Genomic DNA, 123,985 nt, shown 5'->3' with positions numbered 1-123,985 from the left:
CCGTCCGTTGCCTTCGGCTCGTGGGGGGCGCTTGTTCACCGTCGGCCTTCCTAGCTGCTCTGCGTTGGGTTCGGGAAACAGTTCTTCCACAGACCCCCGTTGTCCGACGCGATGGGGTCGCGTGATGACCCACTCGCTTGAAGGTCGCCGGGGCGTGCACCGGGATGGGCCGCGCTGGGTAAGCGTCGCTGGCCAGTCGTCGGTGAAAGTTGACTCTTGTCTGCTCCCATGTCGGTCCATCTGTGGAATACCGGTGACAGCCGGGCCACCTGCAGACCCGAACGTGAGCCGCGGTTTCGTGTATGGTGTTGATCCGGAACTACAAGGGACCCAGATTTTGGAAGGACTGGAGCCCTCCGTGCCTGTGGCTGCAGTAGAAAAGAGGGCAGAGCGCTGCATACTGCTGCACTTCCTGGCCCGACCCCGCCTGCAAGTATAGTACATCTCTTCAGGCTTCGGAAGTAAGACCATGCCGGCCCCGCCTCGTGCAATGCAGTCGTTATGGACGCCTGGACATGTAACTTCGTGCTGCCGGGGTCCGTCGAGGGGCTCTCGGTGCGGCGGTGGTGACCACGAGCGCGCGTCCTGTTCAGCTGCTGCCCCGCAGTGCATTAACTGTGGTGGGAAGACGCTGGGGACAACCCGCGGTGCTCTCGCTGGCAGCAGGAGCGGTAAGTGTAAACGGCGCTACTGCAGTCAACAGAAGTCTAGGCTGGCAGTGTGTGCAAATTAAGATTCGGGTGGAGGAAGCTGCAAGCAGCCCATGATTGCACCAGCAAGCAACATGCAAAGAAGAAGCTATGCTGATGACGACAGTCAATGAATGCCGAAAAGCAGCGCACCCAGCCGGCAATGGGCATCACTAATGCAGGCCAAGGCTTGACTTCAACGGATCTGCCTGGAACCGCTTAATTGCGCGACAGGTGTGACGCAGCGCTACAGGCTCTTCTGACTGCTGTGCAGGCCATTTCCATTCTGCAGCCAGGAGCGCCGGCTTATCATATTGCTATGGCTGCCTTGGCAGCACATGCTCTCTTCAACATTCCAGCACTGCCTGCTCCACCAGTGGTGCTCCAAGGTCCTTCAGAGTCAGTACATCATTACCAGGGACCGCAATAGACGATGACGTCCCCTCATGCTCCCGTGGAAGGTACGTTCCTTAAAGCCCCACCACGCCGCCCTTGTGTACCGCCTCATTCGAGATCAATACGATGTGGTTGCATCGCAGGAGGCGTATACCCGCCCATGGACCTATTGTCTTCCTGGGTATGTCCCCAACCACAGTGTCAGCTGCGTGCACGACCAGCGTATGTGTTAGTGAACACTGAGATAACCCAACTAACCCGTCTACAAAGTCCCGCGTATATATAGTGCTATACACTCTAAAATTTGTCACGCGTAGTAAGCGTGAAACACGCTCTTTGGCATCGCAAACTTCGTTTTGAGCACCACGTGACTTAAAATACGCGTGGTTTTCTTCCATATAAGCGTGAAGTGGGTCGGGAAAACCCACATTCGTTTTGCTTTATTCTTTTACACGTGATGCAAGATTGCATGCGTGTAAACGGGAAAAATCACGCTAAGAAAAGTCTCGCGCCGGCGATCGCGCTTCTCCTAATCACGCATGATATACACATATACATAACCTGATACACATCCCCGATGGAGCCATGGGGCGCGCTGCTGCATGTTGCTGCGACTTGCGCTTATTTTCTTGAAAGGTTTGAAAGGATTGAAAGGTAGCGCTTGCACCAGCGGGGATTTTGGCGGGAAAACGGAGTTGGGGCCGTTGGAGGCATCGGCCGAAGCAGGCGCTTTGTGCGTGGTGTCTGCCTGCCTTTCAAGTGTGTACTCTGCGGAGTGTTCGCTTTCGTGTGGTTAAAAGTAGCGAAGAAGGAGCAACCATGATGAGCAATTTGACATGGACTGGGCGGCAGGGTGTGCCGCGCGGTAGGTGCGAGAACACCGAGTGGCGACTGCCGGGAATTCTCGAGTGATATGACGCCGTTCACTATGAGCTCCAGTTTTCTTGCCGGATGGAGTTCTTACAGTGGGCAGTCAGCTGTCATGCACGGTCGCTTGGAATATCCAGGTAAGCAATTATTTCCTAATGTTTTTGCTCTTTATAAATTTTAGAACTATTTTCCGTATTACGACGTTTATAGTGTATTGTGTAGATATTCCTATTGTCTCTGAAGTTTCCATTAGTTAGTATCAGGCCCATTTTCTCTGTAGCTTCTGTTTGACACGGTCGTAAGGTCGACCGGCAAAGGTGAAAAGAAAGAAGGAAGGAGTGCTTTTCTCTTTGTCGTGGCTGAGTTGTTTCGTTCGCCGTCCGTTCTCCACCGGTCTCGGCGTAATGCGCTAGGCATCTTCAGCTCGTTGGCGGTAAATTTCGCGTCCCCGCTTGCGCGCGGGTGGCCGTTCTTGGGCGAGGAGGCGCATCACCGCCGGTGAAAGAGCCTCCTGCTCTCTCTTCGTTCGCCCCTGAGCACATCGAAAACGCCAAAAGTATTGTATACCGCACATTCACACAGGCGGGGCACACATTACGAAGCGTTGAACACCGTGTCCCTTTTTACAGACCCGTCACTTAAAAGGCCAACTGCACTCAAAATTTCGACTTCTTGAAAACCCTATTTCCGTATAGTCTGCTTAAAAAGAAAGCAACATGCAAAATACAACAGCTGAAATACGCACGTGGACGCCGCAAGCGGCCAGCAAAAATCGGCGATTTTGAAACCGAAACCGAGGAGAGCGCGGCCATTGCAGTGACGTTGCAGCCGTCCAGCGAGCGGCCGGACGGTCACCAGTTCGGGAGAATGTCTGCGCGCAAGCTCTACGCGCGCACGGGGCAGCAGAGCTCGACCGGTTCTCCCGCTGCGTGGCTGGCCAGAGGAAAAAGCCACCGTCGGCTGGAACGTCACAGGCGCGTCATGGCTGTTTACGCGATCCGCCGGCAGGTGCAGAGTGGTCTGCGGCGGAGCCTTTTTAAACGCTTCTGACTGATTAACGAGGCGTTTCACGGGGTTACCACTTGTGTCTCAGCTTATTTGGGGGTACTTACTACGCATTAAAAACAAATTTGGCCGAGGTGAAATTTGAGTGCAGTTGGCCTTTAAGGTCTCAATAAGATTGTGCGTTTGTGCTGCACATCGTGGCAGAAGCTTGCGTGTTGTATGACAGTTCGAACACATCAGCCTATAAGTAGTATATTGAATCCACTTTTTAATTTGCCAGGTTTCCCCTGTGGGCATCGTTTGGCGGTGCACTGCATGAGGCGACTTGAAGCAGCTGGTATGCGGCAGAACCCCGAGAATTCGTGAAGTTGCAACTGGACACGTCACTGCAAAAAGTCTAGGTGCTTTGTGCGTGCGTGCGTGTGTGTGTGTGTGTTGTGTTGTGTTGTGTGTGTGTGTGTGTTGTGTTGTGTGTGTGTGTGTGTGTTACGGAATGGACGTTACGTATCCGTCTGCTTTGCGGGAGTTGCTAGGATTCGGTCGGGTAGTAGTTACACGTGATGCCATCGACGTAATCCCACGGGTGCTCAAAATGCTACGCGATTTGTTGATGAAACTACACTTAGTTTGAGTTAAGTTCATAGCAAAGTTCACGTGCTTCTTAAAAGCGGCGTAAGGAGTTCATCTGGAGCCTATTTTATAGCTCCTGTCTTTTCGGATTTCCCTGAATGGGAGCATTCTTGCAAGTTATTGTGAATAAAATGTTTCAGTCTAATATAAACTTTGTGTAAATTTCTTGTTCTGCGTTGTTCCTCGGCTTTGATTCGCAATGTCAACGTTCCCAGTAATACAGACTTCCTCACTGAATTTTCTTCACAAAGTTATAGGTAATGGCGCCGAAAGAATGAGCATCGCAGGCTTGATTGCATGGGATTCGCTATGTGCACTTGTTCATGGTGCTTTCTGAAAGTTTGTATTGCACTGCCTTCGAGGGCGCTTAGGTTTATCACAACCCAAATTCAGAGACAATCATAAACCCGCTTATTCTGCTAAAACCACTAAGTTTGGGGCCGTGCATAACCAAGAATTATCGCCGCAAGCGCAACGTGAAGCTTGTCGATACGTGACTGACGACTCTCCTAACGCTTAGTGAAGGTGAAAAAGGGGATTTAAACTTACCTCGTGCGGTGTTCGCCAGCCGTGTATAAGAAGCTTCTGTGACCGTCATAAATCATATAAAGAGAAAGCTGGAAGAAGGCAATAGTTTCTGTGCCGTGTTTATGGCCTCGGTGGGTGTTCCAAGATACCGAGAGCATAAACACGGCACAGAAACTATTGCCTTCTTTCAGTGACGAATGAGATCACCATAAGTGCCATTCTACCGCACGTGGCCTCAAAAAGGATAACTCCACTGTGTGAATTAAGGCATGAAGCAGCTGCCTGCTTGGAGAACCATGAGGTGCACGTGCGCATATTCACTGATGCGTCCGGGCTTCCAGTCAAAGGGGCGGCGGCTGCAGCATCCATCGAGCCTGCCTTCGCTTCAGCCAGGCAATGACACCTGTCAGTGGCCAGCAGCTCCGAAGCGGCCGAAATAGCGGCCTTCTTTTGGCTGCGGACATCATTAAGGAGGGAGAGCAGAATCTCATCAACCGGAAAGTAGCCATCCTCTCAGATTATAAGGCTGCCCACCTGAGGCTCGACCGTGCCCACCTAAGCTGTCTCGCTGTACTGTGTCTAGCCAGCAAACTGCACAGCCTCAGTACCAAAGGCCTTAGCATACATCTGCAGTGGCTACCTTCTCACGTAGGCGTCAAGGGAAATGAGGAGGCTGATCTCCTGGCAAAAGAAGGGCACCATCCATCCACTTCATTGAGTGAGGCAATAAAGCCCCTGGACGTCGCACGGTACCTTATTCGAAGAAGCCTCCAAGCCATGCACCTACTCCCGAGTTGCATCCGGCAAGCCACCACACCCACTTCCTTCGAGGGGGCTGACCCGAGCTGACCGTGCTATCCTTCTTAGTGTGTGAATCGGCTGTTACCCCTGCGCGGAAGGAAGTCAAAGGCTTGGCATCGCTAGTTCACCCGCCTGCCCACACCCGCCTGTATTGCAATAGAGACACTCGCGCATGCACTGTGCGAGTGTCCACAGCATTCGCTCTCCAGGAGATACTAATTCTATGCCACGCAGGATGGCGGCGTGGGTAGGCTTGATCGGCGCTTACAGCGTCTTATACGAAACTGGGACTGCCTTCATGCACCTCTTCAAACCTGTTGTTCCTGGAGTGTCACACATCCAATCGTCCAAAAGCGTTCCGTGCCCTTATGGACATTTTAAGTGAAACGGTACTCTCGAACCGTCTATGATGCTGCCAGTGCTGTCCACGCTGCGCGGCTTGGAAACCACCATCTTCTTCTTCCTATCTCTTTTGCTGTCTATCCTCCTTCGAGACTCAAGTCTTGATTGAGGTGCCCTCAACCCGAGAGGGAGTTATCGGCTGAGTCGACTTTCGTTTCTCTTTTAATAAAACAACTCTCTCTCTCTCTCTCTCTCTCTCTCTCTCTCTCTCTCTCTGCCGACGCACGGTCGGGCTAGAGCAGCGGCGCTCGCCTCTCGAGCCCGGCCGTGGCTCGAGCCGCCCCTGTGAATCCAGGTAACGGCTGGCAGCATCTGTGGTTTCACTCTTTGTAGAGCCACGTGTGTGAATTCAAGTGACGCCGCATGGGTAATTGCTGTGGGTGCTTTGTTTTTCACCCACTTTCACAGCGCATTCTTCGCCGAGTACACATACAGCCAGGACCACGTAACGCCGTGCATTTCCACAATAATGCCAATTTCGCGAAAGTTAAACCAGTAATCGTTATAGTAGGGCAAAATGGAGATAATTGGTCGAACAAAATTTTGAAAAACTGTAAAAATAAGAAAAATATCAAATAATTACGGAAGATGGCGAAATTATAACGGCCTGCATTTCCACAATTATTCAGATTACGGGAAAGTTCCAAATATAATCGTTATAATAACGTAAGTGGAGATAATTGGTAGGACGAATTTTGAAAACCTAAAAATGAGAAAAATATGAAAAATTACGAAAAATGGCAAAACGTATAACGCATCGCATTTCAAAAATAATGCAGATTTCGCGAAAGTTCTATCTGTGGTCGTTATAATAGCGTAAATGGAGATAATTGGTGGAACGAAATTTTGAAAAACTAAAAAAATCAGAAAAATATTAAGCAATTACGGAAAATGGGAAATCGTATAACGCCCTGCATTTCCACAATAATGCAGATTTCGCGAATGTTCCACTTCTAATGCTTATAATAACGTAAATGGAAATAATTCGTCGGACGGGATTTAGAAAAACCAAAACGTTTCGCTGTAAAAACTCACACTCAGGACAACCAGCGTAAGAATGCTGCGCATTACAATAATTCTCCGGATTTCTGCAGAATTTTTTGCTTCCCTCTCGTTAATTTCTAACGCGGTGGGAGGCGCGCGCTGCAGTCCAGAACCCCGACTATCTTGTGCGCTTTTTTCTGCAACTTCATGTTCGTCAATAAAGTTCATTGTCTCAATAAAGGTCATTGTCTGTCTGTCTGTTCCTGTTCGTGTCTTCGCATCCCAGATGTTTTACTGCAGCTCCTCGGGAAGGTAGCCATTTTTGTCATGCACACGAGGAAGTTCTAAAACTGGCTATCCGCTTTTCGCCAGTCGTGTACGTGGTCAGGAAAAAACCAGTGAAAAATCAGGGAAAACCCAGTCCGGGTCGGGCAGGTGGCTCTACGCTGGGTACAGCCCCCACAAGGGCTGCCGTGCTCTCAGCAGGGTTGTGGCTGGGTTCGGAACTCAGGCAGGTTGAGACTTCAGGGGCGGATCCAGAGAGGCTTCCAAGGGGGGGCTCCCACAGTATATAAAAAAAAAAGGTATGTGTGCCCATGCATGTGTTTGTGTGTGTATGTGTGCGTGGGGCCGCGGGGGGGGGGGGCAGGCTGGTTGTTAGCTTTTTGGATTAGACCACTCCACACCTCAATGTTTTGAAGTGGTCTCAGTAGAGTGGTCTCAGAGAACGAAAATACACGGGTCAAACAATACACAAAAGCGGCGTAGTCTCACTAAACTTTTCAGAAGAAATAGCTTGATGCGGTCAGCTCAGTGTGTCTAAAAAAGTGTCAATAAAATTGTGGGAGCAAACTAAACGCAGTGGGGGTATGCCATAGCGGAGAACCGAGAATTAATTTAAACAACCTTCGACATACAACTTTAAACCACCTTCAACATACAACTAAAATATCAGTTGCCTAGTACCAGTAGGATTCACGGCTGCGGATATTGGTCACTGCGTAGGTAATAAGAATTGACAGTACTTTTTCTTGAAAGAAGTTTGAAACATGGGGGAAACATCTCGCAGAGCTACATCAAACAAGAAAGCAGTCGTTTTTTATGCTTCTTTATTTATTTTGCATCATAACATAAAAAATCGCGTCGGTCCGTACACTTCCAACAAGAACCACGGAGGGCTATCATAATTGTTATAGCGGCATAACACTGCTACTTTGAGGATGTCATACAATTCACTCAAATGAAGAAAAAACATATATATGATGCACTCGAATGAGAGACATTATTTACACAAGTGGAGTTCTGCACATATTTATAAGACAGAGGTATGAAAAGACAAGTGCTGACACCATACATCAACATATTTGAAAATAAAGGCATGTTTATAACCGGACACCTTTCACTTAACATCAAAAAAAAAATCTAACTGGAGAGGTATTGTTCAACTTTTAGAAGTCACTGTCAGACTCACATAGAAAATAGCAGCCTGCGCTTCCCACCGTGGGCAAAACGTTCGATGACTCGGCTAACGTCAAGAGAAATGTCCCGATGAGTCGCCAGCAAAGCGAGACCTAGCAGCCGCTCCTCGCCCATGGTCGATCGGATCCAAGTTTTCAGCCTACGTAGCGTAGAGAAGCTTCTTTCGGCTGTCGCCACGCTGATTGGTAGCGTCGCGAGCACTTGCAGAAGAACGTGAAGTGTCGGAAACATATCCTTGTCGCAAGAGTTGAAGGCTTCGAGAGCCGTCGACGGAATACGCGTCCCACTTTTTTCCTCTCGGATCCATTTTGCAGCCCAGACCTGATATTCAGCTCCAAGCGCCTTTTCTGCACTAGTTGCTTCCGCACCGATGACTGAGCTGTACTTGTTCGCAAGGCAGCTACAAACTAAGCGATCCAGTGCGGTGTTGGTGGCATTTACCGAAGCAGGCAGCAAAGCAAACAGTTGAAATATATCGAGCGTCGCAGATGGAAATCTTTCAACGATGTCGGAAAGGACGTTATCCAAGAGGGGTACGTAGACAGTTTGTCTGAAGTAGGCTTCAATATCGCTTGCGGGCAGGCTTTGGCAGTGGGCTTATCTTTTTGGCACACGTTGCAAGCGAAATTCGGTTCCGAGCTCTTCGGCAAGAGTTGTGGCCTCGAGGAAAAGGTCACCAAATCCGCTTTGGCTAGTCCTGCGCTTCTCGTTCAGCACAGATAGAGTGTCTCGCACGGCGCCCTGGGCCGTCTGAAGATCTATTGAAGTCTTCTGAAATGCTTTGCTTAGTGGATATGTGTGTGCCAATAAATTAGCTAACACCACCAGAGCTACTATGAAGTGACTGTCCGAAATCGCAGTTAGGAGTGTCATAGCCTTAGATGCACTTTGCCGCTCCCTCCAGTGGCTGATCTTTTCCAGTGCTTCGGCAATCTTTGGGAGAGCTGCGTGGAACTCCTGAACACTTTGATGACGCTCGACCCATCGGGTTTCACAGAGGCCTGGGAGCTGCTTACCCAGTGTTTGCTTGAGAACTAGATTTCTTTTGGAGGACGCCGTGAAGAAAGCAGTGACTTCCTTGATTACACCGACAGCATTCCTTACGGCTTGTACTTCGTTCGACTTAGCAATCGATAAGTTCAGCGCGTGGTTGTAACAGGGGCATCTTACAGCATTCGTCGCTTCTTTCCGAACCTCCGTCACTGCTCCCTTTGCTTCAGACACCATTGTACTGCAGCCATCGGTACCGATTCCGACGCAATTTTTCGGATTCAAACCGTGACTTCTGAGGATGGCTAGAACGGTGCGCCCTACATCTTGACCTGTGACGGTAGGCTCGCTCACCGTTTCCTGATCACTTTCTTCGGGGCGTTTATTGGTTGCTTGTCGCAGAGATACGAACTGGAGGAAGTCCTCGCGAAGCATGCCATCATGCACATAGCGCAGTACGAGTGCCAGTTGTGACTCGTGGGCCACGTCTGTAGTTTCATCAAACATAATGCTGTACAGGATCGAGTCTTGCACCCTTTTAATAATGATAGCGCTTATTTCCGCTCCGCAGCAGGATATCAGCTCATTTTGAGTTGTCTTACTAACGTAAGTTTCGCGGGAAGAGGAACCAGAGAGGTGTTCTTCGAGCTCCTTGTCTCCGCTCTCCATCCGGAAACGCAAGCGCTCTCTGAAATTGCCTTCGTTCACGACGGTGGAGGAGGTACGAATCTCGGTGTCGTGCATCAACGTGCCGTCATCTCTGTGACCGCGCAGGGGGATGTTTTGTCGCCCCAAGAAAATGATCGACTTGATGATTGGCTCCAGTTTTTTCCTATTTGCATTCACTAATGCCAAGCGATGGGCGCTAACCTGATTCTCAACACTCTTTTCTGGGGCGGTGATACGCTGCAAAAACTCCTTCCCAGAGCTCATGGCAGCTACGTGATAGCCTTTTTCAGCGTGCGCTGTCAGAGTACCATCTTTTCCAAGGAGATTCTTGAACTGTGTTAAAGGCGTTGACACAAGCTGCTGAAGTGGTACCGTCTTGTGTTTACCTCCTACGTGTCCTGGGACAAAGAGAGAACAATACTTGCAGTAAAGTCCCCTGTCGACGTCTGAAAGGACAAGCCATTCGAACTTCTCCAAGTGATCGTGTGTAGGATGACGGCGGAGCTCTTTCCCATTCTTTTTGTGAAGCGAAAAAGGAAATGCATAGTCTTTTGGGGGCTTCCAGTGATTCTGCAGCAACAACTTCCTTGTATAGTCATCAATGGGCTTGCCAATATGGCTGCCGAGATCGTTAAGCGCCCCTTGGTTTTTCGCCGCCATCTGAACGACAGGAGATGTTGCAGCCAGTTCGGCAATATCATTGTCGCAAGCAGCCGCAGAACAGGGGCACCGCAATGTAGAGTCATTATCAAAGTCTATATGTCTAACTGAGGAAACAACACAGCATGGCGAAGAAACAATGGGCTGTGAACTTATCCCGCTAGGTTCATGCACATTTTGCATAGGCGTCGCATGCTGTGATGCGCAATCCCCGGTGTCGGAAGCACCAATGCGATGACTTGGTGTCACCGGTAGAGAAGGTTGGCCCGCAACTTCATCAGATGTTTTAGCCATCCGCTTAAAAAAGTTGTCGATCGTTTTCGGCGCTGATCTTTTTTTCCCTTGAGGAGGAGTACCATCTGCCTGTTGAGAAAGCGCGAGCACATTTTAAAAATACGGATTGTAGGATTGCTCGTATTATTTCACCTATCAGAAATATTGGCCAGCTGGTAAATGTAGCATGCATTCACTAAGAAACATATTCGGGTAGTGTTTATAAAGTGTGACGACTACTATTGCAAGTTGTCATATGTAAGGTAAGATGAGCGTGTCCGACCAACACTTCTAGCTTGTTCACAATTTTCTAGGTTAATGTCGTTTTTGAGTGGGAGGGATTCACTGTCAGTGCGGTTCGTTGGAACTGGAATTCGTTATGTATACATTTCACCTTGGTACAAGCAAGAATAAGGGCATATACCGATAACCAACTAGATTCTTTCTAAAAACAGAAAAACAACAGACGCACAGATACGTATGACAGTATTACAAATAGGGTTATGTGTGTTCTAAAAAAATATAAACATCAAAAGCGTTCCGCTCTCTAGCAACATTTCTCTCGATTTGGATTTATACCATGAACTCCGATTTTCATTTGCCCAAGAAAAAAAAAACGCAATGCATATTTTACATTAGTCTACATTCCGTTTCCTCCTAAGCTGAGACTACAGTGGGAGCTGCGTGCCCACCGGACCAATCAGCCGCCTCCCTCTCATCACCTGACCCGTGAACAAAGTGGAGAAAAATCCATAAAGGCTTTGCTTAGTTTGCAAGGTACACGGCAAAAGGTCCGAGAGCCGATGGGAATGCGGAAAGTGCGAAGTTGCGCTTCACATGCCTGTGTGTTTCAAGGCTTTTCACACACGCAAATCCTACCGCTAAAGTGGTTGCGGTGAAGCATTGCGAACAAAATAAAGCAAGTTTTGTTTTTCTATGACGTTTTGTGCGGACTTTATTGCGATTTATATACACCGCCCCATGCCTCCTGCGGGCGGAAAACTTTTGCCGCGGAATACTCAGGAACGGCCCGCAGCGCGTGGAAGCCAAGGGGCTAAAAGAGTTTTTTCTCAACCACAGAACCGCTTTAGTTTCCCTTTCAAAGTTTGTCAGAGGCGAATACGCGGACAGGGCTTATTCTGATAAATTAACCGCTTATTTCGTTATCTCAACGGTTCTAGCGGGTGTTCATAAAGACAGGCAAAAATCAGTGTAATATCAACATAAGGATGCTTACCATTTTCGCTGCGCTCTTTGTGCTGGGATGTGTCGCGATCGAGTCAATCCCGATCGAGCTCAGTCCGGATCGGACGCTGCTACACCGTGTTACAGGCGGGGAGGCGACCCTGCGTCCACCTCCGCGTCGTACGTGGTAGCGTAACCGGCGAGCGGTGGGGTTGCCCGAGGTGAACTTGGAGTCGGAGGCCAGAAGCCCGAAGGAGACGAGACGGCAGTTAAACGTAACTGAGTTGACTGCATAACGAGAGAATACGACGATACAAGAACGAAGCAGCCCGCAGGCTTGCTACAACATACTCGAGCAGAGTGACAACATGACCCGACCGAGACTACCGAATAATTTGCGCGCCAAAGCGTTCTGCTTATAAAGGGTGAGTCCAGCAACCGCCGTCCGTGACGTCCGTTTGAGAGTACGCACAGACACTCACCGCTGTAGGGCGAGGAGGGGGGGGAGGGGTTTGTATGCCGGGGTCTCGGAGAGAGCGCGAAGCAAGTGCCGTGCATTCGCCCCCCATCCCCCCGAGCGTGCCGCATACTATCGTCTGACAAAAGCAGCGGCGGCGGCGGCGGAGGAGGACCGGAGGAAAACATTCTCGCCCTCTCCGACGGGGAGCTGGGTTCCCGTGGTTCCCGCAGTTCCCGCGCTTTTCAGTCGCTCACTCGCCCTTTGCTCGGCTGTTGTGACCACAATAGACCTTTCCGGAAAGTTGCGCGCGCCCCCAAATGGCGACCGCAAAGCATCCTGGGAACAATGAGCGCCGCAGCCGCCGGACCAGCCGGACCCGCTGCCCCGCCGGCCCGTAGAGGAGTGCGCCGTCCTCACCTCCCGCCTCTGTTGTATGCGATTGCACTTGCGAATGCCGCATCTGTGAACCGTGCCGCTTCGCATTATATGATGATAGCCACTACCCTCTGAAGTTGCAGAGACGACACAACAAATCTGCAGACTTTGGCTGTAGCAGAGCCGGAGTTGCCTTGTTGCTGAGCGTCAACCATGTGAGTCAATCAAGCTCTTTGTCTCCGTTGAAAAAGTGCAAAAATGCGTTCGCTCTGAGCGTGTATAGACGTATTGCGGTTTAGTTCTGTTATTGATATTCATCAGTCACTGCAGTAAGGGAGCGGCGCAAAAGCAAAGCCATCCGTGACAATAGATACTATGGCGTTGGCTCGACGTTAGCATGCGATTCGCCACCGCGTACCTTCAAGAAAAGCGAAGGATACGTCGTGACGAAACCTCAGCCAAAGCAAGGAATATTAATTATTAACAGTGACTCTGGCTAATCTCTGAACGGATGCGGTCGGTAAAAATAAAGACAGGCTGCTATCAACATGAGTTGTGAACAAGTGTGGCACGGAGTTGGGGTGGGGAGATCGGCTACGCTTACGAGAGATTTGTCTTGGCCGGTGTTACGTCGCCCTTTTCGCGAATATGAAGTTCTTGCTTTACGTTATGGTTATGGCACGTTTTTCGCTTTGGTATTTTTTTCCTAAAGAGTGCAGCGCGAAAGATTGTCTTTTGCAAGCAAAACACAGGCAGCTCGAGCCATGGGATAGTTTGCGTTCGCGTCGAATATGCGGCACCCGTGTACAGGACATTTGCAGCCTACAGCTTATTTGTTATGCTGTATATTTCGCTCTACGTTAATGATTTAGCTACCATTTCGTTAATGTCTAAACGGAACTATCTCCGTTGGTATTTACGTCGCACAAGGTTATCCGAAAGTAAATGTCTCAACTCAGTTGTAAGGTTTTTTTTAGGTTTGATCCGAAGCGTTGTCATGATTTTTTCCAAGCCATAAAACAAGGCTCATGTAGTCCTTTAAAAGCTGTTGCAGCTGGCAGTTGTTAATAGGTGAAGAATTTGGTGTGACTTGTAACAGTACCGAGGCTGCGTCAGGTATTTGTTGCCTTTTGCCTGGGTGCCCTCTTATTTATTTATTTGATACAGGTACCCTCTTATTTATTTATTTATTGATACAGGTACCCTCTTAGACATTGTCTAAGTAAAGAAAGAGGAAAAAAGAAGAAAGACGCCTTAAAAATTTGTGACTTATACTAATTTTAGTCATTAAAATTTCCTTCATCTGCTATGTGTGATAAGAAGTTTACACATTGATTATCACACTTTTCAGGTGTGCCCTGGTAGCCCTGGAGAATGCGCATTTCTTCGAAAGGATACCGAAAGGACCGTGGACAAAGCAACTGCGGGATTTTCCCAAATCATTCAGCGAAGCCTGCATCACGACGTATGCAAAGAGGCATAGGGCTGACAAGCATAAAAAATCGGGCTACCGGATGTTTAAAGCAAACAAAGTGCGCCAAGTGCTGCTGTGTCGGACGGACCATCATGTTTGGGTGAAAGCGTCAGTGGAGGCGTCTTTCGCCCTGTCTAAGTTGTACAAGACGTCTGTAGTAATACTCCAGAGTGATGCGAGCATTACCGAGGCTGGTTGTGAATGCCGCGCAGGAGCCACAGGCGTATGCAAGCATGTTGCCGCGTTGTTGTGGCTTTTGCTTGATGCCGTGCTCTCAGACACTCATTTTGTGAGTGAAACATCTTGCACTGAAAGGGCAAGGTCATGGAAGACTGGCTCCAAAAAGTCTAATGTGAGCCATCTGGAGTTTTCTGAACTCAACTTTGTGAAGCATGAGCCAGGGAAGCAAAAAGTGTTTGTGCCAACCACAAAACAAATTGGCGTCAAAGTAACAGAAGATGACCTGGTGGGGCTCCACAGGGCTCTGAAGAAGCGGAAAATCAATCCTATGCTGGCTTCTGTTCTGGAGGACGCCTCATTCACGCCACAAGAAATAGTGAGCCTGCCCGAAAAAGCCTGCACCGCTTCTCTTCCGATTCAGCTTCCTACGGAAGTTCTGTGGGTGGAACATGTTCATTCCACCTACAATAACAATAACTGTGCATTGTCAGTTGAGGAGGCGTGGGAGCTTGAAGCTACCACACGGCTACAGAGTCGCAGTGAAGTGTGGCACGCGGAACGATCGAAGCGGCTCACAGCGTCACATTTTGGAGAAATTGTGTCACGACAGAAAGAAGTGGATGAAAAATTCCTATCCAGGGTATTTGGCAACGCAGCAGTAAAGACAAAACACATGTCTTTTGGAGTGGAGAATGAGGAACCGGCTGTGGCACGCTACATTGCCTTGAAAAAGGGAAGTGTTACAGTGTATGATTGCGGACTGTGTGTGAATCCCGGCGTGCCAGTGTTGGCCGCATCGCCAGACAGAGTCGTCGCTGAAGGGGACCAGTTTGGGCTAGCTGAAGTGAAAACGCTAGCAGCTGCAAAGGAGCGCCAAGAGCCACTCGAAGAATCAATGAGGTCAGCTGTGTACCTCAAGGACAACAAGCTGCGGCGCAACCACAAGTACTACTACCAAGTCCAAGGACAAATGGCGATATCGGGCTTGCTTTGGTGCGACTTCATAGTAGACAATGGTGCAGCTTGTGCTAGCGAAAGGATCCCATTTGACAGAGACCTCTGGGTAAACAAAATGCTTCCCTGCCTACTGCAATTTTATGCGTTGCACAAGTGCAAGGGATAGCAACAGTCCTGGAAAAACATGTGGCATTTCATTAGATTGATTTTAAGAAGTGTCAAGGCTTATCATGCAGAAAATAAAATTTTTGATTTCATTAAGACAAGGCAATCAGCATATTGTGATTAAATAACACACACACTTTTATTCCTTTAGCAACAACTAAGCAATAAAGACAAATTAGAACTGTTCAGAAAACACTAATACAAAACATGCATATTTTAAACTTTGCGATTTCATTAAAAAAACAAGGCAGCCAGCATGTCGTAATTACAATGAAACACACACGTTCATTCATTTAGCAACAACTAATCAATGAAGAGAAATAAAACTGTTCAGAGAACATTAATACAAAACATGGCATAGTTGGAACTTTGCTTATCGGTTAAGAAGTGGTTCGTGTGTAAAGTTATTGAGGTGACAGCAAATTTTCCATATTTGATTTAGCTTGTCGGCCATCACGTTTGGAAAAACATATCGCAGTATTCTAAAGTTCTTCACCTCTCTAATCACTCGCTCAACGTGGATTCTCAGGTTAGCGATCTGACGTGTGCGAGTTTCCTCCGCTACTGTGAGTTGACGCCGACCGTTTAACATTGGCGGCCTGTTCAATTTGACACCAAGTTCACTAAGGTCATCTTCTATCAAGAATCCTCTGTCCGCCATGACGCTGTCTCCTTGCTCCAGAAGCTTGTACAAGCCGCTGTGCTTTGTAATCTCTTTGTCTGACAGCCTGCCCGGTGCCAGGTTAGACACGAATGAAACGAACCCATTTGGCGTAATGCCAATGAGCCACTTGGCGGTGTTGTGCCCTTTGTACAGGCTGTATGTTTCACTTTGGGTGTTGTAGTCTGATGGCATTTCAATGAATATTTCCGTACAATCGACTACAACTCGAGTTGAACTGTCCCAAGTTCGGAAGCTTTCGGGCATGAACTTATCAATAGTTCTGCGGGCTGGCCAAATGGGTATTTGGACAAGCATTTCGTGCAAAAAATTCACCCAGTAAACACACATGGCGCTTATCGTTGAGACACTGACACCAAATCGGTAAGCAAGGTCCTGCTCCAAAAGTCCCACCCTTAGCCGGCAAAGTACGACGATTATTTGCTCACGCATCGAAAGTGCTGGCGGTCGGCCCCCATTTGACTTCATTGTTTTATACTTACTCTCTACAAGCTCAAGGAATGTGATGAAACGTTCATGGGAGCAAAATCCTGTGTAAAACTGCAGCCTTTTCTCGTCTGCAATAACGAAATCTGCCGTGGGAACATTTTCCTTGTTGCTGGTGGCTTTGTTTTTCAACCTCTCAATTTTTAGCTCGCACACTTCTGCCTTCAGAGCACTGTTCTCTGCCTTCACAGCACTGTTCTCTGCCTTCAGATTAGCGTTTTCTTCTTGAAGTCTGGTGCAGAGTTCAAGAAGCATATCCATTTTTTTACAGATAGTAGTGGCTGCATTCTCTTGTGGTCCCACCGAGTACGTGTGGTCTGCACCTGAAAAGATCGTCAGAAACAGCACACACACAAGGAATGTTTATATAAGAGGGTCACTGAAGTGTGAACACAATTTTGCCTATAACAGGGGCTTCAAACACGCAACCAGCAGACCTTTCGATCGCGGCCCGGCCCACTCATGAGTGTTTTCATTCATTTATTTTTGTTTTTTAGAGCGAATGTGAGTGCGCGCCTTGGTCGCGTTTCCTAGTTTCAGGTGGATAATATGAAATAAAACCTAGTTTCAGGTGGCTATAATGAAATAAAATCTAATCAAATGAAAATTTGGTCTCCCTTAAGCAAAGTACACATATGTAAATTCTGTGGCGCCTGTATAAAAGCAGCCTAAATGTCTTGCAATACTACGGTAAATAGCATAGAGTTAGGTTGTATTAATTAACAGAAATCGGCAAAATATAATAATCACCGTAGGAAGGGTCTCCATACAAAAAGGAGCCTGCCATACGGCTTTTAAATTATGCAGCATAATCCCGTGACAATATTTACGTTCCGCACGTTTAAATAACAAGCAGGGCGCGTCGCGGTGAGAACCATTGTTCTCGGACGGAAAGTACACCACAGCTTATGAGCGGAAAATAAATCCGCAATGAGCGACCGTAAACAAACAAACAAAAAAGACGCCAGAAGCTGAACTTACAATAGAAACCTTGTTCCTTCAATGCCTCCGGCAATGGGCTGCAGCTAGTCGTTGGCGCTAGGCAGACAGGATCGTTGCCTGCGAGATTAAAAGGATTGAGTTATCACCCTGGTATGCCCTTGGTGATGAAGTGGATTCCAAAGCGAGGTTTGCTTACGTTGATCAGGCAGGGATATTTCCACCGTGCTGCCTATCACCAGCTCGTCTTGGAGGCAGGGAAGCGGGACGGACGCGTTAGCTGGGCGGCATTTCTTTCGCTTCGCGGCAGCTACGAAGAAAAGCAAATAAGACATCAACTACAAAAGTACCATTCACATTATACTGTCGAGCTTACCTGGCTTTACCGGAGGACACCTCTCGGAGTAGACGCGGTGCGGAAAGATGGAAGGCAGGCGGTCCATGTAACCTTTGCGTCCGCTCGCGTTAAAATGGGCTCCACATATTTTGTGATGCTCTGACGGCTTCCACAGAGCAAATCGGCCATCATGTCCCTGGCGATTTATCCGCCGAATCTATTCCTTCTTGAGTTTCTCGTCCTTAGGAAACTTGTGAAAGGAAACATGCCGGTCTCGTAGCGTATTGTTATCGCAACCGGGCACACAGCACGTTTGTCCGCTCCTAGCTTCCTCGACGCCATAACATCAATATCGCGAAAGCGAAAACAGTGAACGGTACAGCACGTCGCAACCGACCGAAGCTTTAAACACGCGAAAATGCATTAGTCAAACGTAGGCACATGGTGAATGAAACGCACGCGGGCACACGAGCGTAGAGACGCGAGGGCGAAACAGCGAGCGAGCGCGCTGCCGCACACAGTTCCCATGACACCTTGCGCGTGCCCGCCAGGGGAAGGAGCGGCGCTGCAGTTTCTGGAAAGGTCTATTGTCTCATACTGAGCTGCTCGAAGGAATTCGCGTCTCGAGAGACGGGAAATCGACGGTTGGTGTTCGGATGGTGTCCGGTTCCTGTCTTCGGCTGCACCACACGGTTCTCAGATCACCGATCGGCTTCACTTCAAGGACCCGGCCGTATACTTCTACTTCAATAATTACCATCAATCTCTGTTCAAGGTATTTCTTCTTTGCCATTGTGATGCTACTCGCGGCTCCAAATTACTGCTTGGTATTTTCTTCCAGTTTTCCTTCTGAGATCGACTGCCAGTGAATACATCACAAAAACTTCATCCCAGCCCCTTGATCAACGTCTCAAGTAGCAGGTAAGAAACTATCATAATGTCAGCAGTAAGCTGAAGCTAACCAAGAAATACGACATTTTCTTGCAGTACTACTAGCGTTTTCTCCAGATTCTGCCATTCCAAGAAGGGTACCTATATATATAGCATTTCGTTCCTTTTCCTTTTATTCAAATGTATATTCTGCTGCCGCTGCTGCGAAGTTTGCTGCCGCTCTTTCTGCTGAAGAAACAAGCTTTCTGGATCAAACGCAAGATTTCAACTGGTGGCCCAACTTCTCAGAAGCAAATTTACAGAACACGTTAACATGAATCCAAGCACGTGCCTTTTTTTGCATTTTTTTAGAGACTAAATTTGCCTTTGCTTTTCCGGCCTGTTTCTTCTTTTGTGGGTTTATTACATTTAAAATTTATTCTCTGCTTAAGTTTTCACGGCTTCAAGTTGAATCACATTATTTGCTGAAATCTTTGCTGTGTTTTTCTCATGCCTCATTTTAGCTGCACAGTTAAGAAACGATTCATATGTGCACGCCTGTTGATGGTGAATTTGTATGTAAAGTATTTGACCCGCCCGGTTGATTGCAATTTTCTTTTAACCTGTCACTCTTTCAAAAGGCAGATGGTGTAAGCAGCTGTTTCAATAATAGCCATTTAACAAGCGTTTAACTGGTGCTTTTTTTAAATGTTTTCTAGGCCTTGGACTTCCAGCAAGGTTCATCTGGTGCATATTGAAATGATTTTGAAATAAATACCATTTTTCTTTGCAATAAAAAATGGGGATGGTTTCATGTCACTAACAATAATATATAAATAGTTATATAATAATAGTATAAGGTCCTGAGAATGCCTCAACATGGCATCAAATGGACATTACATGATGTCGTCCGGATATCTGTGAAATGTCCACAGAAAGTTTCCATGAATTTTCAGGACATCCTGTGGATATCCAGACGAAAGTATTTGTGGATGTCTATTCCGAGGCAATAGGGACATCACCTGAATATCCTGTGGACATAACGTGGGTGTTCACGGATATCCTCTGCACATTGGATATCAGGGAAGTTACATTGAATGGACATCCACAAGATGTTTTATGGTTTGCTGGGATACAGCAACTACGAAACCCGGGAATCACGTCCAGACTGATCTTTGCAGTGGTTGGTATGGTATCGATCCAGTGTCTGGAGAATGAACAAAGATACGCGGTTTTTCGCAAGGCCACCTCGGGAGCGGAAAAGTGAAAGCGGTGAGGGGGGGGGGGGAGATACCCACGGCATCTCGGGGGGGGGCCCGAGCCCCTAGGGCCCCCCCCCCCTGGATCCGCCAGTGGGTTGAGTAAAGCTTCGCGAAAGCAAGACAAAGAGCGGAGCCGTGTGAGACACGTCCGAACATTTCGCCGTCACGCGAGCCACGTCGGCAGAGAGAAAACGGAGGAGGAGGAGGAGAAACGCTTTATTTGCAAACTGGGTCTAGGGGAGAGGGGTGGCGGAGGATGCGATGTTCTCCGCGACCTGGGCGGCCCGGTTGGTTAGTGCCACCTGCACTTCCGGGTCGGAGCTCTCCAGAGCCTGCTCCCAGTGTAAGGGGGAAGGAAAAGGGGGAAATGGGTCGTGGGGACACTCGCAAAGGGAATGGTAGCGGGTATCCGGCTGGAGACATTGAGGGCAAAGAGGCGAAGGGTAGCGATTGGGGTTGATGCGGTGTAGGAGAGTTCGGCAGGGGTTGTGTGGGTTTGTAGTAGCCGCCAGTGGCGAGCGGCTTCGTGGGTGAGGGAAGGGTGTGGGGGAGGATATATCCTGCGGAGGAGGCGGAAGTGCTGGGTAATATCCCGGTACGAGACTAGAGCGTCCCGGAAGCTGGGGGTGCCGTGGGTAGAGCCAATAGAAGGGCCTGCTCGGGTGACAAGAGCTCGAGCTGTACGGTGGGCCGCTTCATTGGCGTCTGTTCCCGTGTGGGCCGGGGTCCACAGCAGAGCCACGGGGTGGGATGGTGTTCTGCGGGAAAGGGTTTTGAGGGCGAGTGGGGAGATTAGCCCTGCAGAGAAGTTGCGAATTGCCGACTGAGAATCCGAAAGGACAACTCTGGGTGTGGGAGACTGGAGGAGCGTCTTTCGAAGGGTGAGCAGGTTGGCGTCTACTGCGTCATTCCCAGTGTTGTTCAATGTGGCGACTCCAAAACGCCGTCCCCCTCCCAAGCCGCTGAATGAAAACCTGGGGCGGTATTCCCGTGTTTTGTCCCTTTTGTGTCCCTTTCAAAAGTGTCCCTTTTGAGCGAGCCCTGATTGGCTAAAAGCGAACACCCGGATGTGACGCCATGCAAGCACGGCGGAGCTATGAGCCGTGGCTACTCGGAGCAGACGATCTGGAGCAGACGATTTTTCGTCGCAGCTCGCTCGCGGAACAATAAACACATAAAAGATACTCTGATACGGTTTCACTTCTTTAAAATACGTTTGCAAGAACAGTTACGCTATTTGAATAAAAGGCCCACTGCTTAAAGGAGCCATGAAGAGAAAATGCAAGTTGGTTTTATTCGAAAGATTTCGTGTTTTATAGTGCCCCCAGCGCTTGTCCGGATACAAACGGTGCTTTATTCACTGAGAAATTAAACAATGTAGGTTAAAATTTTGATTTTCCCGCTCAATCGTGCGTTTTCGTGGTCCCAAGTGACATCACTGAAACCGACCGCTCTGCAGCCTAGAGTACCTTCATTCACGCATCCGCCGTACAGGGTAGAGACATGTATACGCTGGCACCGCCATTTTTGGTTGCTCGCTCGCCGCCGAAGCAAGTCATTGTGTCAAAACCGCGCTAAAATTATCGCCGCAACGCGGTTTACTGAAGAAGTTTGAATCATATTGTCTGTTTCGCGTTGCTAGGTCTCGTGGGAAACGAAAAGAATAACGCGCTGAGCCCGTTGGCCCAATTGCGGCGGCACGGGACCGTTCGAAGGTTGTCTCCACCCTGTACAACGGTGTTGGTTTGTTCCCGCGTTTCTTTACGTTCCGTAACCTAGATGGCGCCACCATACCGTGGCAAGCGTTTGGTTTGTTTTTGCCCGCATTTAAACCTGGCTTGTTTTTGTTCTGGGAGAAAATATTCGTTCCCTGAAACAGTGCTCGCTCGACAAATGGGGTCACGTAAGACACCGTTGCTTGCGTCAATCGGCCAGTGTCGTCTGAGACAACCCCAAGCCCCGTAGTGCTGTGCAGCGAAACCCGGCATGCTGTGCGCAGTACGAACAGCAGAACGCATCAGTACTTCTATGTTTACATGTGCTTTCGTAACTTCCACTGTTTGTCCCATCATTCTTATTGCTTTGTAAAGAATGTGCCCTAAATTTAAGCGCAAATCGCTCGTTCGTCTAGTTTATAAGTTCTACCTAATTTGCGTCTGCTTCTGCCAGCCTCCGCCAATCGCAGAGCTTAGCTCATGTGACGACATAGGTTCTGTTGCGGGAAATGAGCTGGTGGGTCGCATGACCATTCCCGTTTTTCCTAATTATGTAGCTTATTTGAGCGAAGTTTACGTTAAAAGTGGTGTCAGTATGATTCTAACGAGACAATCTTTTGAATGAACCAAACTTGTGTTTTCTCTTCATGGCTCCTTTAACCGGAAGTACACAACGAAAGGGACGCAAAAGGGATGTTTTCGAAAGGGACAGTTACGAGAATACCGCCCCTGGTTTTCATTCACTGCGCAGACGCTTGTTTTCAAAACCAGCGTCTGTACCCCCGTCTCACACGTGCAGGCGTAGCTTAGTACGGGCAGAGTCCGTCAATGCTTTCTGGTACGGGCTCTCGCTCCGCATTTCTTCGGGCACAGGCTCGATACTTCGCGGTGCCAGTAGCCTGGTTGGGAGTATCTTGTCGCACACGCCACGGCGCCGTTGGCTGGTCGAGGGGAAAAGCTTTCAGTTTCAGTTTCAGTTTATTATACATTCCAAAAAAGTAGTACAGTAATATTATTATACAGACGAGGGTCCGAAAGTTAAAAACTGTAACGGGACCCTCGCTTGCTTTAGCGTCTGTGGCCGCAAAGCTTTAGCGGGCGATCGTATCACCTCCAGTTCGAGCTCCGGAAAGCTAGAATATGGGCCGCGGTTAATGTTGCGTTCATATAAAACTTCGCGGCAGAGGAATTCAAAGTGGTGGTGGTGGTGGTGCCAGAAGATACCCGCTCACGGGGATTGGCCAGGAAAGGGGAGCTCACCGAGAGAAATTATATAGTAATTAAAGAGAGGCATTTTAGGAATGAAATTAAAATAGGTGTTAAGGGAAAAATGTCAACAGAAAAAAACTGCCCAAACATGAGACGTAGCACAAGGAAGTGTTGAAACCGAAAAAAAATCAAAACTTCAAAGAAAAAAATTTAAAGGAAAGAAAACACGAAAAGTATGTAGAGAAATAAAACAAGAAGGGAAGTTGGTGAAGGAGAGGCAGTGGGCGGGAAGGCACTGATAGCAGTGATCATACACGCTGGGATCTTTTTGAGGGAAGCCCGGCATGGCCTGGGGCTAACGCGGGAGACGGCCAGATTCTGGGATGAATGAGTGTACGGCGGAGCAAAGATCTGCACGGCTAAAACCCAGCGCCCTCGACCCGAACGATAAGATTAGAGGAACAGTTCAGCGAGGCACGTGGAGCGCGAGCAGCCTCTCCTACGCAGAACGTGCGCCCTGCTCATCGCGGGGTTTCACCGTGATTGTCTTGTCTGCTAGGTGGAACCCATGCACTTCATAAGTTAAAAACCGTTATTTTGATGTTGGCAGTTTTTGTCGCTGCTATATAATACTTATAACTCGATGCTTGATCGTCTGATGGGTGGAAACTTCGTCGTCATGACTTTTAAGAGCGAAACGGTCACCATCATCATCATTGGCTCTAGCTGCAGTGACACGCAGACAAACGTGAAGAAAACGAAGTGCGCGAGGCTCTTTCTTCAACCGCTTCGACCCAGACTGGCGTTCTCTGCTGGTAGACGAAGCCATTCGTCGGAGCCCCAGACGGGTGACACCATAGGCCGATAATTTTTTTCCGACACCTGCCCGCAAATGAATCGTCATCTCCAGGATGCCTCTATTCAGAAGCCGGCCCCCTCGGTAGGCACATTCCCTACTCAACACTCGGATCTAGGTGCGGGTGTCGCGCAACTGTTAGATAGGCAGACCTCTACCCCAGAGCGGTGCGTATTGAAGAATAACGCTGCCTCATCATCGGCCACTGGAGACAACCGCGCGCCAACCGTGCATGAGGTGCACGCAGCTGGCGGTCCCGACCTGGAGCATTCTCGGCCGGTCACTCTGTCGCAGCTAGAGTCCTCGAGTGATGACTCTGATCAGGAGGACAGCGGCAATCCCCACCGGAAGAGGCCGCCTGCCGGGACGACAGAGCCCCGGATGCAGAGCCATCGAACGCCCGCATTGCTGCACCGAGCACTGTGGACGAAAGCTCACCCGGCGGGGATTAAAAAATCGCCCCCGCGAGCCAAGGGAAGCACATGCCGCCGACGGATGCTCTGTGCATCCCCAACTCGACGAGTGCCAGCACTGCCAGCGAACATGATATCCCCGGGTGCAGTGGAGCTAGCGGGATACAAGGCACCATCGGCGATCACGCGGCTCTGGGTACGGGCATGTTATGTGATGCGAGGGTCGTGGAAGCCCCTCCGGCGACTCCGAGCGCTGTGTCCGTGGGTGCTTCGTCGGACCGGGCGTGCAGCAGCAACACCGGCAATGCCAGCGGCGGCCTCCCCAGGGCCCCGAGTGCGGGCTGCACGTACAGCCACCTGCATTCCCAGGCATCGCTTCGGCACAACCAGCCCGACATGGCAGCGCGTGCGGGACCACTGAGCGCACACCAAGGTCCGGCCCGGGGCGCGGCTGAAGGGCGTAGCTCGGGCACTCCAGGGCTCCACCAACGGGTCGCACAACGTGCACCGCCAGACGTCCCTCGCGGAGGCTCAGCGCATTACAAGCCGGGATTCGCCGCGCTTTTGCTGTCTTCGCTAGGTAGATGGACATACCGTTTGGCATGCCCCGCTCAGAGATTGATGAACTACCGGCCTACAGCTTCAACCCAGAGTCGAATGACCCCGGCGAGATGATGTGCGTGGTTTGCCGGCGCCACTATAAGGCCCGTGAGCTAGTGCGAATACTCCCCTGCAGCCATGAATTTCAAGCAACGTGTGTGGACAAGTGGCTCGAAAGCAACAGCGGGTGCCCCGTCTGTCGCATCAATGCATCACAAGCTGAATCGGTTGCAAGTACTCGAAGCTTCCCCGCATCACAACACAGGCACATCAGACGAGCCGGAACGCATGCGCATCCGAACGGGGCAACCCCCTCAACTTGCTCTCCACCTCGTGGCCGTTACCATGAGAAGAAGAAAAAACTTTGTGGAAGATATGCCTTACGGATTTCATAGCACTTTGTGCAAGATTTTTTAGCTGTCGTGTAACATTGCCACCACGAACCACGGACTTGTAGCGGCATTGTGCAAATTAAAGGTTCATCGGGCTTTGGCCAAGCTTAGGCGGCTGGTGTTTCTCATCGTCTTTTTCTATTGCCACTTTTAAAGGGGTTTAGGATCCCAATCGAAAATGACAAGAAAAATTCGTGTGGTTTGTCATATTTTTGCGTATACTACTGTCGTCTTGTATTCGGCTGTGCCCATCGCTGCGACACAGCTCGTGCTGACGTCCACAGCACAGGAAGCCATCAGCTTCCTAAGACGGCGCTCTGGATAAGAAAATTTTGCTTCCTTTTTTTGTTCTGTCGTGATTGTGGCAGCTGGCTATGTCACGACACCATGATGGCTGTCGTACCGACAGGTAGTTCTGCTGTGGCTACTGGAATATTTGTCGTTGCGAAAATTGAATTTTAAATGCGAATGCATTTATTAGTCGGGGGTTGTCTTGCGTCCATCGAGCGGCGTGCGCCTGCATTCCTCGTAGTTCTGCCTTCGTCATCGTCGTCGTCGTAAATGTGAATGCATTTCTTAGTCGGGGGTTGTCGTGCTCCGTCGGCGTGCGCCCGCAGGTGTTATCTCTCCGCGCTCAATGCTGAACGCATGCGCTTTAAGCAAGCTGTTCTAGTTTGCTCGAAGCGGCAAGGACGGCGAGTACTGTGGTGTTAGTCTCGTGTCTAACGTGTATGGGAACTTGATATCGCACGCCGTTGCCACGTCTCCCGTTCCAGACACGTCTCCGTACAAGGACTTGTACACCCTTGCCTACACCGGAGACGGAGTCTTTGTGGTGACCGTGTACCTCGCGCCCAACCTCGCTCGAGACGCCGTTGCCGCACAGCTGGACGCGGCTATGGAAAGTGTGCGCGTGCGCTCCAAACCCTCTGACCCCATAGTCTTGGTTGGCGACTTCAACGTTGACGTGCGCAAGAAGAGTGGCGAGTGGCTGGTCGAGTACATGCAGACCAGGCACTCTATGCATTGTCTCTCTGCCGGCTTCGACACGTGCCCCACTACCATTCACGGGAGTTGCATTGATCTGGTCTTTACGCGAAACTGTGACGCGCGTATGCTTCTCAAAGACCCTTTGACCGTGCACTTTAGCGATCACAAGGCAGTGATTGTGGCCGTCAGGCACAACGATAACACAAACAGGTGCTGATTAATAAATGATTACGTTCACACTCTCGTCATTAATTACGCCATTACTCGCAACACACTCATCGGTGCACCCAATGCATTCGCATTTCTGCACGATTCCCTTCGGGGAGGTGCGGTGGAATGTTTTAGTTACGACATAAATATGTGCCGTAACAACAGATGTCTTCGTCGTAGCAACAGGGCTTCTGTTGTCACAACAACGTTTTTCGTCGTACGACAGGGATTTTCGTTAGTTTTCTGCGGTGTTCCTGTTATCGTTTTAGACAGGGATATGATTAGTTTTGAGACTGATGAAAACTTTAGGCATTTTTATTTGCTCAGTTGCCCATATCATTCCATTTTCTACTTTTTTTGCGTAAAATTTCGGCGTTGTTTGCCTCTGTGACATCTGGATACAGTGCTGCACACACGAGGGCGCAAAAAAGAAAAGCCGAAGCAGCACCGCCCGAACGTCCTAAAGCATGGTGCGCACGAATCTTAGAAGAAACCAGCTGAACATTGAAAACAAATGACGAAGTATTAACGCTCTTCAGCCGCGCCTTGGGCCGGACCTTGGTATGCACTCGATGGTCCCGCACGCGCTGCCATGTCGGGCAGGTTGTGCCAAAGCGATACCTGGGAATTTAGGTGGCTGTACGTGCAGCCCGCAATAGGGGCCCTGTGGAGGCCGCCGCTGGCATTGCCGGTGTTGCTGCTGCACGCCCGGTCCGACGAAGCGCCCACGGACACAGCGCGCTCGGAGTCCACGGAGGGGCTTCCACGACACTCGCCTCACATAGCATGCCCGTACCCAGGGCCGCGTGATCGCCGATGGTGCCTTGTATCCCGCTAGCTCCACTGCACCCGGGGATACCACGTTCGCTGGCAGTGCTGGCTCTCGTCGAGTTGGGGATGCACAAAGCATCGGTCGGCGGCATGTGCTTCCCTTGGTGCTGCGGGGGCGAAAGATGACTCCGGCCGGGTGAGTTTCCGTCCACAGTGCTCGGTGCAGCATTGTGGGCGTTCGGTGGCGCTTCCGCCGGCTGTGTCGCCCTGAAAGGCGGCCTATTCCGGTGGGGATTGCCGCTCTCCTCCTGATCAGTCATCACTCCAGGACTCTGGATGCGACAGAGGGACCGGCCCAGAATGCTCCAGGTTGGGACCGCCAGCTGCGTGCACCCGATGCGCGGTCGGCGCGGTATTGTCTCCAGCGGCCGATGACGAGGCAGCGTCATTCTTCAATCGGCATCCCTCTGGGGTAGAGGTCCGCCACAGTTGCACGTCGCCCGACGCTGGATCCGACTCTTGCGTAGGGGGTGTGCCTACCGAAGGGGCCGGCTTCGGAACAGAGGTATCGTGGAGATGACGATTCATTTGCGGGCGGGTGTTGTAGAACAATTATCGGCCTCTGGTGTCACCCGTCTGGGGCTGTGACAAATGGCTTCGTCTACCAGCAGAGAACGCCACGTCTGGGTCGAAGCGGTTGAAGAAAGAGCCTCCCGCACTTCGTTTTCTACACGTTTGTCTGCGTGTCACTGCAGCTAGAGCCAATGATGATGATGAGTGTCATTACGGTGGCCACGCTCTTAAAAGTCATTACTATGAAGATTACACCCAGCAGACCATCAAACATCGCGTTATTATTTCGTAGCAGGGACAAAAAGACAGCCAACCTCAAATTTTACGGTTGTATACTAATTAAGTGCTTGGTTTCCACCTAGCAGACAGAAGAAAATCACGGGGAAACCCCGCGATGCGCGAGGCACCCCTTCGGGGAAGCAGTTGCAGCTCGCGCACCACGTGCCTCGCGGAGTTCCGCGAGGCACGTGGTTGTGTTTACCCTATCTCTTTCTCTGTGTTTTATGCGCTGTTGTCACCATGAACATTCACCAACTTCGCCACTTCGCTGCACTCGTAAACTTTGAATTCCTTCGCCGCGAAGTTTTGTATGAGCGCAACATTAAGCGCGGGCCATATTCTAGCTTTCAGCAACTCAAACTGATGGTGATACGACCGCCCGCTGCCTTGCCGCCATAGACGCCAGTTTATTTATTTTTTTATGTGTGCGACCCTTCAAACACATGAGCGGAAATGGAAGCGTCCCCGCACGCGTCTCCGCCCGGAGAACCGATTTGGCTGCCGGATGGGCGACCGCATCTACCGGTTCCGCGCGCATTCATTTTGCCGTGGTGCGTCGGAAACCGGATTGATCGGACGGAAATGCAGCCCCGCTTTAGAGACATGTACTCATGTCTAACACACGTTTCTGCGCTCGTGTTGTCCACAAAAGGAATGTGCTGATGATAAGGAGAGAACACACGTATACCACTGGACACATGTAGGCACCACGTCGTTACGGTGCATATAGATGGACGCGCTGCCTCCCGCGCGACAATTGTTCTACAGTCGAACCTTGTTAATTGAAACTCGTTCAATTCAAACTTTATTCAAATTGATGCTGCGGTTCCGGTAGTTATGTGTATTTAAATAGCTTTCGTTAATTCGAACTTAATTCTTTTGATCCGAACGAATTTTCGGGCCCCTTCGATGTCGCATTAACAAGGTTCGACTGTACAAATTGCAGGATGTGGTCGGGACAGTTAACGGTGGAAAAGAAAATGGGGTGCATCCCCAATAGGAAAATAGGGTGGACGCACAATAGGAAGAACAGGTTTCCAATGAGGGGTGGACAGGGCGCCGACGGATGCGGTGAACAATGTGATGGGAGGCGAGTGAAGTTAGTTTGTTGGTGCCTGCCGAATGAGGAACGTAGCGGACTAGTGAGACGGGGACTATGGAGGGGCTGTTGGTCACTGAAAGGGAGGGATGCAGGAAGCGCGGTGGGTGTATTTGAGTGCTGTGGGTGCGCCGTGAAGCTATAACGAAGGGTGGCACACCCGCAGCACATATCCGCACTGTGGGTGGTATTCGACAACGCTCAGGAATGTATGTGCTGCTTCGGGATACTTCGTGGTTGGCGCAGCCAAACGGGTTGGGAGGTATTTAGGCGCCGTTTAGTTGCTACAGACGCCGACGATTGCTTCTTCACCCTATATTTGACGCATAATAAACAGCCAGTGATCGAGGAAATGCTGGAAGTAGAAGGAAGCTAGCTATCGGAAAAGGCAGAAGGTACGCACTCAGAGACGAGTCGGCCAACATCACGCATAACGTAAAAGAGATAATTGACGTAGCAGAGCGATTTTTCGCCAGCCTTCACGCCAGCGACGTTAAACCACGGGAAACTATTGAGCATACAAGCTAGCTTGCGGTATCCCACTAGTAACTAAAGAGGAAGTTGAAAAGGCTCTCGAAGGCGCGAAAGAGGAAAAGCTGCAGGCTACGACTGCGTAACCGTGGATGTTTTAAAGAGTATTCTTTAGCGTAGTCGTGCATGTGTCTCACGCTGTATGCGCGTAACTTCCTCATTCAGATATTGTACTGAAAAAGCTTGCCGGACTATTTTCAGTATGTTTAAGGACTCTAAAATACCCACAACTAAGAAAAACACCAATATAATTCTGATTGAAGCCAAGGGCCTCCGGAAGCTGGATGGCTCCCTCACTGAGGACTGGGCAGATACTTTTGCACTCCGTTACAATATGTCGCATGGTTTCTGGCTCATTTCCGCAGCCTGCGCATGGTTCTTCCTGTACCGGCTCGCGGATAAGCGTTTTTGTCCGCAAGCAACCCGCCCGGGCTTGAAAAAGCAATGCACTCCCTTTGGTAGTATCGAATCTTGTAATCTCCAGCTTCCCGATCCTGTAGATATCTAAGGACTTCTCATTCATCCTCTTTTTCCAGGTCGTTGTCTCTGATTCTTTCACTATTGCCTTGGTTGTTTCCCCTGCACTTCCAAGTTTCATATACTTTATCCTTAGCCTTCTGGTTATTTTCCTCCACTGTGTGTCCACGCTTTTCATGTAAAGATACCGTAACACTTTGGCCGCTCATCTCTGGTGATCAATATTTCTAAGTCATTCTTCAAAACATATTTTGCTCTGTGCTTCTCTCATTTCGAAAAGGATGCCCACCCCGTGTCTCCCTGCACTGCCTCATTTGTTGTTTTACTGTGTGCTCCTAATGCCAATCGACCTACCGCCCTCTGATTTACTTCTAGCCCTGACTGAATCTCTGATTTGACACACACTACTGCGTTTGAAAAGGTGAGTGCTGGTACCATTACTCCCTTCCAGATTCCTCTCACTACTTCGTATCTGTTATATCCCCACAGTGCTCTGTACTTCATGATAGAGGTGTTTCTTTTGCCTTTCATTCTTAAATGCTTCTCATGAGTTTTTAGATACGCCTGACCTTCGGCTAAATAAACATGCCGAAAGCGCCCTCTTCAGCTTAGGAAACGCACCACTAGAACAAGTAGAAAAATATAACTACCCCGGAAAAGTTGTCAGTGCATACCCAAACCACGTGAAGGAAATCCGGTGCAGCATAGGTATGGGCTGGGGTGCACTCGGCAAACATTCCCAAATAATGAAAAGCATGCTACCTGTATCACTCAAAAGAAGAATATACAACCAATGCGTCCGGCCGGTGATGACATATGGAGCGGGAACGCGCTGCCTTACTACGCAAGTGGAAAGCAAGCATTGGTTTGCCGAAAGGGCCATGGGACATACAATGGTAGGAGTAACACTCATGTGCAGGAAGCGAGCTTCCTGGGTCGGGGAACAAACTCGAGTAGAGGTTATCTATCATAGCTGAAATAAAGATAAAGAAATGGGCTTGGACTGGGCATGTAACGGAAACCGATGGACCACCATGGTAACAGAGCGGATACCGTGAGACTGGATCGACTCGAAGAGAAAGGCCAACAGGAATGAAATAAGAAAATTTGGGGTAAAGAACGGACTCCAGCAGCGCAGGACTGGAGCGGTTGGAGGTCAATAATAGAGGCCTTCGTTTTGCCGTTCACCTACACCGGCGGTTCTTCTTGATGATGAACATGCTCCCGCATTAAAAAAAAATTCTCGCGGCACAGCAGTTCTGAGCACTTCCTGGGAAGTCCAAAAATGCTCTCGCTGTAGAAATTGTATAGGAAAAGAAACACAAAACACGGAGCTGCTCTGGAGCAGTTGTGAGCACTAGAAAATAGACTTGAGAGACCTTCCAAATGACGGGCTGCACGCACGCCGCGAGCCTTCTGCTAACAGATAGACAAACCGTAGGTTAGTCGATTAGAGAGAGAGAGAGAGAGAGAGAGAGAGAGAGAGAGAGAGAGAGAGAGAGAGAACACTTTATTGGCTGAGGAAGCCGCCAAGGAGAATTGAAGTCCTTATGTTGGCGGCAAGTAAGGGCTGAACGTCCACCCCACCAGGATGTCTTCTTGAGTTAGGCGGGCGAGCTCGTGGTGACCCCAGGCCGGTGCCTTTCGGCCAAGTCTTCCGCCCTCTTGACCAGGTGTACCTGTAGGTCCAGGTCGGGGCTGCGAAGCGAGGCCTCCTACCTCTCCTCAGAAGGGATTTCGCGGAAAGGGCCCTGGGGCCATGCCCAGATGATGTGGGCCAGGTTGGCTAGGGAACTCGTTTATGTCTCTTCTTTCCAAACGCTCTGGCGGCATTCCTCTAGCGACCTTGTGCTAACCTTTTGCACTGCCGCGCCAGATGCCGGAGTGAAATGGCGCCTCGTCCTCACCAATGCTCCACTCGTGTGAGTCTAGGATTGCCACCTGCCCGGTTTTGGACCGGTCCGACCGGTTTGTTAAACAGCGGCCAGGTTGCCGGTTCATATACTTAAAACCGACCGTCATTGGCCAGTTTTTTGTCCCTCGTGCTGCGATTATGTCCGTTTTGGTATTTTGTAAGTGTCAATTCAACAACTAAGACGATAAATATTGTCACGGTGCAACAATTGATGAGGGCCAGCAGGAGAGAGAAAAGAGGGTGTATTTTGCGAAACTTGTGCCTGATGCCTGGTAGCAGTCGCACCAAGAACACGCGCTCACGACGGGGCACGTTCTCGTCTTCTTCGCGGCTCAGGAGGTGATGATCATGCTTGTGATTTCCATGATGAGGATGAGGATGATGGAGACACGCCAGAACGGCGCACACCGGCTCTGGACGATTGGCGTCTGCGCTCTGTTGCTGGTTACACACGTAACACTATCCCCCTCCCGGAATAGCATCGTCCCGATGCTGAAGATCACTGTGAACAGGGTGCGAAGCCAGAATGGTCGTGAAGTCGGCTTAGCGCGAAACATACGGTTTCAAACGCACTGCATGGACAGTCACTGGTCGAGATCGACGACGACCGGCAACACCAGAATTCTCGGGTACCACCTCGTAAGTTACTTCGCTAAGTTGACGAAGCACCTTGTACGGCCCGAAATAATTGCGCAGAAGCTTCGTCGATAACCCCCGACGTCGAACAGGTATCCAAACCCAAACAAGGTCACCCGGTGCAAATGCCGCGTGACGGCGGCGAAGGTTGTAACGGGAGGCGTCCAGGTGCTGGTGTTCGGTGATGCGGAGGCGGACAAGCTGCCGGGCTTTGCTGGGAAGAGATGTCATGTTCGTCGGTGATGTCGGGAAGCAGCATGGCGTCGAGCATTGTTGTAGCTTCTCTGCCGTAGAGGAGGGTGAACGGTATCATTCGAGTCGTTTCCTGCTGGGCCGTATTGTACCACACTAAACTTTTTTACACCCCTTTAGCCAAAAAGGGTGTAGCATAAGTGGAAAAAGGGTGTTGGGAGGCCTTTACACCCTTTTTCTTGAGTCTCAACACCCTTTTCCTAGCTCTACGCCCTTTTTGAGTGAAAAAAGGGTGTTGATCAACTTCAACACCCTTGGTTTTTCTTAGGGTGTTGAAAGGGTGTGGAATAGGTGTTCAGCTGTTCATTGAATAAGGCCATGTTCGGATGCATAATAGCACTGTAAAGAAGAAGACATCCCCTCATATACTCCTCTACTCGCAAAAAATTTCCAAACGCAAAAAAAAAGTTGCTCTTATGCAATGATCGCTCGTTTCCTTATTCGGTGCACCACATGCCCCAAGTTTAGCTTTGGCACGTGAAACACCAATTTGAACCTTTAAAATTAAGAAGACTGTAGTCGTGTGGCGAAAAGGATGTTTACCAACTGCAACACGCTCGGCTTTCTGTAGGTTGTTGAAACGGTGTGAAATAGGTGTTCAGTTGCAAAAAAAGAACAGCGGAGCTGGGGGTCGACCTAGTTTCTTCCGGTGTTGCTAAGTTTTGTTATGTTTGCTAAGCTTTACAATGTTCTTGCTAAGCCAGGATGCCGCTCAGGGATGAGGCCAAATTTAACCGGATTTTACAAGGCTGTTCCAGTGTGCCCCCCTTCCCCCCCTCCCCATTTCCAGGAGATCCAAGAGGGAAACAAGGTAGGTCGGCCCCCAGCGTTGCTGTTTCTCCAGCCTTGCACCACTATTTCAAGCTGCGCCATTTTTTTCCCTTTTAGAATCCAAAAAAGACTAGTACCTTTGAAATGGTACAGTAAGAGGTGCGGATACGCATACGCCCCTTGTGCTCACACTCTAACAAGCTCGAAAGCCGACTTTACTGTTATAATACCCTATCTGCGGTGGTGCACCCTTTACAGGTGCCTCAGTTCTTTTTCTTTGTATTTTTTTGCTAATGCCACCGAAACTACCTCCTGAAGATTAAAGAGCTTCACTGGTAATAAATTATGCCAATTCATATTGCTGTAAACATCGTAAGGAGGTACAAAATGCCTCCAAAATTGGAGGTCTCTCCACCTTTTTTCTTCGTTGGTGGTCTTTTCTTACACCCTTTTTTTCTTTACGCCCTTTTTCTTAGTTTCGAACACCCTCATTTGTAGCTTTACACCCTTCTGGGAAAAAGGGTGTTGAAATAATGAACACCCTTTTTGAAGGGTGTTGAGGTGGCAGGGAAGATTTGTATGGTATTTAATAAAATTCTATAAGTTACGGATCAAAAAAACAACCGCGTAATTAAAAAGTTTTTGCAAATCCGCGTGTTGATTTGTATATTCTCGAAGTAAAATCCATACTTCCAAAATTAGCGCTAAAATATCAGTTTTTTGCGACAAGCCCACCGACTCCATCTGGGGGCTTTCCTCTGCTGGGTATAAAAGCAAGAACAGCACATGTATTGCTAAGTAAGTATGCACTCCCTGTACCGCTTGCATCCCGTGTTCCAACTGTAACTTGTACGTATTGGCTGTTTGTGTTGAATGCTGCGCGTTCCGCCGTTTGACATTGCCTCTGCGCATGCCATCACCTCAAAAAAAGGGTGTGAGACTCAACACCCTTTTTTAAAGGTTTTGAGCTCAACACCCTTTTTCATCCATACACCCTTTTCTTGCCAAAACACCTTTTAAGGGTGTTAGCCATGGGACAAGATTTTTACACCCTTTTCGGCCAAAAAGGGTGTAAAAAAGTTTAGTGTGGTATACGCAAAGGTGATGTAGGGGAGGACTGCATCCCAGGTCCGGTGTTCAACATCAGCGTACATACTGAGCATGTCGGCGATGGTTTTGCTGAGCCGTTCCGTCAAACCGTTCGTCTGAGGGTGGTACGCACTGGCTTTTCGTTGAGACGTGCCGCTGAGCGTGAGTACTTCGTGCAGAAGTTTTGCGATAAATGCGGTTCCACGGTCCGTAATAACAACTTTGGGAGCCTCATGTGGGAGAACTATCCTTGTGAGGAAAAACTGTGCCACTTCAAGCGCGGTGGCCTTTGGAAGAGCTTTTGTTTCGGCGTACTTGGTCAAGTAGTCAGTGGCGACTGCTATCCACCTGTTTCCCGCTGTAGAGGTGGGAAAGGGGCCTAGCAGGTCCATTCCCACTTGCTGGAAGGGCACTTGGGGAATTTGAATTGGTTGGAGAAATCCGGCTGGTCTGCCGGGTTGCGCCTTGCGTCTCTGGCAGTCGCGACAAGTTCGGACGTACTGCCTCACGTTCGCCGAGAGCTTGGGCCAGTAATACGCCTTCTTGATTCTTGCAAGCGTGCGTGCGTAACCAAGGTGGCCAGCGGACTGCTCATCATGGCAAGCCTGCAAGATGTCGTTTCGTAAGGGTGACGGAACGGCCAGTTCGTAAGGGTGACGGAACGGCCGGCCAGTCGGGGCGAAGTTTCGCTTATATAACACGCCGCTGCGAAGGCAGAATGTTGGCAGACCTCTAATAAAAGACCTAGGTGGCCTGTTGGCCTTGCCTTGCAAGAATTCGATCACTGGTAGCAGTTCTTGGTCTTCCTGCTGCTGTTCCGAAATGGTGGCCGCACTGAGGACTCCAATCAATGATCCATCGTCGACGCCATCGTCATCAGCGGGCGCGTTACCGACGGGCGCTCTCGAGAGGCAGTCGGCATCTGAATGTCGCTTACCAGATTTGTAGACGACGGTCATTTCAAACTCTTGGAGTCTGAGGCTCCAGCGCGCCAAGTGGCCAGACGGGTTTCTCAGGTTTGTAAGCCAGCACAGCGAGTGATGGTCGCTTACAACTTCGAACGCACGGCCATACAGGTACGGTCGAAATTTTAGGACGGCCCTCACAACCGCTAAGCACTCCTTTTCGGTGGCCGAGTAATTTCTTTCGGCCCGTGACAGCGTTCGGCTTGCGTAAGCAATGGCTCGTTCGGCACCATCTTGCCATTGGACGAGGACAGCGCCTAGCCCCACATTGCTGGTATCAGTGCGCACCATAGTGGTGGCCTCCTCGTCGAAGTGGCCTAAAACAGGTGGGGTCTGCAGGCAACGCCGTAGCTGCTGGAAAGCTTCTTGCTGTTCAGCGGACCAGACAAAAGTGACGTAATTGCGAGTAAGGCGCGTGAGAGGGGCTGCAATGTGGGCGAAATTGGCAATGAATCGCCGATAGTATGAGCAGAGGCCCAGGAAACGGCGGACGGACTTTTTGTCAGTAGGTGTTTCGAAACTAGAAACAGCTGAAAGCTTGTCAGGGTCGGCGCGAATTCCAGCGCTGCTAACGACGTGGCCGAGTAAGAGCGGCTCCTCATAGCCGAAATGACACTTTTCCGTCTTGAGTGTGAGCGAAGCAGATCGTATGGCCTGGAGGACGGATGACAGTCGCTCTAGGTGTTCCTCGAATGTATTTGAGAATACGACGACGTCATCTAGGTAAACAAGGCACGTTTGCCACTTCAGGCCAGATAGAACAGTGTCCATCATACGCTGAAAAGTTGCGGGTGCGGAGCACAAGCCAAAAGGAAGAACCTTAAACTCGTACAGCCCATCGGGAGTTACGAAGGCGGTCTTCTCACGATCCCGCTCGTCGACCTCTATCTGCCAATAACTGCTCTTCAAATCCATGGACGAAAAGTAATGAGCGTGCCGCAGGCGGTCAAGGGAGTCATCTATCCGAGGCAACGGATATACGTCCTTTTTCGTCACCTGATTGAGTTTGCGATAGTCGACGCAGAATCGCAAGGTGCCATCTTTTTTTTTCACCAGAACGACTGGCGACACCCAGGGGCTTTTCGAAGGCTGAATGACATCATCAGCGAGCATCTCTTGCACCTGCCGCCGTATCGCGTCGCGCTCCTTTGGTGACACGCGGTAGGGATGTTGGTAAACGGGGCGCTCAGATTCGTCCGTGATGATGCGGTGTTTTGTGAGCGGAGTTTGTCGGACGCGTGACGTTGACGAGAAACAGTCGGTGAAGCTGTGCAACAGTACCAAGAGCTTTTCTCGCTTTGTTTGCGGTAAGCGCGGGTTAAGCGAAAGCTTGCTCGTCGCCTTGGGAGTCGGGTCAGTCTGAAGCACAAAGCAATCCGTCGTGTCGGGGACGTCCTCAAATACTGCCACGGTAGTTCCTTGGGCGATTTCGCGACGCTCGTTCGAGAAATTCGTGAGCAGAACCTCTGTAACACCGCGCGTAATGGTGACCAATCCCCGAGCGATAGCGATTCCATGCTGAAGTAGAAGCGGGCCGATAGCTTCCGCGATTCCATCGCCACTGGAGAGGTCGTCGCGCTTAACGCGAACAAGCACGCATGACCGTGGGGGCACGCTAGTGTCGCCGATGGTGCGCAGAGGTATGCGTTGTTCATGACCTTCCGGGGTGGTCTCCTTCCTCGAAAAGCTGACGAACTGTTCGCGGATGTTTATCACAGCATCGTGCTCCTGAAGGAAGTCCATCCCCAGGATCACGTCCTTACAGCACTGAGGAAGGATTACGAAGGTCGCGACGTAATCACTGTCCCCTATTCTAACTCTAGCGGTGCATGTACCCACGGGTGCCATCAAGTGGCCGCCGGCTGTTCGAATTTGGGGTCCGTCCCATGGTGTCTTCACTTTTCTTAGTCGGTCCACGAGCTTCTGGCTCACTATTGAATAACTTGCTCCAGTGTCCACAAGTGCCGTTACCTCGTGTCCGTCGATGGCGACTAAAAGATCGGCACTCGTGATAGCGTCGACGTCCTTGTTTGCCGCCGTAACATCGTCAGCCGTCGATGGTACTGGGAGGTCTTCAGTGCTACCGCCGCTAGCAACCTTGCCTCCCAAGGTTGCTCCCTTTAGTTTCCCCGCCGCGGACTTGGAGACCGCCTCGTCGGGGAGCCTCTGTAATAACGACGGGTGGGCGAAGCATAGCGAGCTGGCGACGGCGAACGTGACGGACGACTCTCCTTGGAAGACTGACGCGTGGCGAGGTACTCAGAAATGGCGACGGGCCGTTCGCCAAAACGACGACGGCGGGCGGTCGGCGGGAATCCTGGTAGCCCGATCTCGCGGTAGGGGCAGCGTCGATAAACATGCCCTGGCTCGCCACAGTGATAGCACAATGGCTGGTGGTCCTCGGTGCGCCACACGTCGGTCTTGCGGATTTGCGGACGAGCCGGGAATTCCCTTTGTGGCCAAGAGCCAGGAGGTTGCGGTCGGGAGTACGTCGGGGGTGGCATAGTCGCCGCGGTCGGCGCTGTGGCCATGTGACAGCGGAGAGCAGTTGCGTAATCCATTTGGGGCATAAGCTGGGTTCGGGGCGGCTCAGGAGCGGAAATTGCTTGACGAAGGGGCTCAGGAGCAGAAATTGCTTGGCGAATTTCTTGCCGCACAACATCCGCAACCGAGATGACAGCTGGCTGCGACGGCTCTATTCCTATTCCGCACTTTGCCAACTCCTCAGGAACAACCGAGCGGACAAGTTCGCGCAGGTTGTTGTCGCCCATAGGGGTGGACAGTGATGCCGCGGACGGGCTCGGAGTTTTGATCGACGTTCGGGCATACTGGCGGCACCGCTCCTGCACAGCTCGCTCAATGGCAGTTGCCTCCTTAATAAATTCTTGCACAGTACGCGGTGGGTTGCGCACAAGGCCTGCGAAGAGCTGTTCTTTGACGCCGTGCATCAGATACCGAAGCTTTTTGGGCTAGGACATATCGGGATCCGCGCGCCGGAACAGACGGGCCATGTCCTCGACAAACATCCCGACGCCTTCATTTGGCTTTTGTATCCGTATTTCTAGAAGGCTTTGCGCACGGTCTCGACGGTCGCTGCTGGCGAAGCTGTCGCGCACTTCCCGGCGGAAGTCGTCCCATGTCTCTAACCTTCGTTCGCGATTTTCAAACCATATCCGCGCTCCGTCTTCTAGCGAGTAGTAGACATTCTCAAGCTTTTGTGCAGGTGTCCACTTGTTGAAACTGGCGACGCGCTCGAATTGGTGAAGCCAGTCATCTACGTCCTCGGAATCAGTTCCGTAAAAGCTGCTGGGAGTACGAGGCTGCTGAAGCATCAGCTGAGGCAGCAGCGATGCTTGAGCCATTACCTCTGGTTCAGAAACCTGGCGCCTTGGTGCGGTGTCAAGCAGGAGGCCGTGTTCTGGAGGTAGGCCTAGCTTGCGCCGGCTGTAGCGATGTACGGGCGTGCAGACGCTGGGAGGTCGCTCAGGGCTTTCAGAGGGCGACCTGGGCATCAGCTGCTCCGGTACCCAGCTCCTCCACCAGTGTCACGGTGCAACAATTGATGAGGGCCAGCAGGAGAGAGAAAAGAGGGTGTATTTTGCGAAACTTGTGCCTGATGCCTGGTAGCAGTCGCACCAAGAACACGCGCTCACGACGGGGCATGTTCTCGTCTTCTTCGCGGCTTAGGCGGTCATGATCATGCTTGTGATTTCCATGATGAGGATGAGGATGATGGAGACACGCCAGAACGGCGCACACCGGCTCTGGACGATTGGCGTCTGCGCTCTGTTGCTGGTTACACACGTAACAATATGTGTTGACAAACTGCGCAAAGACACGCTAGCAGAAAAAAATACGCAGGCAAGCGCGCTGCCTGACATAGAGGGGGACCTAACGGATGAACAAAACAACGAAATGCTGCCGCCGCGGTCAGCAATTGCGGTTACTTTTCAGTAAAGCCGATACGCTCTAGAGCAATAACTAAGCTCTCAATCACAGAGTGCAAACGTTATGTTCATTTCTCGCTAAGAAAACCCTACAATAAATGGCACGTCAAAACATGGTGTCTTTTATTCAACACAAATTAAACATTGTGTATACCCCCCACCCCCCCGTGCCCCGAAGGGCCGGTTTTTTTTCCGGGGAAACGTGGCAACCCTCGCGTCAATTGTTTTTTAGCCTGGTATCCTGGGTCAGAGCGCCAACTCCGTGGCCGCCTCACAACCCGGGAACCTAGTGCCTCGCAAGCATACCCGGGATCCCATCCCCCTCACCCTCAGAAGATCTGAAGTTAAATCATGAGAGATCAACTGGAAGCGCCTCAAAGCTCGACAAAAACGGTTTCCTATGGTCATTGAAGGACTGTGGTTTTACCTACCAACCAGCCGGCATACGAGACCAACAATGTAAGCGGAACTCATCGTCGATGGCTTTTGTAGGCTCTGACCTTACAATTAACTACTAGCGCAAAGCGGGGGGGAGGGGGGGGGTTATCTCGCAAAGTAGTTTTAAGGCTCTCGGTGATCCCCAACATTTGATGTTTATATTTTAAGTATTTAAACATCTTTTAGATATCGTTACAACCGAGTTCTTTATATTTAGGCTGTATATCTCGCTTAATAATTGTTTGTATGAATAAAAAAGACACATATTTCTCAAAACAATCTACAATTATAGTGCTGATGTAGCGATAACGAGCCCGATAAGAGTGATTAAAGGGGCCGTGCAGACAAAATACAAGTTGGTTTTATTCGAAAGATTTCGTGTGTTATAGTGCCCCCGGAAGCAAACGAGCTTTATTCACTGAAAAATGAATCAATTTAAGTTAAAATTTTGATTATCCCGTCAAATTGCGTGCTTTCGTGACGTCTGCAATGACGTCACAAGAACAGGTCTTCAAGCGAAACCTAGTGCGCCATTAGTCTCGGCAGCCGACTGCGGAGCTGTGTCTACCGTCATTCCTCCTCGATGGCGCCACCATACTGTGTCAAGCGTTTTCTACCTCTGCTTTGTTTTTCACCGTAATTGCACGTGTCTTGTTTCTGATAAGGTAGGAGATAATCGTTTCGTGAAACATGGTCTTCGTTCGACAAACACGGTCACATAAGACACCGTCGCTTACGCCGATTGACCAATGTCGTCTTGGACAACCCCGAAGTACAGTGAACTAGAATACCCAAAGCGCCGCGCTGCTGTTTGCTTTTGCCTCAGCCAATCGCAGCCCTGGGCATATGAAATCATAGGTTCTGTTGAGGGAAATGGGCTAGTGGGTCGCATGGCCATTCCCGTTTTTCTGTGTTATATAGCTTATTGAGCGAAGTTTACGTTAAAATTGGCGTCAGTATGATTCTAACAAGGCACTTTTTCGAATGAACCAAACATGTGTAACTGCATGGACCCTTTAGGGCGCGCCGCAGCGTGCTTACCTTACAGACTAAATTACTTCTTTGTGCCGCATAGAACAGACAGAATATGCAAAATTAATACCAGTTTGTAAGCTTGTTGCGTCGAAAATCCCTATGTAGCGTGTTTCCGTTGCTAAGTTTTAGCGTTGCACCATGACTAAGGGGATTTGAAACTTCGCTCGCGTTATGTTGCACTAAGGGGAACTTTTTGTTGTACATCTAATATGAATGTTTTAGAAGCCTCTAAAAACTTTAAAACAAAAACGTAAGGCTAATTTTAAATTTTAGTTCTAAACATTTTCTCTTTGTTGTGGCTACAGGCAAGGGTAAACTCAAAACTGTGAGACGGCCGAGACAAGCCAAGAAAAGCCGACAGTGTCAAATCTATAGTAAAAAGGTAAAAGCGCAGAAATTCCCGCCGCTGTTTGCAACGACGCAGCGACTCCGTTACTCCGCCCCGTTGATTTGCTTTCAGAGGCGCACGCCACCGCGTCATTTAAATTCAGTTTCACCTCGTCGTTTCCTCGAGGTCGACTGACGTTCAGAACATGCTGGCTGTAAGGTTGTCTTGTCGTCTGCGCCCGAGTCGCTTCGCTGCCACAGCACGTCGAGGGGCTCGCTGCAGTTCGTTGTTTTTCACCGAGCAGCATAACGAACTCCGACGGAGTGTGCGTAAGGTAAGAAGTAGCTGTTTTCCTTGTAGCCAAGATTCGCGACGAGTCGTGTCACCTTATCAAGCGGGAAGGCGGTCGGATGGTTACCGGGCCTAGCTGCTGTACAAACCTCATCGAATGCGTCATATTCACACTATTCCACAGCATTGGTGATGTCTACTACTGCCGAGTATCAACAGTTGAGTGACGCGACGATTGTAGCGGCAGTAGCCGCATGAAGGCCGTCCTGCATGTTGTGTGTAAACTGCTCGGCGAAAAGCTGACGGAGGCTTCTAAAAGCAGTATTTTTGTGTGGTGCAGTCTCCGTAGCGCACGTATGCACAGCAGCACTGCGTTACCAGGAGGTGGTTTGAAATGTATGCTTGAAAACAACGCCGAGATTGGGATGTAATGTATAGCTTGCAGACCGAGAAGTGTTGCTTGCCCCTTTCGACATGTGTCGGGTTCAGAGGCATGACAGCTACGCTGACACCAGTGCAATTGCCATGTATTAAGTTTGCTTTTCAACAAGCAGAGAGAAAAAAGAGACTTTATTGCGCCCAAATGAGGAGGCTGGTTTTCCTTCTCGCAAGCGCTCGGCCGACCCCGTGGGAGCAGCGGACTTCCTTGCTATTCGGGCTAGGACCTGTTTATCTTCAGCGGTAGCGCTGTGCAGCGTGGCCTCCCACTGCACGTTATTGTGCATGTTCCTCGGGGTTTGTAGCGATGTGCGGGCACTTCCACATGATGTGTGAGTGCAGCCCACCCGGAACAAAATCTACATTTTGCTTCATATAGGTTCATGATTCTTAAAAATATGTTTAGTGCAAAAACCAAAGACAGTCTCCCGTCTCCTTTATTGTATACTGTCTTTGGTTTTTTGCGCTAAACATATTTTTAAGAATCATGAACCAACTAGCCCCCAACAAGTTCTGTTGAACATCTGATGATGATACATGACTGGTTTTGGAAAAGAATCGATCTGCAGTAATCGTAGTGCTACAGCCTGTTTTCTATCGAGGCACTGCTGAGGGCCGGGGTATGATCATCTGCCCTCCCTATAGTAGTAGTTGAAAATTTCCCGGTACGTGAGAAGCCTGCCGCACCAAGGTGTGTCCTTCGGTGCGACTTGCCAGTTGGTTTTGTTGATGAGAGTGCAAGCCAACTCATGTGCTTCCTCATTGCCTCCTACAGTATCGTGTGCAGGGACCCACAGTAGCGTCACCTTGGGGAGGTTCTCATTATTGGTTAGAGGTCTTGGCATGGCAAGTGTCCTGGGCGATATAAGTTCTCTAGTAAAGTTTCCAATGGCAGCTTGCGAGTCTGATACTACCACTCCTGACGTTCGGATGCTGAAGATCGCTAGTGTGATAGCCGCTTCCACCGTGTGCGTATTTACGACTGCGCCAACCACTTGCTGACGTCCTGGACAGTTGGTTGCAGCTATACACATGGCCCTTTTCTCCCAATATTCAGTGGCATCCGCGTACCAACAAACATTAGGCTCCGCTTAATGTCTCTTGGACAGCGCGTGAACTCGGGCTTGCCTGAGTCCTGTGTCCTGGGTGGGCCGCACATTCCTAGGGAGAGGAGTGAATTTTATTTGTGATCCGAGAGCAGTTGGAAGGTCGAATCGCCCAAGGGTCTCCGCGTTTGCCTCTACTTTAAAGGAGCCATGAAGAAAAAATACAACTTCGTTTAATTTGAAAGAACTAGGATTCAGTATCTCACTCAGCTCCAGTAGCGCCACAAAAAGGTGTTTTTTTAACAAAAAAAAGCAAGAAGTATTTAAAAACTTTGAAATTTCGCGCCACAGTGACGTGTTATGAGCAAGAATGACGTCATACGGGTCAACAATAAAATATAATTTTCAGTGCGTTAACTGCACGTTAGCATTTAAGTGATGCGGTCAAATGGAACTAGAGGCCCCATTACAGACATCCAGTCATGTGTCGCCGTGACAGGTCAGTTAGGCGGCCGCCAATCGCACAAACAAGGTTCCGTGACGTCATAGAAAAGTTGCGGGAAATTGGCTAGGGGGTCGCGACTGCTTCACACGTTTTCTTTAATATCTCCGTTATTTGTTCGAAGATTGCGATGATATTGGTATCATTGTTATCGGGACTAACCAGTCTTTCTAACAAACCTAACTTGTATTTTGTCTTCATGGCTCCTTTAAGATCGCACAGAACTTTTATTCCTGCCTGTGTAGATGAGAGACGTACGAGTTGTGCCATGCGCTGCGCCTCGATGATTTCTTCCACAGTGAGGTGGATACCGAGTTCGAGTAGTTTGTGTGTCGAGGCGTAAATAGGTATGCATAGAGCTTGTTGGGTACTTTGGGGATTGGTGCGTTTATTTCCTCCTTTTAGAGGGGAAGACCCTGAGGGGCAGAGGCCGTTGGCGTCTCCTGTCGTCGTCGTCGGAGTAATCGTTATTTAATGTAGTCACGGTACCAAAACGCCGAGAAACTCATTTACGCCTCGCGCTAGAACGTAACGCGTAGTAAAAAAAACAACACCGAGACACTCGTTTACGCCCCGTGCTGGAGCGCTTCGTAATGCGTTCTAAAAAAAATTCCCCCGCATTTCCCCGAGGGGGAGAATGTGAAAGTGCGAATGCACGGTTGTCGGCCCGCTTGCGGCGCTTGCGCTCGGCCCCCGCAGCCCACCGCCTCGCCGCCTTCTCTTCCATCTCTTCCATCGGGTTTGTAGTATCACGTGTACACCACGCAGTTATCAAGCCGCTATAACGCCGCTGAGTCGCCAACGCACGCCGCTGACGACGTAGTTTGAATGCGTTAAAGATATAAGGCGCGTCACTAACACTGATATCACCGTCGCGTCCGTGGCTTGGTCGGTAGAGCGTCGCGCTGCGGCCGCAAAGTCCTCGGATCGAAACCTGGCGCCGGATGCTGTTTCTTTTTTAAATATAGAGGAGCACTGCGGACGCCGCCGCCGCCGCCGCCGCCGGCGGTGGATGGTTTGGGGTCGCTTATAAAGTGCATTGTATACGCCTCGCGCTAGAGAGCTTCGTGCTTCACAGACAAAAGACTTCTACAGCAAAGTGGTATTCCTCTACCCCCCAATGGTTTCATCTTCGGTGGCAAAACTGCCAAGGCGCCAAAATACACTTATACACTGTATGCTTCGCCCCTCCCCAGGTTTCGCGTCAATCGAGATAGCCTTGGATTTTTTTCAAGTCTTGGGAGTCATAGGAACAGTGCGGCATACACAATTCGACGTATTCTGATGCTGTTTCAGACATCCGTTTGATATCTATTGGAGATTCTCAATATCATGCGGCTAACTTGTAACGCATGCTTCTCCAGTTGTTTGAAAGTTGCTGTGTTGCATCCATTAGCTTGGATCGGAAGGCCTAATATTTTGATTGTGTCTACGTTTGCTATGGCAGTGTCCTCTTTGGTTGTGATTGAAATTCTTTGGCGACCTTGTGGCTGACGGCCGTTGAGATAGATGACAAGTGCAGTAATCCCTCGTCATAACGAAGTCAGCGGGATGGCAAAAAAATTCGTGATAAGCGGTATTTTGATATAAGCGACCACTCGAGAAAACTAAAGTATGTGAGCTTTAGTTACGCCACAACTGCGAGGAATCATAACACAATGTATTCACGAAGCAAAATTTTATTCAGGAGCAAAAAAGCCAGTGAGCTTCGGCTGTTTCATGTTGCCGGGAGCGAGCAACTCCCTCTCCAATTTGACCAAGCAGTGACGGGCGTCTGAGCGCCTCACAGATTGCAGAGTGAATGAGGAGGGGAAGGCAGTGGCCACTTTTATAGGGGGGGGGGGGGGTGGCGGCGTCACGCAATGCTACGAGTTTCGCGCTGGAAAGCGCCGCAAATTCCACGGCTCGAATCTGAGGTTGTGTTTGTTGAGCTAAAAAACAATTAACCGCTCATTGTGGGTACACAACGCAATCATGAAAACTGACCGGTTTTGCCCTAGGGGCTTTGCATGATCTCTGGGCAATTTTTTTCGAGGTGTGCAGCCATGAAGTTGGCAAAACGAGTTTCTCGGTGCCGCGCTTTCGACAACACTTCTGATTCTACGTTTCGAGTGTCACTGTTCGCGCACAGTCGCGTCCGCGCCACCGACGAATGTCTCGGAACAAAATTCAATCACCCTACCATGCATTTGGACCGTTTGTCTTAAGTCGGATGGTGCAAATCGAGCATCACTGGATCGAGAAAATCGCTGGGGAAACACCAGCTTGTTAATCCGCCATATTGACCGCCTGACTCGCCGCTGGGTCGCTGTCACTCGGTGACGCCTCTGTTCACCACTTCGCTGTAAGCGGGCCCAGATCTTCGCAAGCTTCGAATAATGCGGCCTAAAATGCATGCGTTTGGGTTGGGACCAGAAGATATTTTGAATAAAGTGATATTTCGAGTAAAGAGATTTCGTTATGATGAGGGATTACTGTACTTCCGATTTGTGCAGTGAGCAGCCAAGACCTCTAGGGATAGCATAGCTCTCAACCACTTCTTTCGCTTGTAGGGTATCTTGTATCATCCCTTTGCTGCCTCCTGCTACCCAGAGTGTAATATCGTTTGCATAGAGACTATGATTGAGTACGGGCACCTCATTGGGTTTCAGAGGCAGCCCCATGAGAGCCACGATGAATAAGAAAGGAGACAGGACTGATCCTTGGGGAGTGCCTTGTTCTCCCAGTTGTAGGTGGTCCGATTGAATATCACCTACCGTGAGGCTGGCTGTTCTTGCCATTAAAAAATTACACCATCTTCCCGTGGGGAACCCTGATGAGGATGCGAAGCATCGTGGCGGTTCCGTGTGGTTCCATTGTGTTGCCGTTATGTTGAGTGATCTGGTTTTCACTAGCGCCAGAGGGAATTCCGCGTCCGGGTCCACACCGGTGGCAAAGGCACGCAAGTGCTGTTGTGTTACGGTGAGTAGGCGGTGGTTCTCGAGGCGCCGAAACTCGTCCGTCATGTTCTTGTCGATGTTGTCTCTGTGGTAGAATCGGTAGTCTCCGTCAGCTTTGGTGAGGTAAAGGTTGTTGACATTGGTGCACTGGCTGAGAGCAATGTACACATCCCTCCTCTTCGCAGCTTTGTCTTCGCGTTCTTCTTCTTCTTCGGCGGTTCCCCTACGGGAAGATGACGACGGTGGTTGAACGCGAACCTATCTCGTGATGGATTCTTTGGTTGGCCAATCCCTAGGGGCATCCTGCCACAATCAGCATCAGAGGCGCTGCGGACGGGGCTGGTTGAGCTACAAGGCGCGTGGCGCTTCCCGCCACAGCTTTCCCACGGGAAATTCAGCATCCCCCTCTAAAGTTTTCAGTTCGTCGTTTCCGTTGACGTTCAGCTTCGCGTGCCTTCGTTGTATCAGTAGCTTCTTGACGTAGTTTGAATGAGTCAAGGACATAAGGCGCGTTCGTAGCACTTGCTCCTGTCCCGGATTTGTAGCGTAGTGGGAAGAGCACCGCGTACCTCCCGTTGCGGCCAGAGAGTCGTGGGATCGAAACCGGGCGCCGCTAACTATTTCTTTTCTTTATAGTGTAGTATCGCGGAGCTGTCGGTGTAAGGAGGAGAGTTGCGCATGCGCAGTGAGCGTGTGGACGGCGCCGCCATCAACGATGCAGGACAAGGCGAGCCTAAGAAATGCTCAGCATTTAAAAGTCTCTAACATGGTTGTAGGTGCACTTGCCCACTCCAAGGAGCTCATGATTCTGTAGTATCGCCGAGTATTTGACTTTGTTAGTCTAGTCCCAGGATGGCCCTGGTATCATATGAAGAGTTGTGTCGTCCCTCGATGACTTGGTGCTGTAGTTGTAAGAGCACATCCTGCGTCGAAAGACTTCGTCTGAAACCGAACATTAAGTCCAGGAGTAGGTGTTTGTCGTCCACGTAGTTGTTTAGTCTATTCAAGACCAGTGCTCCAAAAGTTTGCCTAAGCAAGACGTCAGATAGGTGGTCTTAGGTTCTCAATCTTCGAAGTCTTGCCAGGTTTAGGAATGAAGACGGTCGTTGCTGTTTTCCATCGCTTTGAAGGCTACCTTCCCTGCAACATTTATTTAAGTATTTAGTCAGGGCCGTAACGGATCCATCGTCGAGGTTCCTAAGCGTCTTGTGAGGGACACCGTCTGGGCCTGGAGCCGATTTACTGCCCTTATCTCTGCCTCTGTGAGAGGTTCTAATCGCAAATATAAAAAAGGAATGGAATATTGCAGCATATGGTATAAGAAGTCATGGTGTCTGCTTCCTTCTTTTTTTTTTGTTGTCCCATCACCAGCTCAGAAAAAATGCGGCTAAATGCATTTGAAGACAACTGGTATCGCTTCAGCATCGCTTCATAGTTTCTGCCCGCGAACGCTTGTTGTCTGATACCCATCTACGGGCTCATTTTACTGTGGAGCATGATAATGCACATGCACAATCGCTAGGGGGAAGATGGAGGAATTTGTGAATAGGACATCCAAGGTTTAGTGCAAGAACTGTTTCACATTTTGAGAGGGAGAACAGACGTTTTTACATACAAAGGCCCAAGGTCTAGGTCATAGTGGTAGTCTTCAGGCCACTGTGTCTGTGCAGGGCAAGTCTGTCTGCGCATATACAGCTCACATGTTGCTATAGTATTTCCTGGGGATCTTGAATGTTCACTGTGGGTGGGTGATGGAGACAGCCAGCTATCCCAGAATTCAATTGTCGCAAAGGTGGGGAAATGAAGCGTGTAGTACATTTGCAATAAGAATGAGGGACGGATAGGTAGGAAGGGCAGGTGGCACAGGTGTTGTGTTGAAGATATTCAAACTCCTTCTGAATGAGGCATGAAGACAGGGTGTGAAAGGCGCTGGTTGCCTAAATAGGCGCGACAGTAAGGGCTGCCAGCACTCGTGCATCGACTAGACTGGCTGATGCATTAAAGGGGCCCTGAAGTCAAAATGCAGCCTTGTTCAATTCAAAAGAGCTCGCCATCGGTAACTCAATCAGCTCTGTTCCAGCCTGGAAAGAAATGCAAGGAATATTTAAAAACTCAAAATTTTGCACTCTGTCGATTCAACACTGGTACAATAGAGGCCAGCACTAAATACAGTCGAACCTCCTTATAACAAAGTAGTATCGGGGCAGCAATCTAGTTCGTTATATTCGACATTCGTTGTAACGGTGTAGCTAAAAAACCAGTTCAAACCAATTAGTGATGTGGCTCCTGCAAAAGTCCTTGATACCAAAACGCATTTTTAAAATTTTCGAACCTACTACAAGACAAGGTAACCCTTACCTTCCTACTTTTGGCGTTTCAAGCTAAACGAACCAGAACATTAAACGGTAAAATACAACAGAATAAAGTTCATTTTGGCAAAACAGGCTTGCATTCCTATTTTTTAAAGGAAGAATGCGATCTTCGTCTGGTGGCTACTCGCAGCACTGAGAAGGATGAAGTTTTCCGCTGTGTCTACGAAGAAAGAGTCCGTTTCTGCGTCTGCACTTTCAGACGCCGGGAGTTTTTTCAAGTGGCTTCTGAGACTACTGGTCAAATATTTCTTCATTAGATGCAATAGTGGGTGTAGCTATCACACTTTCAGTTTCGTTATAAAGGAATAAGTGCCATTTAAATGAAGCATGACCAAGCAGAGTTTGTATTTTGTTCGTTATAGCCGATAATTTGGTATATCAGTGTTCGTTATAACGAGGTTCCACTGTACACATTTATCAGTGTGGTAAGGGCACGTTGGCACTCAGGTGATGTGATCAAGTGGAACAAGAGGTTTCATCACAATCGTCCAGTCATGTTTCTTGCTGGTAACTTTGGTCGGCCGCCCCCGATCGAACAAACAAGATTCTATGGCATCATCACAAAGTCGCTGGGGAGTCGCGACTTCTTCACCTGTTTTCCCTAATATATAGCTCAGTTGGAAGTGGGTTAATGTTAGCCTTATTGTTAACGGGACTAAGCAGTCTTTTTATTAAACGAAAGTTGTATTTTGTCTCTGTGGCCCCTTCGAAATTGAATGAGCTTCAAAGGTCTCTGAAAAGCAATTCCTGCAACCATATTGCACAGCATTGCAAAACATGTCGCTGTAAACTCGTGTGCAGTGACACACAAAACAAAGCTTGTGGCAATGTGTTGGCCAAGGCACATAATAGTCGATCAAATCCTTCTGTATCGGGAGAAAAAAGGAAAACGTGCGAGTTACCTTTCAGTCATCCTGAATGACAAAAGAGAGTTTTATGTTACCTTATCCCACATGATCATGTGTTTTGAGACAAGCTTTGTTATAATGCACAGTTGCATACTCAGAATGGCTTGTTCTGTTGATCGGTGTTTTTTTGTTTTCTGGACCTCTGTATAACTTGTTAATTTTATGATACTTTCTTATTGCAATCTGTCCACGCTTACAGCCAGAAATTGTAGAAATATGGTTGCAAGCGTCACCACTTTCTGCTGTTCTGTCTGTCCTGTTTTGTGCTGCAAGTTTATGCAACAGGGAATATCCACGGTTGCAGGAGATAAACAAATAACTCTAATGGCCTGTTTTTTCACTATTGCCTTCGCTGTGTTAGAGGAACGCTGATAACACTGGCAACTGATGGCACATCCCTTACAATCCAGTTACATCTACACCCACCATTTTTTCTGTTTTTTACCCTCCATCTTTCCCTGAAGCCACAAGCTATTTTTGGGCTGCCTAGTCCTTCGCATGTTGCTCTCAGCTCTTATCCCATACACAAGAGAGGCTAGAATAGTGACATTTCGTTTCTGGTGGGGACATTAGTCCAACACCTTAATTTTTGCAGCCACCCGATTACTCTTCCAGTCCTCGTGCTTTCTTTACTACTTGGTCTGTATGTGATAGCAGTATCTGAATTTGATAAACCTGATAAGAGCTCATTCCGATGTAGCATAGCGCTGGAAGCTTGTTTCAGTCTTGCTGTTTGCAAAAGTAGCTCTACTCTGTCCACATGGTAAGGGATGTTATGCAGGCTCATTTTGGGGCATTCAGAAGAAAAGACTGCAGCTCCTGTGCTCAGATGCAATAAAAGCAGTTATGGAAATTAACAAGCAGGAGCTTAACAATCTGGTGCTGATAGTTTTGCCTTGTTGTCCACTATATTACCTTCAGCATTTTGCAAAGAAGTTGGCGTTGCTGGTTCGTTACAGGGTTTATTTTGGGCCACTGTCACTTGTTTTATTATGCATGAAATGCTTGAAGCTGCAACATTATGTAGGACCAACACCAAGCCTGAATCCTCCACCTTCAAGTAGAAGTTTTTCTAGTCCCATTACTGCCTGTTGCTTGTTACTTGTATGCTCCCATATTTTTCATGACTCTACAAGTCGGAACTCTTTCAGCCCGAATCCTTGAATGATAAACACGTTCACCTCAAAATGTGGATTATACACGAGTGTGCATTTTGTGCAAAAAGTAAGGACAAAGGTACAAAAACACGAGTGCAAAGTCAAGTTGCACAAAAAGCTTGCTACATAGAGTGCCTTTTGCAACGTTGTCGGTTAATCTAGAAGTTTGCCAAGTTTTCATATCCTTGTGCCTCGCACATGTACTGTCGTGTTTTTCCTATTTCAAGCACCCCCTAATTATAATATGCACATTACTGAAAGCCATTTAAATGTAATAGTGCTTTAAATCTATAAGTGTCCTTCCCGACTTAAAGCAAATATAGATTACCAGTGGGGGGGGGTTGCAATTCCCAAAAATTATGGTATACTGTTTTGCAGTCTATTATAAGCATAGTGATAGTTCTTTTCCACTTTCTCAACCTACACGGAGATAAATATTCATAATTCATCAAAACAAGCATTAAAGGTCATTAGTGCAATTTGTTCTTGTACAGCCTACTGTTGTAAATTCAACCTTGAAGGGACCGCGGGATTCTGTTGAATTATCAGGAATTCTCATAAATAACTCCGGCCACGATGGCAGCACACATTTGTGATTATGCATTTATTTTAATCTGATTTTCTAGCATTTCTATACCTTAACTACACAAATTACATACTGAGCCAAGGTGGAAGGTCCACTACAAGTTTATTGGCCATCTACCGCCAACCAAACTTTTGAAAAACAGAAAACCAGTTTTACAAGATTGGTAATTTTCAACAAGTTGGGTTGTGCCGAAAATGCCTGCGTAGAAAATGGCCAAAGACTGAATACCGTCCTACTCTGGATACTGAATACACACAATAAAGTTAAGAAGCATCACGGCCTACTGTAAGCTTTTTCTTTCAGTTCAAACCTCTGTTTACTAGCAAAGTCTCTCTTTCTTGAAGACTTCATGCGCTTATTTGCAAATTTTTGGCTGTTATAGCAACATAAAGGCGCACATTTTCACCTGGGGGGAGGGTAAAGCAGCAGATATTTTTAATGTGGACAGGCAAAAAGGTACAAATTAGCTGAATGGTGAAGTTTGAATTAAGCGGCTTTTAGATACATTGAAAGAGTATTGGCATCACCAAAAAATTTGATTTTATTTGAATGAACCATAAGTACAAAATTAGGGTTAAAATTATCATGAGTACTATATTTCGAGAAAATTAGCATGGGTAAGTGGGGTTGTATCCCTTCAGAAAAATTAAGAAAAGCACGAGTAAGCGTATTGGGAGCGTATATAGACTTACATGGCATATCGTAAGAGGCCATTCAATGCCTCAAATTGCTCTTTTAAAAATGCCACTGGTGAGAAGGATGCCAAGTGTGCTTAATATCGTTTACATTGCATTCTCTCACAGCTAACGCAAAAGATAATTTTGCCTGTAGGCAAATTGCAGGCTAAGCTATTTTCTTAAAATAAGAGACAAAAATTGGGTGCAAAGTCCATCGGCATGGCATGAGGTGTGACTCGAAATGGATTGAGTTTGATTAACAGGATTTTTTTCTGAAGGCAATTATCTCTATAAATGTATCACAGTGGCCATCACAGAGGGCCAGCACAGTACGGACCTGTGCGCATCATGGACCAGTCTCGCATCAAGTATATTGCCATTCCAGTGATTCAAACCTCTGACAAAAGTGGAGACTATAACACTGGAGCAGCTGTTCTGTCAGAAGCCATCTGTACTCCAGGCAAAGTGACAAGTAGCGGCCCCACAGCAGTGCTGAAGCACCGACAAGAGCGAACGAGGCAGGCGAGACTGCACTTGTCCAGTCTGCTTACTTTCTCCTTGTCTGTTTTTAGTGCTGTAGCCAGGATGCCGCCCTACCAATTTCCCCAGCTTTAGCCCCATTGTTCAGTTTGTCCTACGTGACAGCCGTTGGCATCCCTTCAGTGTCACAAGAGCACTTTGAGAACACACATGACTTTCTATGCCTGTTCCTAATGTTGGGCGTGACGTCTTGTTTTCAGACTTGCACAATGCCCCGTTTATTTTTGTAAGCGGAGCTTGTTATGGCTAGACGAGCGGAAAGTCTGGCAGTCTCGTGTGGGCAGAAAACTCTTCCAGCGCAATCCCATGTGCGAAATAAACCAGGTTGGAGAGGAATTAGAAGTAAAGCTGTGTTTGTAGGTCGTGTAGCTACACTTGAGTGAGAGCAACGCATCGGAGGGAGCGAAAAAGTTTCGCAGCAGAGTGCTCGTGCAGCAAGCTGCTGCATGAAACACAGCTCAAGCGACAACGGGGGACAGGGGGTGCGGCTGGAGCAGCGTTAATGAGGCAAAGGCAAATATTAGCCGCAAGTTACTTTGAAATGGGTGGGCCACACGTTGTGCATAAAACACTGGCCACATATTACGGCTTCGCTAGTTTACCATCTGTGCTATCTGGACAGAGGGCATTGGCGCTTTTTTTGTCGCTTTCAGCTTTTTCAAATATTTCGGGGGGGGGGGGCATTTTGTGGCAGCACGTTTGTGGCAGCACTGACCATCTGCGAGATCACAGTGTTCATAAATGAGTGATACATGCATGTGTTTGGATGTACACATGCATGTACTTATATATGCACATGATCCCCGTCTGTTCCTAATGCCAACTGCAGTGTCAACGTAGCAGTGCAATCCCTTGCGTACACCTGGTCCTCGTACCAGCCATGAGGTGGCACCACGAGGCTAGCCAGGTTAACCAAATCATCTCTAAAAGGGGAGTGGCGTGTAGTTGACGAGGGAGTGGAGACTTGAAATCGCTCGCCCATCAAAACGTGAAAGGGGCTGTGAGGTGCTCCCACTGGACGAGTGGCATAAAGGGGTTCTTAGCTGCTGCTGTCTGTCACACGTCAACACCACGTTAGCTGAAGACGAGTCGAAAGCACCGTAAAGGCTGGTAGGTGGGAGGGAAGCTGTGAAAGGCCTGGGTGGGCCCTGCAGCAGCTGGTGTTTACAAACAGTAACAGTAAATGGGGAAAACGTACTTGCTCACACACAGTGAGAATGAGCTTTCAGCACCTGACTGCTGAAAAGATGCACCTTTAAGCGCGTGTTAGCGAGATCCTGCCGTGCTGCTGTTAGGGAGCTTATGCTGAAGAAAAACGGCACTTTATTTGCGGCCACAGTGGACGGGGCTGTGCAATGGCTCTGCACTCGTAATAGCTTTGCAATGGCTCTGCACTCGTAATACTGGAAGTCTTTGCGGAAGGGTTTCACTAGAGCTCTGGAAAAGTGACCTGTCCTCAGCAAGCTTGCATGAACAGTGTCACCCAAATCAAGTGGCAACGCAGAATTTGCATAATGCAGTAATGTAGGCAGCACTCCTTCAGTCTGATTCTTCTTCTTGTGTATTCGTCAAGCTACACTGTTTCGCCACAACGTTGCAACACGAACTCGCCCTACCTTCTATCCTTCTCTAGAATTTGAAGTTTTTTTTCTCCCCTCATAAATAAACGGCACTGGCAGCCGCATGGGGCGGCGTCATTCGAAATGCCAAGCATTTTAAGAAAACTTCCCATGGGCCACCTTTTAGTTAACATTGGTAGTAAAAACGGCAACTTTCAGATCAGCCTCTTGTCTGCCTTCCTTGTACTGCGGTGGCGAGGGGTTGTGTGTCAGTAACGACCATGACGAATTGCTTTACAAAATGCCGAGTTGGGGAGTTGGCACTCGCCACGTTTCAGGATTCCAAAGGCAGATAGGACTGGGACCAGCTGGGCAGAGAGGGTTCTGCTCATGACTACCCTGTGTCCTGTAGGCTGCGTGCAGTCAAAGAGTCAAGAAGGGGTCACGACATTGCAACCTGAAATTCTGAGTAGTGATGATGATGACAATGAACACCGCAGCCAGTAACCCTTGGCGGCCGAAGCTGTGCATGTCCTTGGCATTCAGAGTCATCGCGGTAATCAGAGTGTCCCGGAAAGCATATCGACACAGTTTTACAGCCTCCAGAGTATGCTGCTGGTCGACAAATCTGGAAGGGCGTCGGGAACTTCTTTTTGCGGAGAATAAATTTCTGAAACCGAGTTTTTGGCTCTTTAGCACGCTGATTTCATTGGTTTTGGTGATATGAATATTCTACGCTTCTTCTTGCGATTTATAACACTGAGATTTTAATGTATACTGTTTTTAATTTTGTTAATGTACCCTAAAAAATAATGTTTTCTTCAACGGTTTTTGTTCCAGTAACACGACAATACCTTGGCTATGATGCACGAAAGAGGGCCGCATCACTCTAAACATCCCCCACCAATAATTGACCTCTTCCTGCAATCAGGTGATTGACAGGGAAATCAACCCCCACGTGGAGCAATGGGAGGCGGAGGGCATGTTTGACGCCCACCAGGTGTTCAAGAAGCTGGCCGAGGTGGGCGTCCTGGGCATCACGCGCCCCGAGGGTGAGAACTGGTGATCGGGGGAAGCCCAGAGGGTGAATTCAGTGCAATCAGAAGGGCAATTCTGCAGTCGCTTTGGGTAAGTGTAGGGCCGCTTTCACCGCACAGGGCTGTAAACAGAGGAAGGGGCCACCCAGATGGGCAGCATGGGTGGATAAGGGGTTAAAGGGTGAAGGGACAGGCCGTATCTTTGTCTGATGCGCTTCTAAGGGCGTTGAAACAGTCAATAATTGGGAAGCCCCCCCGTGGTGTGGGTCCATCACGCCCTTCACCGTGCAAACGTCCAGCTGGTGTCGCATTGCATTGAGGAGGATGGCTTGGCATGAATGCTGAATGAAGCATGGGGCCTTGCATGTGGGGGAAAGGAAGCTAGATCCACGGTTGACCTGGTCGGCTGTCCTATCATGCTGCCAGGATAGTGTAGAACAGAAGCAAAGATCAACATTGTCGCACGTGGGGCAGTCACTGTGGGAATAGTTTAGATGAGGGTTACGTGGTTGTGCAGTGAATGGCACACATCGCTAATGCTGCGGCTGAGACGCAACACACACACCCAAAAATGGATCCGAATGTCATCGCAACTTCTTATTTGTCTGTCAGACTGCAAATGTAATGCCATTCAAAGTGAATGACATTAGCTGGTAATGACATTCGGTTTGGCTGTGTGGGTCTGCATGACGAAACAAATGTCATTTGATACTGCTGGCGGGGACAGTTAGCGAGCTTGAAAAAGTTCAGTATTATAGTTCAAGCGCGTCTAGAATGGTCTTATACATAATAAATGACAAACAAAAATAATTATTTTTTTAAATTAAAAAATCACCATTTCCGGTGACATAAGTAGATGTCGCAAGCCGAGGCAAATCCACAAGAAATTTGTATCATGTATCACGGTAGCAGTAAAAATGGCAGAGCTTCGCTTGTACTTGTTGGTCTTTCTTTATTTGAAAAACAATACGAAGGGGAAAATATAAGTTTACAGACAGTTTTCAGAAACAGTATTCTTTGGTTTATCACTGAACTTTCTTGTCTAGTGACGTGCCACTGCCGTCGCGGCTACTCATTTGGGCGCTGAATGAGTTCCCGAACCTCAATGAGCCGCTAAAGGCCATTCGTCTTGACTGTGATTCAGTATTCTCGTGTAGAGCCGAATTAATGACATTTAGAGGGAATGACATTTGCTCTAAATGCCGTTAGATCTGCCGTGTGACAGGGACCTTATTTTAGCTGTTGGCGGCCGTGGAGCTGTGCTACAGTCACGTGACAGCACTCTTCGTGATAGATTGCTTTACCTCTGGAAGGAAACGTTTGGAACCGTGACATTGCACCTGATGACAGTGCAGTAAGATGACACATTTCATGATATCACTCCGAGTGAAGTTGCACAATCAGTTCTATTTAGGGCATAAAATACATGGAACACAATCCTTACTTTTACCAACCCTGTACCCACACACCATGTGCAACTTGGTTTTTGTTACAAAAGTATTTTTTCGCGGGCAATTTCTACTTTTACGAGATGGGTGGGTTGGACAATTGCTTCTTTAGTCGCAGACAAGGGGGTTCCCGTGCTCATTCATAAAACATGAATGTAGCATCAAGTATTTTTACCGAATATTTTTATTTTAGAACGGGAATGCACAGTGCAGTTGGGATTTGTAGTTACTATAACCATCATCTTCAGGAATTATGAGCTGCACTGATTGTGTCAGTATTTCTGCAGCATATAACTTTTTTTAATGAAGTAAGCATCTAACAATGATATCTAAATGAAAAAAAAGACAGTTTTCCAACTTTTGATTTATAGCTCGTCTCGTGTTTAGCCATACTATCAAAAATAGTTGTACAGAGTTTTACTGACCACTTGAGCAAGGTTTGCGGGCTACAACATTCCACAACAGGTTTGTGCAGGTGTGTGTGTGGGGGGGATAGCTTCAAAAGTTTTTCTGGGTTTGGTTGTGAATTTTTTAACAACTGGAAAGCGAGAGAGTATTTGTCCATGTTGCATGGTTTGTATTAGAACGCAAAAAAAAATGTGCAGAAAGTCTCAAATCCCATTTATATCTGTGGTGCAAGCACAGAAGGCAACAAATTTAGTTGCTTTTGTCAAACACACAAGGTGACGAAACTGATCTATCATGGACAAATTTTTGCTGCCGGCATAACTTTTGTGGCAAGCACTGTAACTCACAATTTTTTCTTGCATACTTTTGAGTTAAGGAACATGAGAAACACCGTGGTCTTGGAAATAAAAAACTGCCATGAGGGACAGTAGGTAGTCTCATGAGCCACTGTTTTGTCTATTGCTTGCTTTGGTCTCTCGTATCGCGCAGCTGAAACTGAATTTTTAAGGGCGTGGCTTTTTCACACTGCATCGACCAGGACTGCTTGAACAAACAGTGGTGGAAGATGGATGACAGGGATAAGGCTACACGACGCCTTCAAGGATAGCAACATGCATGAATCGCAATTAATTTGTTTATAATTACATGTGTGTGCATACAGGTGCAGTTACTAGGCGCCAGCTTGCATGTGGGTGAGTCCATGTGCATGCGCCCATCTTTGCACCAGTAAGCACCCCTGCATAGTTCTTACTTTTTGTGCCTATGGTAGGTAATGAGAGGTGGGTGCAATCTGTTAGTACAGGCAGATGTCAAATACTTGATGGTGATCATTTCAGCATTTGAAAAATTGCGCTGCCGTTGTGAGAGAGATTTCTGCAGTGATGCTAAATGGGAAATTTCATGGTTGACCAGTGAATAAAAAATTCGGAAACATGCGCTGCATACATGAAATGCATATAGCACAGAGCAATCATGATAGCACGTGCGGCTTCAACTCTTGATGACCTCCAGTTTCTCCTTGATGTCACACTGCCTGATGCTTAAACCCTCCCAAGCAAATTATGTGCGGATCAGCCAGCGTGTTGTGCGTCCCAGAAAACTCTTGTGTCCGCAGCAACATCTAGCAACAATAATGTCTACAAGAGAGCCATCGCAATTTAACTAGAGTAGTTTCAAATCCAAATTATGCACTTGCGGTGGCATATGTTGTCTCAGTAGTTGTGGGAAGTGTTTTTGTGCTGTTTTGTTGAGGGTCTTGCACTGAAAAAAAGTGTGGATTGTGGATACGCCCTCTCCACACCTACTTTCTCTCCACACTGTCATACTTTCTTTATTAGGCGACGACTCCGAGTTTTTTTATCAAGCGCGTTTTTAAGTTTATCGCAAAGATTAAATTTTTACACCTAATTTGTTATTATGCATAGGTAAATTGCCCTCTACAGCAGCCATCTTCATTGCCCTTTGTTTAATTTCACTTTTATTTTTACTCGCATTGAAAATTTATGTTTACACCACCGTCGTTAAGTAACGTTTTGGTGCTGTTTGCCCTCATTGGTCCTGCGCCATTAAACACGAACTGTCATCAAATTATGCGCTTGCCCCTGATGTGCAGTGTGTCTTAGCAACCACAACTTCCACAGCAATGCGTGACCTCCCAAAAATGTCCCCAAAATGTACCAGAAATGCTCCAAAGCAAGTGCGACCACACCAGCGTCCTATCTCTTCCTGACACATTGTTTTTTCATTATCTGTTTGACTTTGTTCGCCTTCCCGTTGGGACGGGGCCCCATGCACTGTCAGCACAAAAATACTCTGAGTAGCCTATTAATGTTGCATATCAAAATTGTGGTGCACAAGGGGCGAACCGTTGTTTCGTGGCTGTTGTGCAGAGTATGGAGGTCTGGGCCTGGACTACAGCTTCACGGTGGCCTTTGCGGAGGAGCTTGCTGCCATCAATGGTGGGGGGGTGGCCTTGAACCTTATGGTCCACACAGACATGTGCACTCCGGCCCTCACCAAGTATGGCTTCGCTTTTACCTCCAAGTGCCTTGGCTTCTTTCCTTTTCTTTTTGTATTGCTGTCGTAATGCCATGCGATGCATTTATGAGCCTCCAGGGACAAACACTCAGCCACGTGTTTGCTCCGAGTATTGAGACGAAGGTTCAGGGGATAGGGTATGAAGTACAGGATTCAAATTGCCCTTGTGTATGTATATTTTACTGTCAGCTTTAAACTTGTGAAGTGATTAAACTTATCCCACTCTGGGCAGTCTAAATGCAGCTTGAAACAGGAGCTTCTTGCGTTTGATTGAAAGGCTGCTGAGGAGCATGTCCAGCTGGTTGTGATTGAAATGTCTTCTGGTGCTAACATGCAAGGGCAAAATAAGATGGATGTGGGTTTCTCCACTAGTTCTGAATATTTTCTCACTAGAATTGGCTTGCTGGTACCTCAAATAAGTGAAAGGAACCCCACAGTGGTCATTTAAGGGGACACATGGGTCTTTGACTAAAAACTTTATTTTGCCTTCCACGCCCAAACTTCAAACGACTGTAGCTCCTGCTACAGACCAGATAAAATGATGTTAGTCTTATTGCCCTCCTTGATTTGCGCACGGTTCACTGGTACCCTGTTCAGCTGCATCCCTCCAGCAGTTTTCTTACAAAAGGCTGTCAAAAATCAAATATTAAAATCCTAATAGATTTGAATGTGGTCGTTTCACACTAAAACAAATTTTATATCTACAATCAGAATGAAAAACTACATGCGTCCTCCAATTTTCATCATCATAACTGTAAAGATAAACTTTTTTGGTTCAAGACCAGTGTGCCCGGGTGATACGAACTCATTCAAAAGTAATACTTGTTGAGGGAATTTGGGCCTCCATAACTTGAAAAATAGGAGAGGGTCACTGTAGTTAGATTTGTCTACTAGTACAAGTAAGATTGTGAATGCAGGTTTGGAAGCTTTACAAGTGGTCTTCATAGAAATATTTATGGGTACAAAAAATACATTGAGAGACAATTGTCGGGAAGTGTGTGATAGCTTTGCACTTCTGAGGGCCTGTTTGCACCCGGAAATACAGTGCTCCACTTTGGTTATTTTTAAATTGGTGCTGACCTAGGCAACCTACATTGCCCTGAGTGGTTCGGAATCTTGAAGACAAGCGGGCTGCATTCTCTCAGTGTCCGCAAGCGCTTCACTCTTGGTGTAGCACACTTGCTTCAATGGGAACGGACAGGGCAGTGAAATTCTCGCCCATTGTGTTGACAGATTTGGCAGCGACGAGCTGAAGAGGCAGTTCCTGGCTCCGTCTATCGCTGGTGACGTTGTGGGGTGCATCGGTGTCAGTGAACCAGACTGTGGCTCAGATGTGGCCGGTGGGTGTGGCTTTGTTTCGGGGGTGGGGGGGGGGGTTATTGGGGAGCGTGAGTGCCGAGATGTGTGTGAAGTGCAGGCATGATTTAGCCGTGTCTCAAGTGTTCTTTTGGTGCCGTGTCTGAAGTGTTCTCTTGAAGTGCTCGTTTGCGACCTTGTTTGGTTCTAGGTAAGCAGCACCCCCACTCGTCTAAGTATAAATGGTCCACACCGTGGTGGTGAGGAGTGTGTCACTGTTTGGGCGGGTGTCACTGTCGCGCGTCTCACGGGGCAAAGAAATGAGGCTCGTGTTGAGGCATTTGATGCCCATACAATATATTTACAAAACGAAACCTCAAATAAACGGGATCCATAGCAAAGGAAAAAGCGTATCACACTAAAAAAAGAAAACAAGCACAACCTCACACTATCTAGTCAAAAGCCACTATAACACATTAACTGTCTATGCCAAAGTCAAACCAATCCTACCGCCTGAGCACGACAAACCCGCTGCGATGCCTATGACGTGGCCCAGTGGGTCGCCTGGCTTACGCGTTGACGAATGTAGCAGCACGTCGGGATAGCCCATGCTGGTCGTCAGTGGTCTGGATGACAGTGGCGCGATGCCAAAGGTTCCTTGAGGAGCACGGCTCAGCAGGAGGCCAGCAGTGCAAAGCCGGTGGTAATAGGTGGTCCCGAGCTGCCCGCTGCCAATGGTGCGAGGCCGCTGATACGTTAAGGGGCACGGCCGGACAGATCGCCAGCAGTGCGATGCCGCTGGTGTGCTCTCAAGAAAGGGCGCTTTTAGGGCTCAGGGTGCTCATTACCGGTCCGCCAGCTCTCGTCCCGGTGGTGGGTGGAACTACCATCTGGAAGCCCCGATGCTCTGCCTGAACTTTGCCACCATTCCTTCCAAGACCTCGTTCCACACTCCCTGCTCCAACCTCGTCGTCCTCCTCTTCAGCTCGCATTGTACCGTGTGAGGCTCCCATTTGTTGGTCCAGCTAACCTCCTCCACCTCTTTGCTCACCCTGTGTACCATCTTCATTGGTCCTTTCAAAATCGATTGATTGATTGATTGAAGGGTTTAACGCGCCGACGCAACGCAGGCGATGAGGCGCGCCGTAGTGGAGGGCTCCGGATTAATTTTGACCACCTGGGGATCTTTATCGTGCGCCGAAATCTCGTACACACGGGCGTTTTTGCTTTTCGCCTCCATCAGAAAAGCTGCCGCCGCAGCCGGGAATCGAACCCGCGACCTCGTGCTCAGCAGCGCAACGCCTTAGCCACTGAGCCACCGCGGCGGGTGGTCCTTTCAAAATCCTTCTCGTCATCCCGTAAGCTGATCCTGCTTCCTCTTCGTCTTGTCTACAATCATCATCTTCTCAAGCCAATCTCCCTTCGGGTATGGGCTCGTCTTTCTTTTCTCACCCCACACCTTCTTACCACATGACAGTCAGGGAGGGGGAGGAGGTAGCCTTTTTATGGCAGGAAGACTCTAGGTCAAGTGGGGGAAGGGGAAGTAGAAGGTGGGGGGTTTGTAACTTGGGACGTCTTAAATGAGAAGTGGTTGTCGATTGAAGCAGTTTTGTGGGACTGCTTGTCAGTCTGTACATGGTTGGCTCTCAAAACGGAGGTTGATCATTTGGTTGGAGGTAGTAGGCACAGCTCCTACTGCCCCAGTGAACAATAGCAGAGTGAGAACGTTGCAGATCCCCCTTTTGTATTGCCGCGAACCATACATTGGATTTGTTTATTTATACACACAGGAGTTAGATAACACACCCGACGAGACACAGATAACACACCCGGCTGCGCCGGCTGTGTTATCTGTGTCCCGGGTGAAGTGCATGTTCCATTCTTTCTTCTTACGTTGCACAGATTATCTCATTTGATAGGGAGAATGTTTCGCCCTAACGCCACTAGCCAATAGTCTTCTTTTATCTACTGTGTTCTCGATGTAATTCGACGGTTCCAGAAACACCCGCGCCGAAAGAGGAATGCCCGCTGAGCAGATGCTGCGGCATTCGATTCGCCGACACTCGCCTGCGCACGTCACTTTGTTTACTGCTGCTTCGCCGCTTGTGCATTCTTTGAGTTGTTCGGGGAGAACATGTTAGCCCCAATAAACTTGTTTTTTCTTCAAGGCAGCTGCGTTGTCTTTAGCTTCGTGACAATACCGTGGGACAGCGTCTGGCTTTGATGTGAGGACATAAAGTGGGGCCTTTTGGTACTAACAGCTAGTTGAAATGGGACGCGAGTGGTGACGACAGAGTCGGAGGGAAAGATTGGACAAGGATTTATTTTTTTCTCGGAGCACAAACCTAAGAGAAGACTGGCGTTTGAATGTGTGTGGTCGTGTGATGAGGCAGAAGCTACAGAATGTTGTGTTCTGCTGCACTCACTGTGTCTCCCGTGACCCCATCACAAACAGCCGTGCAGACGACAGCGCTGCGTCGCGGGGATGACCTGGTGATCAACGGGGGCAAGATGTGGATCACCAACGGTGCCCAGGCGGACTGGATGTGCCTGCTGGCCAACACCCGCCAGGAGGGGCCCCCGCACAAGACCAAGTCCCTCATCTGCCTGCCCCTCAAGACGCCCGGTGGGTCACCTGGGGAAGGGGGGGGGGCTATTGCAGCGGGATTCCCAGCACTGGGGTGCTTCTGGCGAGGGGTGTCTAGCCCCTTTTCTTTTCCCCTGTATCTGCCACTGCTGGCAAGTTGGCTCTAGCCCCCACATTTCCCAAAGTGGCCTGACTGGTTCTTTAGAGAGAGAGAGAGAGAGAGAGAGAGAGAGAGAGAGAGAGTAAACGTGTTTATTGCGAAAAGCAATGGGGAGGAGTCCTCAGACAGAGAACAAGCCTACATTATAGAGCTACTGAGGATACTAGTGCGGAGAGGGGAGCAAAATTGCAGCAATTTACAATCCCTACAAACTTAAAAAAAGGCACCATTAGGATGCAGTGTGTGTATTCTACATAAGTGTATGGTTGTTCTGCTCAATTTTGTTTTCTGCGGTGTGGCAAGAAATGCATGTACACGAATACCGCCTTGAATTTTTTATGGGGAAAGTCTGGAAGCCAGGAGGGCTTGCTTTTCAATGCAGTTCCAGCTGTGAAAACACTGCGCCGCATTGGTTTACCAAGACAGGAGTGAGGAGGAAGCAGACGATACACACATGCAGAAGCGCCTCTACGTTTGTGTATCGTTTCTTCCTTATTCCAGTCTTTGTAAACCTATACAGCGCAGTGTTTTCTCGCCTGAGGCTACACATTAGCTGCAGCTGCTGGGACTTTATTCTTTGGGACAAAGAAGGTGGGCAGGCTGTTAAATCACACTCACACCTCTCTTCCATGTATAAGAGCACCTGTCCGAGCACTTGACAGCAGTGCTCGCAGCTGCTGTGTGCCAACGAAACTTGAGGGCATGGCGCCGAGAGTGAAATCCGTGAGCCCTTTGCTTATTGCAGGGGTGACCGTGGCACGCAACATCAAGAAGCTGGGCCACCGCTCGTCGGACACAGTTCAACTGTTCTTCGGTGACGTCCACGTGCCGGCCAAGAACATCATAGGCGAGGAGGGCATGGGCTTCACATACCTCATGCTGCAGTTCCAGGAGGAGCGCCTCATCGTGGCCATCAACCGTGAGCCTGCTTTCCACTACTGCTGCCCCCTCCCCATGGAGACGCCTCTCATGGCGTGGCTTTGGGGTGCCCTAGCGCACTTGCTGTTAAACGTTATATCGTTTAAAAACAGCGCGGAAGACGGGGCTATGGAAGGAACAAACGACAAAAGCGCTGACGAACAACTGTGTGCATTTTAATTCGCAGGAAAATACTATACATGAAAAGCAAAGGGAAAAGAAGAAAAGAGGAACGAAAAAATGAAATAAACGTTTGACATAAAAGGTGATAGCAACAGAGTAGTTAGTACGGCAACAACAATTTTATCCGCCGCGTGACGATTTCTAGACCTAGGTAAGCGATTTCCTTATACAACAGTGACACGGACGGTTCGCTGATGCAATCGCTCCCTTTCCTGTTGATTTGGTAGGCTTCGAGGATCTCCCTCTCCCTTCACCTGCGGTAAGTGGTGAGTGTGGCGCATTCTGTGAACCGGGGAGTGCAGCCGCAGGACGTGCAGTGCGCTGGCAATGTGCCGCCTGTCGAAGACCTGACTTTGTTGGCGTGCTCCCTCAAGCGTTCATTCCGGCAGCGGCCTGTTTGTCCTACGCAGGAGCGTTTGCACGACAACGGAATCTCGTATACGAGGTTGCTCACACAGTCGACGTAGCGTGTTTCGTGCTTTTTGACGCACACTGGTGATTTGCGGCTTTCCGCGTTTATGCGCTCACACAGGCGGCTCAGTTTCTTCGGAGCAGAAAACACAAGACGTACGCCCGCCTTACGAACAATCTTGTTGAGCGCGTGGCTCACTCCATGGACGTACGGGATCACGACTGTCTTTCAATCTTTAGCGTGGGCACCAGCGTACACGACTAGCAGCGAAAACAGCAGATTACGGTCGCACAGTCAATACAAAGAGCTATAAACCATGTTTAACTTGTACGCGAGTGTTGCCAGAGCACACTGGAAAACTTTTCATCAGGTGCGGAAGCAGCAGTGCTGGGCAAGGCATTCCTATCTATATTAGTTTTTAAGAAAATACACTTCCCATGCAGATGTGCGCCATGAATATTTACCAATTTTCTTTCTGGTATCCCTTGGTCTGGATGTACATGTGGGGGCAGAAGGTACTTGTGTTAGTCCATTGCTACCTCTTCTCATGCAATGTTTTTTAATCAGAAACTTTATTCATAAAACACGAAGTATGTACAGAACACTGTTTGGACCGATAGCTGCATAGGCTAGTGGCCGGTCCAATATAAAATTACAAGCAATTCACAAGCACTTAAGTGTCAGAGCGTGGAGGGCTCAAGAAAAATTGAGATGTACACAAGGTTACATGTCATACAACTGGAATTGTACATATTAACAGATAGACACAACAAATCCAACAGAAAAATAATGTCACTAAAAAGATGATTTACACAGCAAGAGTTTCAGGTAAAATTTCACAAGACTTGTAATGCTGTTTAACGGCCATCTTAAAATTTCTCGCTGTTTTCACCTCTATCGGAAGGTCGTTCTATATTTTGACTCCACTGAACTCGATCAGGCGTTCATCATATACATTGTTACATTTGGGAAGGTTGAAATTGAAATTCGAGGCTTGCCTTGTAATACGAGAGGGTAAGGTAAAAAGGCTTAATGGAAAGGGAGAATTGGTGTTTGTTATACTGTCGATCACGAGCGAAATTTTGTAGTTACGCAAGGATCAAAACGACAGTACGTGATTATCATAAAAACGTTGTTTCTGGAAAGACCTGAATCAGGTGTCAACGCAGTCAATGCTCGTTTTTGCATACGAAGTAAAGACGACATGTAGGTTTTATACGTTTGCCCCCAAGACTCACACTATAACTAATATGTGAATGACAGAATGCATAGTAGAGGGAGCGTCGTACATCGTACGGAAAATAATATCTCGCCTTAAAGAGCGCGTGGCAACCAAAAGCTAGTTTCTTGCATGTGCTATTTGTTTGTTCTTTTGTGCATGTGCTATTTGTTTGTTCAACTATTTGTTCTTTCCAGTGTAAATGACAGTCAAAAATTACTCCTAGGTATTTGAAATACGAGACTTGCTGTATTAACGAGCTGCCCAGAGTAAGTGTAAAAAAATTGTGTGTGGTCTTGTACCTAGAGCGAAAAATGACGTACTTAGTTTTATCTGCACTAAGTGTTAAGCGGTTTTCAAAAAAAACCAAGATAGGTTTTTCAGCTCACTGGTTATTCTGGTTTGAATTTCCTGAAGAGATATTCCGGAAACAACCAGAGCGGCATCATCTGCATACATTATTAATTCTAAGGAGTGAAGAGCCTTAGGGAGATCGTTTATATAAAGTGAAAACAATATGGAACCCATGACGGAGCCCTGGGGTACACCGCAAGTTATCTCTTTAACGACCGACAAAACACCATTAATAAGAACCCTTTGCTTCCGGGAGGATGAATAGCAATGAAAGAATTTAAGTGTGCACTCTGGAAAGCCATAACTTTCTAATTTCTGTAGCAAGATTGGATGATAAACCGTGTCAAATGCCTTTTTAATATCCAGAAAAACAACGACAGCTATGTTATTCTGATTCATCGCGGAATTAAGAGCCCGTGATAAATTAAGTATGGCTGTTGAAGTAGATCTATTTTCTACAAAGCGGTCCTGCTCAAGTGCAATAATATTATTTTCTTTAAGAAATTTTTTAACCTGTCGCGCAATTAGTTTTTCGGAGAGAGTGTTGAGCGCACTCAGTACTGTAACTACCTGGTTCGTTTGGATCTCCATCTTTGTATATGGGGACCACTTTTGAAACTTTGAGTATATCCGGGTAGCAGGTATTATCAAGGCAAAGGTTGAACAGGTGGCGTAAATGAGGGCCAATGATGCCAATGTTTTCTTTTATAACCCACATCTGGATGCCATCAAGACCCGATGCTTTATTTACTGTCATTTTACTGCCACTGGATCGCACATCTTCTATAGAAATTTTATTTATTTATTTTTTATTTGGTCAATACTGCCAGCAGCCTTTTAGCTGCCAAGGCAGGAGTGTACAAAGCAGTGAAATGGATTTTGCAAACTGCGAGCACAGAAAAGGAACAAGAGGTAACTTAGACATATAACACAAATATGCTGAATATTCAAAGAACGATAAAAACAAAAAAAACAAATATTACTGAATACAGTAATGTGTGAGGAACAATTTCGTAACAGTACGATTTGGCATGAAAATGACAAAGTACACACTGGAAAAAAGTGTACGACAGGCGTAGCACTAGTTGTAGCTTATTCAGAACAGAAGTTATGAAAACAGAAGTTATTATTTACAGTTCTGGGTGCAGGAGTAGTAGATAGCTGTAAAGGAAATTGCCGGGCGAGGCCAGAACCAACATTAATGAAGTAATAGTTAAAATTATTAGCAACGTGTGGGGAGATATCATTGGGTGTGACTTTGTTTTGTCGATCTATTCCAATTATGTTTTTGACAATCTTCCATAGCTGTTTCGTGTCACCTTTGTTTTGTGTAACCATTTTGGCGTAATACAGTTTCTTCGATTTTCTAATCATTGCTACTGACTTGTTTCTGTAATACTTAAACTGCTTGCGGTAATACTCATTTGTTTTGTTTCTTTTCCATTTGTTGTAGAACGAATCCTTGCTCTTCAGAACAGCAAGTATGTCTCGAAATATCCACGGGCACACAGGATCTTCATAATTATGTTTGACGCATTCGCGTGTAGATTGGGTAATTACATTTGTGATGTAAGAAACAACATTTTAAAATTCAATGTTTAGATTGTCACTGCCCAGGTTTTAAAAGTTATCACGCTCAAGTAGTTTTCTAACGCTCACATGATACGAGAAGTTAGCTTCGGGTGACTTTGAAAAGGCGGTCTCATACAGGCTCGTGGCAAAAACATAAATGTTGGGCAATGATCGGCCACAACGACATCGCACACACCGGCTCGCAAATTTATATCTAAGCTGCACAACATGTGATCGATGAGAGTATACCGGATTGACTGGTAATTCGGGTTGAGGAGTTAATGAAATTTTAAATTGAATGACTGCAAAAGGAAGACATAGTCACTACAATCGTCCGATAAAAGATCGATATTAAAATCACCGCAGACTACGATGGGAGTCTTGCTTGTCACATATGACATCAAAATAGTTTCCATTTCAGGAGTTTTAGAGTTATTTATTCCTTTATTTTAATTTATTCCTACAAATTTTAATGTTCGGATTCCTGACCAAGTTGGTATTCTCAAGAACTAAGCGTGCAAGAGAAGCACACTGGTTTTTCTGGAAGCTTGGAGTGTTCGCACCTAAAAAGTGTACACTACACTCTAATCATGTGCCCCAAAACAAACAGCACTCGAGTATTTTTCATTTGGGACAGTGTTGCAATCAAACCCGAGTGCCAGGTTGAGGATTGCCAGAATATAGTTTCTGTGGACGAGGGTAAAACGTGAGAGCGTCATTGGCTGCTGCGCCATTAAAAGGTATATGATGAGGAGTGCTCAAGTGTCCTCGGGTCTTTTTGTGTGCAGTTGGGCTATCTAATGCATATTTTTACAAAACTTCATATGCATCACTTCATCTTTTTTAACATAGTTTCGTAATTTTCAATGTTTTGACATAATTCCACGAATCTCAATTTTTTGTGCGCAAACACGAACCGGTTGGACCGTTATGAACAATTATTTTTTTCTTTCTGGGGCTGAACTAGAATGGAACTTTTATCTTTTATTTGTGGAACGACACAGAAACCGGAACGAAAAACATTTCATTCCGACACCTTGGCCTTAACTTCTGTCTCTGCCCCATCCTGTGCAACTCTGTGCACTGGGGGACAAAGGCTTACAAGGTGTGCAAGCGCTGTCGGAAATGCGCGCTGCTCCAACACCTTTTAGCGCTCATACTCGCCGTCTAGGCCTGTGCTCTTTTGAGGTGTCTTCTGGACTGCATGGTCCTTGTCTTCACGACTGGTTTAACCGGCCACTTCAGTGGCAGGTGTCGAAGTGCTTAACCACAAGCGGCCACAAGTAAAAGCGTCCATCCCCAATTGCGTTGATCAGTGCGAAACAAGGAACCAGGCACTCGACGGTGGCCATGTGCCTGGTTCCTTGGCGGGTGTCTGCTTGCACAAGGTTTCGTCCCGCATGTAGTGCTGCTGCTGCTGCTGCTGCTGTCGCTAAACTCTGCTGTGTGTTGCAGGCATGTCCATCATGGAGCGCATGATCCGGGAAACGATGGAGTACTGCCGGCAGCGCAAGGTCTTCGGCCAGCCCCTGGCCAGCCACCAGGTGGTCCAGTTCCGCCTGGCTGAGCTCCAGACTGAGGTCGAGGCACTAAGGGCACTCAACTACCGGGTGGCCGGTATGATGGCCGAGCTTTCCCTTCTCTGTCTCTCTGCTGCATGCAGCCTTTCATGGTGTCTCAGTGACACGGAACTAATGCAGTGACCCTCGCAAGGTGGAGCTCTCCTAACCTAAAGACTGGTCACGAAGGGGTTCCGTGGCATGCCTACAAATTTGTTGAGTGGTTACACAACAAATTGCTGCTTTGCTGCTGCAAATTGCTGCCTTGCTGTCTTGCTGCCCTCTTTCAGCACTGATGATGTCCGGGGAGGACGTGACTCTGCTGGTGTCGATGGCCAAGCTAAAGGCAGGCCGGCTGGAGCGCGAGGTGGCCGACTCGTGCCTCCAGTACTGGGGAGGCATGGGCTACGCGGAGGAGGCCCCCATGGCCAGGGTCTTCCGTGACGGCCGCCTGCTGTCCATCGCCGGAGGGGCCGACGAGGTCATGCTCGCCATCATCGCCAAGATGCATTTCGCCTAGTTTATATGCCTCAGTTACTCAGTGTACAGTAGTTGCGAAACTCGGACTCATCTACTCCAATTGCGAACGCCGTCGAGCTCTGGCGGGCATTTGACGAGTTCCTTCTGGATCCAGCTGCTCCGCCCACTGGCGCCAGGCTCCTCGCCCTCGGGCATACCGCCTGAGGGGCACACCGGAAGACCTCCGCAATGGACAATGGCGCCGTGGGCCCCCGATCCGCAACTGCCCAGGACCTCGTTTCTTCATTTTTGATCCCCTTAAGGGTTTTTTTTTCATTTCACAGCAGCCCCCTCGGGCAATTTAAGTGAAATAAAGACGTGAAACAACAACCAAGGGCCCCATGTATCAAAAGCTAGTCCACAGTTGCCCCTCCCCCCCCCCCGCTCCCTCCTCTGCGCTAGGGGCAAATGGGCAAGCATGGCGGAAGTTGACAAAAGTTTCATCTGTCGGCAGAAAGTTGAAGCAGTAAATGAATGAATGATGATTGATTGAATGAATGAATGAATGAATGAATGAATGAATGAATGAATGAATGACTTTATTTCTCGTAAAGTTTGCAAAAACGGTATGACGAACGATTTAGGAAAAAGTTGCTCGCAGGCAACTTGACCAGTCCAAAAGCCCGGTGGGCACAGAGGGCAGCAAGAGAGCGGGAGGAGAGGAAAAAAAGAAGAAAAAAGAGAAAAGAAATAAAAACAAGATGCGAACAAGAATAACCAGTATCGGGAATCTCAAGCAAACAAGAATCTCCAGCGCTTGCGGCTGATGCCATGAGTCATAAAGGAAAAAACAGCAGAAGCATAAGTAAACGTCACCTGATTTAATGTATCGTAATTTGAAAAGCAGTTTTGTTATGACAAATGATCGTTTGGCAAAGTCGACCTGTTGTATCATAGATGCCCGTGCCGATACACTTGTCCCCTCAGCTTCAGTGAAGCAGGGGTGGTTGCGCCGCTCGTATTCTGAAGCGGAGTTTCGTAACTGGTGTCCATCGAAAAGCTTTGTTTAGATACCTGCTGGAAATGATGTCGCCAAGCTGGGCACAGGCATGGCCTCTCCTTTGCAGCCTTATTGCCTCCGTACTCTCTAGATATTCTCCTTTTCCTCCTCCTAAAGGGAAGTAGGAAATAATATCAGTCCGCCTGTCAACTGATAAAGCAGTGGGTGAGGGAGCGAAGGTGGCCATGTTAAACAATTCCATGTTGGGCTCGGGTGCACCCACCTGTCTGCAGGACAAATCGATGTGGCAATCAAAAGGGCAGTTTTTGTCAGGGCCCCACAAAGTTCTGTCATTGAGGTCGAGCAACGCATACTTTGTGGTGTAAGCCAGATCAAAGCAGGCTCACTGATGGTACCTTAACTAGCTGAACAGCTGGCCCACACCTTGTAGACTACTCTATGTAGCAGGCATTTGGGTACATGGAAATCCGAATGTTTTCCTTCTCTTAAGTACCTTCTCACCAATCTTAAAGGGACCCTGCAACACTCTTTGAGCAGTGGAAATAAACCTGCGCAACATTTAGATTACACTGCCAGTAATACCTGAGCCAGACGTGCACGTGCACGTGCACGTGCACGTGAAGCAGTGAGTGCGCAAATCGCTGTAAAAGACGCGGAAGAAACAACCGCGCTGTCTTCAATTTTCCTCATAATGCACCCCTGGCATGGCCGAAATGGCGTCATTGCAGCCATGGCTGTCCTATTGGCCATCGCTGGTCAACTTCGCGGCTTATTTCTCGCATTTCCTGTGACGATCCGCCGTCGTCGCCGCTGTGTACCAACTTCTATGCCTGAACCTGTACGCACAGTTTTGGCGTTCCTTTTGTGTTTGAGTGCGCAAGGAGTTTGAGTGATGAACTCAATAGTTCCCTTTCAACCAGGATACTCGGCAGCAAACGTTTATTGCTTCAAAAACGCCCTACCAGCCCGAGCGCTTGCTTGCGAGCAGGCACCCATGCCTGCTTTTTTTGGGCACCAGACCGGAAATAGACATCTCCATGTTGCGTAGAAAAGGAGAAAACTCCCCGGCCTGTGATATTATCAAATTCCACCGAAAAGAACGCCACGAGCAACCCCCCTCTCCGGGAGAGAGCGCGCAGCTTTCGTCGCATTGCCCGCGGTCTAGTTGAGAGGGAACAATTATGCGCGATTTCTCGTCGTGCGTGGCTTCGGGATAGTGAATAAATTTTCGTAATTCTTTCGGGAGGAGATTGCTGGGACAATAGCAGTCGATGTAAAGTGCTGCAGGGTCCCTTTAAAAATTGTTCTAATTGTAACTAAGTGAACCGTGGGGTCACTGCAGCAGTAAGCCTTGCTTAACAATGCCACGAACTTTCTTGTGGAAGCTGTTCTGCTTTTCCACAGAACCTAAGGGGGAGGTCAAGTGCTGCAAGCCTGCGTGTTTATCGAGGGGCTGCGGTGAAGCAGTGGCCACAAGCATGTTATCTCTGCAACTGGCCAGTGACGCTAATGTGCTTTCATCGCTGAAATGGGGCAGCAAATGGCTTTAAGAAAGCAACAAGCTGCTTTGCTAGAAAGAGGAGATAACTCTGCAGGCGCTAGGGCGACGAGGACCACTCGACACGGGTGCCAGAAAAAGCGCGTTCTATTTCAGGCGGGACATGTGCTAGAGAAGAGGGCGTGAGGTGGCTGCGATCACCGGACAAGGGAAGGGGAAAGGCTTCAACCTGAATGTGCCAGGCGGCTGGAAGGGGGGGGGGGGCACCCTTGCTGGATATTTGAAATGTCTTGCTTGAAAGTGCAGGAGAGCAGGGGCTTCTGGAGGGGCTCTGTGTTGGTCTTATTGGCGTACCCAACAGTTAAGCTTTAGAACCTGGGGAACGGGTTTGTCGGAGCTTAGGAGTAAGCGAAATACTAAAGGTTTGGGACTTGCATCGCAAAGATGTAGTAGTGCATCCATTGTGTCCAGGACAGAGCTTGTTTGATAATTGAAACAAAATCATATAGCTTTGTCATCTTAGAAAAAAAATAATAAAAAAACGTTCATTCTCATGCATAACGATCCCAGGCAATGGAACATGCAGGGTCCTGTCAAGTAATCTCTTGCCACAAGAATCTCATTAATGAAATTAGTGTTAAGAGAGTAGTCGCATATCAAAAGAGTGCACACATTTCTAGCCTTCTCTCCCGACCCATTTGTAACACTGTGGAAGGTATAGATCTGCCGTCTCGAAACGGCCACAAGTATGATGTTGCAGGCGTCAGCCAACATGTCTTCGGTGTGTTGTTAGACAGCACGGGGGCAGCGCTTCTTGCGCATGCAATGAAGTTCTTTTACTGTAATTTAGCTCTATTCTTAGAGCTGATTGACACGGCAAACAGGAATCATTCTGTGCTGTACTCAGCTCTAGGGTTGATTTTCGGCGTGTTTGTTCTAGTGACACTCTGAGGTAGACATTAATGCGACTGCTGGTTGTTCTGGCAAGCACAGCAAAAGCAAAGGCCACTGGCAGTTGCTGTTCCTCTAAATATGTTTTCATGGGGAAGCAGAACTACAAAGCAGTGAAAGAGTTTTTGTCGTAAAACAGTCTATGCCTGGTCCTTTAAATTTGTATACTTGGTCTAGGTGATGAAGATCCAGAGTAAGATTGTATATCTACAAAAGAAGAGATCATTTGCTTGTTCCTGCACTACTGCTTTTCATACAGTGTAGGTAACTGCCGATTATTTCGAAATGCATTGTTGGGTATCGTATTTTCACGCGTATAACCCGCCCCTGCGTATAACCCGCCCCTGCATATAATCCGCACCCCCACTTTCAGCTCGCCAGAAAAGAAAAAAAAATCTTGGCGTATTGCTCGCACATTTGATACAGGAAAGGCTACACATAAGCTACTGCTCAAGCAACACATTACATACTATGTAGACAGAAAAAGCGTATATTTAGCAAGTAGAATACACTGACTGCAAGGCGAAAGTCACAATTCACTTCGTAGGTTTATAGGTCTTTCGTCGAACTAATAAAATTCAGTTGTTAGAGTGCACTCGTCCTTGTTTTTTCTTGCCTTTGTATGTTTTGCAAAATTGCTGCCACGGAAGGCTTAGTCAGTGTTACTGCGTAGGAGCTTCACAGTACAACGCGCATTGCCGTGAAGCTGCCCTAAAGAAAAGTCCCCGCGTATTATCCTCACCCCCTACTTTGCCACCTAAATTTTCACATTTTCGGGGCAGGTTATACGCGCGAAAATACGGAAATTGCACTGTTGGGGAGGAAGGGTGCACTGAACTTTTAAAGAGACAACATGCCTTCATTTGAGATGGCGGCCACATGTTTTTTTTTTATTATTCTTGCACAGGCATGCATGGTGACTGAAGTGTTTAACATCGTGAAGTGGTTTCAAGGTTGAGATAAACGCAAGCGCAAGAAATGTAGTGCAAATAATGTCCTACGGCCTTGAAGGAGTATGGTCGGTACGACTAAGAGCTTAATCCAAGTCATGCTTTTCTTTCACCTGTTGGCCCAAGGGTTGCTAGGTCTCTAAGTCATTTCACGCTGGCGGCCACGTGTACATAGATATGGGGATTTGTTCTGCAGCATTTGATGGAGTGCACTGGGAAAGGGGGTGCTCTTGTATGTTGTTCGTGCAATCTCCCAAACCCCAGGGACCACTTTTACCTGCTCAACAACGTTGCATTGAAAAGTAGAGGTGACCTACCTGTCTTTTGAGGAATTAGCGGAATGCTTCGTGTGGTGTTGTCTCGAGACGTGAAGAGCTGTGCAGACAAGTCGAGTGAAGCATCTCTGTGATCCCCCTAATGGGCAGGCTCTTTTGCCATGCCTTGATTTATGCAATAAAAATCTCAACGTTCATTTATAAACTTGGTTCCCTTTGTTAGAAGAAAAAAAAACTTGGTGTTGGCTTGGCTCTTGGCTCTTTTCAGTAGTGGTACTTTTGTAGTGCACTGTTTGATGCTGCAACTGCACGGCATATTTGTTAGTTAAAAATTATCATTTACTTAGTTAGTAAGTTAGTTGTTAGTAAAAAATTATTTGGAAGATAAAAATTATCATTTTACCCTCTCTAATCTGCGGTGTTAGGTTAGCTGACAATACAAATGAACGGCACGCAGAAAGAAGCAGATGTGCGCCTTCCTTGCTTCGTGTTTAAAGCTTTATGGCTGCTTTTGCAAGTGCCATTGCAAGCTAAGCCAAGCCAGTCCAGCGAGCAGCACTGTTTTGCCTACGTGAATTGAGGCTTTGGATGCCAAGAATTTTTGAAGAATAAGTGGAGGGGTGGGAATGTGAGGCCCCCAGGCAATGTGTGTGGGAAAATTATGAAAACTACAGGTATTAACCATGTCTAGCTTCAGCATCGACTGCCGCATGCTAAGTACAGGGCAACACAGTGGCATATCTCGAACTGCTTGTGTATATATCAACAGTAAGCACTGCTGATGTTAAAAAAAGTGTACCATAGTGACTGGAACAGTGTACTATAGAACAGTACATTGTTAATTGAACAGACTATGAAATAGTGTATACGTCATGCCAGTAAAAGTGTGCCAGTGACTTTCCGAAAAAAAATAAAAAAGTCAGTAATATGATGTGGAGGCTTTCTGTTACACGAATGGCGTTGGTCTTCTCGGTGTTTTGTGTTGGGCCTCGGTGTTGTGTTGTGTTACAGCCATGCGGCCGAGGCCGCATGGCTGTAATGAGAGGAAAAAACCACCAAATAGTAGTTCTTTTTTCTTTCTCGATATGCGCTTGGCCAGCTATGCATTGCACTTAATGATCAAAGTTGAAGATGGGTTGGCAATGCAAAGGCGTTTCGCATGTAAACGTGGGCTTGGAGATTGCAGCTAATTAGAACACGGGCACACTGTTGCCCCAAGGGAAAGACTGTTATGTCCTAGAAAGTGATGTACGCCTGGCTCCATAAAAAATAAAATGAAGAAACTCGTGGATGTCTAAGCACACTTCTTATGAGTTCTGAACGTGGAAGCATTAATGTCCACTTAAACACTACGGGGATGAAGTGGTGTTGAACAGATATAGCACTTTTGTAGGGGGAGAAGGAGCGGCTGCAGTGCTGCTGTCGAGTGACTGCTGCACTGTAGGGCGAGGCCAGAACATGTGCGCAGTGCACACACGCAGTGCATACGTTGTTAGGAGGACAACAGCTTGGCTGGCCTCCTTGCATTGATGATACTGTTGCACGTAATGGTAGGACTAATCAAATGCCAGAGCATACTTGGAAATCCCCCTAACTTCTCTGTTATGCATAATGTGCAATTAATGCGTAGTTAATGTTGCAAGCCAGTGCGTTTCACACGCAGTATTTTTAATGCAGCCAACAAATCTTTGCACATGTGGCACAGCTATGTTCCCCTTGTTCTTCGGTCAGCGAATAACGGGTTGAATTTTACACTTATTTATTTTAGCATTGGTGAGACACTACAGAGCCATCAAGCTTGCTCGCACCTTTGTGTGACATTAGGGAAAAAAGTGACATTTACTTCAAGGGGCCATGCAAACAAAATACAAGTACGTTGTATTCAAAAGATTTGGTGTTTTATAGTGCCCCCAGGGCTTGTCCGGGAGCATTTGATGGTTTATGCACTGAGAAGTTACACAATTTAAGCCATAATTTTGACTCTCCTGCCAAATCGTGCGTTTCATGACGTCTGCGGTGACGTCACCAGGGAAAGACCTCAAGCGAACGTTAGTACGCTTTTTAGTCCGCGGCAGATTGAGAAATGGCTTTTTTACCGTCGATCCTCTTAGATGGTGCCACCATACTGTGCAGGATCGCTGTGCACACTCTCTTTGTTTCTAACCATATTTTCACCTGGCTTTTTTGTTTCTTTGTTACGGTTTGAGGTAATCATTTCGTGAAACATGAGGTATGCTCGACAGACAGGGTCACGTGAATCGATGTCGCTTACGCTAATCGGCCAGCGTCGTGTGAGACAACCCCAAAGTGACGGAATGCTGTGCAGCAATAACAAGCGGCACAGTACCAAGTGTGCAGTACTAGCAGCAGTATGCACTGGTGCTTCTATGTATGCACTGGTGCTTCTATATTTTTACCCCACCATTCTTACTGCTATGAAATGAATGTGCGTTACATTTAAGTGAAAATAGCTCGTTCTGCCAGCTTATGAGCCCTGCCTAACTTGCGTTTGCTTTTGCCAGCCTCAGCCAATCGCACAGCTGCCCATAACACGTCATAGGTTCTGTTGCGGGAAATGAGCTGTTGGGTCGCATGGCCCTTCTTTTTCTTCTCAATTATACAATTTATTTTAGTGTAGTTTGCGTTAAGGTGGTGCCAGTTTTATTCTAACGAGGCAATCTTTCGGATGAACCAAACTTGCATTTTGTCTGCATGGCCCCTTTAAGGAAGAATAAGAGTACGTAACAAGGCCTCCGTTCCTACTCTAGCAGGAATGTAAGCACACACACACACACACACACACACACACACACACACACACACACACACACACACACACACACACACACACACACACACACACACACACACACACACACACACACGCACACGCACACGCACACACACACACACACACACACACACGCACGCACGCACACACACACACACACACACACACACACACACAAAACAGGAGAATAGTAAGAAACAGAAAAGCTGCCTGAATCCACTCAACAGCATTTCTGTGATAGAACTGAACATTTTATTCGGTATCCCACCATTCTGATCTAAGTCTTTTTTCACCCTTCCCTGTTCGGTTCTGCTCATTACACTGTCTTAAGTTCCCATTTAATTCGGCGTGTGTCTTACCACCCAAAACACCTATTTTATTCCCATATAAATGGGGAAGGTTTAGCTCGAGATATGGCGTTGCAAAATGTCTTTTTAATTCGCCTTGCCGCTAGAGGACGCTGCACACGGCCTTCACGCCTCGTAGGCGACTTCAGTGGCGGCGATGTCTGTGCTGTCGTCGTCGCACTTGGCACAGTCGTAGACGTAGTCGTAGCGAGCCTTTCGTGCCCTCGCTTGGTTGGTGGTGGCACCCTCGGCGGGTGCAGCAGTACCCTGAGGCACGGTCACCGGATTAATCCGGTCATTCTGAGGTGCTGCTGCGGACTGTGACGCCTGCAGCACCAGCTGCAGCATCAGCAGCGACAGCAGCAGGAGCGGTGACGATGACCTAGTCTTCCCCATGACGACACAGAACCGGACACCCCAACGGTCCAGTAAATTCGGCGTCTCTGTTGGGAAAGTGGGTGCGTTTTCGTAAATTGGGAGGTATTGAACATGGCTACGGACTGTTATGCCAGGTATATACGTTGTATATGCTTAGTCCTGCAGCCTTCAGGATGCTTATTCTCGATTGCTCTGCTGGAGCACGTGCACCTAGCAATTGCTCTGCTGTAACAATAGCTTTAACTGTCGTGAAGCATTTTCTCGCAGGTCTTGCAGCTGCGAGCTGACATATCTAACGTATACTTTAAAACAGGTGTTCTCAAGCATGTTGGTCCCGGGAACCCTGCTAAGCTCCGTAAGTGGCAAGGACCCCCTCCTCGCCATTTTTCATTCCGTTCACGCTACATTCACGTCCAATAAATTCAACAGGAAGCAAGCTTGCTTGATTTAGAATTTATTTCACGTGAATGTCGACACCTATCTCCAAACAGGAGATATGCGCGTGGGGGTAATATAAGGCAGGGAGTCAAGTGCAGTTTAACCACGTGGCCCGTTTTCGGAGTCTGGCTGGCTACAAGCTGCTGGCTGGATTTATTGCGCAGCTCGCGCCTTTCTGTTATGCACTGAGATGTGCTTACTGACACTCGTGCATGAGTAATGAAGGTAACTTAGATCGATCGCACCTAGGTTTCGCCATCTAAGTTACTCGGCGAGTGCGGAACCACGGAAAATTTATCAGTGGCTCGCGGAACCCCGAGGAGGGGCCTGCGGAACCCACCTTGAGAAGCCATGCTTTAAAAAGTAACATGACTTTTAGAGGGAACGCTCTACTACACCTCATCTTCGTGCCGCAAGTCACCTTCAGGGGCTGGCACGTAAGCAGCGCCTTTCTGATCGCTCGCTCATTTGTAACATCGCTTCGTGATACCACATTACTAGGCAAGGATGAAATATCTGTTTTGCCTGCGCTTGATGCTCAACGCAGGTTGGACCGGCTGTGCGTTAGCTTCAGGCAAGCGAACCTCGTGTCTAGGCAAGGGCTGGGCTCGGTGCGCGCCCTTTAACACTAACGAAAGACTGAGTCCAGTCATGCGCACTACATGCGGCCGAAATGTCAAGCAACGGCTAACTCACAAAAACACTGTGCATAGCCTGCTTTCGCTTGTGATAACTACGTTCAGAAGGGTTAAACCTAAGCCATTGTGTCAAACCTGAGCCCTGTAAAGTATTCTTTACAAACATTTACCAGGAAAGTATTAGAAAGTGTTGAAATTTTATTTTACACATCATCTTTACTCGCTGCGGTGGCTTAGTTGGCTAATGAGTTGCGCTGCTGAGCCCAATGATGCGGGATCGGTCCCGGCCGTGGCGGCTGGTTCTGGGGGTGTAAAGCGGTAATGCCCGTGTGTTGAAATTTCAGCAGGTTGAAAGTCTCCAGCTGCGGTCACAATCCGTAGCCCTCCACTGCAAAACGACGGGGGACAGTGCGCATCGCTTTGTGCCCTTGTGCCAGCGCTCCTCCCCACAAGTTTGCCCCGCCCTACAAAGCGACGCCCTAGCCCAACAATACACGCCTTTGCGTAACTACATCCCTTTTCTGGATGCTTCTGTCCCAGGTCAGATCTCTTTTTTGGATCCCAGGTCAGCTTAACCTGAATGGAAACGTCATGTAACCGACAGCTATTGCTTCCCTTCCAGGAGGATGGCACTCCCAACGAACGGCTAGCTCCAAAAATCGTGGAAGTCCATACTTGTACAGAGAATCAGTAACCGCTTTGGCGGAGTTTGAATGAAAGTACTGCAAACGCTGGCGACCACGTCCACACAGACAAGGTGTGCTACGGAGCCATGCTTTGACCTGACCATGCATACACAAATGAGCAATCTAGAAGTCTTGCAGCGAGACTTCCAACTAGTGATCACCGACTCACCACGTCATGCAAAGGTATGCAGTTCAGCATACCTACATATAGGTATGCTGAATTGCCATCACAGGCCACGCTTGCCGCCAGAGGGGACCGCAATGTCTTGAGGCCAACTATCACCAACGCTGGCCGCCACCTTATCATCCCGAGCTACCTTCACTACCCCCTTGGGGGGGCACGCAAGTTACCCACGTAAACCCCTACCACGGAGGCACAACAAGGAGCATGCAACACACCATGGAACGGGAGGCGCGCGCACACGGCGTTAACGACCCCAAGTTACACGAAACAGTGGTCTACACAGAGGCCGCTTGGAACGTAGAGGCACTGCATGGTCACACATTTTGGTCGCACAGAGGGCCATAGGATAGGCCTACAAAGAAATCCTGGGTTATCTCCACTAAGGTGAAGCCTGGGGACGGGCGAAGCATGCAGTGTATGAGTGTATTCTTGGCGCCTTGGCGTTTTGACCCACAGAGATGAAACCGTTGGGGGCTAGGAGTATACAGCTTTGCTGTAAAAGTCTAGTGTCTTTGAAGCACGAAGCTCTCTAGCGCGAGGCGTTGGAAAACGAGTGTCCCGGTGTGTTCTCTAATGTTCTAGCGCGAGGCTTTATAAAGCGAGTGTGCCAATGTATTAGTACCGTGACTACACGAAACGACGACGACGACAGCAGATGCCGACAGCCCGAGCCCCTATGCGGCTTCGCCCCTTATATCGCGAGCCACGAGCACGCATAACTGGTGCTCCACACTCGTGGTGCACAATGAGATGGCGCGCTCCCTCTGGATGGGACATCGAAAAATCACCGCGGCTGTGTGACAACACAGAAGCCATCAAACGGCTCCAAGGGCTCATGGTTCAGTGTGCCACTTTATTGAGAAGGAATGTGGAACACTACAAAAGAAACACACCATCGAAGTATATGCATCGACAGGGTGCCAGGGCACGCGGGCAGCCTCGGAAATGAGGTGGTCCACGCGACGGCAAGCACGCAAATTTACGCGCTCCACTCGTTTCCCGACTACCCGGTGCTAGCGTCACTAAATAAGCCTTGCTACCCGGTGCCACCAAAGATTGACGGCGACCCGCGGCTAGCCTGGTTTAATACAGGATGGAGAACAAAAAAATTAAAGCCGTTCCACTCAACGTGAAAGCTGTCGTAAGTGCAGACCAGTGATTCGCCGTAATGGGCTGTAGCGCCGTTATCCGCTCACTGCTACCACCCAACGCATTTCAAATTTTTCGCCTTCTCAGTATTCGCACTTTCCAGCGAATATAGGTGGCGCGACGGGGTGTCCAAAATGGAGGACGGGACGATGATCGGGACGTCGCGTAAGCGCGCGCGTCTGGAGGAAAAAGCCGATCCAGGCCCATTAGTGTCTTTTCAGACCATCTTTTCCCTTGCCCGTGAGACACGAAGGGGCTTTGTCGAAGGCGAAGCAGTTTATAAACTCCAGTCACACAGTGTTTTGCGGCATCAGGGAGGCAACCGATGACATGCTGAGCATCGATGGATTGTGCCTGCAACCGAATGGCGTCACCAGCCAACCGCACTGCGTGAACGTTTGTTGGCACTGCAGGTTCGGTAAAGGATGCTACACTTCCATCCATGCTCGTAAAATTATTCAAGCACACTTTGCGAATATTTATTAGGCGCCAAGCAGAGCTCGGTAGGCGCAACCGAGCACAGTGTTTTGTTATTGCCGCCTGCGCAATTGTGTCGGGTTAAGTGCGAATAATCCGAGTAAATTATAATTTTGTGGGCTGTTTTTACAAGGAAAGATCCAACGGCATTTATGCAGGTTACACGTAATAATAAAAATACCGAAACTAAATATCAAACGCTGACGCCTCTACGGCAGGGCCTGTTACATCAGCCGTGCTGTGCTTTCAGCGCGCTGTCGAAAACGACGATGTGCAGTAACAAATTTATTTATTACAAATACCTACATCGCCCATTCCTGGGGGGGGGGGGGGTTAAGAAAGAAAAAAAAGCAGCAAGATCAAAACAGTAATCACACGAATGCTAAAAAGAGAAAGAAGTACACACAACCCAACAAAGCACAAAATGCAACTGGAATGCAGCATTTATTAAAGGGGCCCTGAAAGGCATTTTGAGCACACTAAATGAACTAGCGCAACCGTTAGATTGGGTCGTCAACGTCCTCTGTGCCAAGTATTACTCTTTTACGCGCAGCGGAAAGCTCACACTTTTGTTGCAAAGTTTGTCGTTTTTTTCTCACCCTTCCCTTCGTGTTTTTGGACGCCACCATCTTCACATGTCTACATCATTGATTCCCAGATGTTCGTCATGAGCTAGACATCCTGCTATTGGGCGGCTTTTTCACGCACTTCCGGCAAAGAGATCAGTCGTCTGCTCAGCGTCGGCTCGCCGGCTGATCTGCCAGCAGAGTGCCGGAGTGCTTGGGCATTTTACGACAAACGAAACAAGTGTAAAACAAACGCTTAACCGTTTGTATTGAATGCAACACGGCCATAACACGACATGGATATTCTGTTACCTGAGTACGTTCCATAAAGAAAGCGTTGAAGCCCCGTGGCACTTCTTTCGTGCAATCGCAGAGAACGCCCTGAGCCCAAGGCCCGGGTTTGACGCATACATTTTATTCAACTTCAAAACAATCCAGAGATGCGTTTCTAACGAACACAACGTCACAACATGCGTTGAAAGTCTGAACCACGATTGACAGAGGATGGGTTGCCTCCTGACCGTCGTAAATTCGGTACTCACCTCGCGCGCGCTTTGCGGGGACGAACAGCAAGTCACTTAACTCTGCACAAGCCGATGGCTTTTAGCCACGCACACTGCACATACCCCATGCGAGGTTGAGTCGTACGTCGCTCGAGAAAGATAATCCAGAACATGGGAAGCACTATCCACCCGCAGAAGCACAACGTCGCATTTCATCGCGAAACAAAGGCGTCCACAACACACACATCATCGCCTCCTGTAATGCCAAACGCATCTCGCACTTCCCAATGGGAGTGAGTGGTACGCCTGCAGTGCCCACATGTAGCGATGTGGCGCCCCAAGCTGAACCGGGATCACGCAACCGTAACTGACTTCTAAAGCATAGAGATAATATACTGACTTTCTAAAGCAGTTTGTGCCTTGTTGCCAAGGCAACCGATGTTTGAGATTGTCAACGAAATGGCGCTCGGTCCAGCGCTAGAAAGCTCAGAGCCGCGGAGGAGCATGTTTTGCCAACGTTGCCGCTCTCCCCCACGCGTCGCCCCAAGCTAACCTGGTCACATGATTGAAGCGTTTTGTGCACGGGTTCTGTATCGGTTTAATATGACTTTTTCACATGCCGCCGGCAGGAATTACCACCACCGCAAAATAAGACCCGGCACCAGCGGGGCCACATCTGATACGGCGCTTTTTGGATAAACAGTGCGCGGTGCATCAAGGGAACGAGCGCACGACCCTCCCCGTGCGGCTGCGAGTTCGCCGCCGATAAAAAGTCATGTGCCGCCAGCAACGTACACCGCGAAAGGGCAAGGCCAGGCCGCCGCATACATGCGGCCAGATTTTTCGTTCGCTTTTCCAGCCTTGATCGGAGTGCAGAATTCATGGTGTCAACAAAGCTTGCCCGTAGCAGACGACAGTCTGAGCAGCGCAATAGCGGAAGTACGTCACCGCTGCGGAGCGCAGCATCATGGGAGTCAAGGCTCTCGCGCCGTCATCAGCGGAGAGTAAGTCGAAAGGAGGAGGAAACGCGGAGCGACGATAATGCGCGGTTTTTGATTTACGATTTCTCAACTAATACTCATCGCTTTAACAAAATTCTTGCGGGAGGAGATTGCTAATACATTGCTTTATTTGGATACATGTACATCCATGCATCGGCGGAAGGTATATCAGGACCCCTTTAAAAGAAACCAGCGCGTTAATAAAAGAACAATGACGTTCTCCTGTTGGTTCTTTGCTTTACTTTCTTCTCGTGGTGGCACGGCGCCTCTCTTCAACCGCGGTTTCAGTGGCTGCAGGCCATCTATTAACAAACGACACACTCAACTTGCACGAAAAACACAACTAGAGAGCGAACTAAACTTACGGATATAGCTCCCGAAGAAGTCCGCTTTCGTGAAGTGACTACTGCAAACCCCATTGTGTTGCTGATACCTTTTCCAATGCGGAGCATAGTTATCCAAACCTTTCGGGATTTTTTATCTCTAGGAAAGGTATGAACGCTGGCTTTTCCAGGCACAGAGCGATTTTTATACTGCGGTACACAGCACATTTGACTGCTTTTTGGTTTTGCGTTCTCAATCCCCACATTTCCGAACGCTCCCGCTGCCTTCGCCCTGGACGCGGATCATCTACAAACAGCTTCGTAAAAAAGGCGCGCGGCGGCGTTGCTGGGAAGTGCGAATTCGCGCGCCCTCTGCCTGATACTGCGAGAGCGGGAGTTCTGTTCTTTTCATGCTCGCTTTTCCTCCCGCACGTGCCGGCGTTGCACTGCCACTTTTTTTTTTTTCCTTTGCTATCGTAAAAACCAACCTAACGAGCGTTTTTAACTATATGAATGCGGGCGCCGCCGGTTAATTACATATATTTTGCCTCAAATGTATCTGCAGTTTTCTTTGCGCTAAGCAATGGGTAGATGTATAACGAACCCCAGCGGTTCGAGTTTCGAACGGTTATGGCTATTTAAACCGCTTGGTTTCTGAAGCCTGTGTGGGACGCCCTACGACGGAACGCCGGTCTCTACTTTGGTATCGCTGCACCGCCTGATTCCGGCAGTCGCTTGATATCGAGCGTTACAGCGAGCTACGACGACAAGGCGAGCCCCTAGAGTTCGCCGCACTTAAAAACTTCGCCATTCCTTCCTAAAGAAAGTTCAGAGAAGCGCGAAAGCTTCCTCACATCAAAACTGCCTCAAAAGTACGTCCAACCTTCACTGAAAGTGTGTCCAATCGATCGTTAAACCTTCAAAGACACAAATCGCTAACGAAGAGCGATATGCCGATTTTTCACGCACTAAGTAAGCGCATCTACGAACGATCTAAACGTAAACTGATATGTGGTTAATGAGATAAAGGTATTATTACCGGCTTATTGTACTCTTCGTGATCGATGCGTGTATTGTTACCTACGTTCCTTTTTGACACAGTTTTGACACAGAGGAAACCCGGTTTCACGCACGCGCCTGGTGTCCAGAGATTTCATCAGAGCTTTTCGGTCGTCGACCAACCATTCTATGGGGAATGTATGTTTTTTTTTTTTACAGGATGCCATCGGTTTCACTATAAGAACGCTTTCGCTTTAAAAAAACTAGCCCGGCTTCACGGACTTAACGTCGCGAACGCTGATGTTAACAATAAAGCTACCTGGTGTTCCCTAATCGTAAGGCCAAGCTTCATAGAGCTTCTCAGGTCCAGCAGATCCTTCGCGCGGGCTTCTACATTCCCACGACGACCCCGTGCCCGTTCGCGCGCCAACTCTCGCTGGCTGCTCCCGACGAACGGCTTCTTTCGGAGAGCGCGCGACTTTGCCCATTTTCAGAGCCACGAGCGGCTGTTCAGAACATTCCAGAGACGACCGCCACGCGCATAGCGTGTAACGGTACAACGCTGCCAAGACTAGAGAGCGATATTGGGCGCTTCCTGCAACGAGGAAAGGAGGGCGGAAGGCTGCTAAAAGAAATAAGCTTCCAAGTTGTGTGGACACAATTGTTATGATTAAGATTTTGGCAGTGCTGTCTGGACAAAGTTTACGTACATTTACTGCTGCTTTTAGTGTTTGTTACAAGAGGAACTCAGGGATGGCGGCATGTGTCCAAGCTGAACTTTGAGCAGACGACGGGAACGTTTTTTTCCACTTCGGCTGTGCAGGCCTGCCTTTGCTTTCAGCCATGTGGACGCATATCAGCCGCGATGCGACGCGGATTGATAACATTTATTTTTTGCTGCGGACTATTTGCGTCGCTTCCACTGCGTTGCGGTGTTTGCATAGGTCGGCGTACTCACTCGTTAGTACACTCATTTGTACTCAAACTCACGAGTACAATTATGAGTGAGTACACATCCAGTATAAAAAAGTGAGTACGACGACGAGTTAGTACAGTACTCATGAGTATGAGTACTCATGAGTACATAGTACTCATGAGTTTACAGTACTCATGAGTAATGCGGTCATGACCCTGGCTCTTCATCGTCGGAACGTAGGCAACTGCCCTGCCAGCCGCTCGCCTACCACGCTACCACGACATGACGGAGGTCGGTACTTGTATGCCTTCACCAATTGTTACGATTCAGCGTGACATCGCCTCACCGTTACCCTGTGCGTGCGTGATAGAAGGTTGGTGCACTGCGGGGACCATTCGTGTGTGACGGTGAAGCCTGCAGGTTCCACCAGCCGGAGACTGACTGGCGCGTGCCCTCGAGCAGCTGATGAGACATGGACAGCAGCGCGGCAGCTTCAGGAACCGGCGGAATCCCGTTTGAGCGAAACGTGTACCAACAGGCCTGCAAGCAGTAGCCGTGCGTTGTGCACTTCCCTTATCTCTCCTGCACAGCATACACCGGCTTCTGCGAACGCATCACGTGACCTATGTAAAGTGTTTTGTGTGTTTGTACTTTTCGGCGGCGTGCTCAACACACTGGAAGGCTGTGGACCGTTGGGTTTTGTGGTTATAAATTCTCGCCCTGCGGCGAGCGGACTCAGTCCGTATTCCGGACTTGACTGAGAGCATTGCTCTGCCCGTTCGACTGTCATGCTGAAACCACGCGTAGGTGCTGCTCCTGTATCATCGCTGTTCTCTTCTCGCTATGCGATATATACACGTAAAGTTTTGCTCTTGACTCTGCATCGTCGAAACGGAGGCAGCTCCCCTGCAAGCCGTTCGCCCACCACGCGGGTCGCTGGGAATTGGCTGTCCTGCAATGGTGACAGCCAATTCCCAGCGTCCCGCGTGGATGCCTTCCACGGGGCGAGGTCCGCACATCAGCCTATGCTCGATAAATAAACTATTTATTCTCTCTCTCTCTCTCTCTCTCTCTCTCTCTCTCTCTCTCTCTCTCTCTCGCCCACCACGCTACCGCGGCATTGATGGAAGTTGGTTTTGGGACGCCTTCGCCAGAACATCCTGGTGTTACATGGTTTACCATATAATAACACCTTGTAACACCCCCAAACGAACCTTCCTCTTGCTGTTCATCCGCACGTCAGCCTAGCCCTGCGGGGAAGCCCGTAGCCGAGGTGGAGAACGCCCGTCCATGCTCGCGGTGGTCCATCTTACGCCCAGTGCCCAACTAATTCTAACTCGTAGCAAAGAATATATGTGGGATGTGTTTTAGCGGGGGATTTCTCATTTTCAACCAGCCACAATTTTATGTATCCAAATTCCTTAAAGCAAGTGCCCCTTTGTGTTTCCGAACTTCGAAATACTTCGAAAATTCATTCAAAATTTTCTAATAGTGCTATTCTATTCGACCCCGAATGTAATGTCGCGTGTTTCGCTTCGGTATACTCGAAAGTTTCGAATATTCGCTCACCCCTGGATGGTTCGTCAGCGCTTTAGATGGACTATGCAGAGTTTGTGCATGCACTTTCAGTGTGCCAGTGCACTGTACTTACGGCGTATGCAGAATAGAAGCAGCGGTGCTGTGCAGTCCTTTAGCCGGTCGGTCGGTCGTAGAGGTCGCGGAAGGAGACCTAGCTCGCGAGGGGTGCATCAATCAAGTTCGGATTGCTTAGGCTACCTTGAGGCCGTATATGAATGCTCCTTTTCTTGGCGTTATTTTGCAGCTCTCAAAGAGAACGGCAGTTGCCACACCGGCTGTTCTTTTGTCTCGTGGGCGATAAATTACTAGGCACAATAGACAGCGCGAATGAAACAGAAAACGCTGAAACCGAGACGAGCTCAAGTCGTAAGCTCGCGCTGGGTTTTTGTAGTCTCATTTTTTCACCTTGTTGGATTTTTGACAGCGCTGTAAACGAATGAACAAAAACTATGTTGCTATTTTGCTTGTAATTGGTCACCAGCTGTTGGGTTATTTTTGGCCTTCACACTATATATGGTCACCCTTCTGAGTGATGAATTGGGAAGTCTCTGTGGCCTTACATTTCTGTTCCTCGAGCTTGGAAGCTTCTCCGTCAAGGCAGAAACCATTCAGCGCCGGGACATGACGACATCGCTTGGAGGGTGTTACGAGCATGCCCAAATAATAAGAGACACCTCCCCTTAAAACACGCAGTAGACGCGGGAAATAGTTTCGGAATACATGCCTAGCTGTCAATTATTAATCCGATATATACCTAAACCGGGAAACAAGCGGGTCAGGATACCAATCTCCACACCATATTGCTGTTACCAACGCTTTGCAAATTACCAGAGGATAAATTCGCACCAGGATATATTCACTACATTGAATATCACAAACCAGCACTACGCCCGCCTTAGTTTTGCTCCAGACACAACGTGGCAATACAGTAATCTCTGGTTGCTTCGGGGGATCCTGATCCGTAACTCAAGAAGGGGACCACCGGTTGACATCCACGCAGTCGGCACGAGGAAAGCATTCGATCATGTTAAGCAGGAACACACATATATGCAGTCTGGTGGGCATTTGTCCCAGGTTTACGACCTCCCGACTGTACTGCAAGATATTAACGACGATAACTCCTCCTATTACCCCCCCCCCCCCCGGGCATGGGATACGTCGCATGCTGGTAACGCCGTATGATCCTTCCTCAAACAGTGCAGCAGAATGAGCCCAAACGGTAAAAAAAAAAAAAGAACTCAAGTACTGGTTCTCGGAGCTTCCAAACGGATATACAGTAAAAGCTCGTTAATTCGAACTTCAATAATTCAAATTTACGGATAATTCGAACTGTAAGATTTGGTCCGGGCACGCCTCCCGTTAATTCCGGGTCCGGGCACGCCTCCCGTTAAAGAATCCCGTTAATTCGAACCCGAGTAGGTTCGGCCACGGATAATTCGAACTACGCGCCACAGCGCTGGTGCCTTGGCGCCAGACGCACGGGAAGAAAAACTCAACCTGTAGCTACACACACGCGGCTGTGTAGAACGGAGAAGACAAAATAGGGCATAACCAATCTGAATCCCACTTGACGGCCGTTTTGGAAGACGCATTAGGATGCGAGCGTAGTGGTGTGTATGGTGCGCTGATAGATCAGGGCATCATATCGTGAACCGATCATCAGCGCAGAATCTGTCGGTTCCAATAAAGGAGGAGTACGACGACGAAGCATAGTGCGGCCGTCCGCTAAGAAGTCGTGGTCGAAGAAAATGCCGCCCGTCAGTTTTCAAGAAGGCGAAAAGGGGGCTTTCCGCTACATAACTTTGTTAGAACAAGTGTTGACTGTTGCGTTTAGGGACAGAAGGCAAGCCGGAAACACGGGTTTTTTCAAGCATCAAATTGTTATTTTTCGCTTTTATTAGTCCGAACTTTCATTAATTCGACCTGAGATGGCGTCCCCGGCGCGTTCGAATTAATGGGTTTTTACTGTATATATGGTCTATTGGCAGGAACGTGCTAAAATAGCCATGCTCCAATTCGTACGTAGTACCGAGTGCGTGTTTCTAACACTCATGTCCAAGTCTAAGGCCCCAGAGGTCCACCGTTAGTCAGCTTGAATTGTCGAGCTGTGGTGCTCCAGGAATTCCGTGTCCATCTTGCATTTCCGATAAACCGCGGTTACAATTCCACCCAGCGCAAACTGATTAAAACTGATTAATCTTTTTTCCAACTTCGTTTCTTTGTTACTATGAGCTTCCCTGAAAAATAAGTTCCACCTAACCCGCAAACTCTCTTGCGCTACACAGACATCTTGGCGGGCTACCCTTCACAAACGGCAAATTTTCCCCAGCCCACACCACCAACTCAGAAGGGATGAAGCAAAAACGTTTAGGCGACAAAAACTAAGCCATATCCGCACCGCACCCTGCTTCGTGCCAGTTATCCAACAGACTATCAAGCCACCTCCAACTACTGCCCAGCGCCCGGTACCCTATACCATCAGGTATGGGAGTGCCAGAGAACACCGGACTTGCGACCAATCCCCAACCCCTCCATACAACAGTGGACGGCGTGGTTGAACGGCAGGGACCCTACGTTCCAGCTTGACCTGGTGAAAACGACCCGCGGAGCCAGCCGCAGCCTGGGGATCCCGCACTGAGGATCCCCTCCACCGGGCGGGTGCCCTAACAACTGCACCGGTTGTTTTTAACAGAGATTTCATTCATTCATTCATTCATTCATTCATTCATTCATTCATTCATTCATTCATTCATGCATTCATTGGCCTGTGTTAACCCTTGAGCGGTCGGCCACTTGTTGTGCCACAAACACCAGATTTTTGACCAGCACGGTTAACTAATTCGCTTGCATTAAAAGTCTTCCGGGAGGAGAATGAGTAACGAGGAGAATACTGTGTTAATGATGAGAGCATGCATACTACGCGGCACCAATGGCGCTGTTTCTTCTTTTAACATTCCTTTTTATTATTATTTGTCCATCTTCCCATTTTCTCCTTTTTCTTGGTATAATGTCGGCGTAGTTACCTCCCTCTGTGATATACATATACAGGGCTGCACAGACGAGGGCGGAAACAAAAAGGCGAAGCAGCACCGCCCGGACGTCCTGAAGCGTGGTGCGCACGCGGCGCTGGTACTCGCCGGTCAGGCCGCTGACAGGCGCCTTGCAGTCCATTACTGGACACCCGGGCTTCACGTGGGTGTCATACACGGCAGCGCCACCACTCCTTTCCGTAGCTTTCACCGTTGTTGCACCGAGACAGCGGATTGTCACGCGCATTTCGCAGTCCAATGCGAACGCGTTCCCGGTGACGCTGCGCCGCCAGCGGGTGCGCACGAAGTCGACGTGCTCCGCTTTTGCCGGAGGCGGCCGGGGCAAATATGAGGTAGCAGGAGGAACTGTGGCAGCCGGGCTGGCCGGCGCCGAGGCCCCCCAGCAGCTGAACCTGAAGGCGCTCCGGCTTCCAGCAGAGTGGAAGAAGCAGGCGCTGTTGGCATGGTACTCGCCACCGGGTGGGATGGTGAAGGACGAGCGGCTGCACGTCTTCCTGCTGGAGTAGACCAGGCCACGTTGCAGACATTCAAGGCGGTCGGGATTTTCAGAGCAGAGCCACGGCCAGCAGCTGCAGCGATGCTGTTGCTGAGTGGTGAGCATGTTGCCCAGCAGCTGCGCAGGTCGTGGGTGCGGGACGAAAGTCGTGGGTGCGGGACGAAAGACGACGGGTGCCTTCCTGCAGTGGGTGCGCACCCCACACTGTGCAACCGAAGGGGGCGATCCTCGGCCGAAGCCCGCTGCAAGTCACACCCGGTGGGGGCGGCACTTGTACTGCAGAGGGCGATCGGCAGCCGCAGTCGAGAGGCCTGTTGCCTTCGGTGTCCACGTCCGTCATGCAGCCACTCTGCCCTGCTACGGCGCTCGTTTTCCACGGGCACGGGAACCGGTCTTCTATAACCCTGATCCCCGAACACGTCGTGCTTCTTCTTCTCCTTCTTTAGGGAACTGCCGCGTGCTCACTCCGATTGATTGACAAGGCCTTGAGAGTGGTCTAGTGAGATAAAAAGGCGTACTTTTCAAGTGGAAATGAATGGTCGGTAGAAAAAGACATGTACACTCCGTAGGGCGGAGAAGACATTCTTTTTTCTTTGTTGTTTCCGAAGAATACATTGATGGTGATGATGATGTTATTCCGTGATAAATTGCACATACCCTGCCAGGGGTATGTGCAGTCATCAGTTGTTGGAAAGAAGCTCTTATCCAACTACAGGCCAATGCACAAAATATAAGTTAATGCACTTGCAAATATTCTAAAGTCAACTAAAGATAGGGTGGGAAAGGCCAGGCAGTACCGAGGCCAAAAGCTCGAAGCCTCAAGAAAAAAAAAATGACGGTCTCGGGAATCGAACACGGAACCTTTACGCCGTGAAACCGGCAACCTAGCCCCCTGGCCACCCGAAAGGCCCGCGGCGTACGGGTCTTGTTGTAACATGCCGCAGGCAGCAAATAGGTAAAAAAATGAGAATTCAGTGAATCTGATGCAACGAATCAGTTTCATTCAGTATGTGCTTCAGATGAGCGATCAACGCTCTGAAAGCGTTGAACAAAAATGCCAAAGGCGTCCAGAAGAATAAAACAACAAATATGCCATGTTCCAGAAATTTTTGTTTTTGCGGCCACTTAACTGCATGCGTGGAAGCCACTGGGAGCAATAAAACACTTTTTCTGCAGTACAAAGTGCCAACAAGGATTGAAATGTTCAGGATTTGGAGTATGAACAAGCTTCTAAAATGCAACCTTAGACTACTCACGTAGTCGAAAGGCACCAGCGATGGTAACGCCATCGCCCAAAAACTATCATTCCATTCCCATTCCATTCCAGGCAAAAGGCTCCTAATTTCATTCCCATTCCATTCCTCCAAGCGTTGTCCTCATTCTCCATTCCGGCGTCTCGGAAAGGTTGAATTAATCCGGGATCATTTCAATGCCGGAGGGGTAACTCCGCAACACTGGGATGCAGTGCCCCATCTTATTTTTCCCCGGTCCCCGCCCGGACCACATCCTGCGAGCTCAATGGTTGTCTCCCCGTCGACAGGCTGCCCACGAGAGTTGCGCAAACATGTGCTCCGGATACACTTCAGTACGTGAACAGCGTGGGCTGAGAACTACCGTAGGACCTAGTCTAAAGCCCTTAAGGTAACAAATAAGTTTGTTCTCTCGCTCTCTCGATCAGCGTTATGCGCCCTGCATGCGCGTCACTCCCGCTCTGATTATGACCCAGCTCACTCTTCCCTTTTCATCCGAAAAGCGACCAAGAAGACTCGTGCAAGCAGGATCACTGCCTCGCATTGCGGTGCTCCATCAAATACAGTGAAAGGCTCGATAATTCGAACTTCAACAATTCGAACTTATGGATGATTACAACTGTGTGATTTCGTCCGGCCAACGATTCATAGAAGCCCGGTTATTCGAACTCGAGTATAGGTGCCGCCGCGGATAATCCGAACAATCCGCCGGCGCCTTCTAACACGCCACACGGCCATATTAAACGCACCATGTGCTTACACACAAAGCTTCGTATAGAAAAGGTAAAATAGGGTAAAACCAATGGCGGCCGTTTTGGAAGGCGCATTCTTTGCGAACTACGTTGATGAAAAGTTTGGTGTGTGTGTGTGGTGCGCTGACAGATGAGGGCGTCATATCTTTGGACAAAAGCGCAGAACCTGTCGCTGCCAAAGACGAGGAGGAGGACATAGACGAACCATAGTGCGACCGTCCCCTCAGAGGTCATGGCCGAATGAAATGCCGCCCGTCTCTTTTTCGCAGTTCAAGAAGTTGGAAATTACGCTTTCCGCTACATTTGTTTGATAGAGTATAATTAAATTGCTGGCTGTCACCTTTAGGGACAGAAGGCGGGCCGCAATCACGGGCTTTTTCAAGCACCAAAGTGTTGACATGCCGTGCTAGCTACTTGTCAACTGCAGAGTATATGAGGCGTTTTTTTTTTTTCGAAATGAGCCAGATCCAGAAACCGAAACTAAGTCGGATAAAACTGCGGTGACAAGAAAAACTCGGCAGCTTTCCCCTAAAAAGAGGTGGCAAGAAAATAGTTAAGATAACGCCCTGAACGCGTGTGCGCAGATCGTAGTTCGTATCGAAAATAAGCTAGATACTGCTGTTTCACGTATCAAAATGAGCCAAATCCATTTGCCCCATGGGGGTTTGCTTTGGGCTTGACTGTTCAGGCTGTTTCGTGGGTGTTTTCGGGAGTTTTGTTTCTTTTTTTTTTTTTTTTTTGCTTTTGGGAGCTGGCTCATTATTTATTCAGACGGCAATTAGGAGATGGACGAAAGGTCTGTCCCGAGATGTCAACTACGAAGTGAACAGAAGAAGTGAACGAAATGAAACTGAGAGATCTGAAGCAATGATTTTATTTCGTCTCACACGTGCCTAAGAAATAACTCTGGTTACATTTTTTTACTCCCATATTTACCATTTCAGTACTTAACTAAGTAGGAGTCGCTTACAAGCCCTGGCAAATTCCCCCCTCCCCTGAGAGTATGAACCACTTCATTAAGGTGAAGAAGATGTGAGCAGCCTTCTCGTGAAACGTTTTGGAAATTCATGGCAAAGCAATGAATAGCTTGCTTGCTTCGTCGGGGCCTTCAGGCGTGCCTAAGAAAAGTATCCTAGAAAAGAATTTGAAAAGAGCTGCTAATGGTGCCAAGAGGAATCACCTGCTCTCCATGTGTAGTTCTGCGGTTCTTGAAGCCTGCATATGTTTAATGCATTTTTCACCAAAACTCAATCGCACCATGCGTGAAAGGCAATTTGAATAAAGTTTTCATAAGATTGATTGATAGGCTTTAATGAGAAAGAGGCAAGAAGACATGGCGGGGAAAAGGGAATAAGGGGTAGGGGTGGGGAGAGGGCTTACATAAGAAGGCCGCACATAGTGTCTCGATTCAATATAAGCCAAATCCAAGCTTATCACCCCAGTACTGCTCAAATTCATTTTTAATTACTGGAGGCCATAAACTTACCCTAGCTGACATGTAAAATATATCATATAATAGTTTTGACGGCCCTGCATTTATGTCTGGCAACAAACTTCCGTTTGTTTCTCAAATTCTCCTTAGGTGGATCTGGCTCATTTAAAAAAAATAAACGACTCATATATCCCCTTTATTATGTCGAACTTTCATTAATTCGAACTGAGATGGCGTCCCCTTTCGGTTCGAATTGACGAGTTTTTACCGTACATCATGCGCTATGCCCTCCCTCACTCTACATTCACCGTGCAGTCTCTGGACCACAGTTCGTCATCTCATGTGGTCTTGTCACATAATCCCTTCCCTCTCATCTCATCCCTGGGGCAATGGGAGGCAGCGTACGCTGCTCTGACCTGGGGACTCAAGCAAGCCGGTAAGCTACGGCTTCCGGCCACCATACAGCCGTAACACGCTTTTCAAGCAAAGTGTTCTTTCTCTGTCTCTCTCACGCCGCACTGTGCTGACGTAAGGTATACTGATTAACATGTGATAACGGCGAGATACGCTAGGACAGTGAAAACGGCGGAAAAGCCTCAAAACAAATGGCGGAAGCATCGAAAGAAGCGAGCTCCCTTTACTGCCCGACCTCACGTGAATACCTACTATACATTCTTACTATACTAATTGGTTTTATTTATAATTGCAGCTTCTAGAATTTCTAAATATCAATTTTTCCCCCCATCTTTGAGTCCACCTCAGAAAGTTGCAACTGCATTAAATTATGTTTTCTGCACTGGCCTGTAGTTTAGTAACTTTTTTCTAACCTTTATTGATTAGCCGATACCTTGACAGGGTACGTTATTGATCCCGAGCACCCGGCCCAAATTCGTTGCACGGGGTGACGCGCCGACAGCGAGGCCGATTCACACCTCGTCCAAACCAGATTAAATCGCCTGCGGCCGACAGGCCCAAACTTGCATCGCCGCAGAGTCGCCTCTTCTTTTGCGTCGCGGCGGCTCGGCCGCATCATGCATCGGGTGAACGACCGGCAACCGACAGGCCGCTACTTGCTTGGAAGCGGCTTCGCTGAGACAGCGACGGCGTCGCCTTCTCTTTCCACGTCGGGGCGGCTCGGCTGACGCAACCGCTTCGCCTCCATTCGTTGGATTTCAAACTTCGGCAGGGAGGGTCGTGATGGAGCGATTCAAACTTCTCGGGGCCGCAACGGACTTCCGGGGGTATAAAAACCCGCCCGGAGGCACTTATCGTCGGCATTCTTCGGCGGCACTTTTCGGGGGCATTGAGTAGAGAGGTGCTGTCGCCTTTGTGCGAGCCATGTAACGCTGTTGTTAACGTTGTATATACTGTATATAAATGTTGCTTCAACTTTTCGTCGGCTCGAGAACTTCCTCGCTCTGCTCTGCGCCGCGTCGATAGCGGACGGAGCAAGGCAACGCCGCTACACCGGTGACTGCGCTCGGATGGTCAGTTGCAACATTGCTGGCTGCGGTGAGAGGGCCAAGTCCCAAAAGTGGTGACAGCGTCGGGATGGCTGATCCCCAACATCGGTGACAAGCTGGGATGCGAGTCACAACATTGGTGACTGCGGTGGGGTGCCCAGTCCCAAGAACGTGCAATTGAACGACATCGTCATCATCAATATATCCTTTGAAAACAAACAAGAAGCAAGATTGGCGCAGCTTGCCCTAGTGGTGCGGTTGGAGAAACAGCAGAGCTGGCGGCCTTACCTAGGAGGAAGTTCTTCGAGCAGACTCGAACCCGCTCCGCGGAAGCACGTGGGAACGTAGACGACTTCCCGACTCTTCTCAGAGATGCCCCGACGGGGGAGGAACAACGCGGCTTCCCGAGCCGACATCTCGACCGCCTTAAGCATGTTCAAAGCGAGCGCCTTGAGCAGTTCGAGTAACTTCCCTCATTCCTCCAACATCTCGGCCACGGCCTTGTGCAGGTTAGACATTCCGCTGTTGGCCTTGTTCACATAGTCGACGACGTACGTGGCACAGGCATAGTGATCGAGAATGACCCCAATGTCCATGGTGGAGTCGAGCACGGAGGCAATTCCGAGTTTGAATAAGTTGACCCACTTCTGATTGTGGCCCCGCCTGTACAAGAGGCAGGGACGACTGACTCCGGTTCGGAGAATCTCCATGTAGTGACCCTCATTGCGCACGCCAAAGTGGCGCCAGAACTGTTCGATGTCATCGAACGTCGTATGTTCCAAGCCAGGCAGTCGTGCATCTCTTGGCACAGGTTCTTTGTCTTTTGAATGAGTTTATGTTCATCTTTGTCTCCTTCTTCGTCGTCTAAACCTCGCTGCTGGCTACAACGAACGGGGTCGGGTGTAGAGACTTGATGTTACTCGCCTGACCCAGGTATATCTGCGGAAACGACAACTCCTCGTCGTTATTGTCGTAAAGCAGAAGAATCAGGGCTCTGCCTTCTCCCGGAGCCAGACTAGCACAAGCACTCGGGGTATGCGCTATTCTGTTCTCGTCATATTTGACGTAGGGTTAACAGCATGACCGGCTTCTTTCTTCTTGTATCATTTTGCGCTCGGCATTTTCTTGGTATTTTCTTTCCGGTTGCTCCTCATCAGACGCATGCTCATGTGCGCTCGACATTTTTTCGGTACTTTTTCTGCGTATGGAGGCGACAGTGCCGAGCCAGGAGGGGTGCCCCTGTATCCACTTCAACCTGGGCCTCCTCCCCCTACCCGAACTACTCAAGCAGATCGAAGGCGTGGACCACGCGCTCTACGTCGACGACATCACGGTGTGGACGAGTCGCGCGGGTTCAGAAGCCTGGGCGGAGGAGGTTCTGCAGAGAGCGGCAACGACCGCCCATGAGTACGCCAAGACCTGCGGCCTGAGCTGCGCTCCACAGAAATCGGAGCTGCTCATGGTGCAACCGGGCAGACCGAACAAGGAGGCGCCGCCGAAGGTGACCATTTTCATCGACGGCACGCAGATCAAGCCGACCAAGCAGATTCTCATTCTGGGCCTGTTGCTGCAAGGCGACGACAAGGCGACGGCGGCTTTGACAAAAATCAAGAGCACGTCGGAACAGATTACGAGCATGCTCAGAAGAGTTGCCAACCGCAACAGAGGACTCAAGGAAGAAGACGCCTTGCGCCTGGTGCAGGCTTTCGTCGTGTCGCGCGTCACCTACTCCGCCCCGTACCTCCGGCTGACGAAGGTGGACAGGGAAGCGCTCAACGCGACCATAAGAAAAGCAACAAAGACCGCCATGGGCATGCCGATGTACTCGCCGACGCAACGGCTGATGGACATGGGCACGCTCAACACCGCGGAAGAGCTGATCGAGGCTCACCTGTCGAACCAACGAATACGGCTGAGCAAGACCGAGCACGGCCGGGCCGTCCTGAGAAAAATCGGATGGCAGATCGAACCACACCCAAAGATGGCAGCGCTCCCCAAGGAGTGGCAAGAATCAATCGAGGCAAAACCCCTCCCCCGTAACATGCCTGCGGGAAGGCACGATGAGACGCGATCGGCGCGGGCCAAAGCTCTGGCCCGTCAGCTGGAAGACGACCCTCGGGTACTCGTCGACGCTTCGCTCCCGAAACACGGCACGAAGGCAACGGCGGTCGTCACCACCATCGACAAACTGGTCACCAGGGCGTCGGTGCGCCCAACGGACCCGGCCGAAGCAGAAGAGGTGGCCGTGGCCCTCGCCCTGGCTATGCCGGAGGCGAAGACCATGGTAACCGACTCCAAGACGGCATACGCTCGCTACTAGAGGGCGAGAGTTTCTCCCGTGGTACTAGCCATTCTCTAAACAAACGAAGACCACCGGGACGACCGATCAAGCTCGTGTGGGTCCCGGCTCACTCGCAGGTGGAAGGCAACCTCCTCGCCGACCACCACGCCCAAGAAATGTCAATCCGGGCTGAGGACGAGCTACCGCACCCCGCCACGAGCTAGAAAAACCACCCGACTCATCTCAAGAATTTCGACGAGGCACAAGGGCATCAAGGAGTCCAACCTCATAAAGATGGTGCAGGCCTTCGTCATCTCGCGCGTTACATACGCATTGCCGTTTCTCACCCTGCGGAAGACGGAGCAAGAGAAAGTTGGTAGCCTCATCCGTACGGCACACAAGCGAGCGCTCAGCCTCTCCCAACACACATCAACTGCAAACCTACTGCGCCTCGTGATACACAATACCCTCTCCGAACTTATAGAGGCACAGCGAACCGCACAGCTAGAGAGGCTCTCTCGCAGCTCTGCCGGTCGGTGTATCCTGAGGTCTTTGGGCCTGGTACCCCAAACACCACACTACACGCGACTTGTTGCCATTCCGTCTTCTCTGAGGAATGTCATCAGAGTGTCCCCAACGCCTAGGCGAATGCACCCCATCCACAATAAGGAACGCCGTGAGGCAAGAGCGAAGGCCCTTGCCAAACAACACCCACCGGGGTCTCCTGTGGTATCCACCGATGCCGCCCCATATCAAGACAGGAATGCATCGGTACTAGCGGTGGTCGACTCCAAGGGGAGCCCCATCGCTACAGCATCTGTAAGCTGCACTTCCTGCACAGAGGCAGAGGAAATGGAAATCGGTCTAGCCATAGCCCACTGCCGGTCTCCGCATCTTAACATCATAACCAATTCTAAATCGGCCGTACTAAATTTTTTAAACGGCTGGGTATCATCTAGAGCCTTGGCAACCCTGTCGCAAGGGCCCACACCTCATAGCCGGACCTTCCGCATCATCTGGTCACCGGCACATTCTGGCCTGGTGGGAAATGAGAGAGCCAATGAGGCTGCTCGAGATATGGTTCGCCGAGAGCCTCGTAGAACCCCTGAAGATATCCCGCAACCTTTCGGCTATAAGGACCACCTCCATACTTTCGGCGATATCCTTGACCATTTCCGCCAGGATCGGGCAGTTTTTCCACCACCGCATCCATCGCTCAGTCGAAGGCATGCAGTCCTTCTCAGGCAGGCTGTCTAGATGACTGAGTGAACAGCTCAGTGGTGCAATCACCACAACTTTTGGGCAAAATAAAGTTACTACTACTACTACTACAAAGACATAGTCCAAATGTACCGAAACGAGCGATGTAGGCTTCCCGGTTCGCATCCGCAGCTAGACAGACGACAGCAGACGATCGTTCGTCGCATGCAAGCGGGGTCGCTAGCCCATCCCGTGCTCCTGGACAGGATGTACCCGGCTTAGCACGACAGCTCGTGCCCGTTCTGCAAGGAGAAGAGAGGCACTCTCGCGCACATCATAGGGGAGTGCACGAAACTCAAGACCCCCTTCCCCCAACCCCTATCCCCAGTGATTTCCCTACTCCCCCCCTAGGGGGTGTGTAGACCCCCCCCTAGTTTTTCTGGACACCCCCCCTTGAATCCCCAAATTTCACTCTTGTCAGTCCTTGTATGGACCTTTTTCAGTATCGATCTGCGCATGCGCGGGCTGCCCGTCTGCTATTCTTGGCAGTAGCCTCGGGCAAAATAAACAAAAGTGCGCCCCCCGAGCTTGCTGTTACCGTTGCACGTATTTATTTCATTTTTTCGACACCTCGTGGCAAGTTCGTATGTGCACACAAAAAAGGCTTTCAAAGGAAAGGGGCAGAGTGGTTTGAGGCTGACCACGCTGCGAGCACATTGCTACCAGCCAAGGAGTAGCGAAAAGCGCTACGGAAGCTAATCCTGGCGTTTTAATAAATCGGGAGCGTACAATCGGTGCCTGATTTATAAGTGCTGCATAATTCGTGTACTACCTAAACATTGTTTCAAGAACTCAAATTTCGTCACTGGCCCTGGTAACAAGTTCGAAAATGTCCTTATACGTTGAAAAATGGCGAGAAATTAAAAAAACTGAATATGGACCTTTCATGGTAAAAAATGAATTTCTCTAAATTTGTTTTTTTCTTAGATTGAATGGAAAGCACGGCCTCTCAGGTGTATATATATATAGAAAATGAAAAACGTACGTCACGGGGATGAGCGTTTGGTTAACAGACGTCTATTATTTAACTAGTGGGATAAAATAACAGCTTTTCTAGTTTATGACCCCCCCTCCCCCCCCCCCCCCCCACAGAGCCATTGAGACATCCCCCCTTGATTCGATGCCTGGGGAAAGCCCTGCCTATCCCCAACCCCCTCGAGCGATGGGAGACCTTGCTATCCAGCCCCGACCTCGCAACTCAGTACGGACTGGTGGCCAGGGGCGAGGAGCTGATGGACACATATGGGTCCCGTGACTAGGGAACCAGCCCATCTGGTGCCTGCGCGCACACACCTTCTTTAAAGGGAGAACCAAGTGTCTTCCCCGTCTCTACGGAGTGTATTTCTACCTACCAGTATTTTCCAATACGCTTTTTTGTCTGATTAGACCACTCTCAAGTCCTGGTCAATCCCCCTAGGGGGTACGCGCCGTTACCGTAAAGAAAAAGGAAAACGACGTGTTCGGTAAGCTTACCTTTCTGCTTCATGTCGCTTGAATTGCTGAAGGATACTAATTAATGGGTATATAGTTAGGGACTTAATCATAGCGAACTTTAATTTGACGGCGTCTTTCTTTCCGGAAATAAATTACTATTTTGAAGTCCCAGTGAATTGCAATAAGCGATTTAGCCCTGGCCAATCCCTTCTTGTGGGTGGGTACGTTCCAAAACATTGAAGGCACCTTACCACCACCATCATCATCATCATCATCAACAACAACATCATCAGGGATGTAGGACAGAGTGGCCCCATGACAGACGTGAACTCCCATGGCAACAGAAAATCTCGTGACTACGGATGCCGGTCGCCCTCTGCAGAACACCGCCGCACCGGGTATATGACCTGCAGCAGGCTTCGGCCGACATCACCGCTTCGGCAGCACATCGTGGAGTGAGGGCTCCCTGGAAGGCACCCAGGGTCTTCTGTACCACGACCTGAGTAACCAGCTGCTGGGATGTATACCAGCATACCAGCGGTATCGCTGCGGCCACCCGCGACTCTTCTCTGAGAAGCTCCGCCACATTCGATGTCTGCGGGGTGACGTGGCGTACTCGAGCACAAAAACTCGTCCTTCGCCATCCCACCCGGTGGCCAGTACCATGCCAACAGCGCCTGCTTCCCCCACTCTGCTGGACGCCGGAGCGCCATCGGGTTCAGCTGCTGCGGGGCCTCGGCGCCGGCCAGCCCGGCTGCCAGAGTTCCTGCAACCACATACGTGCCCACGGCCGCCCCGGCACAAGTGGAACACGTCGACTTCTGGGCTTCGTTAGCACCCGTCGGCGGAACAGCGTCACCGGGAACACGAATTCGCATTGGGCTGCGACACGTGTTCGACAATCCGCACACATGACAATGGTGAGTGACGCGGAAGGGAGCTCCAATACCGTGTATGACTCTCACGTGAAGGCTCGATGCCCAAACAAACACGCCTTTCAGAGTCATGCACGCCGAACACTTGCGCAGCGTGCGCACGACGCTTCAGGACGTTCAAGCGGTGCTTCTTCGCCTTCTGGTTTTCGCCCTCGTCTGTGCAAAACTGTATACGCTGCCAGACGGAAACTACGCCACATTATTCACAAAAAAGGAGAAAACGGGAAGATGGGCTAAAAATAGTAAAAAACGTTTTACAGGTCAGAGCCTCTGGTCCCGCACAGTAGTCAACGTATTCTCACTCCTCATTATGCGTTCCCCTCCCGCAAGAAAATCCGGTGTCTATAACACACAAAATTGCCGACTGCGCAAAGGATAAGAACAGCTAATAAACTGTGGTTGATTCCTCTGTCATAGGAAATGGTCAAACAAGGCAGCCGCCGACCCGCAATAGCGAGTCGGCGGCTCAGTCTTGTGGGTGTGCTTGGAGAGCGAAGTACTGCTGGCGGGTCGCTTCGGCAAAGGTGTAAAGGTGTACTAGCGTCATTTCCGTGACGGATATGACGTCAGCGAAATCTTGGTGCATCCCGGCGTAAAACACTTTCGTGTTAAAATATAAAACACGAAAACGAGCAACCCCAAGTCTAACGTTATCTTTAGTGCTAAAGGTCGCTTCCCCGCAAGAAGACTCTGTGTGCAGGGGTGCACCCTTTACAGGCCGCTTGCTTCGTTGTGCTGGCGTCATTTCCGGGAGGGATATGACGTCAGTGACATTTCGTGTATCCCGGAATAAAACACTTTCGTGTTAAATCAGGTTGACCCTCACCCAGCGCAAAACGTGATTAATACAAGAAATTCAGCCAAGTTTCGCGCTGGATGGAATTCAAAACGCGCTTTACCGGACTTGAGAGGTGAGCAAGAAACCCGTGGACCACCACAACTCAATTATTCGAGCTGATTAAAGGTGGACTTCGAGAAAAGATCGTGGCCTTCGACTTAAGAACGTGTGTTACAGGCACGTACTCAGTACTACTGTAGGATAAAATTGAGCATGGTAATAGCACCAGTGTTATAGTTAGCTATGTAGGAAACAAAGCACGTTTCCACCAACAGAGTTTATGTAGGTTTATAGGACTCTCGATAGTAACCGAAGTGTGAAGAAAACGTCGCAAAGGGAGAAGGGTGATGATTAGAGATCGTATTTTAGGCAAATGCCTATTTTTTTCCTTGCGCATGACACCACTTTGACTTATAAGCATAACTTAGAGGTTAAGAAAAGCTGCTATGGTGTTTTTATAGCACCTATAAATGCCTATTTTGTCGTTTGCGTCTAAATGCCTATACCATAGAGTTTCATACTAATATATACTAGAGGGAAATGAGGCGCCACTGTCTAGGGGAGTCGCGATTCAGCGAGCGTTCCGTCATGTACCGTGCAGGCACGATCCACTTGTGCTTGGCATGGTTTAAGGACAGGCTGAAAAGATGGCTCTGGCTGCCAAAAAGCAACAACATCACTGTAGAAGAATTCATAAAATTTGTTTTGTTATTACAAAATTGAAGCTCCAAAAATATTCATTTGTCAGTAATTATTTAGAAGCTTCATTCATGATGAACAAGAAAAGAATGTTAATCTTTTTTGTTGATTTTGGCTTCGAGAAAAAAAAAGAAGCCATATGGCAAGCCAAGTAGTCAAGTAGGCGAGGAACGTCGCTAGCGGCAATGGCGCCGCCCACGGCGGCGCGCGACTGCTGCGACAGATTTCCCTCTAGTATATATCAGTATGAACCTCTATACCAAAGTATGAAACTATACATCGTTTGCACATGACGTCATCACAACCCTTCCTTGTGATCCACTTCAGGTTTTTTTAATGCTCCGAAAGATAAGAGCACCAGATAAGTATGCAGCCTTTCACCGTTCTTGTTAGTCACAAACATGGCATCTACGGTTACGTCAGTGCAAGCCATCTATAAATGCCTATAAATGCCTATGTTCAAAATCGGGGCTTATATGAACGCTATCTAGGGCTAAATTGGTTACCCTTGTACGGGGCGAATCTGCGTTTGGTGTAAATGGCGTGTTTTTACGGACTCCTCAACATGTGTTTAGCCCGTTCGTATATCCAATTCGTTAATGCTGATACAAATTCACAAAAACAAATTTAGCGATTTCGCCCTAAGAATCACATCCCCACTTGTAAAACACTGCGATAAATTGACATTGACGAAGACGAAGGACGGCGCGTAACACAAGATGCACACTTACAAAAGCGTGCATCTACGTGAATGCGCTTTCGTAAGTGTGCATCTTGTGTTCCGCCGTCCTTCGTTAATGTCAATTTAGCGCATTTTTTTTACAAGAAGTAATGTACCAACTAGCCCAGAAGCAAGCTCTAATCACATCCCTGCAAAGGTTTAAAAGGTGATATCAACGCCCCAGCGAACTGCTGGATCTAAAGACTTAAAATTTCTTGAGTACATCCCTATCACGGCGCGGGCGGCACAATGCGGTTGGATTATTTTAAAAATTTGCGCCGTTAGCTTAGGAAGTTAAAACGGCTAAAATGTTTTCTTTTTTCACAAATTTCTTATTACACAGCAGGCCCGTTCACATACCATTATTTTCGCTGACACACATACTAATGCCCAAAAACTGTTTTATTTTGACCAGTTTGAGCGGGCCCGACAGAGGAAAAAAGCTGCGTGCGCAGCTTGACGGGTCCCCGGCCCTTACAGTGCAAGGCGGCAGCGAGCGACAATACAGGCATTAACATTATTGCTCAACTGCGAACACAAAAGTGATACGCATGCGTCAAAATCATCATCATCATCATCTTTATTTCAACATCAACAACTACAAGAGTTCTCGAGCCCGCGCCGACCAGACGCAGGCCTCGGGGTCGGCCCGACGCCGCAGTGAGCGGCGAAGACTACGGGACGGTGAAGCCCTGCGAGCAGTAGTATTAACTCTATGCCTGCGAGGCCTGACCCGTTCCCGACTGCAGGAGATCCAATAAAGTCCTTTCTCTCTCTCTCTCTCTGGGGGCACAATAAAAAAGCCGTGGCTCAGCTTGAGTGGGAGTGCCCCGTATACATGGCAAAACACACAACTAAGTAAAAACTAGCAAACGCATGAGTCACATAAATGCGTGTAAATTTCGCACAACTATACAAATTACACACAATTAAGTAAATTTCACGCAACAGTCCAAATAAGCGTACTATGTAGATACACAGAAGTACACCGGTACATTCACTTTTAATTTATACAAAAAATAAACAGACAGCAACACTCAATCTGCGCGTAGGTTTGCGCAAACAAAGAAAAAAAAGCCGAAATAAGGAAAACGATTATGAACCAGGAATTGCTTAAAAATGTTATTAAACTTTGTTACTGAACACCTGACGTGTTCAGTAATTGAGGAAGTTGGTAACGCAACATCTTGAAGCCGTAATTGGTGCGGCTGCGGGGAACATTCCAAATACCAGTATTAGGCGTACGGTAGTTTATCTTTTTTAAACCTAAATCGGCTATTGTGTTCATGTACATGTTTTTATTTTTCAGACATGTTCTGTACCGGCGGAGTAGTTGCAGCCTATAGAGGTCAATCACAGGCGTTATTTATAAGGACCTGGGGCTGTGTGCGCGTCGTAAGGGGCATCTGCCACTATGCGGACTACCTTTTTTGTAATATCATCAGTTCTGATGCGTTTGAGTCGGTATAGTGGTACCCCACACCAGCTGACCGTACGAAATGTAAGATAGAAATAAAGAGTCTTAAATGATCATCGTAACTGATGCTGGTACGAAAAATTTCACCAACTTCCTGTAGGGGAACCCTGAGTAGTATGCAAAGCAGCCATGGGGTCGACTCAAGTTCCAATTAGTTTTCAGTTCGATCGCGACGTTGCGGAAGGAGAATGAGGGGAGCGGAGCGCGCGCGCGCGTCATTTATACCGCGAAGCTACAGTGGCGCCCACAGCGGAGTATGCAGCGGCTACCGTCGCGTCTCTAACCCTAAGCTGCTTCGCATTATCGCGCTCGGAGCCGCAGGTGTTGCCATTTGTTGCGCAATCCCGGAGAGGAGAGGAGCTTCGGAGAGGAGAGGAGAGGAGAGGAGAGGAGAGGAGAAATCCCTCGCATACAACTCAAGGTTCCCCTACGGGAAGATGACGACGGTGGTTGAACGCGAAGCTATCTCGTGGTGGATTCTTTGGTTGGCCAATCTCTAGGGGCATCCTGCCACAATCATCATCAGCGGTGCCTGGTTAGGCATGCGCAGTGGGGGTGCGGACGGCGGACAACGACGAAGGAGGGAGGGACACAGCCCCGAGAACGGTGTTAGCACCGTGGCCCCGAGCATGAGATGCTTCGCATCTATAACCGAATCCCAGATAGCATGCCTGTTATTCTAGACAGTGTGTCGCTTACATTACCAACATGCAAATCCCATAGCATGCTTTCATCAAATTTATGCCTAGGCCCTTTACCGATTGAACAACTTCAATGCTCTCTGCATCAAGCATAAGGGGGGGTGATGAGCACAAGGCTTTATTTTTGGTTCTGAAGAATGGAGCCTTTGTTTTATTAATATTACTTATAAGGAAGAGTTGTTGCTCCAGGAATATAATCGCGCAAGAGTTCTGTTGACTTTTTTGTTATATCTGGAATATTTGGGCCACAAAAAGTACGGTTAAATCGTCAGCATATATAACAAATTTGGTGTTTTCATCGATGCGGACAACATCGTTAATGTAAAGATTGAACAGCAATGGGCGAAGTATACTGCCCTGTGGCACACCTGAACGAATGGGCTTTGTTTCGGAATGGTAGCCGTTAACTATAACCTTTGTTGCCGGTGCTCTAAATATGACTTTAGAAGTTTCAGGAAACATCCGCGAAATCCGTAATGCTCCAGCTTTAAAGGGACACTGAAGTGATATGTAAACATTGCGGGATTACTAGCGCAAATTGTAGCCCGGAGTCCCCAGGCCATGTTTCGACCACTCTGGGCGCGTTTACGCGATTTTATTTAGTAGAAAAATTAATTCGAAAATGCTGTCCTCCTCTCTTTACGCTCGCCCATTTTCTGTGGCGTTCTTGTGTGACGTCAGGAGGTGCCGAGCTCGCAATTGGCTGTGCTACTGCACGGCTCCCCGGCCTTCAGACAGAGTCAGTCGGCCCAGCGTTTCGTCCGCCGGCCGCCGACGGGTCGTCGCAATTCCTTCGCTCAGTTGAAACGAAGCCAGGACAAGTTTAAATTGTGAATGGAAGAATGTGCCTTTCTTTACTTGGTTAGTTTGTACACTGTATCTAGCTCCAAGTCAAGGTCGCTTCACACAAGCGCAGCACAAGCGTACATGCGACGCTTCGCTGACTGGTACGCCAGTAGGAAAATATAAGGCCTCTTGAAGGCGGGAGAAGAGTCAGCGAAGTCAATATAGGTACTAAGGAAATAAAATCAACTGATATTTTTACCGTACAGCGTAAAACTAGGGTGCGGGAAGCACTTTTTTGCGCTGGGCGAACAACCACAGCGGTCAGCAGCACGACTACGCATCTGCGAACGCTTTTCCGTCTACGAAATGCAGTTGCTAGACGTGAGCTATTTTGGAAACTCGGGGTACGCTTACTGCACGAGCGCAATACAACAAATAGTCACCTAAGCTGCTTGAAATGCCGAAACTAAGTAAAAGTGTAAACGTGTTGTACAATATATACCTTATATAACCGAGGTCGGCTGAGCCGGTCTCGTGGTCTAGTGGTTTGGGGCGCTAGGTGTGTTTTCGCAAGTGTTTTGCAAGTCACGAGTTCGAGTCCCCGCGGGTGCACGCTTTTTTTTTTTTGTAAGTTAACTTTTAAGTTACCTTTTTCGTTTCCTGCCGATGTTTTCTGCTTTGAGTTCACCTTTTTTTTGGGCCGCAACGTTCATGGCTCCACGAACTAGTTCAGTCTCCGGGGCATCAGGGTCTGAGAGGTAACGAGGCCGCGCACGCGGCTGCCCGAGCGCTTACCCACCGGGCGCCTCACCCATGCTCTCCCGGCTCGGAGATTAGCAAGCAACTTCTGCGGTTTAGAGAAATCGTAAAACATTACTGCGATAACCGCCGGCTTTACCCAGCCCCTGCAAAGGGTCTGAGCAAGGCCGATGAGCGAATACTGCGGCGCCTGCAGACGAACACATTTATGTGCCCTGCAGTAGCAAAGCATTTCGATCCTAAAACAGATGGGCGGTGTCTGCACTGTGGGGAGGTGTCCGACACCTTCCACAAGGTGTGGGCATGCCAGCGCAACCCTGCGTTATCCCCCAACCCTTCCCCTACCAGAGAGGCATGGGAGGCGGCCCTGCTCAATTGCTCGGGGCTGGAGTTTCAAAGGGCTCTAGTTCGACGGGTGAGAGTGGCGGCCTTGACCAATGGGGTCCCGGAATAGGGACTGCACCTGTGCGGAGCGCCACAGGCCCTAACTCTCTTCTATTCTGATCAAAAATAAAGTTTCACTCCTCCTCCTCCTCCAGAACGCGCGCAGGCTGGCACTGGCGCGCTAGCGAGTTCTCGTTGGCGTGCTGTTTCCATAAGCACCGACTGCTTGCGGGCAGTGGGCACAGGCCAGAATGAACAGACCCTTGGCCTGGTGCGAACACGCTTTTTACGGTACAGGCATGAGTGAGGCAAGCTCCAAATATGGGGGAAAAGCGCATGACATTTGGGCGTCTGCGGGTACGCGGAGGGCGTCCATGCACTGCGTAGGCCTCGGCTAGTGAATGCTACGATTCGAAGCCGTCCTGGGAGGCTTAGCTTTATGCATTTTCACAGCTGACAACATGGCAGAAGCGCGGTACGATGATTACTGAGTTATTGAGAATGCCCATCCAACAACGCCACCGGTTATGTTTTACAGAACCGAAACCGAAACCGAAACTTGTTTGGTTGCTCACCTTGGGCATCGTCCAATCACGGTGCCCGCTCCTCCTAACGTCACAGCTTTAGTTGGTGCGGCCGCCGCAAACCGCGCATGGTAGTTTTTCTTCTTTCGCGCTTTGTAAAATAATTATCGATTTGTCAACCGGACAAACGATGAAAAGTGTGCTAATTTGAGCCAGTCTACGCAGTCCAAGCAAAAACGGGAGCTTGACAAATTCACTTCAGTGTCCCTTTAAGCATAAAGTTTCATGATCAATGCAGTAGAACGATTTTGAATAATCTATAAATATTCCGAGTGTATAACAACGTTGCTCAAATTAGTTTAAAATATATCTTTTTGAGTTAACAGTGCCGATTCTGTAGACTTCCCTTTCGTGAAACCGAACTGGAAAGGTGTTATTATATCATGTTTGTTCAAAAAACCAGTCATCCTGTTATGTAAATAGCCTTTCAATACATTTGGAAAAAATTGGAATTATAGATATAGGCCTGTAGTAAGATCGTGATGACTTTAGCAATCTGAAGCTTTTTTGGAAATATACCACATGTAGGTTTATGATATATTCCAACGGAGAGGCAATTATACCGGATACATGCTTCACAAGTTGTATTTGCAGTTCATCAATATCACAGCTTTTGCTGTTGTTAAGTAGTTGGAGCGTTTTCTGCACTTCCTCGCTTGTCACGGGACTTAAAAATGCGCTATTAACGACTTCCCGTCCCATATAATCCGTACTGCTGCGAGAATGAGGAATGCTCGGAGCAGACACAAAGAAGTCATTGAAAGTGTCCGCTAATTATGTACCTTCTATAATGTTTCCATTTACACTAACCTTATCGCAATTAGGGTGATGGTTGGGGTTTATTATCAAAACAGTAATTATGGTGTACAACAACAACAACAAAAAACTACATCCACGAATAGTAGAGCACAATAGTATTTTTCGTGGAAGGAAAAAAAAATACAGTACCAAAGAAAAACAATAGAAAAGCGCAAATTAGACACGATGGCTTGTGATCCAGCCCAGATACATCAACGAGCACAGTGGGGGTTCTAATTCGAAAAAACAAACGGGCATCAAGGAAGCAAAAGTTATACAGACGGCAAACAATTAACTCGAACACATGTGACAATTCAGCGATGAGTCCGAAACGCAGGAAGCCCTAAAAAAACTAAATAGAAGCGACAGCAACTTTCGCCAAAATTCAAATTATGAAAGCGATTTGAGGCAGCTCTCGGCGTGGTACTGAGGCTAAATCAACCTCCATCAAACATAGCGCGTTCAAAACGCGGGGTAATGTATTCGATAGTGCCTGGGTTGAACAACGTGTCGTCATACGTTGTTCGACTTGCAGGGATGCTGGCTAGTTATAGACATGGTGGCTACTACGGAGAGCCGCTAAATCTTTCATGTTTGAGATGTTTTTCTGTTTCCTTTTTCTACCTTTCCATTGTTCTAAGATTCTGCAAATGAGATATTCCTACACAACCGGATTTCGAAAATAGCTCAGCTGCATCATCCAAGTATTTTTTGTTATATAATTACACGCAAAGCCTTCTTCTGCAGAAGCTAACTGTATTGTTTGTTTTAAGCACTGATCTTACCCCACACAAACTGGGCGTAAAAAAGAAACTATACATGCAACCGAAACTTTACTTTGGTTGGTGGCAAGTAAGGGTAACCCTGCAGTTCGAGCAAGCTTATTCTTAACTCTCTCAACATGATCAGCCGAATCAAAGATTCAAAGATTCAAAGATTTTTATTTCCTCAGAAGTACGAGGAGGCAGGCTGGGACTAAAGGCTACAAAGCCTGACAGAGGCCCCAGCCCCCTTTGGTACAGTACAATGATGAGGCAAAATCAAACAAGCTAGAAATTCTAATGAGTTTTACAAAAATACAAGCAACATGTAGAGCACAAGACATTACAGAACAATATGGGAAAGGTACAGTAACGTACATTAGAGTACAAAAGAGTAAAGTAAAACAATATACAAGTGGACAATCAGAGTAGAACTATGATTGAGTTCTAAAGATAGACACAGCTACAAAACCTGCGCATTAAACAGGTCGATACGACATCCACAGCTCTAGCCATTGAAGCAGATATTCTGATTTAAGAGGTATTCTTTCGCCTGTGTTTTAAATATGTTTCTACTGCATTTGAAATCAATGTGGTATCCAACTTTGTTGAGAATGTCGGTGCGTTGAAACAGAGAAGACTGCCTGCCGTAGTTCGTTCGCAGTTTCGGTGTATGTATTTTGGCACACCTAAGAGAGTATATACTGCTATTGTCGTTATGTTTGCCATTGAGATTTTCTTTGTGTATAGCTTGTAAAAGCTTCATATAATAAATTTGGTCAGCCTTAAGCGTACTATACTGCACAAATAGTGGACCCGTTCTCAAGTCTGCATAGTGCCCGTAAAAATTGGCATATAGGCGGAGAACTCTTTTCTGTAAGACGATCAGCCGTTTGTAATTTGTTTTGTTTGTTGCTCCCCACGCTAATATCCCGTAGCAAAGCCTAGAATAGACAAGAGTGTTATAAAGCTGTGTTTTCAACCAAAGCGGTATTAAGCCTCTCAATCTGTAGAGAACGCCAATATTTTTTGAAATTTCATTGCCTAAGTGTTCCATATGGGGATGCCAAGATAATTCTTCATGAAACCATACTCCTAAGAACTTCTGTTCTTTGACTTGGTTGATCATATTTCCCCGATATTCAATATGAATGCCTTGATCTATCTTCTTATTAATTGGTCTAAAAATGATATAGGTAGTCTTCGATGCGTTTAGCTGTAAGTTATTTTCGTGTAACCACTTTGACAACATTTCTAAATATCTATTTACTTCATACTGGAGTTCTCTTATACTGCTACCGGAGAAAAATATGTTCGTGTCATCTGCATACATGGCTATCTGGGGTGTACAAGGTATGTTTGGAATATCATTCACATATATTAAGAATAACAACGGTCCCAGCTTTGACCCTTGCGGAACACCCTGTTCTATTGTCGATAACTCCGATGAAATACCGTTAAATTCAACAAATTGCTCCCTATTACTTAAATAGCTCCTTAATAGGTCAGCCGCTATTCCGCGTATTCCTAATTTTTTTTAGTTTTCTTAACAATATTTCATGATTGATAGAGTCAAATGCTTTTTGTAGGTCCACGAATAACCCGAGTGTAAATTTCTTTCCCTCTATATTTTCTATTATACTGTCCTTAATATTAAGCAGAGCTTCCTGCGTTGACTTGTTTTTTTGAAAGCCGTACTGATACGGTGAAATGACCTTGTGTGTGTTGAAAAAGTTTGTTAGTCTATTATGTAGTACATCTTTAAATATTTTTGAAAAGACAGTCAACACAGAGATTGGCCTGTAATTGGACAACTGGTCATCGCCACCACCTTTGTGAATTGACCTAACTCGTGCTACTTTCAATTTTTGGGGAAAAACTCCAGTAGATAATGTCAAATTAATAATAAAAGCTAAAACTTCCCTAATTTCAGAAGCGATGTGTTTAACAGGAAGTGGTGCAATACCATCGATGCCAGATGCGACGTTGTTTTTGAGTTTAAGAATAAAAATTTGCACCTCACTCGCGTTTGTCGGAATTAAAAAAGATAGAGTTTGGAAGTTGTGACTGTTCCAGTATAGCGCTACTTTTATCTTCATCGACATCCGATATGTAAGCCGCTGCTTTGATGAAATGCCTATTCATTGCGATTGCCATTTCGGCTGATTCTACCCGCCTACCGTTCAAGCGAGCAACATGCGACTGCGTGCTCTTCTTGCGGCCCGTTATCACATTCACTGTTTCCCATATCTTTTTTGTATCGTTACGTATATCCTCGAAGAGGCGTTCATAGTATCTGAGCTTGGCACTTTTCAGGTCGCTCTGCAGTTTGTTTCTATATTTTTTGAATTCTAGAAGCAGGTTAGGGTCACGGGTTCGCACAAAAGAGTGATACATTGAGTTTTTCTTTTTAATTCGTTTAAGAAGTTGTTGATCTATCCAGGGCTTTCGCACCTTTCGGGAATTCCTTTGTTGTACCACTGGTTGAAACTCTAAGTCGTAGCACGCCAGTATGTACCTCAAAAATAGGCCATAAGCTTTGTTTGAGTCGTTTTGAGCAAAAACTTCCTTCCAGTCGAAAACTCTGACAAGGTCTCTAAATTGCTCCAGTCCCGAACTAGTTATTCTGCGCCGAAAATTTATGTCACAAGTATTGCCGCTTACAGTAACCTTCGTGTTGGCAAAACAAAACACTGGTAAATGATCACTAAGATCAGCTGAAAGCACGCCAGCATGAATTTCATCGATGTTGATATTAGAAAGACAGACATCTAGCAGGGTAGCACTAACAGAAGATACCCTAGTCGGTAGTTCAACGAGATTTTTGAATGCATGGCATGCCAGTACGTTTTTTTTTTTTATTATTTCCAGAGACCACTTATCTGCTGAACTCATGTCTATATTGATATCCCCCATAATAATACAAGAGTGGTTATTACTGCTACCAAACTGAAGGAGTCGTTCAAGAAAAAGGCTAAAGCTTTGCCTGTCACCATTTGGTGGTCTATAGACCACAGACACTGTGGTCTTTTCCAAACGAATTGTTAAGCACTCAACATCGTTATTACTCCTAGAAAAGTCGTCAATGACCGTATACGGTATTGATTCTTTAAGGTAAATTGCAACTCCACCCCCCCCCCCCCTCCTGGCCTGTCTGAAAACGTGTTTAGATCGGTATCCACTAAAGAATGGAATAGCATCATTTTTAGTCAACCAAGTTTCCGAAAAGCACACCAGATCAAGTTCAGGTTTAATTGTTTCAAAGAAGATATTAATGTCATCTAGCTTGTTTCTCATGCTCCTGGCATTTATATGCATCAACGCTAGTTTACGACAACCGGTAAACGCTTTGGAAAAACTGTCAATGTCATAATAAGATTTACCGCTTTCCATAAGTGTCGTAATGAGAGGGAATTTGTCAAGTTGCCTCTAATACTGCAGTCAGTACTTTTCAGTCCAGAGCCCCAAATGCCACTTTCCCGACATATTTCGCGTTTTGTGCTTCTTTCGCTCTGTCCTCTTCCATCGTTCAAAATTCGAAGCTATAGTCACTCCAGCAATAACACGTACATACATGCAAAGATGGAAGCTTTTCTATGGCAGTTCGAAAATTCCCTACTGTGAGCCTACTCACACATTGACAAGAAGATGCGTTCAGCCTCCTCCGCGACTCGCCGGAGGTAAGTCGGGCAGTCGCGGGAGGAGAATGCATGGCGCGTGTCAATGTCCCCGCCGCTGTCGTAGTTGTGCTTCTTGCACACCCAGCAGGAGGGAGGCCTGGTGCAGACTTCGTAGTGGTGGTCGTCGTCACACCTGGAGCACTTTGAGTCAGATGAACAGCAGTATTTCTCCAGGTGGCCGTAGACTGAACAATTGCTGCAGCGTGGGAGGAATGTGTTATCAAAGAAACGACACCACGAAATGTTCAGATGAGTTTTACCCAGCAGTGCATTATATGCTTTTTTCTTGATTTGCAGTATGACTGTCTTGCGATGTTTTCCTTTCCACGATGCCTTGACCTTTAGATCCTCCTCCGAGCAGTCGAGATGGTTTTGCTTGATGAGACGTTGTGGGATGGAGTCGGTCTCGATGTCTTCTTCTATGCCGACTATTTTGATTTCTGGGAGCTTTTCCTTCGGGACTTTTGTCGTGAAGTGCTTTTTCAAGCTGTCATGTGTCTTGATAATTTCGTCAAGTCTGTCTATTCCTGTTTTACAACTGGAAGAGATGACTACCCCTTCTCTTGACGGCCTGATATTAACATCCTTAAGGCCTATGTCCGCGGGGTCAATGGTCTTCTTAATTTCCTCAATTACCTTCACGGAAGGAAGGTTTCAAGTTGACTATTGAATGTGGCGCCTACAGTTTAGTATTTTCAACAAACTTTGTGTGGTCGCTGCTTAATCTAAGTTCTTCCGGTACTATCAGCGCTTTATTTTGGGACTAAACATCATGACAATTGTTTGCTTACGTTTGTTTACTTTTAGTTGGTCTATATAAGTGGCCGATGCCTAATTTGCTGCATTGGGCTATTTGTTTGATTAATAGTAACATGTGCGGAATGCGACGTAAACAAGGTTACATCATCAGCGTAGGTTATATATCTTGCGTACTTTGAACTCGAACTCGTTGCAATACCATTACTGTATAAATTAAAAATAGGGGGCCTAAAATGCTGCCTTGGGGAGCACCGGAGGTTATGTCTTTCAGAGGTTATTTCGATTGATTGATTGATTGATTGATTGATTGATTGATTGATTGATTGATTGATTGATTGATTGATTGATTGATTGATTGATTGATTGATTGATTGATTGATTGATTGATTGATTGATTGATTGATTGATTGATTGATTGATTGTGGGGTTTAACGCGCCGACGCTACACAGGCGATGAGGCGCGCCGTAGTGGATGGCCCCGGATTAATTTTGACCACCTGGGGATCTTTAAGGTGCGCCGAAATCTCGTACACACGGGCGTTTTCGCTTGATTTACTAATTTTAACATATAGGAAGCGATGCGACAGAACTAAAAAGTGAGTTAGCTGCGGCCCTGATAAGTTGATTCAGTATAGTCGATCATAGTTGATGTAATCGAAAGCTTGAGTGAAGTCTAAAAAAACACGCAAACAACTTTTTTCTCTTCAATAGAATGTAAAATCTTCTCTTACAGCAAGATATATGTTTTGTGAAACCGAACTGAGCATCTGAGATTATGTTTTTGGTAAAAACTCTACGTTAAAATGTGTATAACTATTTCAAGTCCGTTTGAAAGAATCGGCAATAGAGAGACTGGCCTGTAATTAGACAGACGATGTCTAACCTTTCTTATGAAAAGCTGATAGTCGGGCAATCTGCATAAGAGACAGAAATACTCCAACTTCAAGGCACATGTTTAAAATGATAGCAAACACGGGGATAAGATGTCTATCAGGCATTTTATTGGTTTTATCTGATGATCATCTGCGCCAGAACATCTTATGTTTTTAAAGTTCATAAAGGTCGTAACTATCTTGGTGCGTAGTGGGATTTGGAAAAATGGTATTGTCACTATGAAACAAACCATGCAGTGTCATCCGGTGCACCAGGCATGTTTTTGTGCTGACTAGAAATAAATAGTCGTTAGAAGCACTGGAGAAGTCACCTCCAGTTAAGGCCTTTCCATTGACGACAATTTCGTCGGGCGCACTGACATTTTTTATTGGGAAGATAACCGTATTAATTTTGTTTCGCAGCTTTAGGGAATCCCCTTTGCGATAGTCAAATGTGTTTAGGGAATATGACTGTCTCGCCTGTCTTAATTATTTGGTAGTCTATTTCTGGACGATTTAGACGCAGCGAGCAATTCATGGTCACGGGTTGAAATGAATCGCTTTTACATTTTATCTTTCAGTTTTATTTTCAATTATAATGCCGACGTGATCCACTCTTTGCGAGCCTTTGTGGGAGGGATGTGCTCCTGGTATGAAAAATAGACGTGATATAGGGTTTTAAACTTGGTTATAAAAGCGTTATATGCTGTGTTAGCATCTGTTCCATTCAGACCAGTCTTCGCTAGTCTGAAAGAAGCGAGGCTTTGTTCCGTAATGCATTGATATGAATGGGGCGTTAAGCGCACGTGCGCAGTAGTATTTTTTACGGCAAGTACATTTGTAAAGTGGTCGCTTAATTCGTGAGTAACAATAGAAGATTTTAGTTGAAAGGAATAAAAATTTGTTATAAATAATAAGCCTGTGAGCGATTGAATGTTGTCACTTTGATTGGCATATATTTGTGGCATTGGCACAGCCATTTGCCGATAAAAGTAAAAGAAACTCGTTCACGGTGTTATTTTGAGCCAGGACATTCAAATTAAAATCACCACCAAGAATCGGTCTAAACTATTAGAAAGGGAAAAGTTAGAAAGGGAAAAAAGTGAAATACATTCCCGCTGGGAGGGCGATGTCACACCGCCAAGAGAAAACCGTCAATGTTCAATGTAAGAAAAACATTGCAATACTCCGACATACTTTCACATTGTAGAGAGCTTCGTACTAGAGCACAAGCACCATCCCCTCGACCATGCTCTAGATATAGAAAAAAAATGAGTGTTATTAGATAACCGTATTACATGTACAGGTTGACCATACCAGGTCTCAGTGATCATAAAAATGTCCATTAGTGGTAATTGGCTAGACATATACATTCTAAATCAGCGGCCTTGTCTACAGGGGAGCGTGCATTGACATGAAAACAGAGGAGTAAAGTTTCACGCAGGTGTCGCTGCTTTTTTTAGGTCATATGTAAAGTAACATAGCCTTCATCTTGCATTTCTACAGGCTTTAATTACTAAAGACACTGTTTAAATGGGAGAGTTAGATCGATTGGGTAAGTTAGAAAAAATGGTATGAAAATCTGGTTGTCTTTTCAAGTTTTGTCACCGAGTTCAGGGACTCCAGAACGTTTTTTGGGAGTATATAAGGAATGGGGGGGGGGGGGTGCAAGTATTGTCGTCTTTGTATGTTGTATTTATCCTTTATTTTTTCCCACAGTATTTGTACATTTTTATTCTCTTGCATTACAATTTGTCATTTTAATAATTAGTATAATTTTAATGGCATCAAATAATAATGTTTCAATTGATTTTATGTGTAATAAATTTTACATATTTGCATCCTCGCTTATTCTGCGTCGAAATGCATACTTAACTTTTTTGCATCTTTTTTGGCCAGAAATGGGGTAGCGTTGGTTGAAAAAGGGTGTTGGGAGGCCATTACACCCTTTTTCTTGAATTTCAACGCCCTTATTTGTGTCTATACACCTTTTCTGTGTAAAAACCTGGGTGTTGATCAACGTCACACCCTTGGTTTTTGGTAGGGTGTTGAAAGGGTGTGGAAAAAGTGTTCAGATATTGATTTATTAAGCTCCCACTGCGAAGTACAATACATCCCCTCATACCCTCGTCTCTACTTCGTAAGAAATGTTCAAAAGCAAAAAAAAAAATGTTCGTCGGCAAGATCGCTCGTGTTCATATACGGTGCGCCTCATGGCCCAAATTTAACTTTGGCAAGTGTAACGTAAATTTGAACTTCTAAAATTAAAAAGACTATATGTACACATGAAACTTTTTTACGCCCTCATTGCCAAAAAAAGATGTATATGTGGAATAGGGGTGTTGGCCGACTGCAACACCCTTTTTTTTCTGTAGGGTGTCGAAAGGGTGAGAAATAGGTGTTCAGTTTAAAAAAACACACAAAAAACAGCCGAGCTGGGAATCACCCTAGCTTCTTTCGTTGTTGCTAAGCTTTGCTAGGTTTTGCTCAATTTTGTTAGGCTTTGCGATGTTCTTGCTAAGCTGCGATAAGCGCTGAGGGTTGAGGCCACGTTTAGCCGGATTTTACAAGGCTTTTCAAGTGTGTCATCCACACTGACAGCGGATCCAAGGGAGAAACAAGCTAGGTCGACCTATACCTATGCTGTTTCTCCAGCCTTCCACCACCATTGAAAGCTGCGTCATTTTTTTTTTTTTGCGTTTTAGAATCCCCAAAAGACTAGTACCTTTGGAATGGTATTGAGAGGCCATAAAGAGGTGCGCATACCCATGCGCCCTTTGTGCTCACACTCGAACAGTCTCGAAAGCCGGCTTCACTGTTACAATACCCTATCTGTGGTGGTGCAACCTTTACATGCATATGACGCAGTTCTTTTTCTTGTTTTTTTTTTTTGCCAACGCCACCGAACTTATCTCGAGCCTGAACAGCTCCGCTAGCAATAAATTATGACAATTCATATTGTTTTCAACATCGTGAGGTAGAAAACATACCTCCGCTTGTAGAAAATGTGCAGTACACCCGTTTAAATGGGTATACCTCCAAAGCCGGAGGTCTTTCACACCCTTTTTCTTAGTTTCCAACACCTGAATTTGTAACTGTACACCCTTGTGAGAAAAAGAGGTGTTGAAATAATGAACACCTTGAATGGTGGGTGTTGAAATAATGTGGTATAGGTGCTTCGTATTTAACAAAATTATATGACTTATTGGACATAATAACTAGCTCACGATTAAAGTGTTTTGCAAATCCGCATGCTGACGTATATATGCCCAAATTATTATTCATAATTCCAAAATTAGCGCTAAAATATCTGATTTTTGCGACAAGCCTACCGACTCTATCGGACGACTTTCCTCTGCTGGCTATAAGAGCAAGAGAGCAAATGTATTTCTAAGTGCGTACGTACTTGCTCGCCCCATGCGTCTCGTTTGTTTCCTTGCTCAATTCATTAGTGGTCTAATTGTGACTTGTGCGTGTTAACTGTGTCTGTATGTCATGCTGCGCGCTCAGCCACTCCATTTTGTCACGCCTAGCTGCGCTGCCCACACCCGCATTTTACACCCTTTTTACGGTTTTCACAAACACACCCTTTTTTCATCCTTTTTTAGCCAAAACACTTTTTAAAGGCGTGCGCCATGGGACAAGATTTGTGCACCCTTTTCGACCAAAAATGGCGTAAAAAATGTAGTGTGCACTTCAAAATTGGTTGGAAGTTTCAGAAGTACTGAAAACCTGCGCAGACCGCGCAAATGGCAAAACGGGTTCGCAAGCTCGGAAAAATCATGTTTAACAGAGTTTTAGCACTCCGTATGATCCGTCTGTTCCGTTGTTAAGCGGGATTCACACGACGGAGAAACACTCTCTTTTTGGCCCGCGGGACCCGCTCACGTGACCGGTTTTAGGTTCCGCCCCTCGGTGGGGATAGCCCGCGCAGGCTCCGCGAAAGAAAATGCCTCCGCATGTTTTCGCTCGACGGCGGTGGCCCTCGGCGGGGAATGGAACCTGTTACTCGGCGCTGTCATCTGCTATACTCGGTTACAACTTAAGAACGGCACCGAAGTTGCCGCTGTGCCTCATCACCGCAGCCGGATGTCACTCCGCGCAGCACAAGGAGCGCGTTACTGGGAATATTTTGAACATGGCACGAGCCGTTTTTGTATCTTTTTGGACCTAATATGCTTATAAACTGCTGCAGCGACGCCAAACAAACTACGTGAGAAAAGGCAGACGCTATCACGCATTCGTGGCAGTCTCCTTTCAAAACGCGCGCGCCCGTTGACATCCGGGTCCGTCGCTTAGGCGGAGTGATACCGTACATGAGCTGGTGCCGTTCTTAACTTGTTCCCGAGTATAGTCACTCCGCGTAGCTCCGCACGTGTGGATGCGCCGCCAGGCCGGATAATCCGGTCACGTGCTGTTGACGTCACATATCCGTCCGCCTCCGTGAGAGGGTTTCTGCGCCGTGTGAATCCCGCTTTACCGTCTTGACCGGGGCCCGACTGCGCCTGCGGCGACGGGAAGGGTGAAGAGGACACCCCCCACCGCAAGGAATGCGCGCGCGGGCATGGCGAGGGCCGGCCCACGGAACTAATCCACCGTACCGCGACGAATGCACAAGTGCCCAGACGGGTCCCGGTCAACACTGTACGCACAACAACACGGAGCATACGGAGTGCTAAAACTTCTGCATTCGCTCCCGCAGTGAAGCAAATGGGAACTGACACAATTACACAAATATGATACAAGTAGGCAAGAAAGTAGGCACTAGGTACAAAGCTAGCTTTATACCTATAGTACCTACTTTGATTGATTGATTGATTGATTGATTGATTGATTGATTGATTGATTGATTGATTGATTGATTGATTGATTGATTGATTGATTGATTGATTGATTGATTTTAAGCGCCGACGCAACGCAGGCGGTGAGGCGCGCCGTAGTGCAGGGCTCCGGATTAATTTCGACCACCTGGGGATCTTTAACGTGCGCCGAAATCTCGTGCACAGGGGCGTTTTCGCTTTTCGCCTCCACCAGAAAAGGGGCCGCCGCGGCCGGGAATCGAACCCGCGTCAGTGCCTAGTTTCTTGCCTACTATTAACGCAGATTGACAAGCTTCAAGGCTGGCGTGACAAGAGTGCGTTGGGTCGTTGAGGTTGTCAAAGGGGGCCGAAGGTTGGTATTCATTCTGCCTTTCTAGACGCGAGCTCTTTCATAACGGCATCCGACTGCAGTTCCGCAGCTCTCTTCTTGTGCACGTGGAAGAGGAGAATGTGTGTCAGCCTCCTGTGCGTCATTCGATTGTGCAAACATCTTTTCACTCGCCTCAGAGCACTGAAAGATCGCTCTCCTGCAGCAGCTGACGCAGGCACAAAAAGCACGAGTTGCAGGTGCTGGACAACCTGGTCTATCACATCCTACGCATATCTGCAAACCACCTCCCCTGCAGAATCTGTGAAGGAGATCGTTCACTTGCGGCCGAACCCTCGTCAGGAAGGAGCGTTGGGAGAAGCACGATTTGCACTGAAAGCCCGCTGATACCAGCATGTCCATCGTGTGCTCCTAAAAGCTCATTTAGGTCGTTTGCCGCGAATTTTCGACCTTCAGCGGCGTCAGTCGAAATCCGCTCGAAGGTGAACAGCTGCTTCATCCCAGGCTGTTCAAATCGCTGTCGGATCCGCTGGTAATGCGATCGATGGCGACAAAAAACTATTTTCTCTACAGTGACGAATTCCCGTCTTGCGTTGCAGGCTTCTCAGGATTGTCTGGGAATTGAAGCCTTCTGCAGGCGGCTGCGAAACTCCGAGCACAAGAGGTTCCTTTAGACCTAACTCTCTTGCTCTTGATCTTCGTCCGCTACCATAGAACGTCAAATGAGGCGTCATAGCTGTGCCGAGCGGTCACAAAGAGCCTCTGCCGCTTCTTTTGCTCCGGTAAATAGGGGCGTTGAAGTATACTTGGTATACTCGCCAATTGCTCACATGGCCAAACCGGGCTATAGAAAGGCTAACGTCGACTAAAGTTTCGAACTTAGCCTCTTTCTCGTATCCTTTTATGACTGTCTTGCTGGTTCCACTGAGAGAGCTTCGAACTTGTACCAGTTCGCAGCAAAGTCGCCTGCACCCTTGCATAGTTCTCAGTGGACCTTTCCATTGATTTTACTCTTACCGTCCACCTAGTTGGACACAGTGGTAGCAGTAGGGTGTTCGGCAGGAACAATATCCTGCTCACCGGCATCATTACCCGGAGAAAGTACAACGCTGAAAAAAAACAGTCTATGAATTATCGGCCTATGTGTGTGGTAAATCGTTGGGGAAACAAATAAAATAGATCAGTGAATAAAATGCCTGATAGGCAAGAAGACTTGAAGAAAAAGAAACAAGAGGGAATGTAAAATATAAAGAAAAGATAGCGTTTAACAAAAGAAATGGAACAGGAGAAGAAAGCGTTTAACTTCAGGATACGCTATTGTACCTGGCTCGTAGGTTTCCGTTCAGTAGCATTAGCGAAAGCGGCGGGATGCCATAAAGCCGACATTGGGACAGTTAGGCTAGTCAATGACCTGGTTGATCTTTTTTACGAAATATTCTACGGCTTGGTATGTATACCCAGGTGTTTGATTATTTCGGGTTTCTATTCTGTGCTGTTTGGACATTTGCGTGCCAGGAGTAGTTAATGCTTTCTTGTTATGGAACAGTCTATCCCTGGTGTTCTGAGTCCATCCTTCACTCGAGTCTCCAGAGGAGGAGATGCTTGAAATCGATTCCCCCATGCATAAGCATCGCGGAATCCTCCCCTCAGCCGAGTGGAGGGAATGGAGGACGAACTCAGATTACGGCCCTATGATCTGGTCATCGATCTTTTGTGCAGGTATCCGCATTTGCGAGAGTTGTGTCGGTTTTGTTGGTACAGTGTCCTGTGTTTACCTGGCTTGTGTATTTGTAGAGAAGTGTGGTGGCACTAGGCAAATGTTTCTGATCTATTGATGAGTTGTTGCTCCCTCTCCGTGTGTAAGTCAATATTTCGTCAATTTTTTGTGCACCTGTTTGCGCACTTGTGATATAAGAGTTTGGTTACTGTGGTATCTTGAGTGGCGTACCTTAATTTGTGGCGTCTTCACCGGCCATAGTGCCACCGTTGTACATCCAATCGATCAACGGCCTTTTTGGAAAGCATTGGACCACACAATCACTAGTTCATTTAACTATAGCCCTTGTCAAAAATTTTATTTCGGCGTAAACCGTCGGAAAGTTTTGCGGGGGAGCGGCCGCTCTGAAAAAATGTTGGGGGATGGGGGGCTGTCCTCCTTCCCCCCTACCCGCCCCCCCCCCCCCCTCCCACTCCTCCGTTTCCGGAGTTCCTGACCATGTTTTTTGTCTAGGTCAGCTGCTCGGCGTATGAAGACTGCCGGATCGCGTTCCTTTTTTTCTCACAATAATTTTCCCTTGAGCACGCAAGCGGAATCGGTTAACATTGTTGGCAGTCTATTTTCTTGCACAGCGCAGAAGCTCGAACTCCGATTCTGACGTGTCGTATTTTCGCAAATAGCAACTTCCGTTCGAGCAGTGCGTAAAGCTTCGCGATTTTGTAACCCTTTCTCACGGCTCACGACTGTCGGCAAAAGCGTACAATGATGCCCAATACTTTCGCTTGCTTAGAGGGAAACCGATGAATAGCCATGGACACCGCTAGGTGCCAGCTCTGTTAGTTTCACTTCCTTGCCACATCATTCAGCTTTTCTGCGAGGTTTTCGTTGTAGTCACTGGAATGCCGTGTACTTCGATGTTAGTTTCGTACTACGCAATTCCAGATCGTGCACAGTGTCCTTCAAGCTTTGAATTTCGGTTGCGTCACAACTTTTCTCGAGTTGACACGCACGTGCTTCTTTAGACCAGTTATTTCTTTTTTTGTGCTTGACCTGCCATTCAAGTACCTTGTCATACTCCTTTGCATTAAGGCGACGGATCTTTTAACCTCCTCTACTCGCGCAAGCAGGCCGACAAGAGCTTCTAGCTTGCGAGTTATTTCCGTCAAGCTGATAGCCAGGTCTTGTATATTACAGTGGCCTTGGCAGCTGCATAAGCTTTTGTTGCACGACAATCTGGACACCGCCACAATTTTCGGGCTTTCTCAGTCTTCGCCGGAACAGTCAATAGGGCGGTTTAGCACTCCGTATTCTCAGTGTTTTACCGGCGTACCGTGTTGTCCGGGACCCGTCTGGGCACTTGCGCATTCGTTTCAGGA

General features: G+C 48.2%; 2 protein-coding genes and 1 long non-coding RNA gene across 3 annotated transcripts; 1 reads left to right on the top strand and 2 right to left on the bottom strand.

The window, feature by feature from the left end:
* Positions 1-15,400: 15,400 nt before the first annotated feature.
* LOC144172268 (uncharacterized) lies at positions 15,401-17,738 on the bottom strand. Its single transcript, XM_077701023.1, has 4 exons — positions 17,656-17,738; positions 17,479-17,589; positions 17,322-17,399; positions 15,401-16,663 (listed from the first exon to the last, which is right to left on the bottom strand). The coding sequence occupies exons 1-4, from the start codon at positions 17,720-17,722 to the stop codon at positions 15,546-15,548; spliced, it is 1,374 nt and encodes a 457-aa protein (XP_077557149.1). The 5' UTR covers positions 17,723-17,738; the 3' UTR covers positions 15,401-15,545.
* Positions 17,739-24,145: 6,407 nt separating this feature from the next.
* LOC144172372 (putative acyl-CoA dehydrogenase 6) lies at positions 24,146-70,231 on the top strand. Its single transcript, XM_077701127.1, has 8 exons — positions 24,146-24,340; positions 55,186-55,306; positions 59,037-59,166; positions 60,418-60,524; positions 62,936-63,106; positions 63,973-64,146; positions 69,341-69,502; positions 69,735-70,231. Exons 1-8 carry the CDS (start codon positions 24,146-24,148, stop codon positions 69,962-69,964), a joined length of 1,290 nt encoding a protein of 429 aa, XP_077557253.1. The 3' UTR covers positions 69,965-70,231.
* Positions 70,232-77,696: 7,465 nt separating this feature from the next.
* On the bottom strand, positions 77,697-87,742 carry LOC144172267 (uncharacterized). The gene is made up of 2 exons (XR_013322984.1): positions 87,646-87,742; positions 77,697-78,179 (listed from the first exon to the last, which is right to left on the bottom strand). It is a non-coding gene; the product is annotated as an uncharacterized LOC144172267 (long non-coding RNA).
* Between the last annotated feature and the right edge of the window lie 36,243 nt (positions 87,743-123,985).

The sequence above is a fragment of the Haemaphysalis longicornis genome, unplaced genomic scaffold (assembly GCF_048455015.1).
Source record: "Haemaphysalis longicornis isolate Haplotype H1 unplaced genomic scaffold, Haemaphysalis longicornis Haplotype H1 scaffold_20, whole genome shotgun sequence".
Taxonomy (NCBI): domain Eukaryota; kingdom Metazoa; phylum Arthropoda; class Arachnida; order Ixodida; family Ixodidae; genus Haemaphysalis; species Haemaphysalis longicornis.
This window is presented reverse-complemented; position numbering and strand designations above follow the sequence as displayed.

Bases quoted from the DNA above. Each gene is read 5' to 3' on its own strand.
- LOC144172372 (XM_077701127.1), top strand. From the start codon at position 24,146: ATGTTATGTGATGCGAGGGTCGTGGAAGCCCCTCCGGCGACTCCGAGC. The intron at 55,307-59,036 runs GTGAGAACTGGT...GCTGTTGTGCAG, and splicing joins GGGCATCACGCGCCCCGAGG to AGTATGGAGGTCTGGGCCTG. The intron at 63,107-63,972 runs GTGGGTCACCTG...TGCTTATTGCAG, and splicing joins CCTGCCCCTCAAGACGCCCG to GGGTGACCGTGGCACGCAAC.
- LOC144172268 (XM_077701023.1), bottom strand. From the start codon at position 17,722: ATGGACCGCCTGCCTTCCATCTTTCCGCACCGCGTCTACTCCGAGAGG. The intron at 17,590-17,655 runs GTAAGCTCGACA...TTTTCTTCGTAG, and splicing joins GTGTCCTCCGGTAAAGCCAG to CTGCCGCGAAGCGAAAGAAA. The intron at 16,664-17,321 runs GTAAGTTCAGCT...CGATCTTTTCAG, and splicing joins GAAGGAACAAGGTTTCTATT to GTGCAGACCACACGTACTCG.